Source organism: Malania oleifera, chromosome 9 (assembly GCF_029873635.1).
Source record: "Malania oleifera isolate guangnan ecotype guangnan chromosome 9, ASM2987363v1, whole genome shotgun sequence".
Classification (NCBI taxonomy): domain Eukaryota; kingdom Viridiplantae; phylum Streptophyta; class Magnoliopsida; order Santalales; family Ximeniaceae; genus Malania; species Malania oleifera.
This window is the reverse complement of record NC_080425.1, coordinates 79,264,933-79,409,111: the sequence shown is the minus strand read 5'-3', so window position 1 is coordinate 79,409,111 and position 144,179 is coordinate 79,264,933. Positions and strand designations below refer to the sequence as shown.

The 144,179-nt window shown below is 34.5% G+C and overlaps 3 protein-coding genes and 1 long non-coding RNA gene across 6 annotated transcripts; 1 reads left to right on the top strand and 3 right to left on the bottom strand.

Moving 5' to 3' along the window:
- The first annotated feature begins 54,988 nt into the window (after positions 1 to 54,988).
- On the top strand, positions 54,989 to 60,262 carry LOC131164748 (uncharacterized). Its single transcript, XR_009139334.1, has 3 exons — positions 54,989 to 55,247; positions 56,904 to 57,048; positions 60,029 to 60,262. It is a non-coding gene; the product is annotated as an uncharacterized LOC131164748 (long non-coding RNA).
- A 3,263-nt stretch (positions 60,263 to 63,525) lies between these two features.
- Positions 63,526 to 71,614, bottom strand: LOC131163772 (NADP-dependent malic enzyme). Of its 2 annotated transcripts, XM_058120512.1 has the most exons (20): positions 71,138 to 71,614; positions 70,687 to 70,967; positions 69,396 to 69,516; positions 69,208 to 69,282; positions 68,587 to 68,738; positions 68,376 to 68,481; positions 68,099 to 68,164; positions 67,124 to 67,219; positions 66,913 to 66,984; positions 66,687 to 66,770; positions 66,498 to 66,596; positions 66,326 to 66,373; positions 66,149 to 66,202; positions 65,948 to 66,046; positions 65,738 to 65,827; positions 65,564 to 65,641; positions 65,352 to 65,426; positions 65,167 to 65,257; positions 64,085 to 64,213; positions 63,526 to 64,000 (listed from the first exon to the last, which is right to left on the bottom strand). In XM_058120512.1, the coding sequence occupies exons 1-20, from the start codon at positions 71,165 to 71,167 to the stop codon at positions 63,912 to 63,914; spliced, it is 1,935 nt and encodes a 644-aa protein (XP_057976495.1). In that variant the 5' UTR covers positions 71,168 to 71,614; the 3' UTR covers positions 63,526 to 63,911. The 2 variants fall into 2 exon arrangements, with proteins under 2 accessions (XP_057976495.1, XP_057976494.1); XM_058120511.1 differs by having other exon boundaries at positions 63,526 to 64,213.
- Positions 71,615 to 104,651: 33,037 nt separating this feature from the next.
- On the bottom strand, positions 104,652 to 111,027 carry LOC131164132 (ABC transporter G family member 42-like). Of its 2 annotated transcripts, none has more exons than XM_058121112.1 (19): positions 110,859 to 111,027; positions 110,695 to 110,771; positions 110,501 to 110,554; positions 110,292 to 110,382; positions 109,848 to 110,149; positions 109,096 to 109,691; positions 108,783 to 108,943; positions 108,405 to 108,514; positions 108,061 to 108,214; positions 107,800 to 107,937; positions 107,543 to 107,697; positions 107,054 to 107,389; positions 106,628 to 106,918; positions 106,458 to 106,541; positions 106,218 to 106,351; positions 105,894 to 106,121; positions 105,582 to 105,753; positions 105,233 to 105,487; positions 104,652 to 105,141 (listed from the first exon to the last, which is right to left on the bottom strand). In XM_058121112.1, the coding sequence occupies exons 1-19, from the start codon at positions 111,025 to 111,027 to the stop codon at positions 104,869 to 104,871; spliced, it is 3,780 nt and encodes a 1,259-aa protein (XP_057977095.1). In that variant the 3' UTR covers positions 104,652 to 104,868. The 2 variants fall into 2 exon arrangements, with proteins under 2 accessions (XP_057977095.1, XP_057977096.1); XM_058121113.1 differs by having other exon boundaries at positions 107,543 to 107,691; positions 110,859 to 111,018.
- A 136-nt stretch (positions 111,028 to 111,163) lies between these two features.
- Positions 111,164 to 114,691, bottom strand: LOC131163524 (ABC transporter G family member 42-like). Its single transcript, XM_058120119.1, has 3 exons — positions 114,429 to 114,691; positions 111,565 to 111,774; positions 111,164 to 111,383 (listed from the first exon to the last, which is right to left on the bottom strand). Exons 1-3 carry the CDS (start codon positions 114,689 to 114,691, stop codon positions 111,164 to 111,166), a joined length of 693 nt encoding a protein of 230 aa, XP_057976102.1.
- Positions 114,692 to 144,179: the final 29,488 nt, after the last annotated feature.

Genomic DNA, 144,179 nt, shown 5'->3' with positions numbered 1-144,179 from the left:
GCAGCTCCCGACGACGTCTCAGCTTTTCGCTTCACCTCGTCCGTCTCAGCTACCTCTCTCAGGCTCTTAGTCTCTCTTGGCTACCTCTCTCTTCCAGTGTCTCAGGCTTTCAGTCTCAGGCTCTGTCTCGGCTCCCTCTCATTCCGGCATTGTCTCGGCTCCCTCTCATTCCGGCATTGTCTCGGCTCTCTCTCTTTCTGGCATCTCCCTACTACAACTCTTGGCACTCTGCTCCGACACTCTCTTGTCGTCTCCTGGGCAACTTCTCATATGTGGCAACTTCCATATACCAGAGGCTTTGTTTCCTATCCTTTTATGTCTAAGCGTATTTATTTTGTTCCTTGAAAATTTTTTGAAGATTTCACATATGCGAATTGTTTAATTCAATTTTGATTGGTGATGATTTGTTTCATTTTCGATGGAGAAATGCTTGCAAGTTTGTGGCTAGTTCGATGAATTAAGTTCTAAATTTGTCGCACTTTGGGTGATTATTTGATGATTTTGTGGAATTGAGCAGTGCATCATATTATGGGAAATTTAGTGAACTATCTGTCGTTGTGGAAGCATATGGTTCTTCAATGGTTGAACATAATGACATAGATTCTTCAACCTCTTCTCAGATTGCTATGCCTACTCTCACCAACGAACAATACTGTAACGACCTGCTCCTTTTTCACATATTTTTTTTTTTATATATATAAATAAATTATCATCACATCATACATTCCAACTTAGCAGGTCACAATCCACCTGAACCCGTGGGCACCAGGGATATAACAAAACATACAGCAGAAGCCTACGCAGCAGAAAGTATAAAATTATATACATCTCATCATAATGTGCATAACACATACCAGAGTCACTACAATTACTATCTCACAGTATATACATCTCAAAAATGAAATCTAGGGACAATCCCCACAAAACCTAACTGTCCCTACCAAAAACTTACCCTTCCAAAGAGGGCAAACAACTGATCTAGATCAACGGGGCTTTTCCCGCTCTCCTATTAGGGGCTCCTGAAAAATGTATAAGATTTAGGGGTGAGACACCTCTCAGTAAGGGAAATAAACTAATACCAGTGTGTGGCAACATGAGTATTCTGTGTTCTACATATACCATACATAACATATTCAATACTGTTTATCAAATCTGGGAAAACATATGCATATCAAAACATGACAGAACATACTGCATTTTCATAAACATTTCTCATCTCACATCATAATAATAATAACATAAAAACAATCCTCGTAGGTTAGCTGGCTATTGTCATGTATTACCCCCACATGACTGGGTTGTGTGGCCCGAAGGCGGGACCTGACAATGGTTGGCCGACCACTGCCAAGTCAAACAGTAGTCTGTAGGTCCGATGGGTCTACCCAGACTGGTCCGTACACCAGGGGCGATAACAGCACACTTCTTGAAAACAACCACATCGACCATACAATCTCACACCACTCCGCACAGTGGCGTTAACACAGATATCATGATCACGAGGACCATGGACACATAGCAACGGTACCGTGCAAGTGCTAGCCTAGACCAAGCCAACCAGGTTCTGATATCATATACATATACTAAAACCATGATACATAAATATCTCATATCATTTATTTTCACATCAATCATATCATTTCACATATATACGTGTATCATAAAAATCATCGGCCCGTACGCCGGTATTACACATTTTAACATAGCACGGCCCGTACGCTGGCAAATCACATAGCACAGCCCGTATGCTGGCAAATCACATAGCACAGCCCGTACGCTGATAAATCACATAGCACGGCCCGTACACTGGCAAATCACATAGCACGGCCCGTACGCCGGCAAATCTCATCCACATAGCACGGCCCATACGCCGGCAAATCACATATACATATAAAAATATCTTGGCCCGTACGCCGGTTTTCCATCATAGAAATCCATATCGTCCCCATTCCAAAAAAAAACAGTATTTCACAACATTTTTATACTCATGCCACACTAAACAAATTTTCTACGTATTCAACATATCATCATTTAAACAGTATTTTTCAAATATAAATCATATATATAAATATATTTATTTTTCCTAAAACCAAATGCTATATATATATACATACATTTTTTCAAAACAAAACTAGCTTAGTTTATCCCCTTACCTGATTCCTGAAAAGCCCCTAAGAAAATCTTCCCCGTACCCACAAGGTTCTCAACTCAATACCCTGAAAATGAAAACTCGTAGAATTAAAGTTTAGTATTTTCGTACGTACAACATTTTCTATAACTACCACTAAGTCAAATTCGACTTAAAAAGTCTTACCTCAACTTAGGGATGATTCCCAACGTTCCCAATCAATACCCTGGAACTGAAAATTTCCAGTATTAAAGTTCAGTATTTTTACGCGTATATCATTTTCTTCAACTGTCAAAAATCCAAATATTGAATATAAAACCTTACCTTGGATTTGGGATGAAATCCAACTTCGTTTTCCTGACGATTCGTTCCGGTAGACTTGTAGAGAACTTCGCTAGGAGCGTCGTGGTGGTTTCGGTTTGTCGATCCGGCGTAAAACTAGCCCAGAATCGAAGAGAGAGAGAGTCGAAGGAGAGAGGGAGAAGAGAGAGAGAGAGAGAATGAACTCAAAGCTTCTTAAAGAAGCTTGTGTTATTTTATATATATATATATATATATATATATATATATATAATAGTAAACATTTATTAAAGTGTAGCTTCTTGAAGAAGCTTTTATACTTTATATATATATATATACACACACACACACACACACACACACACACACACACACATATATATATATACATGCTTTAATATTTATATATATATATATATATATTTGTTCCTTATCATACTATTCATTTTACTTGTTAATTTAATTAATTAATTTTATTTTATTATTTTATTATTATTATATATATATTTTTTTTTCCCGGTTATTACATTACCATCAACTCTTGGATCTTTTATCGCCCTTGAACACCAACACTGTCAATTTTGCTGGTAACCTCGCTCTTGTCATTCTGCTTCGTTTTCTAATACTGAATGGATTGTTGATTCAGGTGCCTCCGATCACATGACTTCCAATTTATCTTCTCTTGATAATATTCAGCTTCTCAACCAATCATGCCCCATTAAATTTCCAAATTGTGACATCGTTTCTGTAACTCATACTAGCACTATGTGGTTTTCTCCAACTTTCTCTCTTTCTGATGTTCTTTATGTGCTTTCATTTAAATTTAATTTATTATCCATCAACAAACTTACCAAGGATCTCTATTGTGTTGCTATATTCTTTCCCACCTTTTGTGTCTTTCAAAACCTATCAACGAGGAAGCTAATTGAAACATGTGAAGTACGAGATGGGCTTTACCATTTTAAACCTCCCTCCGCCTCAGTTTTCCACTCTCGACGTGTTTCTGACACTACTCTTTGGTATCAACGTCTTGGTCACCCTTCCATTTCATGTATTCCGAAAACCTTAAATATTTCTTCTTCTCATTTACCTTGTGATGTTTGTACTAGAACAAAGCTCACTTGTTTACCTTTTTCCTTGACTACACATAAGAGCACATTTTGTTTTAATCGGATTTATTGTGATATATGGGGTGGTTATCCTACAGCTTCACTCTTTAGTGCACATTATTTTTTAACAATCGTGGATGACTACTCACGTGCTACATGGGTTTATCTTATGTGCATGAAATCTGATACTTTCACTTTCCTAAAAAATTTTTGCATCGTGGTCAAAAATCATTTCAATTGCACTGTTAAGCATGTACGCACTGATAATGGTCGTGAATTTCTATCCACCCCACTTCAAACTTTTTTTCATGATCAAGGCATTTTTCACAAGTGCACATGTGTGGATACACCTTATCAAAATGGTGTTGCCGAGCGTAAACATCGCCATCTTCTTAATGTGGCTTGGTGTTTACGTTTTCAAGCCAATCTTCCCATCTCCTTTTGGGGCGAATGCATTCTAACAACCACCTATTTAATTAATCGCTCTCCTTCACCCAGCCTCAATCATAAGTCTCCTTATGAACTTCTTTTTCAGAAACCACCAATGTATACACACTTGCGAGTGTTTGGGTGCTTGTGCTATGCCCAAACTACTCACCAACATTGCAATAAATTCTCTCCTCGTGCTCTTCAATGTGTTTTCTTAGGCTATCTTGCTCATCATAAGGCTTATCGTGTATACGATCTTGAAAACAAAAAAATTCTCATCTCCAGTGATGTCACTTTTCAAGAACATATCTTTCCCTATCATCTCATACCTCCACCTCCAACATCTTCTCCCATCCTTCCCCTTCCTATTCCTGATATACAACCTTCCTACACACCTACCCCTAGCCCCTTACCTCTCTCTCCTTCTCCCTTGGTATCCTCCCCGACACCCTCACCCTCGCCCCCTCCACCCACATTCTCACGACCCAAACGAGCTATCACACATCCCTCTTACTTGGCTGATTATATCTGCCCTACTTTACCAAAGTCCTCCACAACTTCACAAGTTTCAAGATGTTCCTCAGGTATGGTTCATTGTCTCTCCTCTTTTTTTATCTTATCATCGTTTCTCTAATCCCTATTTGGCTTTTCTTTCTGTCATGTCCCAACATCCCGAACCCACCTCATATTCTCAGGTTATGCTGCACCCACATTAGTGTGATGCCATGGCTTCTGAAATCCAAGGCTTAGAAACCAATAATACATGGGTTCTTCAACACCTTCCACCTAGAAAAAAACCAATTGGCTGTAAATGGGTGTTCAAAACAAAACTTTGGGCTGATGGATCCATAGAGCGACACAAAGCTCGCTTGGTGGCCAAGGGCTATACTCAGGTAGAAGGTTTGGATTATCATGACACTTTTGCTCCTGTTGCTAAACTCGTTACTATTAGGTATGTTCTTGCAGTGGCTGCCACTTGGAATTGGCATCTCTTTCAATTGGACGTCAACAACGCTTTTCTCCATGGTGACCTCGATGAGGAGGTCTATATGCTCCCTCCACCGGGTTATTGCAAACAGGGGGAGACTCATGTTTGTCGTCTTCAGAAATCCCTTTATGGTCTTAAGCAAGCCTCTCACAATTGGTTCTCTAAATTATCTTCGGTTATACTTGCTGCAGGTTTCACCCAATCTCAGGCCGACCATTCTCTTTTCACCCGCTCTCAGGGTCAGTCTTTTACTCTCATTCTTGTTTATGTTGATGACATTCTCATGACAGGTAATGATCTCTCTAATATTAGCACTTTCAAAGTCATGCTTGCTCAAAAATTCAAACTAAAGGATCTTGGAAAATTGAAATATTTCCTTGGCCTCGAAGTTGCTTGCTCTCCCACTGGCATATTTCTTAATTAATGCAAATATGCTCTTGACATCCTCACTGATAGCGGTCATCTTAGTGCTCGTCCTGCCCACTTTCCCATGGAACAAAATCTCAAGCTCAATAATACCTAATGGTACTCTTCTCTTCCGATCCAAGCTCATTTCGGCGACTCATTGGACGTTTACTCTATCTCAGCATCACTCGTCCCAACATTGTGTTTCCAGTCAACATTCTCAGTCAATTTATGCACCAACCTAGACGGCCACATTATGATGTTGTTGTACGTGTTCTTCGATACATTAAGACTTCTCCAGGACAGGGCTTATTTTTTCCTACTCCCAACACTCTTCATGTCTCAACCTATTCTGATTCGAATTGGGCTAGTTGTCCCCTCACTCACCACTCCACCACTGGTTTTTTCATTCCGTTGGGCACTAGTCTGATTTTATGGCGCACTAAGAAACAAACTACCGTGTCTCGCTCCTCTGCTGAAGCTAAGTACCGTGCACTTGCTTCCACTACATGTGAAATTACATGGCTCAAAACTCTTTTAAATGATCTTGGAGGACCGCATTCCTAGCCTATGCTCTTATATTGTGACAACCAAGTGGCTCTTCACATTGTCCAGAATCTAGTTTTCCATGAATGTACAAAACATATAGAAATCGATTGTCACATTGTTCGTGAGAAGTTACGGGCTGGCCTTTTTTTTACTAAGTATATTCCTACCCACCATCAGCTTGCCGACATCTTCACCAAAGCTTTGGGTCATGAACACTTCCAAGATTTATCACACAAGTTGGGCATTACGGATCTCCATGCTCCAACTTGAGGGGAAGCATTAGCGAAATATACCTTTTCCATATAACAAAATATACAGTTTCCATTTTTCAAATATCTCATGTATATATATATACCCTTGTATCCCTTGTAATAGGTAATGCATCAATAAAGATTCATTCCATCCTCCAAATTTTAACAGAGAGAATTATTAAAACTTTAAGTAAAGAAATTTGAAACTATAGAAATTCAGCAGTCTAGTTTTTTAAAAACTAGATGTTGCGAATCATCTTTTTACATCCATTTTGGTTGTAAAACATGTCCTTATGTAGGCAAAGATTATATTGGCATCTCAAAGATCAATTCCATAATGAACCATTATGCGAGCATATCAAAAGTTATAACATATCCTCAAGATAGTCATCCACATGTATAATATACACGTTTTACAACACTTCCCCGTGGATGACTATACACAATGAATATGTCTCGTTAAATCCTTCACTAAAGAAAACTCTATGGGAAAAAACCTTAACGAAGGAAAAAAAAAAAGTACCGTATTCATACTTACTTTCAAAAATACAATCAATTAAGAAATGTCCTTAAATTGTCACATTCTAATGTTATATACATGTTTTTTGGAAATTGAAGTTGACAATGTTTTTGTGAATAGATCTACTGAGTTGTCACTTGAACGAATTTTGCAAATGTCAACATCTCCTTTCTCCAGAAGTTCATGAGTGTAAAAGAACTTTGATAAAATATGTTTTGTTCAATCATCTTTTATGTACCCACCTTTGATTTGTACAATACATTATGCATTGTCCTCATATAATATTGTTGGCTTGTCATTCTCCAGTGATAATCCACTTGTCCATTTAATTTGTTGGATTATAGTTCTTAACCATACACATTCACGACTTGCTTCGTGAACTGTCAATATTTCTGAATGGTTTGAAAAGGTAGTAGTGATCGTTTGCTTTATAGATCGCCATGAGATAGCAGTATCACCACATGTAAAAATATAGCCAATTTGTAATCGAACTTTATGAGGATCAGAATGATATCCAGCTTCAGCATAACCTTTCAACACAGACTTTACTCCCTTTGGGTAAAACAAACTCATATCAGATGTGCCGCGAAGATAACAAAGAATATGTTTTACTCCATTCCAATGTCTCTGAGTTGGTGTAGAACTAAACCTTGCTAGAAAATTTACCGCAAAAGCTATATCTGGTCTAGTGTAGTGTCATTTGCAAGATACAAGAGTGCTCCAATTGCACTAAGATAGGATACTTCAGGATCAAGGATTTCTTCATCATCTTCTTGAGGACGAAAAAAATCCTTTTTCACATCAAGTGAACGAACAACCATCGGAAAACTTAATGGATAAGATTTATCCATATAAAATTGTTTCAAGATTTTTTCTACATAAGTTGATTGATGAATAAGAATTACGCTTGTTCAATGTTCAACTTGAAAACCAAGAAAAAATTTTGTCTTCCCAAGATCCTTCATTTCAAATTCTTTCATTAAGTAGTCAGCAGTCGTTGAGATCTCTTCTGGAGTTCCTACTATGTTTATGTCATCAACATAAATTGCGATTATAGCAAATCCAGAATTTATCTTCTTAATAAGAACACAATGACAGATAAGATTATTTTCATATTCAATTTTCAAAAAATATTCACTTAAATGATTGTACCACATTTGTCCAGATTGCTTCAGCTCATATAAGGATCTTTGTAATTTAACAGAATACATTTGTCGTTGTTTTGGATTATATGCTTCAGGCATTCTAAATCCTTCATGAATTTTCATATATATATATATATATCCAATGAGTCATACAAGTAAGTTGTTACTACGTCCATGAGGCGAATGTTAAGTCCTTCAAAAATCATTAAACTAATCAAAAATTTGAAAATAACCACATTCATAACAGGGGAATAGGTCTCATTATAATCTATATCAGGCCTTTGTGAGAAACCTTGTTCTACAAGACGTGTCTTGTATCTCACAATTTCATTCATTTCATTTCTTTTAAGTACAAAAACCCATTTATACCCAACAAGTTTGACATTCTTAAGTGTTTGGACTACTGGTCCAAATACCTTACGTTTGGCTAATGAGTTTAGCTCAGCCTGTATTGCTTCTTTCTATTTTGGCCAATCATTTCGATATTGACATTGATCTATAGTTTGAAGTTTAGGCTCATTATCATTAATAATTTCTGAAGAAATCACATATGCAAACATATTGTCAACGATAACTTCATTTTTTCTCCGCATATTTTTAAATTTTTATGAGATCTCATAATTTTTCGATACCGGAAACACTTCTGGTGTTGCTTCTATAGAAATATAGGATTGTTGATCTATATTTCTTTTAACCTCTTTATGAGTGTTAATGACCTCTTTTGGAGTGTCACTTTTATTCTTTTTCTTTCGAGGAATAGTATCCTTTGCACCAATTGGTCTACCACGCTTCTTGCGCATTTTAGATTCATTAGATCTTATTCCCATTGGGTGTTCTTCATGAACAATCAATCTATCGGGAATATTTGCGATCAGAACATGTGATTGAGTGACCCTTTTGGTACCTATAAAAACATCTGGCAATTGATTTGCAGCATTCTACAAATGAATTATTCTTTGAAGTTCAAGTTCACATTGATTTGTGCGTGTATCAAGATTAGACAAAGTTGGTGTGTTCCAACAAATTTCTTGTGTTTTTAATCCTTTACATTTTCCTTCTCCTAATGACGGGAAAACTGATTCATCAAATTGACAATCTAGAAATCTTACTCTAGAAAGATCACCTATTAGTGGTTCAAGATATCTAATGATAGAAGAAGAATCAAAACCAACATAAATACCAAGCCGACGTTGTGGTTCCATCTTACTTTATTGCACAAGTGCAATAGGAACACATACTACACAACCAAAAATTCTAAGATGAGATATATTAGGTTGGTGGTTAAACACAAGCTGAGAACGTGAAAACTTGTGATATACAATTAGTCTAATTTTAATGAAAAGCATGCACTATAGCATGACCCCAAGTAAATGCAGAAAGCTTTAATCACATAAGCATAGATCTAGCAATAAATTCTAAACGCTTAATGAAGCATTCCGCTAAATCATTTTGTGTATGAACATGTGTAATAGAATGTTCAACACTTATTCCTATTGACATGCAATAGTCATAAAATGCTTTTGAAGAAAATTCATCTGCATTATCTAAACAGATAGTCTGAATGGAATGATCAGAAAAACTTGATCTTAACTTTATTATTTGGGCAAGAAATTTAGCAAAAGCAACATTACGAGTTGAAAGTAGACAAACATGTGACCATCAAGTGAAGCATCAATTAAAATAATGAAATATCCAAATAGTCCACAAGATGGATGGATTGGCCCACAATTATCTCGTTGTGTTCTTTGCAGAAAAGATGGAGACTCTAAAGGTAATTTAGATGGAGAAGGTTTAACAAGTAGTTTTCTTTGAGCACAAGAAATACAAAAATAATTACCAAGTAAAAGAACTTTCTTATCCTTTAAGGATGTCCATGCATATTTTTAACGATTCGTTGCATCATAGTTGAAGCAGGATGGCCAAGACGATCATACCAAAGTATAAAACTTCTAGGCTCGGAGCACTTTGGGTGCATAAATTTTGATTTAACCATCCTTATTTTTGTGAAATATAAGCCAAATGAAAATTTTGAAAATTTTTCCAATATGATATTTTGGTTTGAAACTGTAAATGTAATTAAAAGATATTTCATATCTCCTTCATTTTTTGTTTCAACATGATATTCATTGCAACATATATCTTTAAAACTTAGTAGATTTCTTCAGGATCTACTAGAATACAACGCATCATCAATATACAATTTTGTCTTATTTGAAAACATAATATGAACTCTTCTAGAACCATCTATTACATTTGTAGAGTCAGATATTGTATTAACATTAATTTCAGCTAATGTTAATTGCAAGAAATATTTTTTAACATGAAGAGTTGTGTGAGTCGCGCCACTATCCACCAAACACATGTCATCCTCCATTTTATTAAGTTTATTTTGTATGATCTAGTAAATAAAAAATAAAATTTAAGAATTAAGAAAGATAACAAAATATTACCAAGCATATTATATGTAAAATTTTTAAAAATTACATAAATTAACTTTTTAAAATAACATAAACATAAAGATAATTTAATAGTAGACATTTTCATGCTCCAATCAAATGATCAATTTTGCCACTAGGATCCTAAAAAAAAAAAAAATTCAGAAACATCCAAAGGAAACTCATACTTAGTATCAATGGGTTCAGACAAATTCACGTCAGCATTTTTTCCTTTTCCTTTTAATGATGCATTACAAAGATCAACTAGGTGTTTAGGAGTGCGACATATTCGAGACCAATGAACTTTTTTTCCACACCTATAGCAAATGTTGTCACTATTTTGCACTTTGTTACTTTGTTCAGAACTTTCTTTATTCTTTGCCCATTTCCTTTGAATATTTTCAGCACCTTATCTTTCAAACTTTGAAGGATGATCATCACAGGTCCAACAATTTTTTCTACCACGACCCCTTTTACCACAATGACCTTGAGAAAAAGTCACATTCATTTCAGGGAATGGTGTTGAGCTAGTTGGACGAGATTGATGATTTTTCAATAAAAGCTCATTATTTTGTTCAGCCACTAGTAAACAAGAAATTAGCTCAAAATATTTTATAAATCTACACTCTCGATATTGCTGCTGTAGGAGCACATTTGAGGCATGAAAAGTCAAATATGTTTTTTTCTAACATATCATCATCAATAATTTTTTCTCCACATAACTTTAATTGAGAGTTAATTTTAAACAACACTGAATTATATTCACTTACAGTTTTAAAATCTTACAATTGCAAGTGTATCCAATCATATCGAACTTTTGGAAGAATTACCATTTTTTGGTGTTCATATCTCTTTTTCAAGTTGTTCCAAAGGACTAATGGGTCCTTAATAGTATGGTACTCAATTTTCAATTCTTCACATAAATGGTGTCGAAGGAAAATCATTGCCTTTACGTGATCCTGCAGGGATGCTTAATTTCCTTCTTCAATTGTAATATCAAGATTCATAACATTAAGGTGAATCTCAACATCAAGTACACATGGTAGATAATTTCTTCCAAAAATATCAAGAGCAGCGAATTCAAATTTTGTGAGGTTTGACATCATAAAGTCATTTTGAAAAATAAATAAAAATTCAAAATTAGGTAAATATTAAAATGAAAATGTTATTCTCACATATATGTCAACATAAAAACATTTAAGGATACGTAATCAAGATAAGAGATATAGTTAACACATAAATATAGTTTGACAAAAAAAAAAAACTAAAGTTATATAGATAACAAATGCTAAAAAAAAAAAAGTTTCTTACCTTAGAATAATACCAATAAAACTTAAAAGATTCTGTCATATCATTAGAGATTTGATCGTGCTGATAACGTATTGTAAATGAAATAAAGAGAGAATCATAGAAAAATTAAATTAAAGAAATTTGGAACTATAGAAATTCAGCAGTCTAGTTTTTCAGGAACTAGATGTTGCTAATCATATTTTTATATCCATTTTGGTTGTAAAACATGTCCTTATATGGACAAAGAATATATTGGCATCTCAAAGGTCAATTCCATAATGAACCATTATGTGGGCATATCAAAAGCTATAACTTATTCTCAAGATAGTCATCCACATGTATAATATACACGTTTTACAACATATGAGAGTTAGTTCGGGTTAAATAAGATTTGATTATACAGTATTTTTTATTAAAATAAATATTTTACTTGCGCCCGATAAAAAAAAAAATATTATTCAATTGAAATGTTCAAACTATTGCTGTTATTTTTAATAATTATTATAAATATTTTATTTTTATATTATAAAAAATTAAAGCTATGCCCGATAATTTTTCTTGAAAAATGTTTGAGTGTGTAAAAAAAATACAAAAAATTATAGTTAAAAAGTTATTTTTGCCTTATCAAAGTAGAAATTCTTGATTTTTTAAAAAAAGGTTTAGGGTTTAAAGGTAATTTAACTTTTTTCCAAACTAAATGGCTTTCAATTCATTATTTACTTTTAAAAAGTTTGATTTGCCTAAGTATGAAAAGCTCGCTTTCACTTAAACCATTCACATTATGTATGATTTAGTAATTTGAGTTGCTATTATTTGACTTATTAAACTTTAATATATTTTTAAGAATGTAACTTTCCATATTATGTTCACATTTAATTCACCATAAAAATATCGCATATGAGATGTCATGAAATTCAATTTTAACTTTCACGAAATTTGTGAATAAGATACCTTTTTAATTATTTTTATTCTTATATACTCATAAAGTTAGTAGTTAGGCCAAAAGTCTCAAAATAATTTGCCTATACGACAAATTCACTGCATATATAATACAATATCGTATTGTGCAAATTATTGACCATCTTACATTAAAAATTAAACGATAATGTATTAATTAAACATTCATTCTAATGTTAGGATTCATATGGGCTACTAATTGAAGAAGGCATCTAAAAGCTTTAATGGGAAAGCAAACTTGTCTTATATGCACTTTTTTCAAAAGCAACTTTTACCATAGTATAGGAAGAAAAGGTATACTTAAATGTCATCTTTTTTAAGCAGGCTATCACCGGCCACTAGATTTGTTTGATCTTATTTTTTATTGTTCATTCTAAAAATAAGATTTCAAATAATAATAAAAAGTGCACAAAACTTCTACATATGCGGAGTTGAGAAAAGGACAGCACGCAAAAATATAACAAGTACTTTTTTCAAAACCAAGCTTACCTAAGTATGGGAAATGTACGTGGATGTGAATTTTTGTTTTTTAGTAAGTTAGCATAGACACGTTAGGTCCCTATACTTATTTTATGCCATTTTTTCTTGCATATATATATACTTTTTTATTTGTTAATTGTGAAAACAAGATTTCAAATAATAGGGGATAAAATAATAGCAAAATAACAAACGTATTGACCTTGAATATTTAATAAAAAAGTTGTAAACTAATAGGTGAAATCTTTGAAATGAATAAATTATGTGTTTTTTTTTAATTACGCACTGGGTTTCCACGTGTCTATTTTATGATCCACGTGACTAATCTCGTGCCCCTTGAAGCCGACCCCACAACTCCAAAGGGAGGTAAATTTTAGGAATTCAGGGGCGGAAATGAACCCGGGAGGGGTTGAACACCTGACCTCATGAGAAGCATTCCCGTAGCCCACACTACCACCTGAACCACACCCTGAGGGTAATAAATTATGTGTTTATGGGTATGTGTATGCGTTGGAGTGTCCTTTTTTGAAATATAAATAACACATTGGTCATTATGTAATAACTGAAAAATTAGGCACACTGGTTTTTAATTATTTAACTTTAAAATCTTAAATAAAAATAATAAAATTAACATTTAAAAAGCTTTAAAAACTATCACATGGTTTTAACCTTTATGTGATTGTGGTTTGATTTAGAAGTACGGAATGACGTAATAACAAGCAACATCTAGGAGGGGAATACTTTATAATATCCTTCTCAATATATCAATGGATTCACGATAACCTCTTCATAGAATATGGTGGGATGGTTGCCTTAATTGGTCGAAGATTTTCGATACAACTTGTTAGCCTATTCGAACATGGAAAGATAAAGGTAGTTTTGAAGGGAAACAATTACCAAAACTCTCTTCTCATTCTATTTAGTAAAGAACATATATAAGCTTATTTCAAGGCTTGAAATATTAACAAAAGTGATTGTTTAGAGAACGAGAATTTTATATATATTATCAAGGGCACCATCTAATGGTGGGGTGGATCAGTATGATACGATAAAGCTATCAAGGTGTGTATTGGCACGACCAGGCATGAAGAGACATTAATGTGATCAATTTTGTAGATGAGAAAAGAGTATTAGTAGTAAATCTAGAAATATGCAATTCACTCATAGCATAAATTTGGGCATTGTTGAACCTAGTTATTCAAAAATTGTTCTATATAGTAGTAAACAAACACATTGAAGACCCTATTCATTCACCGGTCTCGCCTCTAAAATAGGTTAAAGATCTTTTGAAAATGTAGTAATATGTTAAATTTCAAAATTCCTACAGGATAGACGATAGATTGACGATTTCACGTCGAATCTTAACATGAGGTTGGGTATGACTAAAATGATCACTTTTGAGTCCCCATTAAATGGACCTCTTGAGATTTTAGTTGATAACATTAACGAAGTGTCTTTTCCCTTTACTACCCAAAAAAAAAAAAGTGCTATGCTTAAATCTTACCTTTTATTTTTTGGGTAAACCTAAGCTCCATAGAAACAATCACAACACACAACACATTAGTATACAAATTAAGTTTGACATCTTCTTTTTTATTACTATTAATTGGAAAGCAAATTATCATATCATCACATAAGGAAGCTCATTAAAAGGTCTTGATTTGGTCTTTTCTAAGTAGGCAATTTCAACACTAAAAGACAAATGACACAATGAAAACAGATGAGCTTTGTGCTCGCGCAATAAAAGCAGCGATTATCCTTTTGCAGAATGCCCAACGAATGGGCTTGTTTTGCAAGTCATACAGTCACATAGTTTACGTACGCTACGTGAAACTTGCATGCATTTTTTTTTTTTTTCAAATTGCAAGATTGTGTTTCTTCTAAGAATATATTTTCGTGAGAAAAATGATAATTTAAATAGTAAGTCATTTATTTTCTGAATATAACAGTTTATTAATCTTTGAAATTTTATGTTTAAAAAGAATATGCTAGTGAGATTTCAAAATTTCTCATGGATTTCTCTTCATACGTAATAATTATGGCACTGGTATATCTCTTAAGGATCGCCTTTTTTCCAAATATCGAGGAGAGGCTCTTGTTTCTTTCCCAAATAGTTCTGACGCACCTGTAGAATTTTTCAAACTTATCTTGAGTTTTCCTCCTTGTTGTGAATTGTACGATAATTATGATGAATAGTACGAACAACAAAGAGATAGAAAAAGTAACAAAAACGCATAAATTTAATGTGGTTCGGTAGTATGCCTACATCCACAGGAGTGAGCGGAGGTTGAATTTCATTATATAGAAAGTAGGGTTACATCATATGCATTTATACTAACTCGAACCGTACAAAAATATTAGTAAAATTTTTCAAAAATCCCTGTACCAATTTGTAGTTGCCCCCGCACCCCCAACCCATTAATCATCCCAACCAATAAAATAATAAACTATAAGCCTAAAAAGGCCGATGCCGGAAGTGGAGTCAACTTCACTTCTGCCCATCAACCTACTTAATTTCTTTGTACACGTGTTCCACTCAATATAAGTCACATACTACAATACTCCTATATATAGGATGTCCCACATGTATGAATTGATATAATTGATGTCTCGATTAATGTTCAAGTGAAATTCATGTCTAATTGAAAGTAAACTATAAACATAAAAGACCCATAATTTTAGGTAAATAATAAATAAAATAAGAAAATTAATTGTAGTGATACGTGAGGAAGTGTTTAGTAGCGTTACATTTGAATGCATGTGTACATATTTCAATTATTTGCTTGGAGAAATATAGAAACATCTATGATTTGATATCCATATATTTCTTTGCCAAGAAAATTTCTAGGATATTGGTGGATTAGCTTACCTAGAATGATTGGTATGTTACTTTTCATTTGGTTTTGGCTCTCTGCCCTCCATTTAATTAAAAAATGGGAATAAAATGAATTAAAATTAAATTGCAATCAAATTATACAGTGACTGATGAGTTAGGAAAAATTTATTCATGTAAAATCTTGTGTAATTTCATTTAACATGAAGTATGCTAGAGATAAGACATTTTCTGGTGTTGAAATTAGAGAATGATCAATTCATTCTTTTCTATTTCATATCATGGATATTTTTAAAAAATTATATTAATATTTGTCTTATAATTACAATACATTTATTAAATGTATATACGACACAATAATCAAAGTCATGCATATTTTAAATCATTTATGATAGATGTTACATTTATTAAATGTATATACGACACAATAATCAAAATCATGCATATTTTAAATCATTTATGATAGATGTGTAGTCTTGTAAGATACACAAAAACAAGAAAATTACATTAAACAAATTCATGTGTATCTAATTCATCAAAGTGTCATTAGAGATAATGTATCACATAAAAAAAATGAGGAGAGGAGAGAAGGTTAAGTAGTTTCCACGCATTGGAGACTAGATCAAACAAGAGAAGAAAAGAAAACAGATGTGTTTCTGGCAAGTTAGTATTGTTGGATCAAAATTTAACTATGGGCTTATGTGTGAAATAATTATGTGTTGTGGACTGTCTAATAAGAATAGGCCCTATTTAAAAGTGATCGATTATTTTGGATAATAATGGGCTTTAATGTATCTAATAGATTGTAGACCTTTAATGTGTAGTTACTTTAGTGGTAATTTTCGTTTATTATGATGGGCGAAAACAGAAATATACATATATGGCCAACAGTTATATAAATAGTGGTTATAGTCCCCAGATCACACGAATGGTTCCAAAATTTCTCTTTTGTCACCCCATCGCCAGAGAGAATACAGAGAACACCAAAGGAATTCTCTAGACATTACATGTTGAACTAGAAGGTCATCCGCACGACTCCACACATCTTGGAATGCTATGAATTCAGATACGCTTCTGCATTTAGTTTAATATTCTTGATGATTTGACATGGCTGATTTTGGCTTGATGATGGTTTTCATCAATAAAAAGGAAATATTTTTTAGATCTAACAAGTGGTATCAGAGCGGCTTCATATTGAATCATTGGGAAATAGTTTCTCAAGTTTGGTTTGATTTGAATCAAATTAAAAGGGTGTTCTTGTTTGGGCCTTCGTTATTTTCATGTTGATAGAGTTATTTTTTTTAACAAATATATATAGTCCTTCAGTTCAATTAAGAAATTGTCTGATCTTGTTTGCCCACGTTCTGGAATATGGATCCAGTTCGAACAAATGTTCTTGTTTCACTACAAAAAATGAGGTTATTAGTGAAACATCAAAATCATCACTATTAATCAAAAAACCGTCACTAATAGTATTAGTGACGGTTTTATAAGTATTGTCGCGACGTCCCAGACCCGGCCAGAGAGCCACTCTAGCAAAAATGGGTGCGGCTGCAAATTGGGAAAAATGGATGTGTGATTTTGAAAAAATATTTTCGTGGAAAAACAATGTGTGATGGAGTCACCACTAACCTTTAGAAGTGCTGTTAGAACACTTAATTGCTACCCCGTTATGGGTAGAATCGGCCTGCATCACCAGAGTCTGGCTCAGGAGTACGGTTACACTAGGGGAAGGTATTAGCACCCCCTATGCGCCCGTTCTTACGAACGGTACTAGATTAATAAAAAAGTATCCCCAAAATAAATCTAATAAGCCTATCAAAATTACTCCCTTTCAAAAATCAAAAGAATGAAAATATTATATAGGTATTCCCTCATAACCAGGGCAGTCCAATACTCCGAAGAGTCCATGCCCTTTGTTGGAATCATTAGGAAGGAAAATCAAGAAAATAAGGTACAAAATATGCTCCCAGAGGTTTTGAAATTTGTAGATTTTTTTAAGTAGGAAAATACTATTCCGAGAGGTTTTTGGAATTTGTTCGGGATGGAAATGATTTTCTAGACCTAAAAATATTTTTGTGATTTTTCTAAGTGTGAAAACATTTTTTGTGATTTTTTGTGGTTTTTTCCCGAACTTCAAAATAGCTCAAAATAAAAACCATGGAAATCAAAGTATGAAAATATTTTTGGGATTTTTAGAGAATTTTGTGATTTTTTGTGAATTTTTGAGATTTCTAAATAATAATATACAAGTGGAATGAAGAAAACCGACGCGAACCGGTTCTGGGAATGATGAACCGGTCAAATGTTGACTAGTCCGAGAGAAAACCAGTTTAAGGTATTGGTCAAGACCAATGAGTCCACACGCGTTACCTTATGCGTGGGCTGTGTGTGTTCAGGTGTATGTTAGAGTGCATGAATGATGCATGATGCATGTGTGAATACAAATGCATGACCATGTGTATGCATGGATGGGAACGTGCATGAATGTGCATGCATGCATGAATGAGCATGAGTATGAAATGTGTGTGCGTGTCGGGATGTGCACATGTATGAACGTGGGGTATATGAATGCATGTGTGCATGTGCACATGCGAAATTGCCTGCCTGTATATGCATGTGCATGTGAATGTTCATAAATGTGTATGTGTGAAGTCGCACGCATGTATACGCATATATGTGGACGTGGGTGCATGTGTACGTGAGAGTGTGTAGAGGTGCGTGTATATACGTATGAGTGTGAGTGTGTGATTTTGCATGAACGATTGTGGGCATGCATGAATGCTAGTGTACGTGTGTGAGGGTGTATAAGAGAATGCATGGTATAAGTGTTTAGAATCACTTTTCCTAGAATTCAAAAGTGTTTATGGATCTTTCTCATTTTTCTAGATTTTTATGAATTTTCCCAAACTTTTATGGATTTTATTGTATTTATTTGGAATTTGTTATGAATTTATTGGAGTCAAACCGGTTACATACTAGTTAATGGATCCACCGGTTCAGGGACACGAACCAACCATCTCTGGGTTAACCCGGTTTAAGGTCTGGGTCAAGACCGTAACACGTGGCAGTTCGTGATTGGTTGGTGCGGTGAGGCAGTCCAGGGTTAGTACCACGTGTCGAGTGATGAGGGGTGCTTGGGCGCGGATGAGAGCTGAGCCATATGGCTTCATCCTGGCCATCCGCGGAGGGGAGGCAATAGCCGATTGAGGCATTAAGTGTGATAGGATGGCCTCGCCATGCGTCGACACCACGCTGGAGCGGACAGATGCTCGGGTCATCAAGCATTAATGGCAAGGAAGTGAAAACTACCACGTGTGGACACGCGGCGGTGCCATGCGCAGGTGCTCCTAAAGGGTTCTCATGCTGCTCAATTGTGATCATTGATGCCGGAGACTTCGGATGGCTCAGATGAGGGCAAACGAATGTGTAGGCAAGGGGAAGTCGGCTGCATTCAATGCACCTGGCCCAATCGATCTGGACCTTAGGCGTGTCATGGATCCAACGGCTCCGAATTGGCGCATGAATATTGAGTGCTTCCGCTTCAAGGGGGCAATGGTTGTGGGCATCAAATGCCATAGGATGGATTCGCCATGTTTTGAGACCCGAAGGGGTGTTTCAGAGGGTCTTTGGCGGGATATGATCCTGGTCGTCCCTTGGAGTGTGGATTTAACAGCTGATACGGAGGGACTGTTGGGCATTAATGGGGAAGGACGCAGGGGCGATCCTCGTCGTTGACACGCAGAGAGATCGGATGGCTAGGGCGAAGATGAGGACATTTGGTGCTGACAACGCTAACGCAGAGTGATCGAAGTCGTTTACTGGAGCGATCATCTAACGGTGGAAGCAGATGGCACCCCTCAGCATTAATTGCTCGGGGTACAAAACGAGCACGTGTCGCCAAACCACTGGAAAAGGGAGGCGAGCATTTTAAGGGGAACAGGGTAACACTTTGTGTCACGACTCGCTCATTTTTCACGTATAATTTTTTTTTTCAATATATCAATAACAAAAATTCCACATCCAACTCAGCAAGTCACCATTCACCTGGACCCATGGGTACCAGGGATAAAACACAACATACAGCAGAAGCCTACGCAGCAGAAAATATATAATCATATTCATTTCATCATAACATACATCACAATGTACCAGAGTTACTAGTGTCACTGTACTCCAATATATACATCTCAAAAATGAAATCTAGGGACCATTCCCACAAAACCATACTATCCCTACCAAAACTTACCCTTCCAAAGAGGGCAAACAATTGATCTAGTTCATCGGAGCCTTTCCCGCTCTCCTATCAAGGGCTCCTAGAAAATGTATGAATTTTAGGAGTGAAACACCTCTCAGTAAGGGAAATAAACTAATACTAGTGTGTGGCAACATGAGTAATCCGTGTTCTACATATATCATACATACCATATCCAATACTGTTTAACAAATCTGGGAAAACATACGTATATCAAAATCATGGCAGAACATACTGCATTTCATAACATAACTCATCTCATATCATAATAATAACATAAAAACATCCTAGTAGGTTAGCTGGCTGTTGTCATGTATTACCCCCACATGACTGGGTTGTGTGGCCCTAAGGCGGGACCTGACAATGGTTGGCCGACCACTGTCAAGTCGATGGTCTAGTCTGTAGGTCCGATGGGTCTACCCAGACTAGTCCGTACACCAAGGGCGATAACAGCACACTCCTCAAACATAACCACATCGACCATCCAATCTCACACCACTCCGTATAGCGGCATTAACACAGATATCATGATCACGAGGACCATGGACACATAGCAACAGTACCGTGCAAGTGCTAGCCTAAACCAAACCAACCAGGTTCTGATAACATATACATATACTGAAACCGTGATACATAAATATCTCATTTCATTTATTTTCACATCAATCGTATCATTTCACATATATTCATGTATCATAAAATCATCGGCCCGTACGCCGGCAAATCACATAGCACAGCCCTTACGCTGGCAACCACATAATCACATAGCCTGGCTCGTACGCCAGCTACCCATAGCACAGCCCATACGCTGGCAAATCATATCACATAGCCTGGCCCGTACGCCAGCTACACATAGCACAGCCCATACGCTGGCAAATCACATCACATAGCCTGGCCCGTACGCCAGCTACACATAGCACAGCCCATACGTTGGCAAATCACATCACATAGCTTGGCCCGTATGCCAGCTACACATAAAAAAAAAATCTCAGCCAGTACGCCGGTTTTCATCATAAAAATTCGTACCATCCATATTCCCAGAAAATAGTATATCACAACATTTTTACTCATGCCACACCACAAATTTTCCACATATTCAATATACGTTCATTTTCACAGTATTTTGCAAATATAAAACATATATATAAACATTTACATTTTCTGTAAATCAAATGCTAGGTATATATATATATATAAGCATTTTCTCAAAAACAGAACTAGCTTAGTTATCCCCTTACCTGATTCCTGAAAAGCCCCTAATAAAATTGCCCCGCACCCGCAGGGTTCCTAACTCAACACCCTGAAAATGAAAATTTCCAAAATTAAAGTTCAGTATTTTCATGCGCACAACATTTCTTCTAACTAGCGTAAAACCAAATATGGCTTAAAAAGTCTTACCTCAACTTTGGGATGATTTCCAACTAGCTTTCTCCAATGATCGCTCCAGCAGATTTGGAGAGAACTCCGCTAGGAGCGTCGTGGTGACTTCAGATTGTCGATCTGACTACTGGGGGGGCCGGAAACGTAGAGAGAAGGGAGAGAGAACCATAGAGAGAGAGAGGTTTTGTCAAAAATGATATTTTTCCTTGGATTTTTCCCCCTTATAAAACAGGATTTCGTCGACGAGCCCGACCTTCGTCGACGAGCCCGACCTTCGTCGACGAGTCCTTCAAAAATTTCGTCGATAAGGCCCTGTGTTCGTCGACGAAATTTAGGCTGGCTCTAAACCTCTCTCAGTATTTTCTCTTTGACGAAGCCCTGTGTTCATCGACGAATTCTCTTAAGCCTTCGTCAACGAATACAGGGGATTCGTCGACGAAGCCTTAAAACTCCCTCTTTTTGTTTTTCTCTTTCGAAATGCAATGTCGTCAACGAAGTCTACGGCTTCCTTCTGTTTTCGGCTTCCATTTCCTTTTCCTTATTATTTAAATTTCCTTTTAAATTCGGGTCGTTACACTTTGTGAGTCCTGCGTGGGGAAATCGTTGTCGCACATGCGCTGCTAGGTCTCTTCAATAGGTCCGGGGAGCAGACACATGAAGCCAACGTCTGCTAGAGTTCAATCCCAGCCGTCGATGGTATACAAAGATCCGAAGGTGAAGAGGGGGCCACGTAATTTCATTTGATCGACGATCAAGGTGGCGTCACGTGTCTGAATCGGACAGTGTTAAGGTATGTCAAATTTAAAGTGAAAATTTTCAGTTTCGCCATTTTCGCTCCTCCCGCTCTCGCACACCCTCTTCTCTCCTCTCTCTGCTTCTCTCTTCTCTGTTCTCACTTCTCTTTCTTCTCTTAGTTTCTCTCATTCTACTTCTCTATTTTTTTTTCAAGTGGCTCGAAAGAGAAACGAGGGTGTTGGATGTTGCCTCCGAAAATCCCTACTCTGTCGGGATATGAAGAGTCCGAGCTCAAGTTTGATGGTTCGCCCTTTCGAGGATGTTTAGCTCGGACAATCAGTAAAAACATGATAAGTATTTTCTTCCCCTCTTTTATTTTTCTTGATTGGTTAGTGAGATTCAGTCCCACTTGATACTGATGTTGTTGGTCGTTGGCTCTGATCTTAGTGTCTAAGAATGGGTCCGCTCATGTTAGGGTTTCACATGGGTTAGTGAGGTTGAAGACAAGTTGACTCATCTTTGACCCAGTGAGTGAGAGTCAGGGTGACTCACGCGAGTCAACTCAATGAGTGTTTATGTGTTAATTCGGATAAACTCGAATGAGTTTCAATAGACCAACCCGAGCGAGACTCACACGCGTCTGGATCACGTGTGGGTCTTTGGACTTGTGAGAATGGGCTTGGGTTAATCCTTTAAAAAAAAAAAAAATGGACCTTGGGACAAAATTTTAACATGGGCTTGAGTTAACAACTGGACCGGCCCAAGATTTGGTTTTTAAAACAAGGTTGACTTTTCAAAATGGGCTTTGGGGATAAAATTTTAAATGGGCTCGAGTTAACAACTGGACCAGCCCGAGATTTGGTTTTTAAAACAAGGTTGACTTTTCAAAACGGGCCTTAGGGGTAAAATTTTAAATGGGCTTCGAGTGAATTTCCAAAAACCTGGCCCGAGGCAAAATTTTAAAGCGGGTCCAAATTAACTTTCAAATGGGCCTTGTTCACCACTAGGCTGGATCAAAACAGACGAGCCTGGTTAAGTTAGAAATAAACTGACCTAGTTAGGTTTCAAAGTTTGAAGATGGGCTTGCTTTTAAAACAAAGAAAAATTGGTGGGTTACGAAGGAGTACTTCGAACCCAAACCCAAGTTCGGGTCGAGGTTAAGACTCGAGTCCTAATGGGAAGTTAAAACCTGGGTTTGGGCTTGGATCACAGCCTCGGGTTCAGGTTTAGCCATCTGGTTCAGGGACCCTGTCTTAGGGTCCGAGGAATCCGAACCCGGGTTCAACACCTAGGGTCTGATTATTACTGAGCCGAGGTTCGGGTTCACATAAGGACCATGGAACGAGAGAGCACACACGCACCTACACCTACCCCCACAATTACTGCAAAAATTGGAAATAACCCGAGTGAGGGTTTCGAATTGTGTCTGTTTGTCTTTCCTCCTCCTTCTTTTGATGTCCGGTTGTGCTTGCTCTGAGGTCTATTTTGATTCTCAGGATCTGGTTTTCAGGTTCTCTGTTTTCTATAATTCGATGCCTCTACAACCACGTCTCTAAACCTTAGTGATTTGGAGCTTTCTCTCTACTTTCTGCACTATATAGTGTGGAGTTTCTTTCTACCCTCCATTATAGCAAGACCTCTCTATGCTTCTTTCTCTCTTAATTCTGGCAGAGTGTTTCTATGCTCTTCTTTTTCTCTCAAAACCGGCATAACCTTCCCCCTTCTAATTTTACTCTCAATTTTGGCAGGGTATTTCTATGCTCTCTCCCCCTGCCTTCTACAGTGCCAGGAACCTCCCTATTTATAGGGAAGTGGGCGTGATCTTCTTGGCACCAAAATCCTCAGTGTGGCCTTTTCCCAACAGAATTCCCCACCAATAAATTGTCAGGGAATAATCATATTCTCTCCACGTTATTTTATTTTTCATTTTCTTTTATTTTTGGATTTCAGTTGCTAACTAACTGTGTTGATTCTCCCTTTTGTGCGCAGGTGAAAGTGGAAAGTCCAGGTGGCAGCTGGGGAATGGAGGGCAAGGCATTTTTATTTTTGTATTTTCATTCATTTTTTGTAATTTTATGTATCCCTGAGTTGTTCTTCCCGCAACTATTTTTTGTAACCCCCTTTATTTTGTACTTTTCCCTTTTCCATATGTAACTTTCCATTGTTTATTGTTTGCCTGTATATGTACCTCAACGAGGGCACCTGCCCATCCTAATACATGATTTCACATGCAAATTTTGATTTTGACCCGATATTGTTGATCATTGGACTTTTAAAAGACTCTGGTTATTAAAGCATGATCTTAAAACAAATCTCTGGTTTTAAAATCAAATGACCCACCCCATTAAAAATCTAACTAAAAAAAAAGTTAGGAAGAGTCAATTTCACAAATTGAGCATTTAAAGTTTGACCTTCAATAAAACAAATTTTGAAATTTAACTCGAGGTTTAAATTAAAAGGACTCTAGATGAAACTTTAGACGAAATTAAAAGAATGAAAATTTCCAATGACACCAAGACTTGGTTTTAATTACTTTTCAAAAGGTGGGGTTCCTAACTACGGAGATTAATTAAAAAAGTTTATGAAAAATCCTCTTTAAAATCATAGTAGAAAGGATGTAAAAGACCTTTAACTTTGAAAATTACTTAAAGCTTGAAACCAATCGGGACTCTAATTTGACTTAAAATCAGCTTTATTACACTAGGTCTTTTCAGGAAGGTTTGGTAAAAATTAAGGTGTCTACAAGTATTAGTGACGGTTTTAAAATAGTCGTCATAACTGCCATTACTAATACTTATTAGTGACAGATTACTACAAGCGTCACTAATAATGGAGTAGTAGTGACGGATTATCACCGTCACTAAAGCACTAATACCATTTAAATCTAATAGTGACGAATTTGGAAACTGTTACTAAAAGTTGAGTATTAGTGAATGTTTCAAAACCATCACTAATAGTGGAGTATTAGTGACGAATATAAAACTTTTACTAATACTTGGGCTTTAGTAGAGTAATAATGAAGGTTTTAAAACTGTCATTAATAGTAGAGTAGTAGTGACGAATTTAAAATTTTCACTAGTACTTTGGTTTTAGTGATGGTTTTGAAATTCGTCATTATTAGTCTACTATTAATTTTTTTTAAATAATTAATTCTCGTAAAAATCTGTAATTATATTTTCCTATATATAACATTAAACCCAAATTATTAAAAAATTCATATATCATTCAAATTAATAAATAATTCAAATTCATATTCAAATACATTATACAAATTTAAATTCAAATACAGAAATTTCATCTATTTGGATAAAAAAAATACAAAAAAAAAAAAAAAAACTCAGAAGTTGCATCTAATTGTAGCATGACGTTGTGTTGATGTTGTGACAGCTGCAAACCCTACAAATTAAGAATTATAAAAAACATTAGTATTTGGTTTTTGAACATATATGTATACGTACTACAAGTATCAATGATTTGATAGCAAAATAATCGGACATTCGAACATAATTAAAAAAAAATAATGCAATTTAAAATAGCTAAGAGTTTCATATAATAAGTATTAAATAATGTAATGGGTTCATGCATCCCACAAACAATCTATATAAGAATATAGTTCTATGAAGAAATAGAATGCGATGTTCATAGTTTAGATTGCTTCCTTAAGACTCAAAAACAACTATAATAATCAAATAACGCAAATAAGCCATGCAGGTGGCGTAAAAAAACTAAAGAAAAGAAGAGAAAATAACCCATGTAAGTATCTAAAGTAATTCTATATTTGTTGAATAACAACAACTTTTTCTTGGTACACTTTATTATGCCTTAGAATATAACCATCCTTTTTCTGCAAGCTATAATATCCGTATATAGTGGCTATTACAATACCACCTTATTCCATTATGCAAATGAAACATAACTTAAGTTCATCTACAATTTGGTGCTTATAGCTAAAAAAAGACAACATAATGTGATCAAAAAAATTCATGGGACACAGGACAACACTCTAATTATATAGTTTCAAATTGAAAGAGTTAACCAAAAAATGAAACAATCAAGAAAACTTACAAAAGCTTTAAATGAAGAGCAATGAGCGGCCATCTCATACATATAGCAGCCTGGAAAATAAGAAACAAATTAAATCGAAGACTCAGATACTTATAACTATCATAGATACGCCATAGAAAACATATACCACGTGACCAAATATCATATTTGAAGCCATATGGAATATCTGCAAGCAGTTCTGGACACAAGTTTGACTAGCATACATGCAATATAATAAGCTTTTAAGCATCAATTCATTAGAGATGAAGTTCAAAAATAAAATAATAAAACAATATGTTAGAATAAGAGGTATACAACAAGTATTTCATTTCAAGCATGCAACATTCTATAAAGCATTTTCTCTCATCCTTTGAAAAACATTTTTAGAAAAATCATTTCTGATTTCATTTTTTAGAAAGGTTTAACAAAATTTTGGCAGCATGCCGACTGTAATTTGAACAATTTCCCAAAAAAATTTGACCTGAAAAGGAGTTTTTATATATATAAAAGGGCATGCGAGAATCCTAAATTCACTTCCAACATGCAATACACAAATTTGCATTAGCCATGCAGATGGCATTTATACTACCAGTACTATCAACTCAATCTAATATATTCATAAGATATTCAATGAACACGCAACAGTTGTGACTAGCATACAACATAATAAGCTCTTAAGCATCAGTTCATTAGAGATAAAGTTCAAAAATAAAACAATAAAAACAATATGTTAGAATAAGAGGTATATAGCAAGTATTTCATTTCAAACATACAACATTCTATAAAGGATTTTCACTCATCCTTTCAAAAAAAAATTAGTAAAATCATTTCTAATTTCTTTTTTGAGAAAGGTTTAACAAAATTTCGACAGCATGCCGACTGTAATTTGAACAATTTTCCAAAAAAATTTGACCTGAAAAGAAGTTTATATATATATATAGAAGGGTATGCGAGAATCCTAAATTCACTACCAACATGCAATACATAAATTTGCATCAGCCATGCAAATGACATTTATACTACCAGTCAACTCAATCTAGTATATTCACAAGATATTCAATGAACACGCAATAGTTGTGACTAACATACAATATAATAAACTCTTAAACATCAATTCATTAGAGATGAAGTTCAAAAATAAAACAATAAAAAAATACGTTAGAATAAGAGATATATAGCAAGTATTTCATTTCAAGCATGCAACAATCTATAAAGGATTTTCACTCATCCTTTCAAAAACATTTTTAGTAAAATCATTTCTGATTTCATTTTTAAGAAAGGTTTAACAAAATTTTGGCAGCATGCCGACTGTAATTTGAACAATTTCCCAAAAAAAAATTGACCTGAATAGGAGTTTATATATATATATATATAGAAGGGCATGCAAGAATCCTAAATTCACTACCAGCATGCAATACAAAAATCTGCATCAATCGTGTAGATGGGATTTATACTACCAGTACTATCAACTCAATCTAGTATATTCATAAGATATTCAATGAACACGCAATAGTTGTGACTAGCATGCAATATAATAAGCTCTTAAGCATCAATTCATTAGAGACGAAGTTCAAAAATAAAACAATAAAACATTATGTTAGAATAAGAGGTATATAGCAAGTAATTCATTTCAAGCATGTAACATTCTATAAGAATTTTCACTCATCCTTTCAAAAACATTTTTAATAAAATCATTTCTGATTTCATTTTTTAGAAAGGTTTAGCAAAATTTCGGCAGCATGCCGACTGTAATTTGAACACTTTCCCAAAAAAATTTGACCTGAAAAGGAGTTTATATATATAGAAGGGCATGCGAGAATCCCATATTCACTACCAATATGCAATACACAAATCTACATTAGTCATGCAGATGACATTTATACTACTAGTACTATCAACTCAATCCAGTATATTCACAAGATATTCAATGAATACACAATAGTTGTGACTAGCATGCAATATAATAAAGACCTCATATATAGCTAGTGGAACCAAATTCATAATGATGGGAGATTCAAACCTTAAACTAGCGTGCCATGATTTTTATTTTGTTTTGTTTAAGTGAACTCGATCTTCGATAAAATCTCAATCTCAAAAATAAAAAGGCTTAAATTTATATATTACAACAGTCAACAAAGATCCCAACACTGATTCCTTATTGTTCTTCATATGAAAATTCCATATAAAGATTTGTGGTTTTCGCTCAATTGACAAACAATACATATTATGATTAGAATTAACTAGATAAGAAATCCTTCTAAAGAACAAGGCAATTGTTGCAATGAGGATGAGGGGCAAACATTACAAAGGTTCTGGAAATAGTGAAGAAAAAATCTAAATAAATAAATAGTCATATGCAACCTAATACGTAACCAAAAAGAACTTAGTCCTCGTTTCAGAGCACTTAAAAAAAAGCGTTTATAACACTTATCACTTAAAATAAGCACTTTTGTAATGGCAATTTTGAGCTTCATCTTTCCGTCATAGGTTCATACTTTCCAAGACCCACATAAATGCTAATTAAACCAAGTAATATTAAATTCAGAATACATAATGTACTGATTTCATATTATTACTACGAAACCCCATATGGCAAATATGTTGCAGAATCAAACTACCTTTTACATACCTTGTAATGAGAGGAGGAGCCACCTACATCATCTAAACAAGATTGTTGCATCATTTGTTCAAGTTGTGCTTGCCTGTTCATAAGGAACTCTACCTTGGCTTCAAAGCTGGATACCTTCTCCTTTAGCTGCTAGTTCTCCAAGCCATAGTTGGACATCATCTCTTTTAGCTACTAGTTCTCCATGCCATAGTTGGACATTGTATCTTTCAATTACTGGTTCTCCATTTCCATCTTCTGCATCCGGTGAACCATCTGATCCACTCGAGACTCGGCGGCTCAACACGCTCGTTCAAACTCAGCATGAAACGCTGCACTCGTAGAAGATGATGTTGTTGGGGCGATGTATCCACTCCCAAGACCTTTCACCCAGCCCTCCGCTCATTCTCCAAGCACCTGAGTGGAAATCTCGTAATCCATCAATGGCTGACTCCCCTATGGAATGGGTGCATCCCTCAGCTCGAGCATCTTTGCCTATTTTCATTCATGAAAATGATAAAAATGAAGAAATAAGAATACAACTTCGACGTTTTGAATAAAATAATGAACTAAATAATATATTTGACTTAGATGTTGCCCCTGCACACCCTGGCACCACTCCCCTGATCGCCTTTGGTGTGTTCTCTGATAAAGATCGGCAATTGGCTCCTTTGCACCAGTCTCGGGATCACATTACATTATCATATAAAACATCATTAATATTAATTCGGCAGTGTAAACATAAATAACACTTGTCAGGTAATGGTCAGATAGTTTTATAGCAATTACCATTCAATGATAGATGAATAACCTCGACCCACGGCAATGCGTCATAGGGAGTTTGCTACGGTTCTTAGCATTATTTTCACATATACTCTACAAAAAAAATGTAATGACTTTTTTTAGCCACATCAATATACAATAAGTAGTTATTATAATACAAACACATCACCTAATAGTGTGGGTCGTGGAAATGGCAACACACCACCTCTCAATCCTCTTGGGTTACCTTATCGTATGGGTGTGCTTCTGCCTGATCACCCATCACCCTAAAATGTTTGCGCATTTTGGCTCGATAAGTCTTAAATTTGTTGTAGAGTTGCACATTAATTGCCATTTTTACATGGTCGGCATAGAGAATGTCCATATCGAACTCCTCCTGCGTATGAAATACAGTTAGAATGTTAGACAATTATTTGGCTAGTTTATTAAAAGTAAAAAAAAAGTTTGGAATTACGTACTTACCAATATGCACCTGTACAGCACCATGCACTAAGCCTTTGTCACCTGCTGCCAGCTGAATGCAGTGATTGGAGCATATTGTCAGCATATAATGCCGAGCTCCCGAGTCCAAGCTTTGCACCAAATGCCGCCACGCGAGGTCGTGAAGCTTGGAGGAATGTCGATCCATATCCGCTCCCTAGTCCTGTGTAGATGCTTATGTAGCTTGGTGTTCTTTGCTACACCATGGCTTGACCTCGTCATCTGTGTTGTAGAGGTCGATGCTGAAGGAAGAGTTAAAAAATAATATTTTATTCATACACATGAACGACCATCAATAGTTTTATTCTAAATCAATTACTCATAACCTTACCAACATTGATCATTATGGTGTGCAACTAACCCTGGGTTTGATCCCCAGCTGATGGATCCATGTCTGGTCGGGGTCCCAAGGGCTGAGATGGTAATGGTGCCGCACGAGGACCAACGTCCTCCACCGGTCTCGAGGATGTCAGATCATGCACTGGTGACGATGTAGTCGAAATACTAGACTGAAGTCGGCCTCGACATCCTCTTAGCGCCATGTCTGCAAAAATTACACAAGTAAATATAAGAAGATTGGATATTATATGGATCCATAATAAATATATTTTCAGTAGAATACACATGTCAAATACATGGTGACAACATAACATGTAACGACCTGCTTATCCTATCATATACGAAAGCATAATTAGTAAAATAGTCAACCCAAACTCATGGGTAATGGGGACACCTGTCAAACATAGCGGAACCTAGGCAGCAGCAAATGTAAATTACAATCTCATAACCACAAGGTACATAATACCAGAGTAAACTATAATCCAAAACACTCTATTTATGTAAAATCTCCCAAAAATACAAAAATAGATACAAATCTAGGAACCCATAACGTAAATCTCTTGTTCCTAGATCAAAACTTACCCTCCTAGCAGGGTAGTAACATACTATCTCAACGGCGGCCTCGATCTGCCTGTCTTTCTGGATTTCCTGAAAATTATTTAAGTTCGGGGGTGAGACACTTCTCAGTAATGAAAAATAAACTAAATACAGTTGTGTGGCAACATGAATATTTAGTGTTGTAGTAAATATACAGTACATTTCATAATCTGGAAAAACATTCATCATAACATACTGAATAATCGAATACTTTCATAATTTCTAATAATTCATACTGATCATAAAATGTCTGATATAACTAATAATACTAAAATTTACCCAGGATGTATAGCTAGCTGATGTCATGTATTACCCCCCATGACGGGTTGTGCAGCCCGAAGGCGGGACCCGATAATGGCTTGTCGCCCACTGCCGAGTCAAAAATGCATGTAAGTATGATGGGCCCGCCATACCCTAGTCCGGACTGCTAGGTGGATGTCTACAACTCTACAATGAAAGCCGCATCGACTATCCATCTCCCACCCCCTCTACTTGTAGGGGCGGTTAGTACAAGTCTAAACATAATATTTGATTTGTATAGCTACAGTACCATGCTCTTGTAACTGAACTAAACTAACATACAGGCTCTGATAACATATAATACATGATTATATACTTGTCTACTATAAAAAGATTGATAGCATTTTCTATAATAACAAATATACATACATATATATACGACCTTGCGCCAATTTCTTTCATATCTGCGACCTTGCGCCGAACATCTCATAAATAAAGTGTTGCGCTGAAATCATACATATATCACGACCTTGCTCCGGCTATCAATCACAGCCTTGCGCCGAATATTTCATACATATCATTTTGAATAAATAATTCATTTATCATATATTTCAAAAACCATAATTTACTACATTATTTCATAGTCTCTAAAAACATGTTTTATTCGTAAAATTGTCATAACAAAACACTTTTTATGTAAAATAATATTCATGCCACACGATGCTGAATAAACCATACATTTCATTCTAAAATCATATTTTCTGGCGTTTCATACTAATATGTATATACATTTCAACATAATAGCAGTATTTTCCCAAATATGCATGTTTACCAATCTTCTCATATATATTACACATGCTTCCTGAAAATAAATTTTCTGATAAATAATAATATAATTTACATAGAAAATAACTGTTTTAGTTTATTCCCTTACCTGAAGAAATCCCCTAAAATACCCTCGTCCTGCACCCGCAGGGTTCCCCATTCAACACCCTGAAAACGACAACTCTCAGAACTAAACTTCAATATTTTTCCGTGAATAACATTTCCTATAACTATGAGAAGACCAAATTTTGTCTAAAAAGCATTACCTTAACCCATGGATGAATTCCAACTCTGCCCCACCAATGATCCGCTCTGGCAGACTTGGAGAGAACTTCCCCATGAGCATCGTGGTGGCCTCAGATTGTCGATCCAGTGATAAACAAGGCCAGAATCGAAGAGAGAAGAGAGAGAAACCATAGAGGAGAGAGAGAGAGAGAGAGAGAGAGAGAGAGACTTTTTTGCTGATTTTCTACATAAAAATCTAAGTTTTAGGCTATTTATACTATGGGCTTCGTTGATGAGCCACATCACCTCGTCGACGAGGCCAAGCAGGAGGTTCGTCGACAAATGTCTTCTCTTCGTCGACGAAATTCAGAACTTGGAAAAACAGTCTCTCAATATCTTCTCGTCGACGAAACGCACCCTCGTCGACGAGCCCAAAGTGCCACGTCGTCGACGAAGTCTACTGCGCCCTCTTTTACTATTCCCATTTTCCCCTTTCTCCATTATTTAAATATCATTATTCTTCGGGTCATTACATAACATGCGTACCTAAGCCTACATGTCCTCAATATCAGTATCATCATCACTCTCTAGAGTGTTTTCCTCTTCGCTATAGTACTCGACCACAGTTTCATTTTCCTCATCAGTTTCATCATTGTCGATGAAGTCAACGTGTATAGATTGTTCAATTCTAATGTCAGTTGTCCCTATGTGATATGCCGTAGCACCAACCCTATTCAATGGTATAGCATCGGCTCCTTCTTTGGTAACATTAAAAGCAGATTGTGTTGTTGCACTAACAGATGGCTGATCTTCTTGGTAAGCCTCATCGCTGACACTTTTCTCCCCATATGCAACTTCTTTAATATCATACGAACTTCGAGGAGTTTTTGGGACACATGCCATTCACCCTTCAATTTTGTGTCCTTAAGGTATAACACTTGTTCTGCCTACGTTGCTAGCACAAAAGGGGTCATTTTGATACCATGTTTTTCAAAAATTGATACTAGTAAAGTAGGCATTCGTGTTTATCCCACTCTTTTTATTGCTAATGTCCCACCATGTACACTTGAACATGTGGAAAAGTCTGTTAGCTTCATACTGAAGCTCTATAATGTCATCCAAGGCACCAAAGTAGTCAATTTATTCATCTCCTTCTGTGCCTAACACCGCAACCCCACAATTTTGGGTTCTTTTATGCAGTTCAAGGGATTTCGTATGAAATTGTAAGCCATTGACAATACAACCGTTGTGGTGGTTCACTCGTTGATTGGGGTCACATTCCAATGCGTACTAATCTTTACTCACCGTTGGTTCTTTATTATAATACGTGACTTACATCTATTAATTAGAAATAAGTTTAGATGAGTAAACCATTAGTATTGAAAATATACATTGCTTACAAATCACATAAAATTTGTTACTTACATGGCTCCCAAACCAATTGACAAATTCCTTCTTTTGTCTTTCATCAACATTCCTTTCATTTTGGGCCAGAAGTTCAGTTTTATGTTCGCTGTATGCAATAATATTACATGTTAATGCCAACTAAGTATATATATATATGCATATGTAAATAGAATGCAAAGTAAGGAGTTTGAAACCACGTACTCGATATATGGAACTATAAATACCATGTTTACTACTCTATAAATACCCATTACAGAAGGACGTGACAGTCATGACTTTTCATTTCTACAATCTTCCCTTCCTTCGTACTTATGCATCAAGTTATGTTTGCTGCATATCCATTAGGGAACTTCATTGTTTTCAACCATTCAATGAAATTATTCTTGTTATCCTTCGAAAATGTGTAACAAACTGATGGCATGAGAAGTTTGCCCCCATCACGAATCAGATGCAACTCAGGCCGTATTCCCATATCCCGACGAGCATTTGTAGTATCCTTTGTCTTCCCATTTATTTCCAACAATGTACAAATGACATTCTCACAAATGTTCTTTTTGATGTGCATGACATCTAAGTTGTGGAGTAGTGGAAGATCTTTCCAGTATGGCAACTCGAAGAAGATGCTTCTCTTTGTCCAATTCAACTCCCACTCAATACGTTTTCTTTTTCTACTTGTTGGTGGTTTCTCAAATTTCATATCTCCGATCAACCTGAGCTGGTTTAATATCTTTTTCCCACTTAGTCACTTCGGCTACAACTTTTGTTCAAGTTTTCCATTAAAACTTTTGATGTCATGTGTAACGACCCGAAGAATTATGATATTTGAATAATAAAGAGGGAGGGAAATGGAAACAGTAATAAAAGGAGGCAGCCGACTTCATCGACGAACGCTTCTTTTGATGTAATAACCCAAGAAATTTTCTCATGGCCTCATTGACAAACACAGGGGATTCGTCAACGAGGGTATAAGAGGGTTTCGTCGACGAGGGCATGTTTCGCCGATGAGAAGATACTGGGAGAATGTTTTGGGCGATTCTTAATTTCATTGACGAAGGGGAGAGTTGGTCGATGAATTGCCTATTAGAATCATCGACGAGATGACGTGGCTCGTCGACAAAGGCCGCAGTATAAATAGTGTAAACCTTGGATTTTTACGCAGGACTTTCAATAGAAACTCTCTCTCTCTTCTCTCTCTACGGTCTCTCCTTCATCTCTCTTCGATTTCGGCCCTTTCAATCACCGAATCTATGATCTAAGGCCACCACGACGCTCCTAGCAAGTTCTCTCCAAGTTTATCAGGTCGGATTGTCGGTGGGATTGAGTTGAATTTCTTCCCAAGTTCAGGGTAAGGTCTTTTATTCGAAATTAGGCTTTCCAACAGTTGTAGGAAATGAAGTAGACAGAGAAATAATGATGTTTTGTTATGGTGAATGTTATTTTCAGGGAGTTGAGTGGGAAACCCTGTGGGTGTAGGACAGATATTCAGTAGGGGCATTCCAATAGTCAGGTAAGAGAAACATGCTATGTTAGGATACTTCATTATGATTTCAGTACAAAATATAGGTTGTTATCAAATTATTATTCAGATTATATATATACGATTTTCAGAGCCTAATTATAACAATATTTATTAGTGTGGCTTGAGTTGACTAGAGTACAGCACCGTATTTATACAAACTATAAATACCATGTTTACAGTTTATGAACAAAAATGTCATGATATTTACATGCTTATAGAATAAAGGACTTTCAACATACAGTATACTAAAAAAAAATGTATTTCCAGTAATTTTAGAATAATTAGTTATTTAGTACTATAACGCCCTTATATTCAGTTACACAGATAACAGTTCAGTTTTACAGAAATCAGATTTTCAATCAATTAATTTAGAATTTCAGATAAATGCTATAGGGGTTATGGTTATTTTAGAAATCATGGTAAAACCATTATTTTAAAGATATCAACTACCTATATATTATCAGACCCTGATAGATCAAATTCAGCAGAGTACGGTACCGTAGCTATATTCAGTTCAGAGTGCGACCACTTTACTCAGATAGTAAATGGTATGAGGTTGATCGTGCCTACGTTGGGACAGGCTCTCCATTAGATATGGATTGAGGAGGCCCATCAGACTGTCGGAGTTTAGTTGACTTACCCTGATAGGCTAACCAGGATAGGTCCCGCCTTCGGGCCGCACAACCCTGTCATGAGGGGTTAAATCATGACATACAGCCATCCAAGAAAATTTTCTCAAATATTACGAGTATTTGTAGATTTCCAAAAAGAGTAGTACTATTATGATAAGTAAATTTATATAGTTTTAATGTATGTTATTTATACCAGCATTTACAATTTCAGATATCCATGATATAATTTTTAAATCATATTATTTATATAGAAATATAACTCAATAGCCACACACTAGTAATAGCATGTTTCGTCTTACTGAGCATCATCTCACCCTAGTGTTGAATTATTTTTCAGGTGAACCAGCTGGGAGAGCGGATCAGGCTCGTAGGTAATGGGTTGTTAGTCTGCCTTGTTAAGGGTGAGTAGTATTTTGGATAGTATTTTTGTATGCCCTGACTTCAGTAGGGAGTAGTTTGAGGAGAACTATGATATATGTATAATTTATGGGATATTTAGGAGCTCTGGTATTGTAATTTATGTGGTTATTTTTATGTATGTGGTTTTCTGCTGTTTAGGTTAATGTTTGATATTAAAATGGGGGAAAAGATTTTATTTCTATTAGTAGGTAGAGTCCTCCAAGGATATCCAGATCATAGAAAACGACGATGACACATAAATCATAACTTGGATCCATGCTTCAAGGATAAGGACCCAACATCCTTATTATAGACTGGCATGCTAAGTAACCTTTTGTGCTCCAACCTAACAGGTTGTCGTAAGCGGGGAAATCATTAATTGTCCACAACACTACAGCATGCATCCGAAATGTTGTCCCGGTTTCCACATGGAATGTCTCCACTCTTTTTTCCCATAAATCTTTTAACTCGTCAATTAATGGACGCATGTAAACATCAATATCATTATCAGGTGCCCTAGGCCCGGGAATAAGTAGAGACATATAAATGAAGGGTTTTTTCATACATCACCAAGGTGGCATATTGTGTAACATCATCATAACTGGTCATATGCTATATGGGTTGTTCATGTTACTGAAAGGATTGAATCCATCTGAAGCAAGGTCAAGTCTGATGTTGCGAGGATCACTAGCAAACCACGAATGCATTTTATCAAAATTGGCCCAAGCTTCGGAGTCCGCTGGATGGGTAAGGGTGTTTCGATCATGAAGACGTTTTTCTTGATATCATCTCATATCTACAGCAGTCTTTTTGCACATATATAATTGTTGCAATCGCGGTATTAATGGACAATATCGTAAAACTTTTTGGGGGATCTATTTACCCTTCTTCTGATTAGTTTTATACCTCAGTTCACCACTTGCTAGGCACTCATTCTCATTTTCATGTTCACCATAAAAGAGTGCACATTCATACCTACACGCATGTATTGGAGTATAACCGACCCAATTCACGCATGTATGTCTTCGCCTCATAAAAGGACTTCAAAAGTGTTTCACCATCATGCAGTGCCGCCTTAATGAGGCCTAAATGCATGTTGAATGCGCTCTGAGATAGCCCATCCATTGTCCTTCCATGAAGCAACTTTATTAGGAACTCTAATTTTGAGAACTTTGTACAGTTTGGATATAGGGGCACCTATGCATCCCTCACGAGATTAACAAATGGTTTACCGAGTTGATTTAACGTACGAGGATCGCAAGGTATGGTATTTTCTGAAGTAGATCCATCACCAGTACGCGCCACACCAACATCGCTCGTGTCCATTGTAATCCCCCTTTGCAAGTCACCTAACATTTCGATTAATCCTTCCGAACGTGTATCACCACCTATTATATTTGTCCCCTCATCTTCATCGTCATCATCATCACTCTGAACTAGGTAATCTTCACCATGGAACACCCATGTTGTTTACCTTTTCTCCATTCCAAAATCTAATAAATTTGAATGGACCAGAACAATGTGTTTGAATGTTATGTTTTGACATTTCTTGCAAGGACACCTTATTCTACTGGCTTTGTCAGCACGAGGATGTGCGAACTCTATGAAATCATGTACCCATTTCATGTATTCTGGCAAAAAACTACCCCGAACGTTCATCCAACTCTTTTCCATGTTCACTAATTACCCTATAACATGTTCAAGTAAATAGTGTTGATTACATTCTCATAATGTTTATAATGCATGCATCGTGATCCTAAAATCAACAACCTTCCGTATAAAGGGTACAGATCCTATCCCATTCAAGAATGTTGCATTTACGTTGCAATCAATCGCTCAAATTCCTTCTTCATAGTCATTAAAAATTTTGGCACCATCTTCGCATGGCTCTCCAAGTACACGAGATGGGGAAAGTGAAAATGTTACTAGTTTTCCATCACTAACATATTGTCACGACACCCCACTATGCACTTAGAGAACACAAGTAAAAACGCACACGAAATATATGATGACAATGAACAAAGGGTGAACGATGACAACAATGTAAATAGAACTTCCTAAACTGTCCATATTGGACAATTCAAGAATGATTGAAATACAAACATCACTAATCGCAAATGAAACAAATTCTTGACTTTAGGAGTCTGATCCCGTTGTAATTATGAAAAAACTAATGTTTCTCACATGTGCATTGATCTTCTTTAATAGGTTCATTCTTAGCATGCACTGATGGTAGGAACTCAAGGAGATCATACGAACTGCAAAGATCATGCTTCACACATATGGCATCTGAAGAAGAGAAAGAATGAAGACCAATTTGATGTTGTATTTGCATTCATTTTTTACTTGGTCTGTAATATAATATGTTCTATAATAACTGCATCACATGCATGATAGGATTATATGCTCAAGACCATTGAATGAGCTTAGGGATCACCCTCGGTTGACCGACACCGAATTTTTGGGACTAAGTCAAAACGACCTTAGTTTGACCTTAGGTTCCTACACCTAGTGCACAAGACCCCACTATAATTCATATGTCATCATGGTTAAAATTAAAATCAAGTAATGGACCATAGGTAAAAATCATAAGGACTTCGGGCGACCGAACCTGGCAAGTCAAATTGCCTCGGTCGACCGAACTGCTGCCTGATCAAAAAGTTGACCTAGATTCGGGCAACCGAACTCAAATGACTTGAGCGTCCACGGTAGACCGAACTTGTACTCTATGCTTTTCCATCGTCCTCGAGCACCTGAACTTATAGTTCATTTTGTCCTCGGAAGATCGAACTTGGTAGTTCGGTAGACTAAACTTTGGTTCAGGCGACCGCCTTAGAAAAAATGGAAAATCACCTTGGTTAGCAAACCGAACCCCCATTCAGGCACCCGAACTTCAAATTCACCTTTTTCTGGTGTGTCTGTTCGGATGACTGAACCAAGAGACAGGCGCCCGAAACTCTCGGGTTGTTTTATTTTTTGCCTTAGTTAAATAACGTAAATCAGGGTTAATTTTCTTAATCAGTTTTAAAACAAATTTAATAATTACCCCCATGTCTCCAACGGTCAAAATTAAGTCATTCTCTATATATAGGGGCTCATTTGCATGGATTAGTGTTGATTAGCAATATCAATTAGCCAAAAATCTTCTGTATTTTCAAGATCATATTTTTCATACTACTAAGCCCATACACTCTTTGCTTCTTATTCCTTTGAGAAATCCAACTTTCTAAGAGTGTTATTGAGTGATTGTTGTTGCTAAAACTTTCCTTGTTTTGGATTAATTGTTTATTTTATTGAGAGTTCTTAGTTAGGATTTTCCCCCGATTTAACCAATAAATCTTTGGTTAGGAAAAATCTTAAGAGTTAAGTGGGTCTTTGCATTATCATTGCAAGACTCATTAAGGCTAATATTTTTGGTATGCAAAATTATTTTTTCACAAGCTTATATTTTTCAAATATCTCTTGAGCTATCATTTTGTGAAAAATCTTGTTTGAGATATTTTGAATATACTTGTTGAAATACTTTGACACTTGTGTTGATTGATTTGCTTTGATTATTTGTTTCAAAGTTTGCTTGGGAATACACTCTAGATCTTGACTGCATATTAATATTAGATTGAGTGTTTGACACACATTATTAAGCACCGAGCATATTTATTATCATCTGTGCTTGCATTATTATCTGTACTATATTGTGGTACATATCTGCTTGTTGAGAAGATTATTTCCATGTATGCAAAAAACTACATTTGCTGTATTCCAGTCGTGGGCCTGAAAAGGGAGACTAGTCTTGTTGAATAGTCCAAGATTGGCTTAGACCCGATTAGGAAATCTAGGTGCACTATTTTGGTAAGGTGTGGTTATAAGTTGAGGTCAGCCCCGTTAAGTGACCTTGTTGTAAATGGTGCCGCTCCACCCGTGAAGTGAGCTTATAGTGGAATCCTTATGCTGGTGAGCCAAGGCAAGGACGTAGGCAGTATTGGCCGAACCCCGATAACATATCTGGTGTTGATTTTATGTTTCGCAATTTACTTTTTGCACCTGTATGATTATTTTTATCATTTAAGTATTTGATTGTGTTTGTGAATACATAGAAAGACCCTAGATTTGTGAAATACTGCCTACTGGATTAGTTAAGCCTAAGAGGAATTTTTTTAAATCTCCAATTCACCCCCCTCTTGGGATTGCACCAAAGTCAACAAGTGGTATCAGAGCCCTGTTACTTAAACTTAACAGTTAGTTAGTAAAAAGATCATGATGGCTCATGTTGGTGCATCCCCTTCATATGAGGGAAGGTTAGTTACGAACCCTCCAGTATTTTGTGGTGAAAATTTCGTTGTATGGAAATTTAGGATGACCGTATTTGTTAAAGCTTTAAATTGGAGATTCTGTAAAGTTATTGATCATGGAGATAGTATACCAGTAAAAGTCATTGGTTGTATTGATGTTCCTAAGTCTAAATTTGAGCTGAATGATTATGATAGGAACTTAGTGCAGATAAATTTTGATGTCATGAACACCTTGCTGCATGCTTTAGATTCTAACATTTTCTGTGAGGTTATGGCATGTAATAGTGCTAAGGAGCTATGGGAGGAACTTGAAAAGAGATATGGAGCAACTACACAAGAAAAGGCGATCACTCCTTATGACTCAAGCCCTACGGATCTTGCTCCTTGTGACTTAAGCCCTACGAATCTTGAAGGAGAAAAATGATGCTTTATAACTTTAACTGACGATGAGGTAAATTTGTTACCTTCTGTTTTATTAGATAATCATGGTAATGATTCATGTGATAATTCTAATGATGCATCTGATATTGAATCATATGATAGTTCTGTTAGTGAAAGCATGTCTACTTATGAAGAATTGCAAATTGAATATGTTAGAATTCATAAGTCACTTGTTAAAGTTAACAAAAGATATACTGCATTGAAAAACAAGTATGAGACATCTTTGAAAGAATGTGAGTCAAAAGTTCTTGTTGAAAGGGAAAATGATTTGAAAATCAAACAATTAGTAAATAAGAATGAAAAGTTGGAAAAAGAATTGAATGTAGTAAGATCTCAAATTTCAAGTGATAATAAAAAGAATCTTCTCATTTCATAAAAGCAAACACAATGTCCAATGAATTCATAAAATTACAAGGTGTTTACAAAGACTTGAAAGATTCAAAAACTCAAGGCCTAGAAAGAAAAATTGAGGACCAAGCTAAAATCAGTCATACATTCACTAGGGGCAAAGAAAACTTGGACAAGCTTCTAGGCTCACAAAAGATGACCTTAGACAAAGAAGGAATAGGTTATAATGGGATTGAAAATAAAAAAAGAAAGAACTTATACATGGGATACTTTGTAAGAGCATCAAAACACTATGCTAGTACCTCCTCCAGTCTGTATACTCACACCACCTGCATCTTGTGTAAAAAGAAGGGGTACATAAAATTTGATTGCCCGTTTACAAGGAAATGTGTAAAATGCAAACAGGTATGGAGATTCAAAGAACCACCTAGTACCAACCCATCAAAACTCAAAGATAGAAAAATGGTATGGGTTGTAAAGAAATGAAACTCATCAGAACTTAAGGAGGAACGAATTCCAATTGGAATTACATAAATGCTCCCCTTAGGTTTTAGGCGTTGGGGGAGTGATGTCTATTGGCCTACGAAGTGGTCTGCTCCTAAAATGTCAAATCTTTGCATATTCATTCCACCTTTGGTATACTAAGATCATTTGAGAATCAAGTGTAACGACCCGCTATTTAACTGGGGGTTTTTTTTTAATACTATGACATTTAACATGCTTTGATACCATACTGGATTAAACCCAATCATCAATCTAACTAGCAAGAAGCAGAAATCAAATAAACATATCCATATATAATTATATACAATACAATACCAAATGCTAACATGTTTCCCAAAATATACACATATCACTATTCCCCCAATATCCTCAAACGATGAGGAGTATACAAAAATATTCCCAAAATATACTCACTCTCTCTCTGACAGGGCAATATTGAAGCCCCTCTATCTGCGAGCCTGGTCTGCTCGCCTACCTGGATCACCTAAAAAATGATTCAACACTAGGATGAGCCAACGCTCAGTAAGACGAAATATGTTATTACTAGTGTGTGGCAATTGAGCTACAATACTGAGAAAATCTATTACAATATAGTTATGTATCACTGAATCTGTAAAGCACGATACTAGAAATATAGTCTTCATCTTTTACTTGTTGCTTAACATTTTCGTACTTTAGGTTTCTATTCAAAATACTACTAATATATGTATATATTTTCTGTTTCTGTAAAGCTGTATAAATATAATAATAACTGTAAATTTCCCTGTGGATAACTGTGTGTCATGATTTAACCCCTCATGACAGGGTTGTGCCGCCCATAGGCGGGATTTACCCTGGTTAACCAAGAAAAAATTACTATACTTCATAGTTTGACCAGCCCTCCTCAACCCATATCTGAAGAGGAGTCTGTCCACTCGTGGACTCTATGCGATCGACCTTTATACCACATATTATCTGAATAGGTGGTTGCACTCTATAAACTGTATGTAGCTACGGTACCATGCTCTGTAACTACATGGTCCAACAGGGTCTAATACTATATAATACACCTCTATATACAACTATATGTATTACCATGATTCTGTAATAACTGTATAAACCATAACGCTATGGAAAACTGTATCTCTATATCAACTGTATTTCTGTAATTAACTATAAATCTGTAGGTCATGGTGCTATAAAACTATATAATCATGGTATTTCTGTAATTGCTGAAAAATACATTCACTATTTGTATATTCTGTAAAACACATCTCTGAAAAATACTATAAAGCATGTTTCTATACTATGTACATATTCTCAAGCCACACAATAATTCTAAAACATATTAATCATATTTGATAAACTGTATAAATCTCTGTTGTAAAACAATACTCTGGTGAACATTTATAATTTTATACTGAAAACATTCTCAGATAACCTAGCATAGCATATTCCCCTTACCTATTTCCTGCTAAAAATCCCCTACTATAATGGGTCCAACACCTGCAGGGTCCTCCACTCAACACCCTGAAAACCATAAATCTCAAAAAAAAAAACATCAATATTTCTTGGCCTACATCATTTCCTACAACGTCAGGAAGCCAAAAACTAAATAAAAGACCTTACCCTAGATTTCGAATGAATTCCAACTTCGTTTCACCAACAATCCGCTCCGGCAGACTTACAGAGAACTTTGCCAGGAGTGTCGTGGTGGCTTCGGATCGTCGATCCGGCGATTGGCGGGGTTGAAATCGAAGAGAGAAGGGAGAGAGTCCGTAGGAGAGAGAGAGAGAGAGAGAGAGGAGAGGGAGAAAGAAGCCTGAAAATGTGATAAAAATCCGATTTTTCACTACTTATAGGGCCAGATTCGTCGACGAGACACGTCACCTCATTGACAAGTCCTTCAGTAAATTCGTCGACAAAACCTACCTTCGTCGATGAAATTCAGAGTAACCCAAATCTATCTCTCGGTATTTTCTCGTCGACGAAACGAGGCCTCGTCGACAAGATCCTAAAGACATTTGTCGACGAATCCCTGTATTTGTTGACGAATCCTGGAAATTCTTGAAATTATATTCTCCAAAATGCAATGTCATCGACGAACGCTCTACTGCCTCCTTCTGTTACTGATTCCATTTCTCTCTCTCTCTTCATTATTTAAATACCATTATTTTTCGGGTCTTTACATTCTCCTCCCCTTATAAAATTTCGTCCTCAGAATTTACTATCTGTATATCTCTTTCTATTCACTCTATTATCCAGTAAAGAAAAAGGGTCTACTTATTTTATTACCAGCCCTCACTTATGGCGAAGGAATATCGCGGTTACATGGGTAGTTCTGGGAGATTACAGCCACAAAAGAAAATTTCCCCCAAAACCAAAATACTACATATCCTATACACTACATTACAATTACACTGGACTCAACAAAATAAAATTACCATTACTTTAATTATACATCATTGCTATGACCCACTAAACAGGTGGGGATATTTCTGTCTAATCTCACTTTCAAGCTCCCACGAAGCTTCTTCTATAGCGTGATTTCTCCACAAGACTTTTACCAACTGTATCTTTTTATTGCGCAATTCCTGATCTTTTCTGTCTAAGATCTGAATTGGAGCTTCCTCATATTCTAGATCACCCCTGAGTTCCAAGTTTGCATAGCTGATGATATGGGAAAGATCAGGGATGTATTTCCTTAACATAGAAACATGAAACACGTCATGAATCTTGGATAGAGATGGTGGTAAAGCTAGCTGATAGGCTGCTGACCCAATCTTCTCAAGTATCTCAAATGGGCCAATGAATCTAGGGCTCAACTTACCCTTCAATGGTGCAATTTTCAAAAATACATGATCACCCACTTCAAATTTCAGTTCCCAGCGGCAAGTATCTGCGTAGCTTTTCTGCCGACTCTGCACTGCACTGATCCTATCTTGAATAAGTCAAACTTTATCATACGCCTGTTGTACTATTTCTGGCCCCACAACTCGACTCACACCTAGCTCACTCCAGTATAAAGGGGAACGACATTTCCTACCATAAAGTGCCTCATAAGGAGCCATACCTATGCTTGCCTGATAGCTATTGTTGTAAGCAAATTCCACCAATGGCATATACTAAGTCCAACTACCCCCAAAATCCAAAACACACGCCCGCAACATATCCTCGAGTACCTGAATGGTCCTCTCTATCTGACCGTCAGTCTGAGGGTGGAAAGCAGTGATGAATGCTAACTGAGTCCCCAATGCCTCCTGCAGACTCTTCCAAAATCGTGAAGTAAAACGTGGATCACGGTCTGAAACTATGGATACCGGTACTCCATGGGTCGAACAATCTCCTGTATATATATCTCTGCTAACTGATTCATAGGGTAGCTGATCTTAATGGGCAGAAAGTGCGCTGTCTTCGTCAGCCTATCAATAATTACTTAGATGACATTCTAACCATGCGGAGCCGGTGGTAGCCCAGTAACAAAATCCATGGATACGTGGTCCCACTTCCACTCGGGAATGAAAAGTGGCTGCAACTGACTAGCCGACCTCTAGTGCTCAGCTTTAACCTGCTGGCACGTCAAATACTGCCGCACAAATTCTGTTATCTCTCTCTTCATGCCACTCCACTAGAAATATTCTCGTAGATCCCTATACATTTTTGTACTGCCAGGATGAACAGTGTATAGAGATCTGTGTGCCTCCTCTAAAATCGTCCTCTTGATGCTGTCATCTGCAGGCACACACAATCTGGTACGAAATCTTAGAGCCCCAGCGTCAGAAATACTGAATTCCTCTCCCTGACCATCCTGTATCTTGGCAAGCACTTCCACTAACTCTGGATCATCTCTCTGAGCAGTTTTAATCCTTTCATATAATGTGGGTTAAACAATCAAACTGGCAATAAGTGTCTGGGAATCATCTTCCACTAATTCCACACCAAGTCTCTCTAAGTCCATCAAAATCGGATGCTGAACTACCCCTTTCTAGCTGTGCTGTGTCTCCTAATTTACAGCTCAGTGCATCGGCTACCACATTTGCTTTACCTAGGTGGTAACTGATGGTACAGTCGTAATCCTTAATGAGTTCCAACCACCTCCTCTGCTGCATATTCAACTCTTTCTATGTAAAGAAGTACTTTAGGCTCTTATGATTAGGAAATATCTCACACCTCTCACCGTATAAATAATGTCTCCAGATCTTCAGTGCATGTACAACAGCAACCAATTCCAGATTATGAGTAGGGTAATTCTTTTCATATTCTTTCAACTACCTGTACGCATATGCTATCACCCTACCATGTTGTATCAGCACACAACAAAACCCTTTCAAAGATGCGTCACTGTAAATAACATAACCATCGCCTCTCGATGGAATCATCAGAACTGGTGCAGTGACGAGTCGCTGCTTTAATTCTTGGAAGTTCTGCTCACATTCTTCATCCTAAACAAATCTGGCATTTTTCCTAGTCAATCGCGTGAGAGGTCTTGACAAAGTTGAAAATCCCTTAACGAAATGGCGGTAATAACCTGCCTGAGAGAGAGAGAGAGAGAGAGAGAGAGAGAGAGAGAGAGAGAGAGAGGGAATGGCTACATGAAAATTTCGTTGAAATCCCGAGGTTGGTGTATTTATAAAATGCGGATTCGTCGACGAGTCCATGAAGGAAGTTCGTCGACAAAATTCAGGCTCCGCTAAACCCCTCTCGGTAAGTTCTTGTCAACGAGACACGAGTCCACGTCGACGAGACGCTACTGAGTCCCTTTAGAAAAATCTTTTTCTCTCATTTCTTTTGTTTACTTAATTTCTACAATTCTTCGGGTCTCAACATTACTAATATTGTAGAATAAATTTATTTTATTTATTTTAAATAAAAGAAGTATTAGTGACGGTTCCCAAATTTGTCACTAATAAAGGGCTAATAGTGACAAATCTACAAATTCGTCACTAATATTGTGAAATAATTTTTTTTATTTTGTTTAAATAAAAGAAGTATTAATGACGGTTCCTAAATCTGTAACTAATAAAGGGCTAATAGTGACGAATTTGAAGATTCATCACTAATGTTGTGAAATAATTTATTTTATTCTTTTTAAATAAAAGAAATATTAGTGACAGTTTCCAAATCCGTCACTAATAAGGGGTTAATAGTGACGAATCTACAAATTCATCACTAATATTATGAAATAAGTTTTTTTTATTTTTTTTTTCAATGAAAGAAGTATTAGTGACGGTTCCCAAAACTATCACTAATACAGGGCTAAGAGTGACGAATTTGAAAATTTGTCACTGATATTGTGAAATAAATTTTTTATTTATTTTGTTTAAATAAAGAAGTATTAGTGACGGTTCTCAAATCCGTCACTAATAAGAGGCTAATAGAGACAAATTTAAAGATTCGTCACTAATTTTGTGAAATAATTTTTTTTTATTTTTTTTCAATAATAGTAATGACGGTTATTTAATAGTCATTAATAATAGTCTTTTAGTGACGGATTTAATTTGTCACTAATATTGCAGAAATCATAGCTAATATTTTTTCAGAATAATTTTTATGCGAAAAATGTTTTCTCGCGATTTTTTTTAGTTTTTAGTGACGAAACTATTAGTGACGGTTTCAAATTCTTCAATAATAGTGTCGTATTAGTGACGGTTGCTAAAATCGTCACTAATACCCACTTTTAGTGACGAAATTGAATTCTTCACTAATAATTTCGTCACTAAAAACTAGTTTTTTGTAACGTTTGGCCTCTGTTATCTTTATGTTGATAGAGTTATTTAAAAAAAAAAATAGCCCATCAGTTCAATTAAGAAATTGCCAGATCTTGTTTACCCACGTTCTGGAAAATATTTTCTACTGTGGTTTAAATTTTAAATTTAAATTTAATTATTTTATTTTGAGATAAAGATTTGGTTTGAATTTTTTTTTTTTTTGTCTTTTAGTAAATTCGAACCAAATTAAAATTATGGCCCAACAGTTTTTTTTTAAAGTATAAAAATAACTAAATTGCGGTTTAAATTTAAATTTAGTTATTTTACTTTGAGATAAAGATTTGGTTTGAATTTTTATTTTATCTTTTAGTAAATTCGAACAAATTAAAATTGGGTTTGAGCCCAATTTTTAAGGGAGGATGGTCAAAGATGGTCCATAAGGTTTTAAAGTGAGGCGTCATGGGTGGAATTAGGGTCTAAGTTGGGCAAACCCAACTTGATCAACCCGACCCAACCAAATCGGACCGGTCAACCCAACTGGTTGACTAAGTTGACCAATTTGACCATATTTGATCAATTTTGACCAGTGTTGATCGTTTTTCACCAAATTTGAAAATTTTTTACAAGATTTGACCAGTTTTTTTTAAAGGAATAAAGTTATAAAATAAATTCAAATATGGGTATTTTTTAAGGACATAAATATATGTTTTGAAACAAAGTTGAGTAAAAAAGCAAGTCGCCAAAGTGACCACTCTTGTGACAATCAATTTTGTTTTAAAATAAAAACGGCTTGTGTGCATGAAACGTATGTAAAATTGATCGGCCCAAAAGAAGATAAATTTTTTGATAAAAAATTGCACGCGCACTTGTGGTAATAAATGCATAATAATTTTTTGGTCCATTTAACATGTGAATAATAATTCAACCCAAAAGAAGATTTATTATTCAACCTATTCTTTTTATCAGCATTTGATTACTACACTAAGATATCACTTACAAGTTAATATATTTGTCCAAAGATAAAATATTAATAGAGTACAGAATATCGTGAGATGGGAATTACCTGTTTTTTGAATTTAATTTTGGTTCAGGATTTATGTGAGCTTGCTTTAATTTTTATGGTTGTTTGTTATTCTATGTTCGACTATGACCCCACTAATATCACATCCAACATCAATTTTATTCCTATGCTAAATGGCTCGAACTTTAAGTCATGGAAGGAGAACCTTTTAATTGTTCTTAGAGTCATGGACCTCGACCTTGCGTTAAGGGTTGATTCTCCCTCACCTATTACGAACAAAATTACCTCTGATAAGAAAAGGGACTTTGAAAGGTGGGAAAAATCAAATTGCATGTGTATGATGATCATGAAGAGAGTCATTCCATAAGCATTTATGGGCACTATGTCTGATAAAATAACTACAGCTAAGGATTTCCTTGCCGACATTGAAAAGAGATTTGTCAAGAATGAAAAGTCTGAAATTAGTACACACTTGACAAGCATAATTTCAATGAGGTATAAAGGTAAGGATAATATTAGGGAGTACATTCTAGAACTATCTCATCTTACTTCTAAGTTGAAAGCACTTAAGCTTGAACTCTCTGAGGACTTGTTAGTGCATTTGGTATTATTATTCCTTCCAACACAGTTTAACCAGTTTAAGGTGAGCTATAACTGTCAGAAAGAGACTTGGTCTCTGAATAAGCTCATCTCACACTATGCATAGGAAGAGGAAAGACTTAAGAAAAATAAAGCAGAGAGTGCTCACCTAGCCTCTACCTTCAAAAAAAAAAAGGAAAGAAGAGGAAGAAGGATAAAACTGCTACAAATACAGCACCTCAAAAGAAACAACAAAAGAAGTCAACCGAACAAGAAGGTACAGGTTGTTTCTTCTATGGAGCTCCAACTATCACGCCTGACGTGTTAAGAAAGGTATGCTTCTTAATTTGGTTTGTTCTAAGGTTAATTTAATTTCAGTACCTGAACACACTTGGTGGATAGATTCCGATGCATATATATATATATATAATTCACTCATCCTTTCTCATTTTTTAATAGGTGATATACTTAGAAGTAAAATTTCTCAAAAAATGTGAACTTTAAGCGGACTATAGTGTATTTATTACTTGGGTGAGAAAAAAAAAAGTGAGGTAAAAAAGTATAGTAGTAAACATTTTTTTTTATTACATAGGAACTCTAACCACCAACAAGCCCTTCGGACCCCCTGGTGCGGCACCAAACTTACGAATCAGCGTCCTCCCCCTAGGTCTCGCTAATAAGGTAAAGTCCAGAATGCGAACACGACTTTCATGCATCAGTTGGACGTTTGGCCAACCCGACTCCCGGGACACATCTCTATTACCATCCACGGTTCTCGCTAACTCATAGAAAACTCTCACTAGTCACGGTCCCCGCTGGCTCACAAGGTGAACTTTCACCATTCACGGTCCCCACTGACTTATATAGTAAATTCTCACCATCCACAGGTACTACTGATTCTATGAGTGTATCTATCTGGAATTGAACTTCTGATGTTTCATTTTACATACTGATGTCTTTTCATGTGGGGGTTAGTAGTAAACATTTTGACCATTCTAATAATTGTAGTAAATTTGTTGCGTCTAACAAAAATATTGGTTACCGATAATAATAATAATAATAATAATAATAATAATAATAATAATAATAATAATAGGGTAAAGGGTGGTTGAAATGATTTAGGACTCCCCACCCTCACGGCGTTGAAATGGATGTGCTTGACAAGTTATTAAGAAATTAAACGGGTGCCGCGTGGAATGGCATTGGTGGTCAACTTCACTTTATATATGTATATATATATATAAGGGTAAGACCTAATGACAAAGGATCACATGACACTTGCACGGGTTGCAATATATATATATTAATTAATTAAATTTGGGGATCTTGGCTTATATGCTGTTTGTCTGCTTGCACGTACCAAGTCCCTTTCCCATTCAAACGTAGATCACACATGTTGTGCTTAATGCTCTTAATAACTTCTGGGATGAATCGATATTTTGTTCTAATCATGCATTCTCTTCCCGTAATCTAATTCTATTTTTTTTTTTTTTTATTTTGATGATCTAAAACTCTAATTTAGGCTAATCCTTCAAGAACTTATCTAAAGCGGCACTAAATTAAAGAATAAAAATATTATCGTCCGTCCATTGACATATTCCTAATAATTTATCATATAAATCATAAGTGAAAAATCGAACCTAACACACCTAACACTTTAGGATCACTAAAATCTAATTTTGAGATCCTACATTTATAGGCAAGATAATATTAAAAAGTAAAGATATTTTTTATCCCTCTCTTTAATTTTTTCTTTAATTTCTAAGCACATTATGTTGTAGCTTTACAATCTTGATTTATAATAATAATAATAATAATAATAATTGTTGGTTTTTGTTTGTGTCACATGGATGGAAAGGTTGTTTGAAGTTTTTTATTTGTCTCACATCAGTACGAAATGCTTTTTGAACTTGAGGCACTCGAAGACGTAAGTAATTTTGTACCAAATTTTGTTAAATTCTTGTGTTGTTCTTTATTACTGTCTTTTATTATTAGTTTCTACATTACTTTAATTTTTATATATTCAATAGCATTAATTGTAATATTGGTGTTTGACACAAGTGAGGTATCCGACACAACAATAATAATATCTGTGGTTTATTTAAGAGTCTTGAGTTTCGGTTTATTTTAGATTAAAATTTATGCTAAATTAATCATTTAATTTCTTAAAGTTAAGAACAATCAAGAAGCACTAACAAAATTATTGACCCGGCTATAGATTCCATCCTAAAACATACAAACTATATAATTACATGATCATTCAAACTTGAAATGACAATCATTGATAAATGCAATCATTTTTTTGTGATAATCAAGGGTAAATACAATAATATTATTTTATGTCCTGTTCTGAATGTTCAAGCTAGGGAGATTAACTATTATAATCATGGAATTATTTTCTATACAAAAATCACTAGTGAGCAAATCCCCATCATATGGTTCTCAAATGTTGGGGATGTTGAGTTTGACTTTGACCCACATCGGAAACGCTCACAGCCGTTGGATCCTCTGACGGCATTAATGCATGGGTTGACCCATATATACAACGCATGTGGTGCGGGTGGGAAAGCGAAAATCATCCCTAGACAAATACTGAAATGACTTCTTTTCTTTGGGCAACCTTATCTTGAGACAGGTAGGAAAAAATGGTGGACACGTGGGGGATCCAGATAGGACCTACCTATTAGAGATTCTACGTGGCAGCACATTATTGACAAATATTTTTGAAAAAAAAAATAGGGAAAAAGGGTTTTAGAGCAATTGGTAAAACATGTGGTCGTATTCCAATTTTAACTTTTGGGTTCACACTCATGCACACATCACTGACCCTTGGAATTCATCATAATTAAATTCCTGCCACATTGTTTCAACTTTCAAGTTTCTTTATTATGTAAAAGCCAAGCTAGATTTGAGAATAAAATTTTATTTTATTGTATATAAAAATCTTAGTAGCTTCCTTAATTAATTGAATTAATCGAGTAAATTTGATCGGTTTGTTTTGGTTAAAAATTTATTTGATTCGGTTCGATTTTCATTTTCGTTGAATCTCGATTTTTGGTTTTCGGTTTGATTTTTAGGTTCAGATGATTTGGTTAACCGAATTAATCGAATAGTATAAGTTAACAATAAATAATTGTATATATTATATATTAAAATATTTTATATATTATATATATATACTAAAATTTTATATATTAAAAATTTATATTTTATATATATTAAAGCATTAAATCGGTTAACTAATTTATCCGAAATTTACTTCGGTCAGTTTTGAGTTCGGTTAAATATGAAATTTCGGTTAGTTCGGTTAATGAGATGTTTTAACCAAAATTTTCTGGTTAATTCGATTAATTAACCGAATTAACCAAATCGACCGAATGCTCACCCCCCTATAATATAGTTTAAATTTTGGGAATTAAGAGAATAGTTATTCATTATATATTTATGATTATTTTATTCAACATGTAATAAGAAAGGAATATGCATCCTATGATGAAATTTAGGAACAGTTATTATGTTCATTCATTTTATAGTAACAACATAATTTCTTATATAATAAATTGTAACTAGCCTATTAAAACTTATTTTCTGGAAATAAGCATTTTGTAAATCAAATGTAACCTTAAAGTTTTCATTACATTCATTTCTTTTTCTTTTTCTTTTTTTTATTACATAAGAACTCCAGCCACCAACGACCCCTTCAGACTTCCTAATACGGCATCAAACCTACGGATCAGCGTCCTCCACCGTCAGGTCTAGCTAATCAGGGTAAAGTTTAGATACAGACACGATTTCTGTACATCAGTTGAACATTCGGTACATTCATTTCTTATCTCATTGCATTTTGTAATCTAAATATGTCGTAGAAAGTTTGTATCAATAATTTGAAATGTGTAATAGTGATGCACATTTACCGCGCTAGTTAAAGTTTATCATAAATAGCGTGTGTAATGTTCTTCAAATAAGATTAGAGTTAGAATCTATTTAGAATAAATAAAATCAAATTTCGAACAATAATATGGAAAATTTAAGAAAATATATTTTAAAAATTCAAATTAGCGTACATGTAGGGCTGTTTTGCATTTAGGATTGTGTTTGATAAAGGAAAGTGAAGAAAAATAAAAAAGAGATTCATTTTCTATTATATATTTTCTCTCTATAACAAATTAATTATATTAATAAAAGTTTATTTTAGTATAACTAAAAATTAAGAGAAATCAATTGTCAATGATATGTAAAATTAAATTTTTGTTCGTTGATTTAATATAATTTTTTATTTCATTTTTTACTTTTCTTGATAACTAAAAAGATGTATTCCTTCTTATTTTTCTTTTCCTTATTTTTTTTTTCAAGTTTCAACACAAGATCGCTAGGGCTTGTTTGGAACTTGAAAACATGAGGGGGAAAAAAGAAAATATAAAGGAATATACTTTTTTTTTTCTCTTTAGTTATTGAGGGAAGTAAGAAGGAAAAGAAAATATATAGAAAAATAATAAATAAAATTTTGATTATACACATAATTTTTCTTAATTTTAGTCATATCAGAACAAATTTTTATTTCTAATATTTTTTGACGCTGAGAGAAAATATAATGAAAAATATATTTCCTTCTTCTTCTTCTTTTCTTTCCTTTCATTTCTTCAAGCAAAATCTTCAATTCAAAGGAGGAGTTAAGAAAAATTTAAATGCAAAAATGGATTTAGAGTCAGCCTTTACATTGAATGAGATATGGAAAAGATCAATTTCAAAAAAATTAAAATCATTGTGAAAAGGAAAGAAAGCTAGAAGATTTTGATAAAGATGATGCCTATTTTAATGGGCACTTTTTTGGTAGGTAAACAAGCTAAGGTATATCCTAGAGAACATAAATTAGCAATATACAACTCTTGCTCCACCTTTTTCAATATTTATGATTGAATATAAGAATAGTTTATATTGCAGACGCCTTAAAGACCTTCAAAGGGAGGGGTGAATTTTCAAACTATCTCAATCGAGTGGTAAACTAGAAATCAAATGAGAGGGTGATACATATGGATGAGAAATGGATCAATATATAATCTAATAGAGTCGATACTAACTTACCCTCATTTTAGGTGATGTTAGAATACTTCTATCAGTTCATCGGTCTTTAAGCTATACTTAGGTTGAAATAAAACAGTAGTCAATGACCTATATTACCAAAAATGATTCATATTATCAGACAAGATTCATGAGGGCAGTTATACATAAAGAAGGTATTAAAACTCTTTTACACTCGTACGGATAAGAAATGGATCAATACATAATTCAATGGAATTGCTACTAACCTACTCTTATTCTAAATGATATTAGAACACCTATTTAATATTTTATCAATTCATTTGGTCTTAAGTTACATTTAGGTCGAAGGAAACCAATAGTCAAAAATTTATATTACCAAATAGGATTCAAGAGTACGTACATTTATACAAAAAGAGGTACTAGTGTCCATTTACACCTGTTTATTGACCGTACTTGATTAGCTTAAATTTTCCTTTAAATTTTACCAATCATGCCTCAAGTTCTCCCCATGTTTATTCAATTCATTTTATTATCCAAACAAGGAGAGCAATCAAAGCACATGCTCAACCCCAAATATTTGCTAGCCAACCTTGCACTTGGCACTGCTCTATTTTCTAGCCAACCTTCACCTAAATCGTGGCACCCTTCTATTTGTTAGCCAACCTTCACCCAAATCGTGACACGTGGCCGTTAGCCAGCCGTTTAAAAGAAACACAGATCTAGGGATTGAGCTTTTGCTACGTGTCACCTTAGATGAGCAACACATGACACTTACGTTCCATGTTGCTGTTTATTCTTCTATTTTTTATTATTTTGAAAAGTAACCTGATTTTCATTTCTTCATTTTCATCTCTCTCTCCTTCCCCTCCTCTGCTACCTTGCTAGAAGGCCCAACAGAGAACCCTAGAGTTCTCTGTGCTCCACAACTCCCAGTTGTGGCCACTGGCCACTGCCACCTTCTCTAGCTAGCCAATGCACAGCCAGGTCACTCTCTGTCGCAAGAGCCTCTCTCATCATATCTCAACTCCCAGCAAGGATCACCTCGCCTACTCTCACTCAGGTAATGGTCTCTTTTCATTCTTCTTATCTTTTTTCCCAAATCCCGAGACCCTTTTTTCCCTTATCTTACCAAACCCCGTGTTTCCCAAATCTCGTTTATTTTTCTTTTCTTTTCTTCCCTTTCAAGCTAAAGATTGGAAGTTTTGAGTGTGGGTTTGTTCTAATCGTGGTCTAGGTTGGGGTTTGGCCAGGTTCAAATATGGGTCATTGGGTTGACACAAATAGGAAGAGGCTACAATTCTCGAGTTGACCCAAATAGGGATCGGGGCCAGGTGGTCGGTTGACGCGATTAAAAACTGGGTCGAGGCCTTGAGTTGACCCCATTCAGAAACTGGATTTGGGTCTCGAGTTGACCAGATTCAGAATTGAATCCGAGTCTCAGGTTGACCCGATTTAGGGAAATGGGAGTGAACTTCGGTTTCGGCTATATACTGAACTGATATCACTTCTCAAGTGGGTTTGAATTCAGATGACCCTGAAAACAGAAATGAACCTCTCAATCTATTCATGTAAAATTGACAATCACATTCAATTGCACGGTCAAATTCAAGACTCTAAAATCTACAAATCCCTACGTCTACGCCTCACTCTTAAACAATCATGTTCAGTATTGCTTGTTCACACAGCCTTGAAGCCACTCACAGCTACCATCAAACATTTTGAGCTTTAATCGATTTCAAGCAATCATGTTCAGTATCATTCATTCATACAACCCTGAAGCCAATCAATCCTTAGTTCTCAAATTTAGCAATTCATATCACAGCTACCATCAAACATTTTCGGCCGCAGTCAATTTCATGCAATCATCTTCACAATCATTCATTCACACAACCTTGAAACCACTCACCCTTAGGTCCAAACCAATTCATACATAGCTACCATCAAACCAATCATACTTGTAATTATGAAATCAAACATAACATGTTCAAAATTACTATACTCAACATGCCCACAATCTAGCATCATTCGATCATATGCTTGACTGCCTAGTACTGTCATGACTCAAAATGTATTCAAAGTCCTACAACACACATCTGTGCCATCAGTCATAATTTCAACCACTCTGCATGTTGTAATATTTGTTAGTGTAATAAAATAATATTATTATTTTATCTTGAAAAAGAAGATGTATCTTGGATTGGGTTATGGTCATTCATTCATGTATTTCACAAATGCATAAGATTAATTATATGAAAATACATTGAATCTAGGTATGTATCTATTTAATATATACACATCTTATTTATTAAGTACAAGGAGAATGAAGGGTCATTTTGTACCTATAAATAGATCATTGGAGGCATTAGCACAACATATCAATCTCTTATATTCATTCTCATCATATCATTCTTCTTTTGAGTTTATAGAGTTTGACAAGTAAAAAAAGATGTTTTTTTGTGAAACTTTGAATTCCTCCGTTTGTGCGGAATTGGAGAGTCATACGGTTTAAATCGGGCTAATGCATTTGGAGGGAGACAAGTTTTGAGGAGTGTTGCACCGGTTCGTGGGTTAAGCCAAAAATTGCAAAGCGCTTGAATATCCTTAAAGAGAGCGAGATATATGTGTCTCAACCTATTTGTGAATCGTGGTTTTATTTTTATTTTATTTGTATCTAAGTTTTATCATTTTATATTATTAATTTTCTAACAATTTTAAGGAGATTCAAACTATGGAGCCTACAGTTGAGAAGCCTTTTCAGTTTAAAGGAGTTCCAAGAGATGAAAATAATAAGTATGATACGGAGGAGGCAAGATGCAATTCTATACGAAAACGGTAATATCAATAATGGTAATATCACAAAGGTAAATTTAATTGCTTTCGAACATTATACTTTGCCCAAATGTCTTTTTCCTAAAAACCCTCAATTAAAGTCTAAGAGGAGAAATATGAAAAATAACAATAGACCTCACAAAATGAATAGGGGAAACCCTAATCTAAAGAATTTAAACCAATGACCCTCTTATAAGCAAAACAACAATGTTTGTTATATTTGTGACAAAAGTGGGTATATTGCTCGAATTTGTAAATTTCGAAAACGTGAGTTTTTTCCTCAATCTAATATAATTGATGAACCATTTGTGGCAATGCTTACTAATATAAATATGGCCTACAATATTGAGGGGTGGTGGGCACACTCAGGTGCTAATAAACATGTACATGATAAATTTTGGTTTAAGGTGTATACTCTTTTTAAGGAACCCAAAACTATTATACTTGGTGATTCACATAACACTCAAGTACTTGGAAGTGGTGAGGTTGAATTAAAGTTTACTTCTGGAAGAGTATTAGTATTAAAGATGTATATACTTTACTCCTTCCATGAGAAAGAATTTGGTGTCAGGTTTTCTCCTTAACAAGCCTGAGTTTAAACAAATAATAGAATTTGACGTATATGTAATTACTAAGAATGGGATATTTGTGGGCAAAGGTTATGCTTGTGATGGGATGTTTAAATTCAACGTTGAAAATAACAATATAACATCTTCAAGTTCTATTTATATGCTCTCTTTGTAAATTTTTGGCATGCTCATTTATGTCATATTAATAGTAGATATTTAGGAATCATGAGTGGTTTGGGATTAATTACAAATGTTGATAAGGATTTTGACAAATGTGAATCATGTAGTAAAACTAAAGTAATAAGAGGGCTTCATAAAAGCATTGAAAGAATATCGAAAATTTTGACTTAATTTACACAGATTTGTGTGAATTTGAAGGAATTTTAACTCGTGGAGGAAATATATATTTTATCACTTTTATTAACGATTTTTCAAAGTTTACGCGTGCGTATTTGTTGAAAAAAATAAAAGTGATGCTTTTGTAAAATTTTTGAAAATTTGGTAGAAAAATTAAGAGAAGTAGAAGTGATAGAGGTCGTGAGTATGGATCTTTTGAATTTAACTCATTTGTAGAATCCTTGGGAATTATCTGAAGTTACTTCACTTTATTCACCTAAATCAAATGGCATAGCTAGGAGGAAGAATAAAACTTAGGTTTGACTAATGTCATGCAAATAGAATCAAGTTGTACCTCCTAATCTTTGGGGAGAAATAGTTTTAACTGCTTGTCATGTATTGAATAAAGTGCCACACAAAAAGACCAAAGTTACTTCATTTGAACTTTGGAAAGGGCATAAGCTAATGTAGGACAGGAAAGGGTAGCTTAGTCCTACGATTCAACCCTCACAAGCACATACACTCAGTACACTTTAAATTAAGAATTTAATTATCCAAACATAAAAATATCATAAATCATGTTATAGCTCACATGTTGTTGAATTTCTAAACGATGTATGATGCTATCCAGAAAATAAGTCTCATGAATCGAGCTAAATGCGGAATGATGCTATTTCAATATTTCAAGAATAAAAGTTCTATGATTAGTACAACAATATTCCTAGAATTGATTTAAAGCTAACAAGTATCAATATTGCAATCTATGGATTCAAAGGGCTTATCAAATATGGAATTTTATATTTTCAGCCAAGGCTTACAATATAAAATAAGGGTTCAAATAAGTGTTGAGATTACCAAGAGAATTGTTTGAATGACTTGACGTTGTTCAACACAAGTCTTAGATCATGCCAGAAAATTCCTTGAAACAAGTTTTGAAACACCGAGACGAATGTAGCAATGTAATGGAGGGGAAGTGGCTGTGTGGGGGTGGGGGGGGTATTTTGGTGTGGCCGTGTGAATGTGTTGGAGGATAGTTAGAACTCGTCTGAGGTACTTCATGCACACTTTAAAATATAGATATGTATACAGAAAATGAAATGATGGATTGGTGGCCTTGGGGTATAACTTGGTGATGATCGTGTGGGTGATGGAGGGAAGTCGTGAAGGTGGGATAAGGATGGAATCGCTGGATAGAATAGTGGTCTCTCACTACCTGATCTCTTAGGAGAACGACATAGTCTCTCACTATACAATCACAAGGATTGGACAAAACTTAACAAGTTTTAACAAAGGAATTTCCTTTCAATATTTCAATATTCAAACTTAACTTTTGTTCTTACAAAGAAAATAATATATATATATATATATATATAGCTAGCATAAGGGGACAAAGCATTAATAAGCTTAGCTAGCATGGGGGGACAAATACATTAAATAACTAACAATTCCTATACAAGAATAGGAGACACAAATAATAAATGCATCAACGTACTAGACACATTAATTACTCTTACAAGTTACTAATAAAAAAAGTACTCCAACTTTCTAAACACAATAAATACTAAGCACAACTTGGTAACACGCACAACTTACTAAGACATGCACATGCAAACAAGCAAGTTGTCTTGCATGGTTATACATTAAATACAAAGCAAAAGTCAAAGGGAGGCCTAATTTCGTGTGGAGCCCACATGCGTCTTGAACTCGAACTTGCTTCAGCATCTTTTCTTGAGTCTTTCTCATACTGGAAAGTCTTTAAAACAAGTTTTCAAATAATCCATTCAAAATCTACAAACAATTATGAATTGATGTAGCCATTGGGAGGTTGTCCATGTGCCATCATGTTGGCAAAGGAAATGTGAACATCGGGAGGCCGTCCACGTGTCACAACATTTGAAAATGACATAGGTAGGGCATGCTAATCCCCATCATAACCCTATTTTATATTATTTTGGTGTTTGGGGTTGTTTAGCCTTTGTAAGGCTTATAGACCCTAAAAGACCTAAATTACGTGCTAGAGCTTCTACTTGTGTTTTTCTTGGATATTCTGTTCATAGTACATCCTATAGATTTTTAGACATTGAGAATAATGTTATCTTTGAATCAGGGGATGCAATCTTTCATGAAGAGAAGAGATTGGTGTTCAACCTCAAATTTTATCCAATCGATATATGGCTCGGGAGATGGGAGTTGCGTAGTTGTCCAATGTTGTATCTATTTAGGCGTGAACTTGCTTTTGTGAAGAGTACATTATGTGCAAGTGATACAAAATCAATTCATTTTGCTCAGTGTTTTGTTACATTAATATTATATTTGAACACGTATGTTCTTTACTGCTCAAGCTATTGTTTTTAGCCTCTTGTGCTCTTCCAAAGAAGTTAGAAGGCGAATGTTGCTTGGTAATGGAACATTCTCGTTTGAAAATTCATGCAAAGTAGATACAATACTGTGAGATCATATTTGAGTAGTGACATCATTAATGTGAATTATATAAAATCTTCTAAAAATCTTGCGGATCTATTAACTAAGACCTTAGCAAGAGAAAGGGTCTAGAATACATCGAGGGGGATAGGATTAAAGCCCGTAAAATTATAAACCACGCATAAGGATACCCAACCCAAGGATTAGAGATCTTGTAATTGGGTTCAATGGGAAGAATGAATCATATGGTGGTCGTAAGAAATGCACTATTATTTTAAAACTTATCCTTATGGTGTAAGTGCATTTATCCTATAAAAGGAGGAGGTTGAGTTTTTTAAAACTCTTAATGATAATATGTATCTCTTATGAGTGAGGTGTCAGAGTTACAAGAGCACCCTTGACAAATTTCACCTATGTGAGCATGGGAGTGGGGCCGCTCTTCATGAGAATTGGGTTTATTCTCAAATATGCTCATGAAACTGGGATTAGCATAAGGTCGAAATGTGTTGGCTATTAAAGCTCATGTCAACACCTGAATGATTATGTGTGAGCAATAATACTTTATTTTCCTTAAGGAGTCATAGTTCAAGTCTAAGACCATTACTGACTCTAGAGTAAAGATTATTGTTCGCTAAGTGAAGGTTCAAAGCAAAGCACACCTTCATTATACATAAGTATTCATCTTTGATTGTTAAACTCTCTATATGCATGGTACATACATAATATTAAAATAAGGGGAGAATTGTTAGTGTATTTTAATAATATATTGTTTGTGTATTAAAATAATATTATTATTTTATCTTGGAAAAGAAGATGTACCTTAGATTGGGTTATGATCATTCATTCATGTATTTCATAAATGTAGAAGATTAATTATATGAATATACCTTGAATCTAGGTGTGTATTTATTTAATATATGTACATCTTATTTATTAAGTACAAGGAGAATGAAGGGTCATTTTGTGCCTATAAGTAGATCCTTGAGGCATTAGCACAACATATCAATATTTTATCTTCATTCTCATCATGTCATCTTTCTTTTGAGTCTAGAGAGTTTGACAAATAAAGAAAAGTGTTTTTTTGTGGAGTTTTGGACTCCTCCGTTTGTGCGGAATTGGAAAGAGTCATACGATTCAAATTGAGTTGTTGTACCTTGAGAGAGACAGGTCTTGAGGAGTGCTGCTGCACCGGTTCGTGGACGAAGCCAAAAAATCGCAGAGGGCTTGAATATCCTTAAAGAGAGCGAGATATCTGTGTCTCAGTCTATTTGTGAATCGTGGTTTTATTTTTATTTTATTTGTATCTATGTTTTATTATTTTATATTATTAGTTTTCTAACAATATTCATTTCACTCCATTACTCACCGTATGCTCGGAAAGATAAAAAGAAGAGGAGAACATTTACCTGCGCTTCCACTCCTCCTCCTCTATTCCCTTTGCCAACCGAGCGCGAGTAGCTCCTTCTCCTAATATGAATTCTTATCTTCTCCATTTCACACGAACGCAACATTCTCCTTCTCTTTCAATCACTCTACTCTCTCCCTCTCTGCCCTCATTGCTTGAATGATCCTTAGCGCTTAAAAAAATGGCCTCCTCCATAATGCTCAAAAATGGCTTCCTCACTTTCTAATCTCAACTCTCTTCTTGTGCGCCAATGTAAAATCATTACATTCTGCTAGACTGTTAAGAGATAACCTCCTAACGTCCATTCATCTTCTTTTCTAATCTCTTTAAAAAAAATGAGATGCTCTAGTTGTCCTTGGCAGTTCAAAGGGAATATGGGAGTGCTCGAGTTTGTTAGAAGGGGAGGGGGGGGGGGGGGGGGTGTCACAATTTTGACTTGGAGTGAGATTTAGAGTTGAGTTGGGCTAGGCTAGGGCAAGTTTGTTGGATGGGGTTGGGATGAATTGGGCCAGGGATGGGGACCAAATGGGCCTAGGATTGTGAGGTAAGCCCAACACAAGGTTTGAAGCTTGGAGCTTGTGGGCTTTAACTTAGGAAAAATAAGTTTGTTCGGCCTCTACCTAAGCTGGTGCCCACAGTAGTTTTGGGCTTAAAATGACTTGGTTGTGTTCATTTTTGTGTGCAGGTGAAGGTGACCTTTAATGGCTTGCTTAGGGTTGAAGATGGTGGTTGAAGGAACCTCTTATTTTTTTTTTTTAGTGTTTTTGGTGTACGCAACTAAATTTTGTAATAAAATATGGATGAATGTATGTGTACTTTGTTTTCAGCAAAATGGGGGGGGGGGGGGGGGGGTGAGTAAGTTAGGAACATTAGAGAGCACTAACTGGTGTGACAATTTTTCTATTAGTACTTTGGTTAAAATATGTGGGAAAAAAAATATTCAAGAGCTAAGAATTTGCCGATTGAATTCAACTAAGAAATATTAGTTTAGGGGGAAAACTCGTGGTTAGGATTATTGAATAAAATTAGGAAATAAGATGTTCAATAAATGCACCTTATGAAGGAAACAAAATAAACCAATTCAAGTTAAAGAAATTAAGAAAACAAGGAAGCATAAACCATTTTATTTCTATAAAGAAATTTGCAAGAAAGAATAATTTTGTCTAAAATACTAATATTACTTGCAATCACATGCATGTTCCGAACCCAATATTAGGAATTTCTCTACAAATTTATACAACAATGTGACATTTAAATTAGTTTTGAGGGAAAAATAAAGGTACTTCTAATTCTACCAACGGTTTTGCAATATGTAGACAACCAAAGAGCATTCCTACAGGAAGACAAAAAAATTTGTGGTAAAATATTAATGAATATTTTTTAATATATATATATATATATATATATAATTAATTACAAATGCACCCCCACAGTTTAAGCTTCAGGGAAAAAATACCAGACTTTATATTTATACTTCTTCGAAATGAGTTTAATCCTCTTTTTTGACTGGAAGAAAAAGCATTTTACAAACAATTTCAGATTTTTAATATCCAACATTTTTCTTTTTTTCTTTTTTTTTTTAACCTTTCAAAGGAACTTGATATTTTAAAAAGTTTTAACGCCAAGAAAATTACCCCATTTTTCAAAAAATTATTTCACAATTATCCACACAAAAATTACATTCTTTATTAAAAAGATTATTTAATTATTTTTTGAATATTTTCAAACACACTTAAAATGAGCTTCAACTCTTTTTGGCAAGAAAAATGGAATAATACTAGCAATAATTTCGGTATAACTCTTTTATTTCAACTAACATCAGCTACTTTTAAGTTCCTCTTTTAGAAATAGTGGGCCAAACAAAGCCTTAGTCGACCTTCGTCTCTGACTTGAATGTATACAAGTTGATCACATGATTCAACATATGGTAATAATTTAGAGTCTTTCTGATACTCAAGAACATTCTCAAGGCTAAAATCTCCACTAGGTCAGCTACCATCACCCACCATGCTTCTTCGCCATATTATATATAACTTACAGTAAGAAGAAAACGGAAATAGGGCAAAACAGATGGAAGGGTGGACAAAATGAAATGGAAGAAGAATGAAAGAAATGTAAAATGACTAGTATTATCAAAACAAGCAAAACTATGAACTCTATTTGATCACCGGAAGCAACGATACATGGGGCTGTACATGCAGCTCTCGGCATACTCCACCAGATTCTCCGGTTGAGGGAGACGAGTAGCCAAACCTAAAAGGGAGTTGCAAATGAATAACACTTTCAGAACATTCACAAGCAAATCCTGCAATAAGAACGTGCGGTAAAAGAAGTTACCAAGTTCGTAAACTTTAGCAGCAACACTGGCAGCAATGTGAGCTGAAATCTTTCTAATGTTAGTGAATGGTGGGTATATGAGCCCCTTGTCAAAGTTCTCCTGAGTCACCTGTTTGGCCAAAGTTTCCGCTGCTCCAAAGAAATAATAGCAAAAATGCTGAGGGTTATCATAGGAAGCAAAAATACAAAACCCTATTGAATTTGCACTCTTTCTATTTATTTTTATTTTTACTATTTTGGGGAGAGGAGTAGGGGTTCACACAAAAGCAGGGAACAGAGTAGTCAAAAAGCATTTTTAGAAAGCCTAGAGGGTGCCCGGTGGGTGTGACAGGTACGGGAACTCTTGTTCAAAGGGATCAACCGCGAGTCATGGTAATCCATGCATCAAATTAGGAATGAGGCTTCAACCAGTCTATTGTGTCAAACTACAACAACAATGCTCAGTTCCATCAATTCCATCTATCACTGACATGTAAATGATGTTTTGGTATTTTTTGGCATGGCACCATCTTGGTCCACTGACGTGAGGGAAGTGGAGGGATGCTATAAACTCTTTCAGTAATTGGTCCCTTCTAGACTTCTAGTCTCCACCAGCGGATCTTGTTTCCAATTTGGATTATTAGTTTTGACTAATAAACTACAGCGACCTTAAATAATTATGCTGCAGAATTTGGTCATAATGACTCTTAGGATGTAAGTAGGATACAGAGATTGTAATAATGATTTTTTCAAAGCTGAAACAATGAACCAGTGGAGTTTTGTCAAGAAAGGATAAGCGTTGTATAGAATTCCTTGGCTGCTAAGGGATCTCTGCCTCTGGTCATTTAGCAAATCGTTCTTTTTCCCTAATAAAAAAAAAATTATCAAGAAATACTACATAAAAACAGAGATTATCAGGAAACAATGCAGTGGGCTCCAGCAATAGAAAAGAATATGTGGTTAAGAAAATAAACCACAACTGTTGCAGGAGGAGAAACCATGACAACTTGCAGGACTCATGGACATATTTCGGGACCTGTCACTAAAGCAAGTTATGGTAAATCCTACTTTTTACCCTTTTTTTATTTTGGGAGAAAACTTACAGGCAGCCAGAAGCATGTCATCATGAACACGGATTGCGCCAGAGATTATCAAGCCCAGACCAAATCCAGGGAAAATGTATGCATTATTGGCCTGAATGAAGAAATAAAAGCAAGCAGCTCAGACTTCAATATATCATACTTCCGTGCTAATGACATGCTTTAAAATGAAGTGAAGAGTAAATAACCTGTCCAGGCACAAAAACCTGCCCCTCATATTCAACAGGGTCAAATGGGCTACCACTCGCAAAAATGGCACGACCCTGCAAGAAACAGAGAAGGAATGAAATTTGTAAGGGGGAAAAAGTCAGAATTGATCTATATTCACTAGTAAATTATCATCCAAAAGATATCAGCCTCGTGTTGGAAATGTTACAAAAAATCTGAATGTTTATTTTACCCCACTCCACGTATAAGCTTGTTCAGCAGTACACTCTGATTGTGAAGTTGGGTTGGAAAGAGCGAGAATAATGGGTCTCTGCATGTCAATCACGTACAAAAATGTTAACAACTTCAGATTGGGAATACATTTTTAACATTGCCTTCAGTGAAAGAGGATGGACAAATGCAATACCTCATTGAGGGAAGCCATAGCCTCAACCACTTCTTTAGTAAATGTTCTACCTACTCCAGATGATCCAATCAAAACCGTTGGCTTTATTGCCTGACAAAACAACTCATAGGTGTGAATAGACCAAGAACCATAGACTTATGGCATGCGTGTGGGTGCAAGTGTGGGTGCGTGCGCGCGCGAGAGAGAGAGAGAGAGAGAGAGATTTCACACATTAACAGCATCTAAGAGATCCTTGACAGGTTCATGTTCATGAGCCCAGGGCTTCTTGAAATGTTGAAGCGAGTCCATGCGGGAGCTAACAATTAGTCCCTACAAAAGAATTTGTTAAGCATGTCAAGATAGATTCAAGAAAAATTAAGATATGATGCAAAGAGCACAAGACTCCATTTTGTAAGTTGCTTGATCCGACACCTTTGAATCCACAAGCCAAATCTTTTTGCGAGTCTCTTCTAACGGAGCATTAGTCTACAAAAGGAATTAGAAGTGCGAGCATCACCATGATGTTGTATTTAATCTATAGCTAGTGATTGCTTCAAAGAAACTAGTCATATATGCAAAAAAACCAAATGTTGGTCACGAAGTTTTAACCTGTTTTGACATCTCAAGAGCTATGAGTTCTGCTATTCCAGTGCCAGCCTGCAACAACCAAGTGACAAAGGATAAACTCAATAATGAACTGAAAATACACTAATACGCAAGAGAGTTAGCAGGGGACGTAGGTAGAAAACCAACATACTAGACAAGCCCAACAGGGGCTCACCTCACCAGCACCAAGGAATAAAAATCTGTGCTCATCTAATGTTCCCCCAACTAATTTGAGTGCTGCAACAATTCCAGCGAGGACCACCGATGCAGTGCCCTATAGCAAAGCAAAGCAAAGCAGCCAAAATTTAGTATCATTATTCCTCGTTACGAAATAATCCACATATTATAGTCCTATAATAGTTACCTGGATATCATCATTGAAAACAAGATGGGTTGTACCATACTTTGCAAGCAACTCAAAAGCATTATGGTTGGCAAAGTCTTCAAACTGCATGATGCAGAGTAAAAAGAATTAAACAGTATAAGAAATAAAGAAACTCATTTTAGACTTTTTGAGCAGATAAAACCAGCAACTCAGGATAAGGTAACACGAAATTATGCAAACTCACAACCTTTGACTGTTAACTAACCTGAATGAGTACTTTCTCCCCATAGTTCTGCTTTACTGCAGCCATGAATTCATGAAGAAGATCCGCATATTCCTAAAATAGGACAGATCAATCATGATTCACTTTTTCAGAAACACGTATACATCATATAAATCACAATTGAATGCATAATTACAACTAGGCAAACTCCTGCCAGCACAGGGTGGGAGAGGATTGGGCAAAAGATTTAAACCTGTCCAGTTGCTCTCCTTTGCCTAAGCCCAATGTAAAATTCATCTTTCAACAGCTTCTCATTGTTTGTCCCCACATCAATGGTTATGGGCAGGCACTAAAATTTACCAAGAAAATATCAAAAAATAAAAATAAAAATTTACTTCATGTAACAGGAAAGACAATGCAATCATGAATGAATTCAGTCTGGCAGTCTTGCAGGGTTCACATCGTCAAATTCTTCAATTAATTTCAACCAATATGTCAAAAGGCTCAGTTAAGGTTAGCCCTCAAGATAAGGCATGCCCCTTGAGTCACAGTAAAATACCAAATGAAATATATATATATATATATATATATGTATATATATAAATTTGAGAGTTGCATCTTAGACCATGAAAATAATTTGAACACTATATTGTTATAATCATCTCTTATCATGATTTACTTCATGAACTCAAGTCAGTTTTCTTTGACTGGCCAACAAGTGGTTTACAAATTATATTTGATTTTTAAATTTTACTTTTAATTTTCTTTTCTTTTCTTTTCTTTGTTTTAAAAAATGTAAATAATTTATCTACATATTTTTATTGAAAAAACAAAATTTCTAAAATGCTTATACTCGCCTCATAACTCGTAAGGTTAAAAGTTAAAACACCTTTCCTTACGCTTCACCTTTCAAAACATTAATTTCAACTGAAAATAATCACCTACTAAGTTGAACAAATGAATCACCAAAATACCCTTCACGCTATCCACAAAAATGGTCACAGGACCCTGTTAACTGTAGTGGTGAGCTATGATTAAAAACTAACCACAGAAATTTTTGCAGGAAGAGTAAATGAAAAGGTGTAGGTACAAATATGTGCAACCTAGGTTATGGGATGGGGAAAAGTTAACAGGTTTTGCCAGTAAATCCATCATACTCAAATATTTAAATGCAAACATGACCTTACCAATGAAAAGAAAATGTTGTACGGGTTATTCAAAAACTTACTGCTGATGGACGAACGCCCCCAAGCGCAGTATATAATGAAAGTTTCCCAACAGGTATTCCCATCCCCTGAGAACATTTCATTCAAAGTCAGTCATTCATAAAGCCCAAAACAAATCTCTCTCTCTCTCTCTCTCTCTCTCTCACACACACACACACACTCAGATGCATAAGTAAAAGAATAGTACTTCTGTCCAATTACAAACATCAAATCAGATATATCATTTATTTAATATGTCCACAAGAATTAAGCGACTGCAATCCCAATAGAGTTAGTTACCTGGCAGCCAAGATCCCCAAGCCCCAAAATCCGTTCACCGTCAGTCACAACAATAACTTGAATACTCTTTTCAGGCCAGTTTTTTAGCACCTCAAGAATCTTCCCTCTGCAAAAGATACATATCAGTTATCATTATGAATGCCACAGGGGTGTAATATTAGATGCTCAAGTATCACTCATGCAGGAACAACACATATTGCAATTGACATACTTCTCTTTCAGACTAATAAAAAGACCCTGAGGTCTCCTCAAGATGCTGCCGTATTTCTGGCAAGCCTCACCAACAGTTGGAGTGTAGACAACTGGAAGCAGCTCTTCAACATTATCAATGAGAAGCTTGTAAAACAGCCTTTCATTTCTCTCCTGTATTCAGGACAGAAACAAGATCGAAGAGTATTAGGTCTTCCCTAAGTGGCCCAACTCCATGCTTAGTAACAAGTTTATAAAGAAAAATAATTGCAGTTACTGTCCCATGAATTTAGCCAAAACATACATATTTAGGGAAGCTAATAACAGCAACCAGAGCAGCAGAAATTCATGTGTGCATGAGTGCGTGTGTCCACTAAAAGCACAATCAACAGAATATTATATGAGTTAAACATGATACATAAGAAACACAAACCACATTGAAATTATTAAATTGTCATTTTCGAATAGTTCAGATGAGGTGAAAATTACTTGCAACATTTGCAATACTCTCAATTTACTATGTTATACACAATCAAATCAGTTGACATGCATAAGCATAAGTTAGTTATTTTATTTATCCTACATATGTAGTCCTTCGGAATGCCACATTTTTCTTAGAGATTCCAAAACTGTGTGTGATTACCTGAAGATCCATCATGGCCATGTACCTCTGCAGTGGAACTTGATATTGACGAAGATTGTTCATCAACTTCTTCACCTGGCATGCAGAAAAGACAATGGTTGGCCAAGTTTCACCTAATTCTGGTAGGTAGAAAAGAAATATGGTAAAAAGAAATATCTATAATGTTGGAGATTGAAAATTTGGAAAACCTGAAGGTCTTGAGTGACAACTGTGGGAGGGAGAAGACCGCGCAAGTAGTGTGCATCTCTCTCCTTCTCAGAAAAAGCAAGTCCTTTGTTAAAGTGTGGATCCCGTAGCAGTGAATACCCACTGCAACAAACCAAAATATGAAAGGGTTTTCAAGAATGAGAAGATGCCAAAACAACAAATTTTGGCCATAGCCCTCAAGAAATTATGGTATCCTAACGTATTTCATGAGGTGGATCATCATTTCCAGCTAAAATGACGCCACACCCATCGCAAGCAGCCAACAAAATGGATAAATATACTGTCATAAAAACACCTATAGACTGAAGATTCTAAAGCACTTATGGATAGGATTTGCCTACTAAAATTAAATTAAAAAATTTCAGCTTTTACCAGAAAATTATAAAGGAAAACAAGACAATCATAGCAGATAACAAGATCAAGGAAGTAAATTGCGAATTTCAAAATATCCATGCTACCATGTAGGGTTTTCGCGATAAATTAATAATTTTTCAAAGAAAGTGTAAGCCATCGCAATAAAAATATATACGCCAAAAACTGGAATAAAGAATAAAAAATCTTACTGAGGAACATTGTTTTCTTTGGACAATGAAGGATTTCTTTTCTCAACACTAAAGTATATTTATATAATGAAGAAGAAGCCAACAACAGAATTAACCGAACACAGAATGATCGGCAGAAACAACAGGTAAACTATTAAATTAAATTTAGAAAAGAAAAAACTATACTCTTTCTAAGATCTACTCGCTCAATAGAAAGATCAACTCACAATCAAGTGTGAAATATAAAAATACATAAATAAATTCAAGAACTGATTAGGAAATTTCACTGAATCAAACTACAAAAGAACAGGAGCCACTGAGGTATTCAACGAATATCGTCTATTTTTTTTCTTTAAAAAAGAAGAAATTAGCAAGGAGAAAAAAGAAATTCCATTTGAGTATCTGAAAATTCTATGGATTTACAAGAAATGAACTGCGAAATCTATTGGTTAAAAACAATCAATAGAGAACAAGAAGCCAAACAGAGTTTCATTTTCAAAATATATAAAAACCGAATCCCTACTTAGTAGCAAAAAAACAAACTCCATGACCGAAAATAACATCACAGGAAGCCAAAAATAGGATAGACTTTTAGAAGCAAAGCCAAAGGGAGGGGGGGGAACAATTAAAATCAGAGAAAGAGAAGTCAACCAAAGCATCGAGATCATCGAAACCCAGAAAGAAAAAACCAAGAAAATGCATCTAGACTGCCATCAACCATGGATTATACCTAGCTACAGATACAGTCCAAGGCGTAACCAGCTGATCCTCGGTGGCAGTATCCTCGCCGTATACGTCCTCAACCCCTCCGCCGACGGTGGACTTGGGGTCCATATCCAGAACCGAAGTCCCATCTTCTCGCATATCCTTCAATGTGCTCTCCATCAAGACGGCGGCGTTTCTATCCCCGGGTCGGCCGTTCGAGGCAAAAGCAGCTACCACCACTGGAGCTGAGGATGGTCTTCTCTGCGAATACGAGAGGCCTCTGGACACCCCACACAAGGAGTTGTTCTGCACAACAAAACCAGAAACAGGAGAGAGTGTAGGAATTACTTAAGAAAAAAGAAAAACAGCTCAGACCCACAAAAATGTGAAGCCGATTTCGATTGGTTTCGAAGGGAAATTGTGAACTGGGTGCGGTTGAAACTCAGATTGGGGAAATGGGCCTGGTTTATAATTACCAGAAAACTGCTTCCGCTCAACGAGATCATGGCGACAGGTTTGTAGGAAGAGAGCGTCTTCCGGTTTTCTCCCAGCCGAGGCCGGTTTGCTCTTCGAGAGAGAAAGGAGAGGGAAGAAGAGAGAGTCTTCAGGGCAGCCCTCCTTAAATGTCTCCCCCCTCCCTCTCTCTCTCTCTCTCTCTCTCTCTCTCTCTCTCCTACTACTGTGTCCTACCTGACTTTGAGGCTGCTTTTCATCACAGAATTCGGAAACAGCTGAGAGAGAGCAGAGAGAGCAAAAGCTGATGTCCGTCTCTCGCTCTCTCAAGAAATGGAATGTGCAACCCTCTTTCGTTTCTTTTTATGTTTTCCCAATTCTCTCCTCCTACTGTCGCTAGAACTACGGAGCCCATGAATGAAATTATGGAAGAGCCCTTAAATTGTAGGGACATGGTGGGGAGGACGATGGGGTTAGGACGGGTGAGCCGACGGCGTGGGGCAGCATCTTGATTTGGGGTTGTGGTTTTGCATTTGCATTTGCATTTTGGGTTCCAACAGGGCACGGGGTACTGATGCCGACAAGGATGTGTCAGGGTCCAAGTGGTGTCTCTCTACAAAATGAACACGTTGGCCCATGAGTTTTACAACTTAGAACTTGAAACCTAGAACGTTGCTGTGGGCTTCATATGGTAAAGAATAAATTATTGGGGATTTTAGATTATTAGTGACTCTCATTTTAGGTTTGTAAAGATTTTAAATCTAGATTTTAGGTTTGGAATCAATTCGAAAAATTAACTATGAATTCAATTTTAAATACTTAACACTTTATAAGGTTATAATTCACTAATAAAATATGTGTCACATATTATGAAAAATTTATCTTTAATAAAAAGAATTAATTTTAAATGAAATATAAAAAAATATCACAACATATAAAAGTTATTCCTTACTCTAATTGAATTAAATATTCTTTTTATTTACTTCTTGAAAAAAAAATGATATTAATAATTGTTCCCTTTGTTTTCTACTTTTTTTTTTTTTTCAAGCTATTGGTGTTTTGAAAAGGAAAATTAATTTATTAGTGACCACTGAATTATTGTGTATTCAATGGTTAGTTTTTGGGTAAATCCAAACTCGCTTAGAGGTTGGTGGTCCCACCATAGGGTCCATCATTTCTCCATTGGGAGAAAAAATTGAGCCAAGGGCGTGCACTTTTTCTTTTTTTAAACAAGTACCAACAAATTACTTAATCTTTTTTTCTTTAAAAAAAATGTAACATAATATATTTCATGAATTTTTTTTTTTTCAATGAAAAACTCAAATTTATTGATAGTCGTCACTTGTGGTGAAGGAAAACCGTAATTACAAATAAGTTACAAGAAATTTACAAATAAATTAGGAAAATCATCTCAAACAATAAAATCAAAACAAACCTAACAAAACACGACCCAAAATTCAACTAAGATAAACTAAACAATACCACATGAATAAAAAAAAAAATACAAACAAAAACAAAATACCTGCAAACTAACGATAATTACCTGCAAAACAAAAACTTGAGGAAAACATAGGAGAACCAAAAGATGTCAATTAAAAACAAAAGTTTGGAATATTCATCTTATTAATACGAATTAGACCTCACATTTTACTCGACAACACATCACTTACAAAATATCTCCTCGTGTTGCCTCCCTCGCCTTGACGAGTCAAGTAATACGCCACCTGATTACTTTTTCTAAATTGGTGCTTTATAGAGAATTGAAGGTCTTGTAGCTCCTTCTCTAATAATTCCCAAAAGTTCCATAAGTAAGTATTAGAAAGAGCAAATTTCATATGTGATCTATCTCACCACCAATTCTGAGTTAGGATTGAATGAGCTTTCTTGAAAGGGATCAGCCCATTTTTAGGGCAATAAAATTAATTGGCAATTTGGAATTCAAAAAATATTTAAAAAAATAAAAAAAAATTACATTTTTATGTTTAGTTATGGGAAAAGGTAATAAATAATAAAAAAACTAAATTAATGACTAAAATATTTTAATTTTATATATTATTAGCATTTAATATTATAAATTTTTTATTATATCATGATACTTTTAATATATTATAATATTTGATACAGAGAAAAATATAATATAAAATAATTTTTTTTCTTTTAGAACTCAAGAAATATTAGGGATAGAAAAGGAAAATATCAAAGAATCGTCATTTTTATGTTTGGTTATCAAGGAAAATGAGAAAGAAAATAAAAAATATACCAAATTTATAAATAAAATTTTGATTTTATACATTATTGATATTTAGTTTTTTCTAATTTTTAGTCATATTAAAATAAATTTTTATTTTTGATAATATGTAATAAAGAAGAAAACTATAAAAAATAAATAAATTTTCTCTTTATTTTTATTTCCATTCTATTTCCTTATAAAATCCTTGATCCAAACATACTTTTATTATAATAGAATTATTTTATTCAAATAACAAAAGACTTAAATAGGATAAGGGATTTTTCTCATTTACATAAGTTAAAAGAGTTTGCCAAATCAAATAGCAACCCATTATTAATTATAAGAGAAAGAGTCAATGGCCGCAAACCCTTCCCCTACACTACTGTATCTAATGAGGAAATTAGCTTAAATAGTTTATCTCTGAGCCCAATTAATTGGAGATCCCCTTCCATTAATATATGTATATTGTTTTACTTAACTGTTATTAATTAGCCAAACGAATCTCTTATCTATAGTTATGTGTCAAAATTAGAATGATTTGATATCATTACATTTTTTAATTAATGTGGTGATTCGAAACCGTTCAAAAATATCTTCAAAATCATAAATAGTTTGAATGAGAAAGAAGTCCAACCATAATGATTTTAGAATATCATTTTTTTTTAAATATATATATATATATTAAAATATCAATAAAATTAAAATTATGTGAACTAACGAAATTTATTTTTAAAAATTCTAAATTAAATTGAATATCAAATAATTCGGATTGTTAAAGATTAAATGGTCACAATGGTAAATAATCATCACATTATGTATTGGAACATTATGCCTCAACCAGATTACGTCTTTTTGGGCATTAGTAGAATTTTACCTAAAACACTATATGAAACACAAGAAGAAGTTTCTACGCTCATCTTTATATTATTGTAGGTTTTCGTCTAGTCACAAGTAAAAGAAAAGACTAATCGATTCATTGCATATTTACTCAAAATTGTGTATTATGTACCATAAATGTATAGCATAATCCTTAAACAATCTAATGTCTAACCTTAAAGGGACTATATGCAGTGAATTGCAAATCTCAATATCTGACCAATTAATAATTTTTACTAACATCTAGTAGCTAAAAAATTTAAGTCTTTTATTAGTGATTTTAATGGTTAACATGAAACTTTTATGTTATGAGTTTATAAAGACATGAAAAGGAATATAAAATGAAAAATGGTTTATCTCCTAATATATTAGAGATTCTAATGGTTAAAATATGTAACGTTTGTGTTAAGGGTCTTGATTTGAATCTATAAAGGTATGAGAAGGAGTATAGAATGAAAAATGATATACTTCTTATTTTATTGTCAAGTGAGTCTCTCAAGTGAGTCTCAAGCCAAATAAACAAACAGGTAAGACTAAACTTTTAAAGAATCTTAGAACTAGTTTAGTTGTGAGGAATAACCTTTTAATTTTTTAAAAAAGCTTTGTTGTGAAAAGTAAGGGTGGCATCTCCCAACAATGCGCAGCGGAATGAACATTGTATAAAAAATCACACATACATACTTGCAACAAACAAAATGGTAATAAACAGAAAACATTCCGCAACCATAGTAAGATGAAGAGAATAAAGATAAGTGCAATGACACCAGGAATTACGTGGTTCGGAAAATCTTACATCCACGGGAGCAATCGGCAAAAAATTCACTATGAAAATCAAAGTTTCACAATACAATGATCTTCTCTCCTTCTCTCATCCTCTCTTATTCTCTTATATGTTGAAATATACCCAAAATGACATATATAACAACCCCTCGGAGGTTTCCCTTCGAATACCCAACCACTCCAACGTTCAAATTCAAAATTTAAATTCCTTCTCGTAGTTTAGCGAACACATCCATATGTTTTTTCCTTTATTTATAAACTCCCGAAGTATAAGAGTCACACCATAAACAACAATCTCCCCCTTGGCTATTATACCCCCCTTAGGAGAACTCGAAAAACATATATCTCTTCTAGCACTTGGAGACATACACCAAGTCCAAGTAGCGCCGCTTGAACTTGCCAATGGTAGCTTCAGCTTCTACCATCAAGCCCGATACAGTTGTAGATACAATACCCGAAGACTTTACCGTAGGCTTCCAATAAGATCATCCTATAACAGTAAACACAAAATTTGTTGCAAGCTTTATATTACCAAAGCCCCCTGTTGAGTTTGCAGGTGTGGAGTCGCCGACAGCTACACCAGCCCAACCGTCACCTTTGACATTGAAGAACGGAGGCCACCAACCTCTACAGATTTTGTTGAAATCTGCAGCCACCTTCTTTGATTTTAATCCCCCCTTTCTGTATATATATATGTGTACGTGAGAGGTGTGGTAGAGAGAGAGTGTATGAAGCTAAGTGTGGGTTGTAGTAAGTTGTGTGTGTGCAGCAGTGAGTTGTGAGAGGTGTAAGTGTTGTGCAGAGTGTTGTGTCGTGAGTATAGAGAGGTTGTACGCAGAGAGTTGCAGTGAGACAGAGAAAGAGACAGAGAGAGTTGAGCAATGTGGCTCCTCTTGTATTTTTTTCTCCCAGTATAGTGCAGTGGTGTGTGCTCCCGTGGACATAGTTCAGATTCGACCGAACCATGTAAATTTGGTGTTCTAGTGTGGATGTGCTCTTTATTTTTCTCCGTGTATGATTATTGCTCCAGGTTTTTATCCCCAACACCCCCTGCATAGTATTCAACAAAACTAACAACTGATGATCCACTCTGTTGCCCACTGAAACACTTCATTGTACAATCATGGAGTACCTTTGACATATCCTAGACATCACAGCCCGTCCTTGGGTACCGAGCGGTAGACATTCCATATAGATTCTCCACATAACTCCCCTGAGATAGCAAACAAAAGTCTCCCTATAGTTTCGTTCATAAAGTCACCCTGAGATAACACCAATCTCCCTGTAGCTCTATCCACAAAGTCACCTTGAGATAACACCAATCTCCCTATAGCCCTGTCTATAAAACCACCCTGAGATAACACCAACCTCCCTACACTTTTGTTCAAGCGAATCAGCAAACCAAGATCCATCTTGGTCGTACACAACACATTCATGTCAAAACCTTCCAACAGAGTATCCAACTAATTAGCCTCAGTCAAAGTCTTTCTAGCCAATAACATGTCATTCACTCACAATAGATACATCACTCAACGACATCCTATCATCCTCTTCCATACTGGAAGTCTCACCAAAACACACACCTGGGTAGTGGTCTAATGGTACACATGAGCCCACTATGATCCTGTTGGTCTCCCAAGCTGAAAACTCCCTACAATATGAACAATGTTATCTCTGCCCTGAGTGTGTTGCTCCATCTGCATCACAAACCGTGATATTGTTAACCCGAGATAGAACTCCCTGCATTTCTACCCTGAGTTCCTAACTCCACTTGAATAACATGATTGTTGCTACTGCAGTTTCCTGACATTTGTTTCTCTTCCTTTACCTGAGTACGCTGCCCGTTGACTTTATCACCAAAATTCATGTCCTCGATCACTCCTTTATTTGTTATAGGATCACCTAGCTTGCACTCATCTTTCTTATAACCCAGAAAGATGTACTGTCCAGACAAAACACCAATCCTAGATCCTCCATCACTAGAATAGTGCACCAGTGGACATCCACTCTCAACCGAGTAATCTACCGCAAAACTTGTGTTGGCCTTACAAGGCTTAAAATCTTGTTTTGATGATAACTAATTATAGAAACTTAACATATTTGGTTAAGTGATGATATTTCAAGACTCAAGTATGTAAATACAAGATCAAATGCACACGAAGATTATTAAAAGCTCATACTCCAAAGAAAGAAGATCTCATAAAGCTTATACTATTAAAGCATGGATTCAAATATGATTTGATGAAGCTTAAATTGAATTGAATTTGGAAGTCAAGATAGGCTCAAGAGATGGAAAAGCATGAAAACTTAAGTGCTTAGAATGTCAAAGTCTTAAAAAGTCTTTATATAAGTACTTCAAGCGATTTCAATATGGATTCATGAAACTCTTAGGTTAATTACTTGGACCTAAATGCCTTTTAAAATACTTGAAAAGTATTTTTATAAGGTCAAAAGTTTTTTCAAAATGGTTAAAATTATTTTTGGAATAAAAAACACCAAAATAGGATTTTCCAAATTTTGTTATTTTTTCTATATCAGCATTGATGTGTATTTTTATCTATAAAAAACTCCTTATCTTAAAAAGTGTTCAACATGAAAGTAGTGAGATTTTCTCTTAGATTTCTGTTGATACTAATAAATTCTAATTTAGAGTTGTATTAAAAAAGTTATGACCAAAATACTAAAGGGTGGTCGAAGCTGTCAAGCAGCTGACCTTATATGTTCAGGCGACTGAACAGCAGACAGAACTACTTCAGGCGAGTGACCTTGTGATTCCAGGCGCCTAACCCTATACTGACTTCAAAAATTCACTGAAATTTAAAGTCCAGGCTACTGACCCCTTGAGTTCAAGCGTCTAACCCTTCGAAATTCAAATTTTAACAGCTAATAAAAATTTTCAAAAGTGATTTCTTGGGCTCCAAACTTTGAGAAAACTTGGGGAATACTCCAAGCAACTTGGACAACACGAAAAATACTCTTTAAACTCTATAAATACATGATTAAACCTAAGGATCAAATACACCAACAACCTACAAGCATCAAATCAATCAAATTCTTTCTACTGTTCAAAGCTACCTTGTCTATACTCTTGTTGAATTACTTGCTGTGATTTTGCTGAGAAAAGTTCACGAGTCTTTACATTTTTACTGAGTTATTCAGCCTAAGAAAGAACCCCGGTGATATATATATACTTAATCTTTGCCTTTCTATATTGTGATTTTGATTGAAGTATATAGATTTCAATTGTACTAATCTACTCTTTTGAGAGTGTCATTGTACACCAAATTGTTTCTTGTTTCTCTTGTAGTTTTTGACGATTCAAGGTTGGTTGAGTCGTTGTACCGAGTGTGGGGTATCGTTTGGAGAGGGGGTTCCACCCTAAAAGAGGGATTGTAACGGTTTGTTCCGCCCGTAAAGGAACACTATAGCGGAATCCTTAGACGATCTTGCCTAAGGTGAGGACGTAGGCTGGGTATAAGCCGAACCTTATGAAAAACTCAGTCTCACTCTCTTTCCCTAAACTCTCTTTAATTTTCTCTACATATATAACTGCGTGGTTATTAATTTCAAATCTATAAATTGTGTATATTGGATATTAAATAAACCAAAAATTAATTTGACTTTGGGATTGCAGAAACCAAATGGAGGTATGTTGGTTGATCAATACTTTTTACGGAAACCATAAGGGAGTACGTTGATTAAATAACACCGAAGACTCATTAATTGAAAGTTTATTTAAAATATGAGTTTTTGAAGTGCGTTGGAATTTTCAATTGTGCTTCATTAAAATAGGGCTTTTATCAAACTCTACTTTGAGTTACTCAATCACTGAATCTTTGAAGCTTTGCTGAATTCATTCTTTAGTGTGAATCTTGTTTTGGTTATCTTGTTGAGAGGATTGAATTATTCAAAAGTTGAAAGCATTACATTGTGAATCATTGATTTATGTTGATTGAATCAATTTGTTGGTTGGGTGTTAATTGACATTACTGCAAGATCAAGTTGATTTACTTACTCTTAAAGTTTTGAAAGTGAATATTGATTTCTAACTGATATTGTAATAAAAATCATCCTTGTTTGAGTACTAAACTTACAATAAGTTTTGAATTTATAAAAGGAGTTAAAAGAAACTTTTAAAACCCAATTCACCCCCCTTCTTGGGACTACACCTTACTTTTCAACTTGCCCATCACTCACCTACAACTTTCCTATCTAGCGATACCTTTGGCGATCGATTACACAAGAAATGTGTCATACTCACTGACTTCACCAAGAAGTACCCTGCAAGCCCTGCATATAACCTACCCTGCTGACAAAACTTCTTGAACAAAACCAATGTACTTAGCCCCAATGTTTGACTTGTGAATCTCTTTCTCGATCTAGTTCTCTACCTCAGCCACTGCATGAAGTACACCAAGACCCTTCGTGATAATCCCATGAAAAACATATGTCTATCCCTTGATGCTATCATCATTAGTTCCCAATCATCTGAATACATGTAGTCACCCATGTGCTCTAATCGCATACGCCACAAGAAACCTGACTCAGACTCAACAATTGTAACTCCACCAACAACTGTAACATCTCGTAGTGCAAAGATGTTTTCCCACTACTTTATCTTCTTTCATCATTATCATTACCACACATTTTCATTTCTTTGCATTCAGACTTGTAACGATATCCATTACGGTCTAAAATTTCCAATGAAAATACCATTCTTCCTTAAACTCGATTCATGCTTTACATCACATATGACTTTTACAACACCATCATACATTTTGATTTTGACATTTCAAATAACAAATATTTTTCCATGAAATATCATTTTCCATCAAAATACAACCAGTATAAATTGACCTGTCGGTGTCAAACCATTTTCTAGGATAAAAGCATCCGGTGACTAAGATTCAAGAATTACTCATGAGGCACTCTGAACCTGGTGAAGCACGTAGCATATCTCCAACATTACATTCTAAGTTTTTCTCCACTACACTTGCAGATTTTGACGAACCCTTAGACATATATTGGCATTCCCGTTTTTACCAAACTAATGCTGGAGAATTCTCATCCATGACGTGATACAACACGTCCTTAACCAAATAAATACAAATGATTGCTCCCAATTCATTCTAAGTCATTGTATCCATGCTATCCGATTTAAATTTTGTGTAAACCCTTTACCATGCCTTGTTACAACACGAGATCTTTAAATTTGGAGGTCATACAACACGCTCTGATACTAATTGTTGTGAAAAATAAGGGCGGCCTCTCCCAACAATGCACAGAGGAATGAACATTGTATAAAGAATCACACATACATACTTACAACAAACAAAATGGTGATAAACTAAAAACATTCCACAACCATAGCAAGATAAAGAGAATAAAGATAAGTGTAACGACACTAAAAATTATGTGGTTTGGCAAAGCTTACATCCATGAGAGCAATCGGTAAGACATTCACTATGAAAATCAAAGTCTCACAACACAATGATCTTCTCTCCTTCTCTCACCCTCTCTTATTCTCTTATATGTTGAAATATGCCTAGAATGACATCTATAACAATCCCTAGGAGGTTTCCCTCCGAATACCCAACCACTCCAAGGTTCAAATTCAAAATTTAAATTTTTTCTTGCAGCCCAGCGACCACTCGTTGACAAGAACAGGGCACTTGTCGACGAGCCAGAGAAGGCCACTCGTCGATGATTCTGTCAACTCGCCAGCGAGTCTTTAAACTCTGAGATTTTCTAACTCTCGGTATGCACTTGTCGACGAGTCTTTGCTGCTGCCCTGCACCAAGACTACATCCATGTCACGACCTGCTCATTTTTCCACATATTATTATTATTATTATTATTATTTTTTATATAATAAAATCATCATAAAATCAATACTACATATCCCACAATCCAGGTCAGCAGGTCATCATCCACCTGGACCCGTGGGTACTAGAGATATAACAGAACATACAGTAGAAGCCTACACAGCAGAAAGTATAAAATCATATACATCTCGTCATAATGTACAATACATCATACCAAAGTACTACAAACACTATCTCTCAGTATGTATACATCCCAAAAATAAATCTAGGGACAATTCCCATAAAAATCTTGACTGTCCCTACCAAAAACTTACCCTTCCAAAGAGGGCAAACAGTGCTCTAGATCAGCGGGGCTTTTCCCGCTCTCCTTTCAGGGGCTCCTGAAAATGTATAAGATTTAGGGGTGAGATACCTCTCAGTAAGGGAAATAAACTAATATTAGTGTGTGGCAACATGAATATTTCGTGTTCTACATATATCGTACATAACATATTCAGTCTTATTTATCAAATCTAGGAAAACATAACTATATCAAAACATGACAGAACATACTGCATTCTCATAAACATTTCTCATCTCATATCATAATAATAATAACATAAAACAATCCTGGTAGGTTAGCTGGATGTTGTCATGTATTACCCTCACATGACTGAGTTGTGTGGCCCGAAGGTGAGACCTGACAATGGGTGGCCAACCACTGCTAAGTTAATAGTCTAGTCTGTAGGTCCGATGGGTTTACCAGACTGGTCCGTACACCCAGGGCGATAGCAGCACACTTCTTGAAAATAACCACATCGACCATCCAATCTCACACCACTCCATACAGCGGCGTTAACACAGATATCATGATCACGAGGACCATGGACACATAGCAACGGTATCGTGCAAGTGTTAGCCTAAACCAAGCCAATCAGGTTCTGATATCATATACATATACTGAAACCGTGATACGTAAATATCTCATATCATTTAATTTTACATCAATCATATCATTTCACATATATACATGTATCATGAAAATCATCGGCCCGTATACCAGTATTACACATTTTATCATAGCTTGGCCCGTACGCCAGCTACACATAGCACAGCCCGTACGCTGGCAAACAGTAATCACATAGCACGGCCCATACGCCGGCAAATCACATCTCATAGCGCGGCTCGTACACCGGCAATCACAGTCACATAGCACGGCCCGTATGCCGACAAATCACATAAAAATCTCGGCCCGTACGCCGGTTTTCCTTCATAAAAATCCATATCATCTACATTCCCAAAAAAATAGTATTTCACAACATTTTTACTCATGCCACACAATAGATTTTCCACATATTCAATATACAATCATTTTTACAGTATTTTGCAAATATAAAACACACACACACACACACACACACACACACACACACACACACACATATATATATATATATATATAAACATATACATTTTCCATAAATCAAATGATAACTATATGTATATCAGCATTTTCCAAAACAGTACTAGTTTAATTTATCCCCTTACCTTATTCCTAGAAAGCCCTTAATAAAACTGTCCCGCACCCGCAGGGTTCCTAACTCAACACCTTGAAAATGAAAAATCCCAAAATTAAAGTTCAGTATTTCGAAGCATACAATATTTTCCTCAACTGCCAAAAACCTAAATATTGAGTAGAAAGTTTTTACCTAAAAGCATGCAAGTTTAACACTTGAGGGGTTCCCTAACCAATACTCTGAAACTGAAAACCCCTAATATTAAATTTCAGTATTTTCATGCGCACAACATTTCTTCTAACTAGCACAAGACCAAATATGGCTTAAAAAGCATTACCTCAACTCTAGGATGATTTCCAATTAACTTTCTCCCACGATCCGCTCCAGTAGATTTGGAGAGAACTTCGCCAGGAGCGTCGTGGTGGCTTTGGATTGTCGATCCGACGTATATCTAGCCCACAAATGATGAGAGAGAGAGAGAGAGAGAGAGAGAGAGAGCCGAAGGGGAGAGAGAGAAGAGAGTGATGGCTTTTTTCATAAGATAAAATTTCGGATTTTCTTATATATATAAAATAGAGGATTTCGTCGACAAGCCCGTTTTTCGTCGACGAGTCCTTCACAAATTTCGTCGACGAAACCCTGTATTCGTCGACGAAATTCAGGTTGCCTCAGAACCCCTTTCGGTATTTTCTCATCAACGAAGCCCTGTGTTCGTTGACGAAATCTTTAAAGCCTTCGTCGACGAATCCCCTTCATCGACGGCTTCCTTCTGTTTCCGGTTTCCATATCCCTTTTCTTTTATTATTTAACTACCATTTTATTCGGGTCGTTACAATCCATATGTTTTTCCCTTTGTTTATAAACTCCCGAAGTATAAGAGCCACACCATAAACAACAAGCTTACAAAAATGTCAACCAATTTTTCAATTTTACAACATTTGTATAGTAAAAATAAAAAATAGTAGTAAAGTTTTGATAATATTTGCTCGTGAAAATATTTTTATTTTTTATTTATAATTTTTAAATAAGTATAAAATACTATATTATTTTCTAATTTCTAAATTTAATAAGAATGCTAGAAATTATATTTTTTTTTTTATTTTTTTTTTATTTTTTTTTATTTTTGATTTCTTACCTTACATTTGGGAACATGAAATTTGAATTTTGGATTTCAATTTTGGTGGACTTAGACAAAATATAATATAAAATTGTATTGAATTTCCTCTAAATTCGAACCCTAAAATCCATGCTCCTAAACACTATCTTAATATACTTTTAAAAAAATTGAAAAAACAAGTTATCTTTTTTTTTTTATTTAATTATTTTGAAATTATGAATTAAAAAATAAAAACTATTTTGTACAACTAACAAGCCCTTTATTTTCTTTTTCTTTTTTTAATAGAATCTTGAAAATTAAAAAAATAACTAAAATATTGTAGTTCTTTGAAAAGCAAAAAAAAAATGAAAAATAGAAATTATATTGTTTCATTTATGATGTTTAATTTTTTTTTTTCTTGTTATATTAGAAGCTTCTATATAGATTGGAATATTGGGCTATTAAAAGTCAAAATATTCAAAAAGCAAAATTTACAAAGATAAGAGTATTAAAATAAATGGATGATATTAAACGTTAAAAGATAAATTAAGGAATAAACATATTGATGGTAAGTTAGGCATAACTCCTTAAAAGATAAAATAAGAGATGATGATTTAAGTGGTTTGGGTACTTGCAATATAGGCTAAGGAGTGTGTCAAAGAGGAGGAGTGAGTTTGTTATTGCAAGACAGTAAAGATAGAGAAATGATTAGATAGATCAAGTCTACCACATCATTCATAGATTAATGTATTAAAGTAGCGACAACTCATACACTAAGCCAAATAAGTAAATAACTTTTTTTTTTCAAAATAAACTAAAAAATTCATTAGTTTTCATCATTTTATTGAGTTAGGTTATGGATAATGTGGTAAACCTAGTCTATCTAATAATTTTTCAAATGATATGGGTAAATATAAAATGAATTGTATTGAGATAGTATGGATTTGATAGACCTGAATTTGCTAGAGTAAATTGCTCATGAATGTATAAATTGGAAGAAAAAGATCCATATAACCAAGAACCTATGATTTGATTTGTCGTTATTGTCATTGTTGTTATATTAAAATCTTACTCAAACTATATATTATACAAAAAGAGATAACATATCTTCCATTTCCACCCTCCCAAGATTCGAATTGGATTCCTAGCTCCTACATGAAATTTTAAGCTCTCAAAGTTTAACCACTAAATATCTCCTTGGAATCTTATGAAATTTTTTTGTCGATACCAACTATCTCAAAGATTCAAAGTATACCTTAATTATGTACCACTTTCTTAGGTAAAAAAATCTGTGTACAAATCAATTGACAAAATTAGGTTTTCAAAAAGTAGATATGGTGACAAAGTCGACGACACTTTTTGTCCTAATTTAGTTGGTTGCTGGTGTTGATTTTTTTTTTTTTTTTAGGGTTTTTCTATACTCTCCCTTTTGTTTTATCTTGTAACCACGGTATTCCTCCTCCAAAAGTGAGGGTATATTAATAAATAAATGGAGGTGTCGCCCCCTTTTAGAAAAAAAAAATGAGACTTTCAGTATAGTACGAAAAAAAATCCCCTAAGAAGCATAATGAGTGCATGATAAATGAATGAATAAATAATTGTCGATCCAAATTAATTTTCAGTATAGTTTTGAATTCTATATGCATTAAAATGCATTACATTTTTTAAATCTATGTTCATGTTGACTAATATAAACCCAATTGATTTTTAAATAAACTTTTAAAGCATAAGGATTAAAATGTTCCCAGGTCCTTTTGTCCCTGCCTGCTAATTTAATTGGGCATCCAGTAATTACCATTTATATATATATAGTTGAATCAATTTGTTGCCCGAAGACACAACTCATCAAGTAAATAAATTCCAATGGACACAAAAGGAAGAAAAATAAAAGAGCAGAAGTAACATTTTTAATCTTTATAATAGTCTTGTTAATCAAACTATTTAAACCCTTTTTACTTCTAAAGACTACCTCATTCTTGAGTTTCCATACAAAATATACAGTGATTGTTCGTATTGTGTTAACCTTTTGTCTCACATCACCACGCATCCCTTCAATCTAATTTAGAACATCCTTCCAAATATGGCTCCTGGTATTCGAGGTGAAGCCCTCCAAAGAATTTTCCAAAATAGTCCTCCTGACTAAACATTGGGAGAATATATGATCTCTAGTCTCCACGTGGTTCTTACATAGAACATTATTTACTTTAGTTTTGTTGCCCCAAGAAAGGATTTTGTCCTTGGTTGAAAGCCTATTCAAAGCTGCCAACTAGCAGATAAAAGAATGACTTAGTTAAGTTTGCTTAAATCAGACTACTTTCCTCCAGCTCACTATCAGCTCCCTTTGTTTTATGGCTTCCCAAGTTGATTTGAAACTGAACTCATCATTCAAAACCTCTTCCCATATTAGTTTATCCGGAGTACAAACTGAGAAGGTAAAAGCTTACATTCTGAACCAAGTCTGCGCAGCAGCCCCGAATCTCCTTAGCCAATTCCATGAGGACCCAGAGATAAAGTGTTATAGGGTGCGTAGTGTATCTTTGGATCCCCAGGTTATACAGCAAATGGCAATCATAGTGATCAATTAAAGGGCTGCAAGGGTCAAGACAAAAATGAGTGTTGACCTTATAGGTCACGCCCGGTTTTGATAATGACAAATACTCATGTATTTAATGAATATCTAATTCATGTGCAGGTCTATATTAGCAGATATATTGATGGCACATGAAAGCTTAAAGCTTGAAGACCAATTCATGTCTTTCAGTTGTAATATATATATTCAGTAGGGAAATTGGTCTGTAATAGTAATTAGGATATTTGGTTTGTAATAAGCACACACAACACTTGCATAGTTTATTATGTAAGCTTAAACTAAATACGAACTAAAAGTGACCGTAGAAAGACCTTAGGGTTTCCACACTTTTTCGGTGTCTTTATTTTGGACAAAAATGACCTTAGGATACTCACCTTTGCACTTTCATGTATTAGGCACTTGAATAGGGTGAATGTGTATTGAAACGGGCCCGAAATGCACACTTTGTGCATTTTCGATCGACCAGCCAAGACAGTTCATTTTGTCCTGATTGACCGAAACAGGCCTGGGTCAAGAGTTGACTAAGGCCTTGGTCGAACGAACCAAGTAATTCAAAAGGCCCCAGTTGACCGAAACTCCCTGGGTCAACAAATTGACCATTTGGTCGACCGAACCTCGGTAAAATGGAAAATCACCCACTTTCAGTCAACCGACCACTCAGTTCAAAAATGTCTTAGTCGACCGAACCATATGAGATCTAGTTGATCGAAACTTTTCTGGTCAACCAGACCTCTCAGGTTGCACCTCATTTTTTACCACAATTAATATTTTTAAACAGGGTTAAAATGTTTAAAATGTCATTAAACTTTTCTAACAATTCCTAATAGGTCCCCAACGGTCAAAAATCATGGGATGTCTATATATACCCCTTCATTTGGGTAAATTAGTAAGTTGATTAGCAAAAACAAAAATCCAAATTTCTCTCTCAAGCAAAATATTTCCTACTGCTCATACTATTTCCAAATCAACTCAAACTTACTTTCTTCACCTCAGTATCATTTTTAAGTGCATTGAGTATTATTGGTTAGAGGTTTGCTCTCTCATTTCGTGAGTGTTTGAATCGATTTTTTCACGAGAGCATAATGTAAGTATTCTTAGGAGGCTTTTCTGATAAACCTATTCTAAGAAGACTTGTGTTGAACTTCCGAGTGTTGCATTCTCATTGTAATATCTTAGGAAGTTTGTATTTGTTTTTGGCTTACAAAAATATTTTCAAACTTACTCAAATATCATGTGGTATTCATATTGACATTTTTGTGGAAAGATATTTGTGTTTGATATACTAATCTTTGTGGCAATATTTATTCAAGTTTATATCACTTGCTAAATACAAAGATTGCTTAGCTTTTGCAAACCAAGTATATACACTAGTTAAAGTGATTGACACATTCTACTATTTGAAATACTTGAAACTTGCATGATATCTTTGTTTGAGCATCTTGATTGAGAATATATTGAAATACAAAGATTACTTGTTGACACTCTCATGTACGCATTACACTGATAGAAAATACCTTTTAGAGTTAAACTATTTAGACCACACTGAGCTTATATTTTAAATCATTGGTGGTGTATGTGATTGAGCGCATTTGGGTACAAATATGCTTTACGTGAAAACACTTTTTATTGTACCATTTGATTGTAATTTGAGTGATTCCAGACGTGGTCTGAGGGGGCGGTAATCCAGCCCGATAAGGATTGTTGTGAAGGTTGAGGTCAGCCATGTGCTAATTGACCTGGTTTGTATAGTTGTCGCTCCGCCCATTTAAGTGAGCAAGTTATTATGATAATCCTTGTGCTGGTTAGCTAAGGCGGGGACGTAGGCAGTTGGTCGAACCTCGATAACATGTCTGTGTGTCACCCTCTCTTTACGGCTTTCTGGTGCTTGTATGATTAATTAAACTGCTTTATTTAATTTCTGATATATTTATATTACTTGCACTAGATTGACCATAGGATTATGAACATACTGCTGTTAGGAGGAATACCTAGGGGTTAAATTTTAAAAATACCAATTCACCCCCCCTCTTGGGATCACGGTAAAGCTAACAATGAGAGAGAGGGGGTTCAAAGAGAGAGAAAGGGAACAGTGAGAGCATAGAGAAAAGAGATCTATGAGGGAGAGTGGGAAGGAGAGAGAAAGAAAGTTTGGAAAGAGAGGGAGGAGAGAGTAGATTGAAGAGATAGAAGAAGGGGAGACAGGGAGAAAGAAAGGAAGATAGAAAAAAGAAAGGAAGAGAGAAAAGAACGAAAGAGTGAGGAAAGAGAGAGGACAGGACAAAGAATAGAGAGAAAGAGAGAGAGTTCGAAAAAAAATTAAAAATTAAAAATAATAATTAGTGGGACACGTGTCACCATATAGACAGTGACATGTGGCACCCCAGGATTGCTCGTTTAGAGAGGGACGTGGCATGATCCTTGGCTTCCAATGTATGTTTTCTCTAGACAATTGGATCGTTGTGATATCAACGATCTGTGTCAAAAGCTTTGGGTCTTTTGTGTCCTACCATGTGGCGGGTGATGTCACACTAACATCATCCTGCTATAGTATATTCAAAAAATATACATATAATAAATAAAAATATTAGTTTTACGTGTTGCCGCACTAGCTAACACGTGATGACCCTTCCCTAATCGGTTCAAACCCAACTTGACTTGACCCGTTCACCCGATTCAAACCAATTGAATTGCTCCGAGTCGTCCCGAACTGCCAGTTCTTTTTTCAAATAAAAATTATTTTTAATTTTAAAAAATGGGAAAAATAGTAAAAATAAAATTTAAAAAGTCAAATAAATATATATTTTTTAAAAAAATTAAATAAAAATTATTTGAATTATTTTGACTAAGATAACAAAAAAATGGAAAAATAAAAATACAAAAAATAAATAAAATGGAGAAAAAAATCTTTAAAGATCCGAGTGAATTGCAAAACAATGTTGGAAAATTTTTCAGAAAATTCTTTAAAAGTTTTGAAAAAATACTTGAGAATGTTTTAAAGACTCTTTTTGCTCAAATTTGATGAATTTGTTTGATTATTATCTGTATATATTCTATCTTTGAGTGTGTGCATCTCAATAATGAAACAAAGGTTAAAAGAGATATTTCATACCTCACTTATACTAGTTTTGAGGGGATTTATCTAATAAGATCCCCCCATTTGGAAGTCTTATTAGACATTCCTAAAACACACTTTATTTCACATTTATTTTTGAAATTTCAATATTTATTTGCTTTTTAAGGAGTTAATTGAAGACCACTAGACTTAGTTTAGGAATAATTCATGATTGATTAGGTACTGTTCATAAAACGGTTGTGTAGCAGGTGCTAACACATTTCCCTCGCATAATTAAACTCTTGATCCTAATTGCATGTGGCGCCCCGATTTTCATACCATTTTTTTTCATCTCCAATAAATAATAAATATTAATCAAACATTTGTCGTGTCAAAAACTCTGATACCATTTTAACATAACCCGACCCGAAATGGGTACTGGGTAAACAGTCTATTTCATACAAATAAACCTAACAGCGGAAGTCAATATTTACAAACCATCCAGAATACAAACCATTCATCCATATATATCCCAAAAATCCATAATGCATCCTAGGGGATTACACAAACATATCCCCAACACAAAACACTTACCCTGTTTATCAGGGTATCAACTCCCCTTTATCTCGGAGCTCTATCTACTGGTCTGTCACAATTTCCTAAAATGTTTAGATATTTGGATGAAACACCTCTTAATAAGACGGAATATATTATTCATAGTGTGTGGCAGTATGAGTTTAGTTATATCATAATATACTCATTTAAGTGATTACATCATCTAAGAAAATATATCGATATGTACTCATAATCATATAGATATAAAATATAATTTCATAAGCGATGATACCATTTCTTATACTTACAAACATATAACCAATATTTATCAACGAAAGTTCTCGAGGATAGGAGAGATTACACGTCCATACATGTAGCACCCCTTTCCTTTGATATCGTTCGTAACTTTGCCCGATTAATTCGGGTGCAGTTACAACTGATACTTATCAGGGCATTCATCTTACTCAGTAAGCCCTTTGGAGGAGAGTTTTACTTCGCCCTAATTATTTATGCAATTAAACTCACACTCTTTCATTTCTCATTTTCATTTCATAAACTAGCTCATAAGTGTCCACCAGTAACAAATACACATTCTATCTGTAACTCATGACTACCCTAAGGATATTCATATCTTCATACTTCCCCCCATGACCGGGTTGTGTGGCCCGAAAGTTGGACTTAACCGCGATTAGCCTACCCAGTTAGATCAAAACAATGAAACTGTCTGTCTGTAGTATGATTGGCCTGCCCACTCCTGGTCCGAACATTAGGTAGCAAAACTACCCTTCTCACTGGCTCAATCGACTGCCACGCCACACTTTCCATGAGACCGTGTGGTTGCACTAACACCTCGCTAGCAACAGTATCGTACTTTCTATCCAACTCTAGTTCGTCAGGGTTCTTATTTCCACATTTCAGTATTCGCATTTCAGTATTCACATTTCAGTATGTTGGTTCATTTCATCTCATAATAGTATATATCTCATTTCACGTATTTCAACATATTTCAATAAAGCATATCGATATTTCTTATTTCCTCGTTTATCATAGAAAAATATTTCTATATATATATATATATATATATATATATATATCATATTGCATCATTTTCCAGTAAAATACACATTGGTATATCACAATTCATCGTTCTAAATAAAATAATTTTGTATTCCACTTTTTAGCATTTTTCATATTTCAAATCTCATATTATCACAATTCAGTATATAAAACATAACTGGTTTCCATAATTTTTATTTATGCATAAAACATTTCAATATATATATATGCCAGTATAAATCACATAACCCAATTTCAACACATTTCCAGTATAAATCATATGCCACACAATTTTATTTGATATTCGTATCATAATAATTTCAAGCAAAGTATCATATTCTCATTTTCACGTATTTATTCAACCAGTAATTTCTAAAAATAATTGTTATAATTTATTTCCCTTACCTGCTTACTGAGAGGCCTGCTAAAATCTCTAAATCCACGCCCACAGCGTTTGGAACTCAAAACCCTAAAATCACAATTTCTCCAATTCAATTAACTCAACTCGGAATTACAATTATTTTAACATTTCCTAAGCCCCCACTCCCAATACTAATTAAACTTTTAAAAATAATTAATGGATATAATTCAACTATCCCTATCCTAACCTTGAAGTGGTGCCTCGGAAATTCAAATTTAAAATCTACTCCAATTAAAATGATAAGGATCGGAGTCAGGACTCTGTGGTGGTGTCCGATCGTCGATTTGGTTAAAGATTTGAGAAAAAATTGAGGAGAGAGTGAGAGTTTACTTTACCCCATGAGTAGTACCTATGACGCTCCTACGATAAATCCACTCCGGTTAAAATGTTGGTGACGGAAAATGAAACCCAGGGATATTTTTCGTTCTCCGATTGGCCAAGAATCGAAGAAAGAATTGAAGAGAGAGAAAGAGTGAGGTGTGAGGAGAGAGGAAGAGTTGGCGTGAGAGAGGGAGAGAGACATGCAACACAGCCTTGGCAATTGCAAATGGAATTCCTAATTTCAAATTGCAAATGGAATTCCTAATTTCAATTCTAATCTAAGCTTCTTCTGTAAGCTAAATGTTTATTTCCCATATATATACACACATTATATCATAACATTAAGCCATATTATATTAATATCATATATAAATATATTTATTTATTTATTCCAATAAGTTTTTTTTATTATCAATAATACACTATTCATTTTATTTGTTTAATTAATTAATAAATAATTATTTTTTTTATTTTTTACATTTCCATGCATTTTTTTTTTGAGGTCGTTACACCAACTTTGGTAAATTCAGACCGAGAATACTAGTTACTTAACCTAGAATTAGTCTAAAGATCAGTCAACAAGTAGTAATTAGATGAATTAAGTGCAATTAGAAAATAACAGGTTAGTGACGAGTCCATTGAACCTTTAATATTATTATTGCTCGCCATTTCAGACTTTTCTTTGGGACGTTGCGACAATTAACTTTTCTTGTATTAATAATAATGTAATATATAGATTGATTGTAATTATTTATTTTTGGTGGACTAATTAAATTAGATAATAAAATATGCTACCACTTTAAATTATATGATATGAGAATTTAATTAGGGAGAACATTTACTTTCTAGAAATGAAAGGATTCTCATTAAATATAAACATTTTACTTTCATCTCTCCCAATAGTAAATTTCATGATAATTTTACTTTTTGGATCATATTGCTCTCACTATTTTGGTTTTACGATAACAATGCCACTCTAATATAATATAATCACACTTTATTATTATATTTAAAATAATTAATTATTTAATAAAACAAAATTATAAAATGTAAATTAGCATAAATATTAATTATTTTTTAATTATAAAAATATATATAAAATGTTAATTAACTATATAAATTGTCTTGCAAATGTCTATTAAAATTTTAAATATTTATATTAATTAACATCTTAATTAAAATTTGTAATTTGTTAAATAAAAGTAACATTATTCTAGTCCTCTAAAAATTTAATATAATAGTTAATATTTAGACACTACATTACTCTCAATTATTTCAATTAATCAATCATTAAGTGTCAAATGTTTTGAATTTAATTATTGAAAATTTAATTAGATAGGTATTTTTAGTTGGTATTAGGGTTAAAAAATATAATTGTTGTTCATAAATTAATTATATAAGTTTTAAGAGCATAATGGTTATCTTCTTAAGATACCGATAACAATTTCCATATTGAAACAAACATTGATATGGGAACCTTGTGTGCACTCCTGAGAATCTTAAAACACGAACCAAACAAAAATACTTCTATGAGGTTGACATTTTACTCGTAGGAATGAGATTCTCAATAATGTCATTGTATAAGAACATTTTTGAGGTGGCGAACCAAAACAACCTCTTAAATTATTAAAGGCTTTTTAAGATGGTAAAAATAATTTTAATTTTCATTCTAAAAAAAATCAGTTTATTTTTTAGCTTTACAACATTCGTTTGGAAATATAAAGACAATGACTCTATGTTTGGTGGGGGTCTTGAATTTGAAGTTGTATTAAATTTGGATAATATGTTATATAAAAGTGTATTGAAATTTGTCCAAATCCACCTAAATCCAAATTTAAGGCGCGAAATTAATGTTCCCAAATGCAATGTGAAAAATTTTGATAGTATTCACTTGTGAAAATTATTTTTTATTTTAAAATTTTCAAAAGATTATAAAATGCTAAATTATTTTCCTAATTTTTATATTTGTGTAGGAAACATGGAAAATATTTTTTTTCTTATTTTCTAGATTTCTAACTTCTCATATGGTTCTTGAAAAATTAAAAAATAAGGTGTCATTTTTTGTTATTATGTACAAATCTAGAATGGAAAATAAAAATAGTCTTTTTCAACTAAACAAACTATTTATTTTCTACTTTTTTCATTTGAGTCTTGAAAATTTTAAAAATAAGTGACTTTTTTCAATTCTTTAGAAAGTTAAAAATAGAAAGTGAAAGCTTTTTATTATGCAGACTATAGCTTATACTATTAATTATAATTATTTTGATTTAGAAAAATAGAATGATTTTTTTTTGTTAAAATTTTTTTTGGCTAGTTGTCTATTATAATTTTAGGCTATTTTCTAAGACTTGACAAGCCCTTAATTTTCGAACAAGTATTTTTTTTTTTTTTTTGAATTTTAGGGTTGGTTGACTGTGTATAATTATTCATTTTTCCTTTATAATTTTTATTTTTAGAAATTTCAAAAAAAATGTCATATTTTTAAAATCTTCAATATTTATATAAAAAAAATATTAAAAATTGTTTTTCATTTTTTAAACAAATATTTTAAAAATTCAAAAAAAAAATTATTTGTCATGCCTTTATAAGATCTGGAACCTGATTCCAATGACTTGGTTCCTACGTGCGTGCATGATATACTATAGTATTATTCTAACAATTAATTGTGTTATGCGAAAGGCTTGCCACCTTTTCTCTCTTCTTTAATAATGATGTCACGTACTGCCACCTGGCCACCACCGGCCAGCTGTCTCGACAGCAAACCAAAGCAAAGAGACTAACACGTGCCCACGTGGAAGTGGGGTGCATGGGTTAATACGGTGACGGTGCAAGGTTAATTTGGTAAAATAGATGGCATTAATTGGTTTCGTGCCCAGCGTGGCTGGCGTGCACAATGTCATTTCCATGGGCGAGGACAACCCACGTTTCCTAATTCCTACCTAATTTATTTTCATGCTTTTTTAAAATAAAATAAAATTAAAAATTAAAATATGGTACGATCCGAATCATCGATGGTGATCCATGGACCCATCTGGATAAAGTAAGGGGTTCTGATTTTTTTTTTAATAAAAATTAAAGAAAATAATTTTTTAGAGAAATATTGTTTATTTAAAAATTAAAATATGATCATAAAATGTAAAGTGTGTATATATATATATATATATATATATATATATCTGCATATTAGTGAAAAATGATTTTATTTTTTAATTCTCAAGTAATTGCAAAAAAATGTCCATTGCTTATTGCTTTTAAATTTGTATACAAACTTGAAAGTATTTATTATTTTATAAATTTTATAAAAAAAAAATTTAAAAGAAGGTGACATTTTTGTAATTATTTAAAGATATAAAAATAAAAAATAAAATTACTTGCTACCATAAATTGGTCGTTCTTTGGGTTAATATTAAAAAAATAAAAAAAATGGGGTTTATATTTATGTAAAAATCAAAAATAAATAATAAAAATTATTTTTATAAAATAATACATAGGTCCAGCTTAATTAATATGGCTTGGTTGATTGTTTTGGTGGTTTAATTAAAAAATAATAAAAGAAGGGGTGGGCTTACTTAAGCATGTCACGTTGCTTAAGCATATGCAATTCAAGAAGGTAGCCGCAATTTTTGTAGATGAAGTAATGTGGACAATGTGAAAACCCACTTGCTTAATTTACTTGTGTTTCATTAATTTGGGCATTTTAGATGGGTAGGTTGGACTTCTACTCAATTTGTTAGGCCATTTGGATTACATTTTCATGTTTTTTCTTCGCCTTTGGTATTGGACTTCGACAACCTAAACCTTTTTCATATTTTTTTCATCATTTTTGCTTAACACAAAAGTTTTAAGATTTAATTTTTATGATTAGGGAATATTTAAAGGTTCAGTTAGTTGCATTTTTTTTTTTCTTTTTAAATTTTTAAATTTTTAATTAATTATAAAAATTTTGAATTAAAAAAGAAGAAAAATTATTTTTATTGTATTTCTTTCTATTTGTCGCAATGTTCTGGAGAAGGATCCGAAATGACGAGAAATAATAATATTTGAGATTCAATGGAGTTGCCACTAACATGTTATTTACCTAAACGCGGTTAGTTCATATAATTACTATTTATTGATTGATCTCTAGACTAATTTTAGGGCCAATAAATCAATAGTCTCGATCTACATTTATCAGGATTGAGATCAAGAGTTTAGTTATGCGAGAGGAAGGTACTAACAGTCTAGCACCCCCTAGACGCCTGTTTCACGAATGATACTGAATTAATTATGAATTATCCATAAATTGAATCTAATGGTTTTTAATTAATTCTTTAAAAAAATAAATAAATATTAAAAATTTGAAATAAAATGTAAAATAAGGTGCAATTTAAGAATGACTAATAAGACCTCCAAAGGAGAGGATCTTATTAGATATACCTTCCTCACAACTAATATAAGTGACGTCTGAAATACCTCTTTACTCTTTGTTTAATCATTGAGACGCACATATACCAAAACAGAATATATATAGATAGATAGATAATAATCAAACAAATAAATCAAAATTTGAGTAAAAATAGTCTTTAAAACATTCTCAGGTTTTCCAAAAATTTTAAGTTTTTTTTTTTGAAAATTTTTCAAATTTTCTACAATTTTTTGGGATTTTTAAAGACTTTTTTTTCATTTTATTTAGTTTTTATATTTTTATTTTTTCCACTTTTTTGTTATCTGAGTAAAAAAAAAAACTCAAATAATTTTTATTTATATTTTATGATGTTTTAATATTTTTTCTTGATTTTTCTATTTTTCTTTTTACTATTTTCCCAAATTTTGAAAAATAAAAAAAATTAATATTTAAGATTAAAAACAAACCGACGATTCGAGATGGGTCAAACTAGTTAAATCGATCTAAATAGGGTCAACGTGTTAACTTTAGTTGACCCGAGTGAAGCTAGTTTGACCTAGTTGAAGAAAAACTATGACATGTCAGCTAGAGAAAGCGACACATGACACTGATATTTTTTATTTTTATTTATTTATTATTTGAATTGGTATATTCCTAAGAGTGGGGGTTAATTGAAAATTTAAAATTTATCTCCTAGGTTAAACTATCCAACAACAATATATACACGACCTAGGGTCTATCTATGCAATTTCAAATGCGCAGATAAATATAATGTGTGAAAATTAAATCATACGCAGCATTCACAAATAGTTGAGAATAACATACATGTGTAGTAAATATAAAGTGCTGAAATGTAAAGTGCACATGATAGTTATCGGAGTTAAGCTAATACTGTCTACATCCCCGCCTTGACTCACAAGCATAAGGATTCCACTAAATGCCTACTTTATGGGTGGAGTGGCATCGAATACAATACCTTACCAAGATGGTGCACCTAACTTTCCTAACCGGGTCAAAGCTAATCCGTAACTTTTCACAGGACAAGTCTCTCTCTTCAGGCCCACGCTTGAAATACAACCAAATCACAATACAAGATATGTACAAAATATATGTTTCTCAACTAAGCAGATTTGTACCAGTATAATCAACGCACACCAATAATGTAAGAACTATAATCTCAATGGTGTATCTGTGCAATCAACACTCAAAGTCATGACTATCTTAATTTAAGCACAAGAGTGTATCAACAAACTAATTTTTGAAACTATGTATAGATAAAAATCTCAATCACAATTTAGGATTTCAAAGATTTGTACCAAGAGTAATTGGAATATTTCAAAAATATTTTCTCAATATCAAAGTACAAAGAGATATTCAAATATGAATTTGTAAAAAGATTTTTGCACACACAAAAATACAAGTTCAATGAGCCTTGCAACAATAATGTAAAACTCACTTAACTATAAGATTTTTCCCACCCACAAATTTATTAAATAAAATAGGGAGAAAATCTTTGCTTAACTCTAAATATAAAAACCAATCAACAAATGCAATGAGAGTTTCTAACAATAACCATAAGTCAAGAGGAGATTAGAGCCCAACATTAATGAGGGCAATTACCGTCCAAGTTAATTGCTTGGCTAGAGTAATTGACGCTAGCCCTATAATGGCCGGAGTGATCCATGCTAGCGCTATAACGGTTGGAGTGATTCATACCAGACACCATAATGACAAATCTCTTAAGAGTCAAATCTTGTTAATATAAAAGGGGATACTGCGAAGAGATTAAGGTATCTCATTCTAAATTACTTTACTGTTGCTTACAACCTCTCAGGCCAATCCCTTACTTAGACATCAGAGAAATCCCTCGGAGTACACCCTGGGTCCTCCAAGCCACTCGTATTTCATCTTTTTTCAGATGATCGAGATCGAAAAGTTCATTGAAGATCATTTGACATTTTTATTCTACAACTCATTTGACATTTTTATTCCACAACATATATGTTATTTCCTTTTTGCTTTCCTCCATAATTATGGAGGGGCTTTTTGGGAGTGAGGAGAGCATTTTTGTTTACAAATAGTGGATATTTTGGAGAGGACAAGTGTAACGATCTCAAAATTCTTATTAATTTATATATATATATACAATAAACATTCCTACGTAGCGGAAATACAAATCATAAAACCATTTATACATGAACTGTACAATATCAGATTCCAGAATATACAGACCATACAAAATGCCCCTCCAGTATCATCTACTCAAAAAGATATACAATTCTAACAAAAACTCACCCTATAACCAGGTTGATCTAAGCTACACTCTACTCACGAGCCTGATCTGTTTGCCTCACTGGCTCACCTAAAAAATGTTAGAGTAATGGGGTGAGTCGACGCTCAATAAGTGGAAATATGCTATCACTAGTGTGTGGCAACTAAGTTAAGGATACTTTTAAAAATGATAACTGAACTGCAATGAAATAAATCATCTGTAAAACATATTTTTTTTTCACAATTTAAAACATATTGTATCGTCTGTTTTTCTACTTTTCATACTGATAATATCATACTATACTGTAAAACTGTAAACATATATATATATATATATATATATATAAAACTGTGCTTTTATTCCTGGGACTCTGTACGTCATGATTTGACCCCTCATGACAGGGTTGTGCGGTTCGTAGGCAGGACTCTATCTGGTCGGCCCTCCAGATAAGTCATCATACTCAACACTACCTCAGTCCGGCCAAACTGCATCCTCTCCTAAGCTTGGGACTGGCTACTACCTAGTCAAATCAGCCCCCTCAACCCAGTATACTGGGGAGCTGCATACTCTCTGAGCACGGCTAACGGTACCTACATACTATCTGAGATATGTGGTTGCACTCTATCTGTATCTAACAACGGTATCATGCTCTGTAATCTGTATTTGTTTGTGTATCTTTCCTCAGGGATCTGATACTATATACATACATACATATATACTCTTTTACTATTTTCATCATGATTTCGAAATTACCGTAACTCTATCATTCTATATTGTAAATACTGTATTTGTAGCATTTTGATGCTACCTCTGTATATATATCTGTGTATTCTGTATATATACTCTGTTTGTGTGTTCTGTATGTTATGGTAATAGGAAAACATGGCATGCTATAACACTGTATATATATACTGTTCTGTATAAAGCTGTAATATAAAATATGATCTGAGTATCTGTATACATGTATATGGATATATGTATATATCTGTCTTATGAAACCATCCATATAAAATCTGTATATGCATGTACATTTCTTAGTGAATATGAATCTATGTCTGTATAATCTCATATGTTGGAAAACTATATCAAATGTATATTCTATCTATATCTTTGTATTTAGTATAGTATGATGTTTCATAACACTGTATAAATTCATTCTTCACATGAAAGTCTACTTAGGCCACACAAACATTTATGCTCATTTTCTATAAAAACTATATAATAAACCGATATAAAAATATGCTTATAAAATCTCTATTAACTCTATTAAAACTTCTAACATAGCATATTTCCCTTACCTCAACTTTGAAAAGCCTCTATAAAAATCTGACTCTATACCCGCAGGATTCCTAATCCAACATCCTGAAAACGTAATGTTGTAGAACAAAACATCAGTATTTTCTAGTCTACATCATTTCTTATAACTGCTAGAAAGTTAAAAACTTAATAAAAGACCTTACCCTAAATTTGGGATGAAATTCAACTTCGTTTTCTCGACGATCCGCTCCGGCAAACTTGTAGAGAATTCTACCAGGCGCGTCATGGTAGCTTTGGATTGTCGATCTGGCAACTGGTGGGGCCGAAAATGAAGAGAGAAGGGAGAGAGAGTCGTAGGAGAGAGAGAGGTTTCTTAAAAATGAATTAATTCCCGGATTTTCATATATATATAACAGGGGATTTCGTCGATGAATCCTTCACAAATTTTGTCGACGAGACCCTGTATTCGTCGACGAAATTCAGGCTACCTCAGAACCCCTCTCGGTATTTTCTTGTCGACGAAGCCCTGTGTTCGTCAATGAAATTCTGAAGACCTTCGTCGACGAGATCCTGTGTTCGTAGACGAAGTTTGGCAAATTTTTGAAATTATGATTATTTAATATTATCTCCAAAATGTAATGTCCGCGTTCGTCGACGAAATCTACGGCCTCCTTCTGTTTCTGTATCTATTTTCTCTTCCTCTTATTATTAAAATGTTATTATTATTCGGGTCACTACAACAAGTGATTAGAATTGATGAAAGTAATATGATTGCAAAAAGTATTCTTAAATCTCAAGAGAGAGGACTTGATTGTTCAACTATTTAACCCCTTGTTTGGTTTATGGAATGAAATTGAAATAGGAAAGGAATCGAGAGGAATGGAATAAAGGTAAGAGTGGAATTACTTCTGAATGCAATTACTGTATTTGATTAGTAACATGAAATGATTATAGGAATTATATTTTAATTTCTTTCTCACATTTAATATTCTTCAATAGCTTCTATAATGGAATGAAAAATAAGTCATTTTCATATTAAAAATTTCTAATACATAATTATTTAATTTTGTGTTATTACTTTTATTTTATAAAAATAATTTTTATTAGTTTTAATATTATTTAATATTATTTATTATTCTAATTATTATCCTTAAAATAATAATAATTTCTTCTTTTTATTATTATTTTATAGTAATAATTATTATTGTCATTGTAGTCATTATTTATTATTATTTTTTAATAATTATTGTCCTTACAATAGTAATAATTATTATTTTTGCACTTTTTATTGTTTCCCTTGTTGTTATTTCTATTTTATAGTAATAATATTTTAATTGGTTTATTATTATTATTATTATTATTATTATTATTATTATTATTGTAATTATTAGTAATTGTTATTATTTTTATAATAATGTTAATAACAATAAGTATTATTATTGTTGTTGTTGTTGTATTTGATTGATTATTATTATTTTATTATTTTATAATAGTAATTATTATTAGTATAATTATTAATTTATTTTTCATTAATATATTTATTATTTTATAATAATAATTATAAAATAATAAATATCATTAAAATGATAATTGTTTTCCCCCCTTTTTTATTATTCTTGTTGTTATTATTTTAAAATAATAAACATTATTCTTATCATACTTATTATTCGTTGTTATTATTTTTTATTTAGTTTTTAATAATTATTATCCTTAAAATAATAATTATTATTTTGGCCTATTTTATTATTTATAATGTTCATGTTGTATTTTATTGTAATAGATATTATTATTAGTTGTTATTATTGTTATTTTAATTATTATTAGTTGTTATTGTTTTTGTAATAATAAAAATAACAATTAATATTATTATTTATTGTTTTTTATCTTTGACTATTATTTTTATTTCCATAATAGTGATTATTATTAGTTTAATTATTATTGTTTATTGTTGCTATTACTATTTTTTATTTGAAATAATTATTATCCAAAATAATAATAATAATTTTTTCCTTTATTATTATTATTATTATTATTATTATTATTTTTCTTGTTGCTATTATTATTTTTATTGTAGTTATTATTAGTTATTTTTTTTTATTTATTATTTTTATAATAATTATTATCCTTAAAAGAATATTAATTATTTTGGTCTTTTTTATTATTAATATTGTTCTTGTTGTTATTATTATTTTATGGTAATAAATATTATTTATTGTTATTACAATCATCATTAGTTGTTATTATTTTTATTATAATAGTAATAATAATCAGTATTCTCAACATTTATTGTTGTTTTTTGAATTTTTTTATTATAAAATGAGTTTGATTCCCTGGAATGTAGATTGATTTTAACCTATCTGGTTTGAAATCGTGATTGCCTTGTGTGTAGAAATCGTATTCCAGCCATAATATGATTCCATTCTTAATTCTGTAGTACCGAACTAGGAATGCGATTCCATTCCTGATATTTGACTCCATTTGAGGCCTCATTATGCAAATCAAATGGGGATAAGTGTCCTAAAAGATTTCCTTCGAAAAATAATTGGAGGTATTTATAGAGAAGGGACAAAATATTGAAAGGTGTTACTTTCAATTAAGGGTGTAATCAGTTTATTACTATTTGATTATGGGTAAAATCAAAAGTTGAATTGAACCTTGTGGTTTTTAGTCTTCCCAAACCGAAATCGAAACTGAAATTGAACTAAATATATTATCCCCTAAAGAACCGAACATTCGGCAGTTGGGTTACAGTTTTTCAGTTTTTAACCAATTTTCTAAATATTCAACAACTTCTTTTCACAAGGGTTGTTCAAAATCTATTGGGCATTTTGATTTCTAAATATTAAATGGACCAATCATGTATTAACGTACTAATTAAGTAATTACACTAATTTATATATAAAATTTAAATTTAAATCGATTTTTTGATTCGGTTATATTTTGGAAACCGAAATTGAAAATTTATATTTTCTAAGATCAAAACTGAAATAAAATACTGAAAAGTCAAATAGCTTTTGATTTCAGTTTGGTTTCGGTCTGATTTTCGGTTTTTTGTGTAATTTTAATTTAACTAATACACATAACAGTGATCCATTCAACTATCTATATGCAGTTATGCGCACAGGTTTTTTTTTTTGTTAATTATATTTTGTTTGGCCATCTCGGAGTCGGGACAAATTTGAGCATGAAATAATGAAAGGGTAGTTTGGACATTTGAGGTGAAGAGAAAAGTACCCTACAAGGCTACAATCCACGTCTGCGGTGGTTTGGTCATTGAATCATTTAATGCTGAAAGATGGCGGAAGCGAAGCCGCGTCGGCTCACCTACAAAGAACCATCCTGATGGCTTGCCCACGTGCCTGTACGGCCGAGTGCTGCCCACACGCTTTGCTTCCACCACGTGGGCCCCAAAACTCTCTCTCTCTCTCTCTCTCTCTCCTCTCTCTCTCTCTCTCTCTCTCTCTCTCTCACTCTCTCTCTCTCTCTCACACACACACACATACACACATACACACAGAAAAATATATGATTGCATCAAACCTATCCAAATCCAAAAGCCCAAATTCAAATTTTCCTTGAATTAAAAAGGTAACTCGTCATCAAATTGGCCAAACCAAATCTATTGATAGGAAACTGCCGAGGCATCGTTGTCAAAAATTTGTCAAAAAAAAAAAGGCAGAAGAAAGATATTATTTATATCGTGGTGATTGACTTGTGCTTACCTTATTTTTATCGATTTTTTTATTGAGTGAGAAATTATGTTAGTGTATATGTTCATTTTGAAGAATTTCATGATAATTCAGTGTGATACTTAATTTGAAAAAAGGTATTAAAAGGTATTTATAATTTGGATAAATGAATTCAAGTAAAAAAAATTATATGAAATTTATTAAATAAAAAAAATAATTTTTTAAATTATTGATCGAATTAAGGCATGCCATGTGAAAGGAGTTTATCAAAGTGTAGATCAGATGTGGAGAAATGTTCGATTCTGAGTTAGTTTTATTGCTGAGAGCATCAATTCTTTTCAAAAATTGAAGAAGTCAGACATTAAGATTCTGAATGAATTTCAAATTAAGTATCAAGGAGTTTGCGATAGGTTTGGAAAAATTATTTCATGGGTTAAACCTCCAGTAGAGTCCTAAAACTTAATTGTGATGGGAGTTGTAGGGGTAATCCGGATACTTCAGGAGGTGGAAGAATTATTCGGGATTGCCATGACATGGTAAAAGTAGTTTTTTCAAGTTATTTTGGCAATGGTACAAATAATAGTGCAGAATTAAAAGCAATCAGGGAAGGTTTTCATTTGTACAAACATTTGCATTATTTTAATGTGATTATTGAAAGTGACTCGCGAATTGTAATTGATTGGTTTCGGAAAGGTAGATGTACTTTGTGGTACCTTTGGGATTTTTGGGAAGAACTCGTGGTGGAGTTAGAAGGAGTGAACGTCATAGTGATGCATCAATATAGGGAAGACAACAGTGCGACTGATTTTCTTGTTAAAGAAGGAGAAATGAGAAACAATGTAATTTACGAAGAACAACAGCTTGTACCACGTTATCTGAAAGGTATTCTTCGGATGGATAGGTGAGGTCTCGTTTCAGTTCATCATTAGTTCATCTTTAGAGTTTCGGTTGGTGAATTTTGATTTGTTTTTGGTTGTCTTTATATTTTTATCTTCTTTATTAGTTATGTTTTGTTTTGTTGTCCTAATTTGGTTGGTTGCTGGTGTTGGATTTTGGGAGTGTTTTTCTGTACTCTCTCTTTTGTTTTATCTTATAATCACGGTATTCCTTTGCTAAGTGAGGGTATATTAATAAATAAATGAAGGTACCGCCCTCTTTTATTAAAAAAAAAAAAAAAAAAAAAGGGTTGGTAAGCCCAAAAAGGAGCAATATCTAGGTTTAATATATTTTATGGATCTGAGATATTAAAGGCCTTGTTGGCCGGTGGTCATTTTTATTTTTCGAGATAATTATAAAAACACTATTTTATTTTTTAGCTTTTCGAATTTGTAAAAAAGGGTTTAAAAAAATATTTTTATATTATTTTCAAGGGTTTTTGCATGTACCTTGAAAGACCAAAATCTACGGTAGCATTTTCATAATTATTTAAGAAAATTAAATAATTCTCTACAGCTACACATATCTTTGGGAAATCTGGTGTTCCAATAATGATACTAATTGGTACATCACTTGGAATGTTTACGATGGGAGTGTCCTTTTTTTTGATTAATTTAGCGAACAGTCAATTGGGCAATTGGGACTTACAGAAAAATAAAATAAAGGATTACTTGTATGAACAATTTGCAAGAGTTGTCTAATTCAACAAAGAGCAATCAATTCATAATATGTGCATATCATAATTTCATAACATGTCCATACGTTGTTCTTGAACAAAAATGAAAGTCTAATAATCAATATATTATTTCAATTTTTACATTCCATAATCAATAACTATTCATTTTGAACAAAGCTAAAAGAATGAATCTATCATTGCACAATCTGTAGATATCTAAAATTACAATTTTTTCCTCGCAGCTACCTCCGTTGGAAGTTTAATTTCATAATGCAGAATGCAAATATGAGGGCAAAGACCACAGTGAAGCCCACCAAAACTCCAGCAACAGGTCCCATGAAATTCAGGTTATACCCAAAATGGTTCTCCACATACCATTTGATGCTCGGATCAGGTTCAACCCCAGGTACTTTGATTGTGTCCTTTAGGTCACCATATTGTGAAACGATGAGTCCATAAACAGTCCATGCCAGTGGGCAAACCCAGTAATACCATGTCCACCACTTGGGAATTCTCTGAAATGTTTGAAGAGAAATTAAAACAATTTGGCAATTGTAATCACATTATGGATGCTGTATGATATGACATTAGTCGAAATGAACTCACTGGTTTGGGGATAAAGAAGCCGGAGAAGAGGGTGAAGAACGCATAGAAGGCTGATGCGAGGATAGAAGCCACTTCATGGCTTGGTGTGATCGAAACCATCATCATCCCATAGTATGTGAAGTAGAGAAAGGAGAAGAACAAGATGAAGAAGAACCAACAAAACTTTGCTAATGTCCATTGAAAGCTCAGCAATGCATACACCATTAGTGAATAGTACGCGGTTTGAATAAAGACATATGGTATTTCACAGATAACCTGCAAGGCAAGCACCCAATAAGTCCATTAGTGGAACTTCAATTTTCCATCTACATTTATTCAAGTTATGTAACCTTAACCCTATTTCCCCTACCTGTGCCATGGCATATGGAAATGCGGAGTACATCCCAGCAGCTCTTTCTCGATAGAATACTGTTCGTTCAATGGCTACAACAGGCTGCACAGTTGAACAATTGTTGATTCCAATAAACAACACAGAAACATACATTGCCCCAATGATCATTGTTAGGTCAGTTGCATTCTCCCTGGACCAATAACATTTGCATGGTTAATATAATGAAACTTGTATCAGCAAAGGAGTCACAACAAACCCCACCCCCCGGCGGCGGGGGCAAAAATAAAAAAAAGAGGAGAAATATTGGATTGGAGTAGGAATGGGACCGACCTTTTACTGCCAACCTGCCAAAATATAGTGCCAAGTATAAGAGCTGCAAATAAGGTGAAAGTGTACCGCACAAGGTTATAATTGGGACTTCTCCAGTAAGTCCACCATTGTTTCCAAAAGCAGGACTTGAATTGTCCCCAAGTCGACTGAGAGTACCGTGTAGGAAAGTAAAGTTCTTTTGCTCCTTGTGTTGGTGTACTCAACTCCTCTACCAAATCCTTGTTTCGCCTAAATCATGACCGTGCATGTTAGGCTTCTAAATAGTCATATATTTCACAACACCAGCCTAAAAACTTTTACTAGTGTGATATGTTTTACACTTACAGGTGCAAGGTGGATGATTTGTAATGTTCAGCAAAATCAATGGCAGTACGGACTTCTGCTGCTACTGAGCTAGCTTCTAGCATCCATGTAGCTGGATTGTATTTTTCTCTAATTCTTGGGACTCCAGGAATTGCCTGCAGTAATCAAGCAAATGTTTAGTAAGTCTACAACTTGTTCATTCATCTTCATTCACATGGTAATTAGGAAAAAAACATGTTTTGGGTTGGGGGAATACCATACCTCAAAGTATTCAATAATCTTGCGAGAATTTTGGCCCAATGGTCCTGAATAGATGACTTGTCCTCCCCTTTTCAACAGTAGCAACTGGCGGATACTCATGTCAGAGAGAGAGAGAGAGAGAGAGAGAGAGAGAGAGAGGAGAGAGAGAGAGGGAGAGAGGTAAATATTACCTCATCAAAGCTTTCAAAGATGTCAATACTAGGCTGGTGAATTGTGCAGACAACAGTTCTTCCAGTATCCACTGTGTTTCTCACGGTCCTCATGACAATGGCTGCTGCCCTTGCATCAAGACCCGATGTCGGTTCATCCATAAATATGATTGAAGGATTTGCAACAAGCTCCACTGCTATAGTCAATCTCTTCCTTTGTTCGGTTGACAAACCTGTAATCCCTGGGAGCCCAACTATTGCATTTTTGAGAACATTCAGCTCAATTAACTCCATGACTTCATCCACAAAAATCTGAAAATAGAAAATGCATATTAAACTTTTGGGCTCATATTCTTGCAACATAATCCTTCAACAATGAGTATGAGATCATGCCGCTCTTCTTTAAAAAAATGAAAAAAAAGGAGAGTGTGAGATCATGCTTCTAACCATCTTTTCTTTGTCGCTGACTTCTTTTGGGAGCCGCAGAAAAGCAGAATAAAGTAGTGATTCGTAAACTGTGACCTGGGGAGAGTGGATGTCATTCTGTTCACAATAACCAGAAATTCTTGCAAACGTTTCTTGTTTCTTTGGGAACCCACAGATTCTAATATCCCCTTCAATATAACCACCTGTTTTTCTTCCTGCTAGAACATCCATCAGTGTTGTCTTTCCTGCTCCACTAACTCCCATTAATGCAGTCAAGACCCCAGGCTTGAATGCCCCAGTCACTTCTCTTAGCAGCTGTAATCTATCTTCTCCCTCAGCTCCTTGTTTCTTCATTTCCTGTTAAATACTATAATGGTCAGTTAAGTAACTTAAGTTTGTTATAGTCTATGAAATATTTTAAAAGGGTGAACAAAAATAGAATTGTTAGGCCATAGTTTACAAACATGGAACTTGAAAATAAAAAAATTAGAGAAACAAAAATATTCCCACCAAGGGCATGTCCACATAGTAATTGATGTTGTTGAATGACATGGATAGAGGCATAAATGGAAGAATCATTCCTCTCTTCAGAGCAACCTCATTTGTTGAATCAGTGCTAGTCCTTTTTTCATTTGATTGCGCTCTCATTTTTTCCATTGCTACTCCTGAAAAGTTCACAATCCATGTCAAAAACTGACTGAAAAGTCTAAGTTTCTGCAATTTAAGCTCAATGAATTTGTCAGAGAGTACATTGCTGAACTTCTTACCTATATTGTTTCCATGAGTTGATGTCTGTCCCTCCAACCTTCTTGTTTCATGTTCTTGTTGTTTTTCCTTTACTTCTTGGTCGAATGCCGCATCATTTGCAGTTTCATCAGATATTATAGCTTGTGGCTTTCCAAGGTCTGTTGTAAAGAAAAAAAGGATTAAAAATGAGAAAATCAGGGGTCTTGACAAAAAAGTGTAATAAAGAAGACAATTTTAACTTTCAAATGTTGGTACATTGCACATGAAAGATCTATGCTTACGATTTAGGTACATGAGCGATAAGGTGAACAGGAGGTTGAAGAGGATAGTAAACCCGAAAAGGGCCATAACCCCAATCCAACACCAGCTGCTCCTGGGTGAGACATTGAAGCTCTCTAGTACTGCCACTCCCAATCGTGTCACATTGTCTGATGCCTACAATTAATTAATCTTTTTAATAATTTTCCACCTTTATTATCTGTCTGCGTGCGCGCGCGCGCACACACACACACACACACACACACACAAGTTGAGCTTAAATGTATCCCTTCTAATTCACTGTCTCCAGAGATTGTATGGAAAATAGTTGTCCCCTGAAAAGCTATAGGAGTGAAAAATATCATACCATTTTGTTCATCCATCTTAGAGAAAGCATCTCATTGACTGTCATAGCCTTGAAACCATATGCCAGAGGTGACACCCAGTTGCCCCATTTCCACCACGTAGGAAGCTCGCCTATTACATTAAAAAAAAAAAAGCAAATCTTGTTAAAGTCATTAAACTGCAAAAATAATTTTTCTTGTGATAATTGGAACAAAAAATGCCTATTTTGTTTGTAGATTGGCATCAGAGACTGACAAATATCACAATGGCCACAAAGATAGTCCAAATTGAAAATAAACATTTTGGTGCATTATATAAGTACAATTTATTTCATATTTTCTACTCAGTCTTAAGTTTCCAAAACAATAGTATGATCATAAAATTAATGAGAGTACCAAACCTTTTGGGATGATAAATCCTCCTAGAAGAAATAAAAGGAGCAAAGAAAGTGCTCCCCCAGTGTGAGCAACGATCATAGTCCTGCATACTCCTGCAATTAGCCTTAATATCCCGCAAGCCATTTGTTGGATTAAAAATATTAATAGCAGCTGCTTGAAAAACCTGTAAGATAGAGGGACAATATGTTGAACTAATTATCATTTTTCTTAGCTGGACCGATAACTCCAATAAGAAAAGTAGATTTCCCTCTGCCATGAAGCTCATTACTACTTCATATTATCTGTTATGTTTAATTTTTGGCATAATTAGGTTACCTGTTAGCTTCCGGTGCATATCCAATAGTGAAATACGAAATTATCATCCATACTATAGATTCTAAAAGAGATAAAGGTATCCTGAGCAGAACATTTGGGAGAGTGAAAACCCATGCTGGATAGAATAAAAGATCCCTTTGCTTGTAGAACACGGGAAGCCTTGTCATCGTCACTGACAACTCAGCGAATCCATTGAACATGTTGATGATTATAGAAAATATTATTGCACCAACATAGAGTAGCCCATCATCATAATTGATGTCAAGTGTTGTCCTCAAGAACATTGTAGATAAGACTAATGCAACAACTGTAATTTGAATGGTCTTGAAGACATAAACAAAAGCGATTCTCTTGATCATGATCCACTCTTTGTCAAAAGAGGCTTTCAAAAGCTCCATTTTTGGAACTGAGCTTTTTGTGAAGACAAGAGCTGATTCATGATTTTGGCTCTTGTCATATGGGACAGAGAGATCATCAGCAAGCTTCAATCCCACATGAAAATCCTTAAACCTGGTTGAAAATTCACCAACAGCTACATAATGGTATGCTTTGCCACTATCAGCCCAGTACTGCTCTTGATCTTTCTTTGATGTAACCTGCAACCATTGTGCAAATAAAACATGAATTTATGCTAAAGACCTATTTTGGGCCAATTCATAATGCACATTACCATATTTCATAGTGATGTCATGTTGGAAGGATTATATATATATATATTTACATATTTACCTGGCTTGGTTATTTAGTTTTACCTCTTGTAAGAAGTCAGCAGTGCCCTTTCTCTCAGGGCACTTGAACCCGCATCTCTCAAAGAAATCTAGTATGTGCTCCCGTGGCCCCTGGTACACAATCTGTCCTTCAGATAGGAGGACAACGTCATCAAAGAGATCAAATGTCTCAGGATCAGGCTGGAGTAGGGATACAAATATGGTAGCCTTAGTGAGATGAGCTATCTGCTGCAAGCACCTCACAATCTGAAAAGTTGTAGAGCTATCCAGACCCGTTGATATCTCATCCATGAATAAGGTCTTTGACGGTCCAACTATCATCTCCCCTGCAGCCATCATATCAATCCATATGTTACCCCAAAACTCTAATATTTCTATTTTCTAGGCCTCCAGGGTTACTGAATTGTCCTCTAAAATTTCTTACTAGTTACCATCAAGTGACAGAAAAATGTTAAAAGAGAACTAAACCTGTCGTTAATCGTTTTTTCTCACCACCAGAAATCCCTCGCATCATCTGGTCTCCAACGATTGTGTCCTCGCATTTATCAAGTCCCAATATCTGTTTCATCCATTATTTAAAAATATTAAGTGAAGGAACTGAATCGACTGATGATGAGAGCAATGTGACAAGTAAATGAATAATCATATTGGGTGGCTGTGAAAAATGTCCTACTTACTCTCAAAACATAATCAGTCATTAGACTATTCTCAGCTCCTTCCACTGCAGTTGCCTGGACAAAAGAAATGCCACAATTAAAACATATCAAACACAAGATGACGCCATAAAACAATTATGCTTGACACAGTTTCCCAGCTTGTGAAGTTCTCTTGACACTGTTTCTTAACTTGGGGAAGATTTCTTTGGTTTTACCTTCATGAAAAGGTCCACATCTGCATCTGGGACTATCCCAGCCTCCATCTCCCTCCTCACAAGCTCAGTTAATAGTGCTGAAACATTAACCAATTTGAATGTCAGAAGCAATATATGGAATGGGAATTCAAGAGAAGCAATTACAAGTTAAGTTATCAAATTACCAAATCTGGAGCCCACCCCTTGAAACCTTGCTGAGAAATCCAGAGTTTCCCTAACAGTTAACACTCCTGTATGAACATCATTCTGGCTTACGTATGCTGATGTCTTCCTTGGCACAAATTCACCAAGCTCATACCCATTGTAACTCACTTCTCCGCTCACCTGATGCATCCATATAATGTGTTGGGTCAAATGGAAGAATGAATTCTCCCTCTAGTGCCAAGGTCTGTTTATGTTTTGTTTCTGTTTTTGTTTTAATCAGCCAAAAGACGAGACAAAAAGTTCATGGCACCAGGGAAACACAAAATCACAATAGAATCAATAGAACAGAAAAACACCCAAAGATGCCCCATTGAAAAACACCAAACGAAACAAGAAGCACACCAGCGGATGGCTTCTCTCGTGGATTGAGTACTAGAAAATTACAGAGCCATGAACTGACCTTTAAACTTGGGTCCAACTTTCCAGCCAATGCTTGCAAAAGGGTTGTCTTCCCAGACGAGGGAGGACCCAGCAGAAGTGTCAACCTGTGACAAAATGGGGCAGGGCTTGATCACAATTTCATCATCTTTTTTTTTTACTTTCCTTACACTCATTCCAACAAATAGAGGGAAAAGAAAGAAACATGTCTTTCTCTCTAACCAAACACACTGTTCACATTGTTCTTGTGAAATTAATTTCAAACTAATGACCAAGTGGTTATTATACCTTGATGGTTTTATAATGCCGGATACATTGTTGAGAATGGTGAGCTTTGACCTCTTAGCAAATCTTAATCCGAGCAAGCCAAGAGCTGACTCTAATACATTGCGAGTGGTGTTTAGTAGTGTGGGAAGAGCTCGGCTACCCACAAAACAATTTGCTTCCACCGCTAGTTCCTCAAATCTTACTTCCACCGTGGGGAGTTGGACCCCAACCCTGCACTCAAATTAAATAATAATAATCATAATAATAAGAACAGAATACAGTAATGATATGGTATTAATGATATTATGCATTAACTTAGAGCATAAGGAGTAGTTCTTGAATTTGATTGTTGAATTGAGTCAATCCATGTGAGGGAACTAGCTCTTATTTTCATATACCTTTTCACATATTTCAAGTTTAAAATCGAAAACCTCAAAGACTAAAATTGTAAACATGAACTTGAAATGCAGTCTTAGACACCAATTTAACATTCTACTAATCAATTAAAAGTTAATACGTTGCAACTTAATATTTAAGACAACTTATTTTTAGTTAATTTGGAAAAGTAACATTTAGGGGTGACAAAATAGGTTCATGGATTGGGTTTGAACATATCACAAACGGCGAAGGTCGCTCATTTATTAAATAGGTTATAATTAAGTACCCATTTAAAAATATAATTTATTTATTTTAAATTTTTTCTCCAACATTTTACCAAATTTCACTTATTATTATTTTTAAATAACGCTCATTTAGTCATTTATTTTATTTATTAATATCTTAATAAAAAACTTAAAAATTTTAAAAACAATACATCTCTTAATTTTTATTTTTAAAAAAAATATGATTTAAAAATTTTAAAATAACGCCAATACAAATATAATCCATCACTTGTATTGTGTATCAGTTTTTACTCTTCAAAATTTCAACAAATTTAGTTATATAACTTACAACTGCAAAATATTATTTATCCAAAAGCCCAAAAGCAAAAAATAAAAATTATAATATAAATATATATAAATGTAAACGGATGCCCCGACAATACCTGACTTAAACTTATCTAACCTATTTATTAAATGAGTTAAGTTTGGATTGACCTATTTATAAACGCGTCACATCCTCTCAAACTCAAATTCGATCTAAATGGATGGATAACAGGTTACCGATTGAGTCTTGACCCATTTTGTCAACCCTAGTAATATTTAACTAAGAATATTGCCTTTACTAGTGAGTCACTTTTGTCAGGTCAGTTATTTTGTTGGATTTAGAATGAGCCAAATATAAACCGATTCCTACTTTTAAATATATTAATTAATTCAACTCAATCCAATATATTTTTAAAATTTTAATGTTAATTGAAATAAATAGAATTTTGATCTTACATATATGAGAGCTTAGCATTGTGAATATGAATAAAATATAATACAAAATTTTATTAATTTTATTTATATTTACAAAAATTTAAAATAAAGATTTCAGATTTTTGCTCTTATAGACAAAACTAGACATGTTAAATGGGAGGGTATGGTTAAGATGGGTAGGGTCATTTATAACCGGTTAACTCATTTATGACCCATTTATATAAATATTTGATCCATTTATATATGATATATACCCATTTAGATATGGATCGATTCATTTGCCCATTTAATTTTAAAGCACACAAAAATAATAGTTGAATACCGACTAAAATGTATAAACTATCTTCACACATTATCATTGTTACAATTTATTGCTATCTTTGAAGGTTATTCGATCTATTACTCAATTGAAAATATGTATGTCAATTACGTACATGCATGCATTATATTCATATTAATTGATTTGTATAACTAAATTGAATCAATTGAGTATGCTTATACTTACGTAATTACGTACATATTTGAATCGAACCAACCATGTATGTTTATGAATCAAACTAATTGTATGCATTTATAATTGCTCAAATTGCAAAATTATGTACATAGAATTTTTGAAACAACATTAATTACATAATTATGTAGTTTAATTTGAAATGATAAGTATAGTAAGCAATTAACATAATTACATATTGATAAAATTACAGACATATCTAAATTGAACCATGTACATGCAAGAATATTAATTGGTTTGGAAAATCAAAGTAAATCAAGTTACTTACATGTACATAATTGTATAATTACATACATTATAACTGAGTTGTTCATAATTATAAAATTATACATTTAAATTTTCTAATTATAATATTCATTACAAAATTATGTAATTTAATTACAAATAATAAGTATAAACAATATTATAATTATCTACCGATATAATTACGGACATGTATCTGAACCAATTATGCAACACATATTAATTAATTTAAAAATCAAGTCAAATTATATACTAGTTATATAAAAATTCAAATTGAACAATACATAATTACATTACATACATAGAAATTGGGCCCATTAACCCATTTTTAATTAATAAAAATTAAATTAAATGACCACTTAGTCTAAAACATATCTAAAGTAAAATATTTTATAAATTTTAAACAATTTTTTTAAAAATAATGATAATCACTAAAACAGTATACCCACAATATAATTATTCATTTATAATCTTCAAGGACTCATGTGGTACGAATCGATCGATTTAAAATCGACTTACTTTACTTCATCAACTCTCTTCACTCTTCATGTCACCCGCGCCTCGATAATACTTTATTTTGTTTTTTTAAATATATAATTAAACTTTAATTTTTAATAACTATTTTTTTTTTAATTTTTTGAAAATAATGTCAAACACAGCCTAAATTAAAAAACTGTTTAACACAGAAACAAATTGAAGATTAAAACTTACCAATCAAATCGCTTAGCAACAAAAAAGAAAAAGAAAAAGAAAAAGAAAAAGAAATATACCGATCAAAACGTGTCCTCAGCTTCTTCAAGAATGTTTCATTGCCTTCATGGGCAACCCCAAAGCAGCGATCGACGAACTGCGTCCGATCGTTCGCGTCAAGTTTCCGAACGTCAATCTTCGTAAGATTCCGATGATCATCTTCCACCGGTTCCATAGTACTAGTGCCCGTGGTTCTGACGTCTGCCATCTGTTCGACGTCGTCCTCCGCCCTCCGCGGCGGCGCTGCAATTTCGCTCGTATGAACACCACTGCTACTGATCATATGCGTATAAATAGCTAGCTTTGTGGAAGTAGCCGGGTAGGAGTAGAAGTCTATGAATGGAGAAGATTAAATTCGAAAAATAAATTTGAACTACTTGAATTTAAATTATAACACGCAACCCCAATGTTCTCTCCCGATCGAATTAGTCGCCGTTTTCGTAGTGACAAGCCCAACTTAAATCGCCACATGCAAAGCAAATGACGTCCATCTCTCAATTATATCATTCTTATTAGATAAAACGGTCCACAGTGCGTAAATTTAAGCCAAAATATAAAAATATGAAATCCGAATTATTATTATTATTATTATTAAGAGTCTGTTTGGACTTTGGAGCTTTGAAAATTTTTGAAAAAAGATAATAAAATATGAATGAATTCATTTTTAAAAAGAAAAATTTTTGGTTGAGGAAATTAAAAAAAATAAATGAGTAACATATTGAGTTTATGCATGATTAATATTTGACTTAAAAAATTTCTAATTATATTAGAACAAAAGTATTTTTAAGTGTCGCCACACACTCAAGGGTCAATCTTACAATCATGTAAACATAACCCATCCGTTTATTATTGGTTACCCGTTTAAAAAATAATTATATATTTTAAATTTTTTAAATTTATTTATTTTAAAAAGCATTCCTTATTTTATTTATTAAATCTTAAAAAATATTATAAAATGTAAAAAAAAAAAAATGCACATGGAGACGGACTGAGAGAGCCGAGACTCATTGGGGACTGTGGAGACATGGGCATGGGCTATTTGGTGTTTTTGGGGGATTTGATTGGGGTAAAATGCGCGCGCGCGCGCGCACACACACACACACACACACACACACACACACATATATATATATATATATATATATATATATTCATGGGAAATAAGATCTATTAGTCTATGCCTTTAGGATCGAATTCAACATTTGGCCTGTTCGTGGGCTTTTGCAGCTGATTGTTTCCAATTGTCTTTTTCAAGCTTAGAGCATGATTGGAGGCCCGAGAGAGGGCGATTGAGATTTGAGATCTGAGAGTGAGCCGAGCCGAGAGAGGGAGATTGAGGTCTGAGAGTGAGAGGGAGGGGGAGACTGAGCGTGAGATCGTGAGAGGGGCTGAGGGAGACGAGAGTGAGAGGGAGATGGACTGAGGCGATGGCATGCAGCGAGAGGATCTGCGGCGACGGAGTGGGCGTGTTGGTGCTGCGGTGCTGGGCTGTCGGAAGAGGAACTGAGGAAGATCGGATACGAAATCTTGGCCTGGGGTGCGGGCGGTGTGCAGTGTTGGGCAGAGCCGCAGATGGCGGTGGGTGACTGGTGTGGGTAAGAAATTTGGGTTCCTTGGGTTAAATGTGTATATAATAAACGTGTCACCCACTAGGTGACCCAACCCGAACCTCATTGATATATTTATAAAGGTACGGATTATAAGTTCAACTGTTTAAAAATGAGTTAATTTTTATAAACCTGAACCTATTTTAATGGGACAAGTCACGGGTGATGTGGATCCATTTTGGTAGGCCTATTTATAAATAAGTGACCCCATAACAATAAACTTATCTATTTTTTTGTATTAGGTTCTATATAGTTTCAATTATAAAGTTGAATAGTTAATTTATGAGTTTTCACAGAGTTTCAATTAATTAGTACAATAAAATTTTTTTTAAACAAATTTCTTTTGAAATTGAAGTCATGGGATGGTGATTTTTTTTATTTAAAGCATTCATCTATGATACGAGCAAAGAGAAATTTGAAAGCGAGGAATGCTTAATAGAGAAAGAGAGTAGTGCCTTTTGAGAAAGTTATAAAAATTGGAAAATGAAAAACACATACAAATTTGAGAAATTGAAGCACAATGTATTACACAAAGGAGAGCAAATTCATTAGTTAAAGAATTTCATTTTTCGTAAATAAGGGGAAAAATTCAAACCTAAAGAGCATTAGAATCAATTTCTCCATTGATCAATATAACAAGGGAAAGGCAATACAACAATTGATTAAAAAAGACATAGTTTGAGAGACATGCCCCCTTGTAGCGCAACAAGTTTGAAACCACTTTCAAATCATAGAAACTCACACTTAGGCTCTACTTGGAAACTTGAAAAATGTTGGGAAAAAAAAAAAAAAATACAAAGGAATCCACTTTTTTATGTTTGGTTACCAAGAAAAATAAGAAAAAATAAAAATAAAAAATATATCAAATTAATGAACAGAAGTATGATTTATGAATAATTTACATTTGATTTTTCTTAATTTTTAGCCGTTTTAAAACAAATTTTCATTTATTGTAGTATTTGATATAAAGGAAAATATAATGGAAAATGAATTTTTTTCTTATTTTTCTTTTCTTTTCTTTTCTTTTCATTTTTCCAATCAAAATCCTTAATTCAAATAAGCCCTTAAGATGAAATCCTTTTTCCTTGCTTCTCCTTCACACTAATTGTCATGAAAATACAAGAACATATCAACTCACTAAAATGAAAAAATAATAGTGCTAGCACCTAGCCACCTACACAACATATAAAAAACTCTCATAGACCCACGAGTATAGTAGGTCTGCAATAGCTAACAAACTACCACAAATCAATTGTAAGCAAAACACAACGACACAAAAGTAAGGAAACCCAACTTGTTTAATAGTTGTGTTGGCCACACGGTAGCGCTAGCTTGCGAGAAATCATGCAGGGATCTCTCCCTCCATGCGTCTGTATGTCTGTTTTTTAAATTACACTTATTAAAAATGAGTCCCTTTTTGATATTAGTAAATGTAGGAACAATTTATCACATGTACATCTAACATTTAAAATATAGGTACACTGACACACAAAAAGGGAGGTTCACTATATAATTTCCCTTAGCTTGCCTAGTCAATACTCATGTCGTCTGTAACAAAGCCACCTGGCCATACTCCCACATAATGCCCTAATTTGTTGCCACCACCTATTAAACACTTATACAACTGAATTGTTGAAAATGATTTTTGAATTGAACAAGAGTGGTTGATTGATCAAATAAGAGTTTACTCATTCATAATATATCCATAATGTTGCAACGTCCCAGAGAAGGGTCTGGAATGGTGAGGAATAAAATCATATTGAAATTCGATGGAGTCGTCACTAACCTATTATTTACCTTGGTGCGGTTAGTACACCGAATTACTGCTCATTTGATTGGTCTTTAGACTAATTCTAGGCCAAAGAATTAATAGTCTCGGTCTATTTTTACCAAAGTTGGGATCGGAAATTTAGTTGTGTAAGGGGAAGGTACAAGCACCCCCTACATGCCTGTTTGATGAACGCTACCTAATTAATTATGAATTATTCCCAAATTGAATTTAATAACCTTTAGTTAACTTCTTTTAAAAATTAATAACAAATAAATAAATAAAATATATGAACAAAATTAATAAGAGGTTAAAAACTTTAGTGCGAGTTAGAAATGTCTAATAAGACTTCCAAACGAGGGGAGATAAACCCCCTTAGAGCTAATATAGGTGAGGTCTAAAATACCTCATTATCCTTTTCTAAATTATAGGAGCGCACACACACAAAAACACATGAAAATCATCAAATTATAAGCAAAATAATCTTTAAAAACATCCCCAAATTTTTTGTAACTTTTTTCTAAAATTTTCTCAAATTTTAAAGATTTTTTTTTTCTCATTTTTGGCAATTTTTACTTCCATTTTCCTTAAAATTTGAGCCAAAATAACTCAAATATTTTTTCTGATTTTGAAATTTTTTTTTCTTATTTTTTTTCCAACTTTTATAATTTTTATATTATTTTTCTTCAATTAAATCATAAAAAATTTAAATGATAAAAAAGCGGCTCAAGAAAAATAGACTGGTTCACCCAATTTGAAGCGGGTCAATCGGTTCAAGAAGTAAGGCCCACGTGTCAATCCAGAGTGGTGACACGTTGCAATTTTATTTTATTTTATTTTCAATTTACTGTAGCAAGGTGACGTCACCCTGTGTCATGGTCCCACTATTTTCACACCCTAGTGAAGGGTTGTGCGGCACTAGTTAAAGCACTCTTGTTTAACTAGCCAACCTATCATTTACCAACATTAATCATCCACGAAACACTTTCATTAGCATTCAATCAAATGGTAGCGGAAATAGTAAGCATTTATGAAAGTTGTGGCAAATAAGCAGTAAACATTGAAGCAAACGTAATTCATTAGCAACACCTTCGTTGACATTGTGTACTTAGCGAGGGAGGCAAGTAGGCTAAGCACGTTGATAATAGCTAGTGAGTTTTACAATGACTGATGAACACTCACCTTTCCCTAAAGAGGTTTTTATGTAATTATCATCTTGACACTAAGAAACATCAAAGTGACCGAGGAGTCATATTGCCTTATTTGACATACAAAGACTCTACTAGAAGAAAATAACCCTACACTAGTATTTATGTAATGACCTGAAAAATAAGGATATTTAAATATTAAAGAGAGAGAGAAATGGAAACAGAAACGGAAGGAGGAAACAAGCTTCGTCAACGAACGTTTCGCGTTCGTCGATGACATTGCATTTTGGATGGAATAACCCGAAACTCTTACTCTAGGGCTCGTCGAAGAACACAGGGAATTCATCGACAAGCACATAAGGGACCTCGTTGATGAAGCCATGCCTCGTCGACGCGAAAATACCGAGAGAGGTTTTGGGGTAGTCTGAAATTCGTCGACGAGGGAGGAAGTTCGTCGATGAAATTCCTTAAAGACTCATCGATGAGATGACTTGTCTCATTGACAAACTCAGGGCTATAAATTTCCAAAACTCGGATTTTTGATGAGAATTGGAGTAAGAAACTTCTTTCTCTCTCTCTAAAAATGTCTTCCACCCTTTCTCTCTTCGATTTCGGGCCCGTTTTTCACTGGATCGACGATCTGAAGCCACCACGACGCTCCTAGCGAAATTTTCTGCAAGTCTGCTGGAGCTGATCGTTGGTGGAGTTGGTTTGGATTTCGTCCTAATCTCAGGGTAAGACATTTTATTCAGCATTTGCCTTTCCCTTAGTTATAAGAAATACAATACACGAAGAAATACTAATATTTTGCTCTAGGGGATTTGATTTTCAGGGTGTTGAGTGGAGAACTCTGCGGGTATAGGGCCATAATTTAGTAGGAACTTTTCAGAACTAAGGTAAGGGAAATATGCTATGTTAGGAATTGTTATAATGTTAACAGAGATTTTACACATATGTATATACCAGCCTATTACCTAATTTTACAGAATATGAGTTTTAAATGTTTGTGTGGCCTGAGTGGATATTTATGTGATGAAAAACTTATGTAGTTTTTACAGTGTATCATACTATACTGAATATACAAATATAGACAGTATATATAGTTTATATAGTTTTACTAGTATATGGGGTTACACAGAATATATAGATATAGTTATATATTCACAGAGATTATACAGAAAATATGCGTGCATATACAACTTTTATACGAATCGTTTCATTAAACAGATATATATATATATATATATATATATACATATACATGTATACAGTTTTATACAGAACAATATATATATATTACAGCTTTATACAGAACAGTATATATAGTGTTTATAATATGCCATGTTTCCTATTACCATAACATACAGAATATACAGACAGAGTATATAGATAGAGAATACAAACAGATATACAGAGATAGCATCAAGATGCTACAGATACAGTATACAGAGATTACAGTATTTACTGTAACGACTCGGATTTTAAATGAAATTTAAATGATAAAAGAAAAGGGAAATGAAACTTGGGAAAGAAGGGAAGCTGCCAAGCTTCATCGACGAACACAAGGTTTCGTCGACGAAGGCTTAAGAGAATTCGTTGACGAACATAGGGCTTCGTCGAGGAGAAAATACCGAGAGGGGTTTTGAGGCAGCTTGAATTTCGTCGATGAATACAGGGTCTTGTTGACGAAATTTGTGAAGGACTCGTCGACGAAGAATGGGCTCGTCGACGAAATCCCCTATTTTATATAACGAAAATCCAGATTTAAGCTTGTTTAAGAAGCTAACTCTTTTCTCTCTCTCTCCCATTCGGTTCTCTCTCATTCTTTCGTCGATATCGGGCCAGATCTTCGCCGGATTGACAATCCGAAGTCACCACGATGCTTCTAGCAGAGTTCTTTCCGAATCTGCTGGAGCGAATCATCGGCAAAAGCAAGGTGGAAACCATCCCAAATTAAGGGTAAGGCTTAATACTCAATTTTTGGATTTGTGATAGTTGAGAGAAGTGTTTTATGCGTTAAAATATTAAAGTTTAATACTGAGAGTTTTCGTTTCCAGAGGTGTTGATTGGAAACATTGGGAATCATTCCTAAGTTGAGGTGAGGCTTTTAAGCCGAATTTGACTTAATGATAGTTAAAATAAATGTTATATACGTTGAAATACTAAAGTTTAATTCTGTGAGTTTTCATTTTCAAGGTATTGAGTTAGGAACCCTATGGAGGCGGGGAAGACTTTCTTAGGGGCTATTCAGGAACCAGGTAAGAGGATAAACTAAGCTAGTTTCTGTTTTTGAGAAAATACTTATATATATATATATATATATTTATCATTTGATTTATGGAAAATGTATATATTTATATATATGTTTTATATTTGCAAAATACTGTGAAAATGATCGTATGTTGAATATGTGAAAAATTTGTGGTGTGGCATGAGTAAAAATGTTGTGAAATACTGTTTTCTAGGAATGTGGATGATACGAATTTTTATGATGGAAAACCGGCGTACGGGCCGTGCTATGTGATGTAATTTGCCGGTGTACGGGCCGTGCTATGAGATGTGATTTTTCGGCGTACGGGCCGTGTTATGTGATTATGGTTTGCCAGTGTACGGGTTGTGCTATGTGTAGCTGGCGTACGGGTCGAGCTATGATAAAATGTGTAATACCGGCGTATGGGCCGATGATTTTCATGATACATGTATATATGTGAAATGATATGATTGATGTGAAAATAAATGATATGAGATATTTTTGTATTACGATTTTAGTATACGTATATGATATCAGAACCTGGTTAGCTTGGTTTAGGTTAGCACTTGCACGGTACCGTTGCTATGTGTCCATGGTTTTCATGATCATGATATCTGTGTTAACGCCACTATACGGAGTGGTGTGAGATTGGATGGTCGATGTGGTTATTTTCAAGAAGTGTGTTGTTATCACCCCTGGTGTACGGACCAGTGTGGGTAGACCCATCGGACCTACAGACTAGACTATTGACTTGGCAGTGGTCGGCCAACCATTGTCGGGTCCCGCTTTCGGGCCACACAACCCAGTCATGTGGGGGTAATACATGACAACAGCCAGCTAACCTACTAGGGATGTTTTATGTTATTATTATGATATGAGATGAGATATGCTTATGAAATGTAGTATGTTCTGCCATGTTTGATGTACTTATGTTTTCCCAGATTTGATAAACAGTATTGAATATGTTATGTATGGTATATGTAGAACACGAATACTCATGTTGCCATACACTGGTATTAGTTTATTTCCCTTACTGAGAGGTGTCTCACCCCTAAATCTTATTAACTTTTCAGGAGCCCCGGATAGGAGAGTGGGAAAAGCCCCGCAGAATTAGTGTTGTTTATCTGCCCTCTGCGAAGGGTAAGTTTTTGGTAGGGATAGCTAGGTTTTGTGGGATTTATCCCTAGATTTCATTTTTGGGATGTATATATGGAAGTACAGTGATTGTAGTAACTCGGGTACATTGTAATGTATGATATGATGGTATGTAAATAGTTGTACATTTTCTGCTGCATAGGTTTCTGCTGTATGTTTTGATGTATCCCTGGTACCCACGGGTCCAGGTGGATTGTGACCTGCTGAGTTGGAATGTGAGATGTGTGTTATTGATTTTATGATGATATTATTAAAATAAAAATGTGTGGAAAATGAGTAGGTCGTGACATTTACAGTATAGAAAGATAGCGTTATGGTAATTTTGGAAACATGATGGAAACAGTAAAAGAGTATATATGTATATATATATAGTATCAGATCCCTAAGAAAAGATTAAAAACAGATATAGATAAAGAATACAAAGCATGGTACCATTGCTAGATACAGATAGAGTGCAACCATATATCTCAGATAGTGTGTGGGTACCGTCGACCATGCTCGAAGAGTTTGCAGCTCCCCAGTTCGCTAGGTGGAGGGGGCCGGTTTGATGAGGTAATAGCTAGTCCCGAGCCTAGGAATGGATGCAGTTTGGCCGGACTGAGGTGGCGTAGAGTATATTGACTTATCTGGAGGGCCGACCAGATGAAGTCCCGCCTACGGGCTGCACAACCTTGTCATGAGGGGTCAAATCATGACATAGAGAGTTCCAGGGATAAAGCAAAGTTATGTATATGTATATAGTTTTTACAGTATATGATGAGTATAATATGATATTAGTAGTATGAAGAGTAGAAAACACAGATGATACAGTTATATTTTAAATTGTGAAAATAAAGATATGCTTTACAGATTTACTATTGTATTACAGTTCAGTTTTTATTTAAACAGTATTCCTAACTTAGTTGCCACACACTAGTAATAGCATATTTTCACTTACTGAGCATCGACTCACCCTATGACTCTAACATTTTTTCAAGTGAGCCAGCTGGGCGAGCAGATCAGGCTCGTGGATAGAAAGTATTTTGATTACCCTGGTTATAGGGTGAGTTTTAGACAGAATTTTTTATTATTGGGGTAGATGATGCTGGAGGGATTTGTTTTGCATGACTATGGTCGATATATTGGATTCTGGTATTGTATAATATTTACATATAGATATGGTTATGTGATTTGTGATCCGCTGCTTAGGTATGGATATAGATATATAAATATAATATATATATATAGAGAGACAGAAGTTTTGAGGTTGTTACAATTTACATGATGAAAACCTATCCCAAGAACACAAGATAAGCAGTCACAGGCAAGCATAATGCCCTGAACAAGCTTAACTCGTGACATTCTCCCCCACTTATGCGGTCGACGTCCTCATAGACTTTGGCGGTAGGTACGCTTCAAGTTGGTCCATGAACGGTTGAATATCTTCAGCAAAAATCCAGCTGATTTCTTTGTCATCAAAGCATTTCCACTTCACTAGGAACTTTTGTCGCTTCTTCCTTGAGGATATGAACTTTCCATCTGCAAGGATTGCTTCAAATTTATGTCTGTCAGGTTGCACTGTCTTCAACTCTGCTTTGTTTGTCTAACTTCTGCTCAGGTCATTGGTGTTAGCATTGAATGGCTTAAGGCAGCTGACATGAAACTGCGGTCTTCTCCCCTGATCTGCCCACTTCTTCATCTACTTAGAAGCTTTCTCCAAATAGGTTCGAGCAAACTCTGCATTCTGTCTCTATTCTCTGGTGAAGATGCAAGCCTTGAGACTCTTTCGTCTATATGGCTCGCCCACTGTATGAGGTAATAGCAGCAGCTGGCTTGTAACAAGCTCAAAAGTGCTCTTGTTGGTTGTTGAACTCCTTTGGGCATTGCCACAGAATGGAGCCACATCAAGTAGTTGCACGCCATTCTTTTGGTTGTCATTGACAAAATGGCACAAGTACTCTTTCAGTAGCTCTCTGAATCTTTTCATCTATCCGTTTGTCTGTCGCTGATAACTCGAAGAGATGTCAAGATGTGACCTGAATATCCTGAAAAACTCTTTCAAGAAGTTGTCAATGAACATTAAATCTCGGTCACAAATAATAACTTGGGGAACACCCTAATTTTTCACAACAGTCACAAGGAACAATTGTGTTATCTCCTCTACCGAACAGTACTTTGGTGCAGCCCTAAAAGTATCATACTTCTTCCTCTCCCCCTTGTCTTGTTGGCAAGTGAGACAAGTTTTGGTATAATACCTCCCCAGTAGTTTTGTCATTGGAGTCATTATCTGCGAATACCCCTCAACGAACTTCCTGTAATATCTAGTAAGGCCAAGAAAGGAACGCAACTCCTTCACAGTCGTGGGGATCTTCTGTTCTTGAATCATCCTTACCTTCTCCATACCCTTCCGGATACGACCTTGTTCAACCATATGACCAAGGAATTTGTTGCTTCGCTGAGCGAAAAAGCACTTCACTTTCTTCACATCCAGACTATTTCCCCTCAGCCTATTGAACACCTTCCATAGATGCTCTTCATGTTTCCCCTGAAACAACACCGATGCTCCCAACAATGTTTTGGAAGGGCGAACACATCCCGCTTCCAATTCATCAAGCTGTTTTCCCAACTCTACTATCTTTGGAGGCGCAATCTGACATGGCCCTTTAGCAGGTGGTTTCACTCTTGATAACAACTCAATCTCATGCTCCACAGTCCGTTGTGAAGGCAAATTGTGAGGCAGCTTATTCGGTAACACCTCCTTATCCTCATCCAACACCTTTTGGATGGTCGTAGGCTCTAGCTCTTGGCCTACTTCTTTGTCTACTGTGGCTAGACGTGTTTGCTCACCCTGACCCAATCCTTCATTGAACTATATGGTTGAAAGGGACTTCCTGTCGTCTCCTTTCATCGCAACGACTTGCACCATGCATGAGTGATCTCTCATCTGACACAAGGAACCAGCCGAAGGCATCAGCATTGCCCTCGTCCCCTCTAGAAACTCCATTCCTAGAATGATTGGAAATTCATCAAATGACATCGCTGTGAAATTTGCATGACCTTCCCACTGTCCAAGCTTCACAGTCACTTGCTTGGCTACTCCCAGAGTAGGCTGGGCTACAGATTTAACTACTTTCATGCGTCTTGTATCCTTGTCTAAGGATAAGTTGAGTCTCCATGCTTCCAACTGCGAAACAAAATTATGAGTAGCCCCCGTATCCACCATAGCGTGGGTACTCTTCCCATTTATCCTCAAGTTTATAAACATTAACCCCTCAGTGTTTTTTCCTGCTTTTCTAATGCGCTCACCAGCCGCACTCAAACCATCCTCAGGGCATGATCCTCTTCCTCCTTGCTTTCCACCCCTTTTCCCGAAGTAGAAGCTTGGAAGGCATTGAGTAATCCCTTGTGTTGACACTCACTCACTCTGTGAGATCCACGACACCAGTAACATGAAATTTTACTCTTCCCTTTTCCATTGGGTGTGTTGAACCCTTGAGATGACGAAGCTTCCTTCGAGGTTGATGATTTAGAGTTGGCTCCCCCACTCTTGGGTTTGCCTTTCTTGAAAGACTTTCCACTAGTTCCCTCTTTGCTAAATCGTTTGGACGAAGCGGTATCATCACCAGCGTAGTCAGTCAAGCTTTTTGCAGCAGCTTGTGCAGTTGACAAGTCTTGAACTCTTTGCCTATGAAGTTTTTTTCTTGCACATGGTTTCATCCCCTCTAGAAAATAGAACAACTTGTCATTCTCCAACATATCCCGAATATCCAACATCAAAGCAGAAAATTATTTCACATATTCCCTAATCGACCCCGTATGCTTGAGATCTCTCAATTTTCTCCTTGCATTATACTCAACATTTTCAGGAAAAAATTGGGCCTTGAGCTCTCTCTTCAAGTCTGCCCAACTATCGATTACACAGCTTCCATTTTCAATCTCTTGGTGCTTGGTACGCCACCACAGTTTGGCAGCACCAACCAAGTACATGGTCGCAGTATCCACCTTTGCCTGTTCCGAGGCCATCCCCACAGTGCTAAAGTACTGCTCCACATCAAACAAGAAGTTCTCTAACTCCTTGGCATCTCGGGCACCCTCATACGTCCTGGGTTCTGGTACCTTGGTCTTGCTAACTCCCGGAGTGTTGGAGTTCCCTATAGCAAGAACCATCAGATTCACCTTTGCATCCAGATAAGCCATCCGCAACTGCAAAGTTTCAACTGTATGGAAAAAGTCCTCTAACATGTCGCCTATCAAACCTGCTTGATGTTATTGTGATCCCATCACTTCATCAACAAGTTCTCTCATCTCGGCCACCTCAGCGGCCATAGTGTTGGTTGTTGCCTCAACCTATGCTTCTAGCACGCTGATCCTCTCAGCATTGTTTGGTGCCATGGTCACTTACCAAAGCTTTCCAAATCCAACAACGAAGGAAATCGAATTCGCGTAGCAACTCAACCTTGGGCTTTGATACCAAGTGTCACGGTCCGACTATTTTCACACCCTAGTGAAGGGCTGTGTGGCGCTAGCTAAAGCACTCTTGTTTAACTAGCCAGTCTATCATTTACCAACATTCATCCACGAAACACTTTCATTAGCATTCAATCAAATGGCAGTAGAAATAGTAAGCATTTATGAAAGCTGTGACAAGCAAGCAGTAAACATTGAAGCAAGCGTAATTCATTAGCAACACCTTCGTTGACATTGTGTACATTAGCGAGGGAGGCAAGTAGGCTAAGCACGTTGAAAATAACTAGTGAGTTTTACAATGACTGATGAACACTCACCCTCCCCTAAAGAGATTTTTATGTAATTATCATCCTGACACTAGGAAACATCAAAGTGACCGAGGAGTCATACTGCCTTATTTGGCATACAAAGACTTTACTAGAAGAAAATAACCCTACACTAGTATTTACATGATGGAAACCCATCCCAAGAACACGAGATAAGCGGTCACAGGCAAGCATAATGCCCTGAACAAACTTAGCTCATGACACCCTGCCATGTGGCATCACGCAATTCATTAATTTTTATTTTATTTTATTTCATGACTTCACCCTACTACTACAAAAAATTAAGGTTATTAGTAACGATTTTAAACCGTCACTAATAATACCAAATTGCCACTAATAAGTATTAGTGATGGTTCGATTAGTATTAGTGACGATTTGAAATTAGTCGCTTGATCTGTAATTGTTGGCCTAACATGACTTACTAATCTTATTTTGATGATAACAAATACAAGGTAATTTAACATGTTTTGTTGAAAGTGATGATGCTTTAGGAATCGGGTGTTTAAGCTCAAAAAACATATTCTAAAGACACCTTGACGAAAGCTTAGAGAATTGATGGAAGCTTAGAGAATTGAAGCTCGAAAGCAAGATGGACTAAACAAATGACAAACATGAAGACTCCAAACTTAGAATAGAATTAAATCATTAGAGAGTCTCTATGTAAGTACTCGGTTCGGCGAGTAATAGAGGGAGGGAAAGAAGAGAAAGGGAGATGATCGGCCGAGGGTGGCTCGAGAAAATTAGGAATTTAATTAGAGAATCAGTGACGAATTTCAAACTGTCACTAAAACTCTTAAAACCATCACTAAAAGTCTATTTTTAGTGACAGTTTGACTATCAGTCACTAATAATGGAATATTAGTGATGGTTTAAGAATCGTCACTAATAGTCTGACATTTAAAATTGAAATTTAAAATATTGTACCAATTAGGGGTGAGCATAATTTGGGAAAACTGAATTCACCGAATTAAATGACCAATTCCTGTCATCAATTCGGTTTAGTCAATAAATAGGGACAGTTTGATTTGGTTACAATTTTACCAATTTTTGGTTCATTGGTTATTAGTTCGGTTAATATAAATTTTAATTCGGTTAACCGAATTAACTAATTTAATAATTAATTACAAATTGAGTTTATAAAATAAAGCTACTCTGAAGTGTTTTGATAACCACTTAGTGACTAATTTATATTTTACTAATTTTTTTTAATAAAATTAACATGCATGCATTAGCTGCTTAATTAAGAAAGACTATCAGTGAATGTCTTTCATCCTGGACAATATATATCAACAACAATTGCTATCTCTCCACAGCTATGACGATAGTCTCACACTGGCCCATCTGAATTGTAATCATCTTCATGAGCAGCCCACGCATGCATGCACCGACATGAATGTTGCGTATGCAAAATCTCATTCTGGCTTAATTGTGGCCGATGCATACCTCGAATTCATCCACTCAGAGTGCTATTGGTAATCCGTATATACACCTAGTTCACTATCAACGATAGCTCTTCTATTTTTTTGTCCACTATGCTAAGAACAATCCCAGTCAATGGCCAGACATAAAGATCTTTCCTTCAGATTTGAAAGAGGTTGCTTCTATTAGAAAAAGTGAGAGAAGACCTTTAGGACCTGATTCATTGAAGAAGCTAAAAATGAGTAATGCTTCCGTGAAGCCTTTGCACATTAACACTACAAAGTCTGTCTCAAGGAAACTACAAATTAAAATCTTCCGTAGATGATGAAAGTGGGACTTCATAATTGCAGGAAAAGCTATATAATATGATGTGTAAGGGGTCTTGGTCCCATTAAACCTTGGACATGTTCTTCTTGTTATATTTTATCTTCAACTCATCCAGATTCTCATTTGTGGTGTCAAGTTTTGCTTACTAGCTGGGCAATATTAGCAACTCTTTTTATCTGTCCATTGCTATGAAGATGGCCTCTTAGTTTACTAGCCCTGCTAAATTGTAATCATCTTCACGAGGAACCCACTCGTATGTGCATAGACATTTGAACAAAAGCGCGTTGTTTCTCTTTCGTGCATCCCACTCCTTTTACTGTACGTGATGAACAACTTCAAAAGATCTCTCAAATTAACTCTATTGCATTTAAGAAATCAATCCAATCATTATAGAACTTCACCACTCCTACCTTGGTATGTACATGATCATTCCAAAAGGTATGAACTTGAAAAGGTTTAAATTTAGAGAATGTTTTTAACCAATATTCACTATATATCAATGACTCCATTTTTTTTTGGTCCACTATGTTAAGAACAATACTAGTCCATGGCTAGACATGTAGATCTTTCCTTCTGATTTGAAAGAGGTTGCTTCAATTAGGAAAAGTGAGAGAAAACTTTCAAGACTTGATTCATTGAAGAATTTAAAAATGAGTAATGCTTCCGCGCGTGAAGCCTTTGCACATTAACACTACAAAGTCTGCCTCAAAGAAACTACAAATTAAAATCTTCCGCATATGATGAAAGTGGGACTTCCTAATTAGGGGAAAACTATATAATATGATGTGTAAGGGGTCTGGTCTCATTAAACCTAAGACATACTCTTCTCATTGTATTTTATTTTCAACTCATTTAGATTCTCATTTGTGGTGCCTGTGTAAGGGGTTTGGTCTCATTAAACCTAAGACATACTCTTCTCGTTGTATTTTATTTTCAACTCATTTAGATTCTCATTTGTGGTGCATCTTGGCCACTTAGGTGACCTAGAACACTAATGGGCCAGAGCAGGCATATATGTTTGTCTGACATGACAATCGAGGTGATTCCTTGGCCATCTCTGCCTAAGTGGGAAGGTCTAACTTTTATGTTTGGATTATCTATAAGCTAATTTACTTGTTTTTCTGGTCAACAAATGCATTAATATTAGTGGCGAGACTAATACAAGACTATTAGTGATGATTTAATAAATTCGTTGATAATAATATACTATTAGTGACGATTTTAACAAACCATCATTAATAACAGATTATTAGTGATGGTTCTTCTAAACCGTCACTAATCTTGTAAAAGAGATTGTTTTTATATTTTTTTAAATAAAAAACACCATTACTGACGGTTTAATAAATCTGTCGCTAATAAGTGACTATTAATATACTATTAGTGACGGTTTACCAAACCGTCACTAATATAGTTAAATAAATTTTTTTAATATTTTTTAAATAAAAAAATTTATTAGTGACGGTTTAACAATTTTGTCGCTGATAATGGATTATTAGTGACAATTTACACACATTGTGACTAATATAATACTATTACTGATGGTTAAATAACTGTCACTAATATGTCGTTTTAGTGACGCCTTCAATTCGTCACTAATACGCTAAGGAACGTCGCTAATATTTTTTTGAAATAGTTTCTGCGTGAAAAGTAGTTTCTTGTGATGATTTGAGGGGGAGAGTTGGTTTTTAGTGACGCTAGTATTAGTAATGGTTTTAGTTTCGTCACTTAAAGTGTATTATTAGTGATGACTTCGAAAACCGTCACTAATACTTGCACTATTAGTGGCGAATTTTAAAAACCTTTATTAATATGTCACTTTTAGTGACGAAATTGGAACCGTCACTAATATTTCGTCACTAAAAACCAGTTTTTTTATAGTGTAACAAGATTCCTTCCTTTGAAGGTCTTATTAGACATTCCTAAATTGCACCTTATTTCACATTTTCTTTTTAAATTTTAATATTTATTTATTTTTCAAGGAGTTAATTAAAGACCATTAGATTCAATTTAGGGATAATTCATAATTAATTAGGTACCATTTGTAGAATAGGTGTGTAGGGGGTGCTAGGACCTTCTCGTCGTATATATGTATTATGAATTTTAATACAGCAGCTCATCTCATCTCACGCGGCAGTTAGCAGTAATAGCAATTCGTAGTGGCAACAACTCTCAGTTGGCAGCAGCAACAACTTGCAATCATAATTTAATTCTTGTGTTATTGTTCAATTAATTGTTAATTTAGTTATTTAGTTGGTAGTTTAGTTAGTATTTTAGTTGGTAGTTTTTGTTGTTGTTATTTTTAGTTCTTGAGTTGGTAGTTCAGTTATTGAATTGTTGTATATATATATATATATACCTTGTTGTAGGCTACTTTTGATATAATAGAATTGAAACATTTTCATAAATATGATATGGTATTAGAGCAATTTTTGAAATATTTTCTCAATCTTCTCTAATGGCCAAAGCCCCAGCTTCCTCTTTTCTCTCCTCTTCTTCATCAACCATTGATGATTTTATCAATCCATACCATCTCAGTAATTGAAACAATCCTGGTGGTGTTCATGTTTCTCATGTCTTGACCGGAGATAATTATCATACACGGAGTCAATCAATGCTCACTTTGAATGTAAAGAATAAGGTAGCTTTCATTGATGGATCTCTCCCTCAACCACTAATTTCTGATTCTCTTCACTATCCATGGAGTCGCTATAATAGCATGGTTATGGCATGACTTCTCAATTCAATTTCAAAGGAAATTGCAGCCAGTGTCATCTATGTGATCACTGCACGTGCAATTTGGTTGGATCTTCATGATTATTTCTCTCGCAGCAGCGGTCCTCACATATTTCAACTCAAGAAAACTATCTCGGATTTATCTCAAGGTCAATTTTCCATTACTCAGTTGAAGGGCTATTGGGATGAACTTCAAAGCTATCATCCTTCTCCCCTCTGTTCTCTTGTTCCTGCCTGTTCTTGCAGTGCTATCATACTGGTTGTGGACTTTTAATACTATGATCATGTTTTGCAGTTTCTAATGGGCTTGAATGAATCCTATAATCACATACAGGGCCAGATTCTTTTACTTGATCCTCTTCCACCGATCAACAAAGTATTTTCTCTCTTGCTTCAAGAAGAGAGTCAACGACAGATTGCAGTTACATTTTCTCCTCTTTTTGACTCAGCTGCAATGATCAGTTCCTCTATTCCAGTATCTTCCATATGCAGTAACACAAAATCTTTCATCAAGAAAGATCGTTCTATTTGTTTGCATTGTGATATAACAGATCACACTATGGAAAAATGTTATCGGTTGCATGGTTTTCCTCCTAGATAAAAATCTACTAAATCTAAATATGCAGCACCAAGTTCAACTCACAATGTTTCTACTGAGCCTACTTTTGATTCCCCATCATTACCTTTTACTCAAAAGCAATGTCAATAATTTTTAGCTCTCATTTAGCCATCAGTTTCATTAGTTTCATCAGTTACTGGTACTTCTTTAACTCCAACTCACATGACATGTATTCTTTCATCCCAATCTTATGCTTGTGCTTCTCTCACGGTTAATTCTCCTTCCACTTCATGGATTATTGATACCGGGGCCACTGATCACATGGTTAACTCGGTTACTTTCTTTTCTTCAATTACATCCATTGTTTCAAGTTTTGTTATGCTTCCTAATGGTCTTCAAGCACCTGTTACTCATATTGGTAATCTTGTGCTATCTAATTCTTTAGTTTTAAAGAATGTTTTGTGTGTTCCTTCTTTTACATTATTTTTGCCAGTAAATTGGTTTTAGATCTTTCATGTTCCTTCATTTTTCTTTCTTCTTTTTGTTTTATACAGGACCTGCATTAATGGAGAACGATTGGCTTGGGGAAATTGCTTAATGACCTTTACCATTTGATACCACCCTCTATTTTAGCTCCAAAGTGCTTCACTGCTATAGATTCTTCTTCAGATATTTGGCACAAAAGGCTTGGTCATCCATCTGATTCCAAGTTATTGTTGCTTCATGAATTGCTTTCTTTCGAGTCTACTAATAATTCTCCTTGTACGGTTTGTTTTGACCTGATAGGTCACACCCAATTTTGATTATGACAAATACTATTGGTATTGATGGTTGTACTAAGACTTGCATGCAGGTTCACCTTGTGTGTGCTTTTGGACTAAAAGACATACCATTATGGCATACGGTGTTCGTGCCGAAGAATGAAGAAATATGTGTTGTATTTGTAATTATTATTTAGTTTCTTTATTTTGGGATGTAAATTTGATTGTGGACTGTGCACTCCTATGACTTGTAATAATTTGCATCATACATGGTAGGTAGGTATGCTCAAATCGACCATAGTTGGACTTTAGGTACCTACATTTAGTACACAAGTCCCCAACATCACTTATTATATCAGGGGAATCAATTCAGGCTAAAAAGGAACTTAATTGAAGACAATGAGAGGGCTCGAGCGACCGAACCTATGTAGTGTTAAACGACTTGGGCGACCGAACAAGTCAATATGTTGACTTGGTGATTCGGGCACCCGAACCACTTTTGAGCGTATCTCCCTCGGGCACCCGAACCTATGTCAGATTCCTTTTCAACAATCCAAGCGCCTGAACGATTATGTTCAAAATGGGCTCGGGCAACTGAATTGATTAGTTCGGTTAATCGAACTATGAGTCGGGCACCCGAACTAATAAAAAAATGCTACTGACTTTTTTTTTTGCCGATCGACTCACTCTTCGGGCACCCGAACCACTAAAAGTTGAATTTTTGACTGTGTCTATTCGGGCACCCGAACCTCAGGCCAGGCTCTCGAACCTCGCGGGTTAAAATATTTTTTACTGATTTTTAAATGGGGTAAATTAGGTTAATTTTCTTAATGACTTTTGAAACAATTTTAATTATACCCACTGTGTCCCCAATGGTAAAAAAAAAATCCTCCTTGCCTATAAATACCCATTCATTTGTTATAATTAGTAAGGACTAACACTTTGATTAAGGCAAAAATTCTCTCAATTTCCAAAACCCTAGTTTAGCCTATACTACTCCAAACCCATTCATTTGTTATAATTAGCCAGGATTAACACTTTGATTAAGGCAGAAATTCTCTCAATTTTCAAAACCCTAGTTTAGCCTATACTACTCCCAAAACACTCATACACTCCATATTTCTTGATCTTTCAAGTGTTGCGAGTATTTCTAACTCTAGTGTGCTTAATCTTACTAGCTACAACTCTCACTTGTGTTATTGTTTGATTGGTTTTATTTGAGAGTTTAGCATTAAAGTTCTTCCATCGATTTCATTTGATAAATCTTGTGTGGGAAGACTTTGAGGGTTGTGGTTCTTGCATTGTCATTGCAAGATACCTAAACCTACATTTTGGTGTGCAAAAATCCTTTTAAAAAAGCTAGTGTTTCAAACAACTCGACTGTACTTTGTATATTGAAATATCTTATTGAGTTTGCTTGATTCAACTTGCTTAGCATATTTGAAATCCTGATCTGATTTTGTGTTATTCACATATTGTGTTTCAAATCTTACTTGGATATACACTCTAGATCTGAACTAAAAATCTATACTTGATTGAGTGTTTAGCACACATTAGAGCACTGAGCATATTTACATATCATTCGTGTTTGCAATATTGATTGAGCTGTATTGGTGCACATATCTGCTTGTCTAGAAGCGAATTTCTACGTGCACATTTTATACACATTGGTTGTATTCTAGGCGGGGGTCTGAAGAGGGAGACTAGCCTTGTTGAATAGTCCCGGACTGACTTAGACCCGGTTAGGAAAGTTAGGTGCGCCATCTTGGTAAGGCGTGTTGGTTGAGGTCAGCCCCATGAATTGATGTGGTTGTAACCAGTGCCGCTCCACTCTTTAAGTGAGCTTTAGTGAATCCTTGTGCTGGTGTAGCCAAGGCGAGGACGAAGGCAATTTGGCCGAACCTCGTTAACATATCGCGTGTACTGTTTACCTTTCCACACTTTTCTATTACTGCACGTATATGTTTATTTATTGATCGCATAGACTGACCCTACGTTGTGCAATACTACTGTTAAACCAATTGACCTAGGAAGGAATTTTTAAATACCCAATTCACCCCCCTTTTGGGATTGCATCAAAACTAACAATTGGTAACAGAGCCTTATAACTTAGACTTAAACATTATTTAGTAAAAGATCATGATGGCTCGTGTTAGTGCATCCCCTTCATGCGTGGGAAGATAACTCACACACCCACCAGTATTCTGTGGTAATAACTATGTTGTATGGAAATTCAGAATGACTGGGTATGTGAAAGCCTTAAATTGGAAATTTTGGAAAGTCATTGATCAGGGTGATTGTGTGCCTATGAAATCTACTAGGTGTACTGATGTTCCTAAATCTGAGTGTGAACTGAATGATCATGATAGGAACTTAGTGCAGGTGAATTTTGATGCCATGAATACCTTACTGCATGCTTTAGATTCTAATATTTTGTATGAGGTTATGGTGTGTGGCAATGCAAAGGATATCTGGGATGAGCTTGAAAGGAAATACGGAGAATCCCAGGGGAATAAGACCACTACTCAGGAAGTGGTAAATAATAGGGCAATTGCATCAACAGATAGTGAGATATATGATTCTATCTCTGCCTCCGTTGACGATTCTTGTGTTGAATGCTGTGATGTATCGTATGCTAAATTATCTGTTGATAATACTGTTAGTGATGCATGCAATGATTCTGGTGAAAAATGCAGCAATATATTGTATGATGAATCATTTCGTATTCCTTGTGATAAAACTGCTAATAATGCATTCAATGATTCATATGATGTTTATTGTGAAAAATCTTGTGATGAATCATATGTTGAAGTTTATGATGAAAGCATGCTCTTGAACAAAGAACTAGAATGATTTGTATTTAAAATGCATAAACTTCTAGTTAGGATGTATAAGTAGAAAACAATCTTGAAAAATGAGAATAAAAAGATTGCAAAGCAATTAGATGAATTAAAAGATGATCATGCTATTCTAGAGAAGAACAAGATTGAGAAGATATTGAATATTAACTGCTTGGAAGAAAATGAAAAAAAAAAATCACAATAAACCCTTAGGAGCTAAAGGAAATAAATCTTTCAAAAATGGTTCATTTTTTAAATCCCACAATCACAAAAATGCCTTGTCGAGCAAAAATAAGATTTGTAAGCATAATCCTTCACGCATACCTAAAACTTACTTATCTTGTAAAATGATATGACATTCAGTTTAATTGTCTATCTAGAAGTGCCAGCAACTTGGAAAAAGAAATGATGTGGGTAATCATAAAGGAAAACCTTTCGAGACCAAAGGAAGGAAGAAGTCAAATTAAAATTACATAATTTTCAGATTCTTCCTTAGTGCATAGGATTAGCCATAGGCTTAGGAAGTGGTTCGGACTGAAAATGTAAAATCTTAGTATATGTCCACTATTTAAAATTTTACATACTAAGTATTTCGAGAAATCAAACCAATATGAACTTAATGCATACATTCATTAGTTGAAATATGAAATTATTGGTGGTTTGAATTAAAATCCACTTTCAAAATGGACAAAGCATTTTTGCTCGGTAAACAATTCAAAATGCTTAACTCATACTTAAATGTAAACATCTTAAGTTAAGCATACATTGTCCATTGCACTAGTTTGTGGTTTAGGGAATCCATCTCACACTATATATCATTTAATCCTAAACCCATCATTGAACTTAAAAGCCTAAATCATAATCAAGTCATCACTCTAGGACATATTAACTAGTATGAATACTTTTTGAACAATGTCCTACTTCTGAACACTCTCTTGAACTTAAATAAAATGTTTAATCTTTAAGAGTATTCATTCTTTACTTCTCTCACAAAGCTCTCAAACACTAAGTCAAACCCATTAGAGCTTTATATACTTAGAGATGAGTTCAATGACTAATAAAATTGCCTAGGTCTCAGTCTAGATGAATGTATAAAATTCAAGTAGACCTATGCTCATGCATTTAAAACTCAAAGCCATTAGAACTTGTACCTATCACATTTTGAAGATCATAAGAAATGAGGCAGTTATATACTTAGCACACAGAAAAGATATTCATTGTGACTTTTTGGTCTAATAAGCCTAACGCATTCACGCCAAGATTAAACCATTGAAAATCTTATAAACTCTTGGCTAAAAAACTTGAACTATAAGAAAAGGCATAAAATGATTAAGTGCATAACTCAGGGGGAGCATATTTCATTGATTGTTATATTAACTAAATGCTCTCATAATCATACTAAATGTTTGAATGCCTAAATGAATATCAACATTGCTTTGAACTCATTCTATCCTCTGTCCTTTACTGTGCATATTCTTTGATGGATAGATTATGTTTTATGAATTTTTTATACTACTAGAATGCATGCTTAGTATAGAATGCCTCCTATATGGAAGATGCAGTTGATGAGAATTGCATGCTGGTAGTGGATTATAGGTTCTCGTATGCTCAAATTGAATTATTTTGAATTGATTGCTTGAATCTATCAAGTTTTGGTGCATGGAAATTTAGGAAATGTCCGATTTACAGACGGCATGTTGCCGAAATTTTGACAGAAATTTTTCCAAACCAAAACCTTGTGTTAAAGATGATTATGATAATAAAAATGTTAAAATGTTTTTGAAAGGATGAATGAAAACTTAAATAGAAATATCACACTTTCATCCTTGCATAATCATCACATACTTGGAGGAGCTAAGCTCTATACCTATGGAAAGATCATAAAAGAACTCATTTGCATCACGCTTTGAATTTTAAATATTGAGGCTCTTCTAAGAATCTTGAACATCATATCTAGCTCTTAAAACTATATATTTAGATATGGATTGTTCTCAGTTATATGCTTTATTTCATGCCTTAATATATATTCTCTGATGCATTTTGAAGATTCTCAAGAGACTATACCAGTTGCCATGTTTGAAATAAATCAGTTAATATCCAGTGTAGTTATGTTAAAAGTTTTAAAATGATGACTTATACAACTAGGTATAATGAAATAACTCTTTATTTAGTATAAACAACTTATTGCATCTAAGCCATAGTTCAAATTGATAGGGGGAACTTCTAAAATTAAAATGCCTATCATATTATGCTCACAAACGTTTTAGCTTAGATATGGTGTTGAATCAAATGTTGCATGTGCTTGAACAAAATGATTATATTGAAAATGTTTAAGTTAAAATATGTTGTTTTGCCATTGTCAGCTGTGTAGCCGTATGATCCTTGTTTTGAATTGCATGATATCTTTTGGATCTTTATGGTTGGTTTTTCTGGTTATATTTTAGTATATGCTTCATTGTCAAACCAGAAAATTTTGGCTTGCTTGCATTAAATTAAAATCTCTTTTCAGCAAGCAACCCTCAGCACAATTTTGCAAACATCATAAGGGGGATATATATATTTATATATACATATATATATATATATATATATATATCTATTTACATATACTTCATGGCAAGAACTAATTTCAAAACTAATTTTTTTTCTCTCTTGCCTTATTAATATTATATACTATATGTTTTTAAATTGCATAATTGGTTAGGTAACTTCACATAAAAATACATGTGAACTAGTTAGACTATGTTTATGCTCAAACCTTCTTTTTGGTATTATAGGTCGCATGCCTTTAACTCAAATTTTCCACAGGTCTTATGATATGTTTCAATTGTAATGGTTTGTGTATGTTTATGGTCTAACCTTGTTTTCATGTCATTTAAATCATTTAAATGACCAGTTATTTAGTTTATGTGATCAAGTTGCTATACTTCATACTTTGTCATTCATTGTGTATTGTATGATTATATTATCTTTTTGGAAGCTAAAAGTCATAATTCTTGATCATACTGTACTGGTTGAGTTGATTGATGAATATGTGCTATATGCTATTGATTGAAACTCAACACAGGTCACTTAAGTACAAAGTTATGACTGGGAATGGTCTACATACTGCTGAAATTTTCAAAAATCCTTCCAATATTCCTTTTGTATCTAAATGACATCTTTTGCCTTTGCGCTATATTACTTAGCCCTTTTTGCCTTTTCCAAAAGGGGGAGAAGAGGTAATTGTGGGTAAAATAATGTTCATTCATGCTTAATTTATAATTACCCATTGCTTTAATTATCTTTATACATAAAGTTAGGGGGAGCCTTTCTTGGTTGTACCTACTTTTGTATAAAGTATTTGTCATCATAAAAAAGGGGGAGATCGTATTTGTAATTATTATTTAGTTTCTTCATTCTGGGATGTAAATTTGATTATGGACTGTGCACTCCTATGACTTGTAATAATTTACATCATGCATGGTAGGTAGGTATGCTCAAATCGACCATAGTTGGACTTTAGGTACCTACATTTAGTACACAAGTCCCCAACATCACTTATTATATCAGGGGAATCAATTCAGGCTAAAAAGGAACTTAATTGAAGACAATGAGAGGGTTCGGGTGACCGAACCTATGCCGTGTTAAATGTATCAGGTGACCAAACAAGTTAATATGTTGACTTGGTGATTCAAGCACCCGAACCACTTTTGAGCGTACCTCCCTCGAGCACCCGAACTTATGTTAGGTTCCTTTTCAACAACCTAGGCGCCCGAATGATTACGTTCAAAATGGACTCGAGCGACCGAATTGATTAGTTCGGTTAATCGAACTATGAGCCGGGCACCTGAACTAATGAACAAATGCTACTGACTTTTGTTCGGCCGACCGACAGACTCACTCTTCGGGCACCCAAACCACTAAAAGTTGAATTTTTGACTATGTCTATTCGAACACCCGAACCTCATATCGGGCACGCGAACCTCACGGGTTAAAATATTTTTTACTGATTTTTAAATAGGGTAAATTGGATTAATTTTCTTAATAACTTTTGAAACAATTTTAATTATACCCATTGTGTCCCCAACGATTAAAAAATCCTCACCTATAAATACCCATTCATTTGTTATAATTAGCAAGAATTAACACTCACTATAAAAAAACAGGTTTTTAGTGACGAAAGTATTAGTGATGGTTTTAAAACCGTCACTAATAGTGTTGTATTAGTCACGGTTCTTCAAAACTGTCATTAATACTTTCGTCACTAAAAACTGCGCGGTAAACAGTTTTCGTGCAATTTTTTTTGAAAAAATATTAACGATGTTTTTATGGTATTAGTGACGGATTAAATTCGTCATTAAAAGTTACTTATTAGTGACAATTAACCAACAGTCACTACTAATATTTATGAATATATAAAAAAATTTAGTTAAGGATATTAGGTTAGAATATTAGTGACGAATTTCAAAATTCGTCACTATTGGTCATTATTAGTGACGGATTTGACAACCGTCACTACTACTTCATTTTTTTAAAAAAAATAAAAAAAATTGAGTTCAGAGTATTAGTGACGAATTTGTAATTTCGTCAAATTCGTCACTAATAAGGGACCAATAGTGACAAATTTTTAAATTTGTCACTAATACTTCAATTTTTAAAAAAAAAATAAAAAAAATTTAAGTTCAGAATATTAGTGACAAATTTATAAATTCGTCACCATTGGTTCTTTATAAGTGACGAATTTCTAAACTCATTACTACAATGTCATTATTAGTGACGAATTGTGGACTATCACTATTGCTATGTCATTTAAAAAAAAATAGACGGAAAATAATAGTGACGATTTTGAAACCATCATTAATGCCCAAAATCTCTTATCCCTATCTGCGGGATATTTTCCCTCATATTCTCCTAACTCCTCCTCTTCCCCACGCGATCGTCTCTCCTAGTCTCCCGCTGCTCTCTCTCGGCCTAGTGTGCCCTGTTAGCCGGATGTTGCAGGCTTCGTCGGAGCCCTAGTGGACTGATGGCCTGGTACGCCCTCTCCTAGTTTCCCGCTGCGACCCCCGTCAAACCCGACGCTTTCCTAGTCTAGCTCTCGCTGTTCCCAGCTGACTGACGGCCTTAGCTTCTCGCCGAACTCCTTAGGTTTGTTCCCTTGTCTTTCTTCTTTGTTTATTTTTATTTTGGCTAGAACCTCATGTTAAATTTCTAGGGTTATTTCTTGTTTTTAAAATAGTCAATCCCTAACCATGTTTTTGGGAGCATGAAAATTTTTTAATTGGTTTGCTTAGATTTAGACAGAATTTAGTTTTTGTATGGAGTTATTTTAATCTATAGAAATCTAGATTTAAACTCAAAATTTTTGCTTTCAAAAATACATATTATCACTTTATTTTTTAATTTTTAATAGTAATACTTAGTCTTAATTATTTATATTTAAATAAGCTGCCCCTGCTTAATAATACATTATAATTTTTTTTGTTTATTAAGACTAAGTATTTACATTATATATGCATATATTATAATTATTTCGTTTAACATGTAATAAGAAAGTGATATATGCAATTATTAGATTATGTATTTTGATCACTTTTTTTTTTCATTTCTTTGCATGAATTTTAATTCCTGGCTTCAACAGTGTCCAACTCTTATTTTCAACAATGTTAAACTCATATACTATTCAAATTTAATATATACAATTTTATCTCATCGAAGCCCCCCTCCCACCACTAATAAATTTAATATAAGTCCCTAATATATTTACTTAAATGGTACATTCTAATTTACACATAAATAATGCACAATATGCTTGATATAAATCCATTCAAAGCAAAAGGATGCAAAGAACTATGTAATTTAAGAAATTAAATTAATAAATAAAATTATATTTGGTTGGTTTATTTTCTTATGCAAAATTTCATTATGCACAATATATTTCCTTGTGGCTTGTGTCTCTATTTAAAACTATTCTTGTCCTTGTGCATGAGTTGCATATTTATGAGCTCTTCCATAGCTCTTACAGTTTGGTGTTCGTTTATGGAGTTTGTTGTGGATTAACAACTCATTTGCCAAAATTAATTCATACAAATAATTTCATACTTTAGGATGTTTTAACTCGTGGTGATAAAGATACTTTTATTTTCCTTAATATAATGACGTATATTTAATGAAAAGCATTGACACTTGAAATTCTTAGGATATTTCTCGGAGAAATAGCAAATTAATTCAAGAAAATAAATATGCTAGAGGAGTGACAAAAGAAACAAAGAGGAATCGTTTGACTTTGCACTGTGTTTGTTAGGTAAGAGGAAGGAAAAAGGGAGAAAAAGTGAGTGGAAAATCCTGTTTTTCTTCATTTGGTGAATACAATAGCTTGAGTGTTTTTCGGTTAAAGGGTTGGGAGTTGGAACCTCCATGCTGGTCTTAGGTTTGAATTATTGAACGGGTGAGAATTTTTAACCTTGCTATAATGGTAGATTAGAAAGTCTTAGGGTTTGTTTAGTTGTGAGAGACAATTTTTATTTTCATTTTTAGTTTTTTTTTTCAAATAATTAAAAAAAAATCCAGATTATGAATTTTTATTTTCTAATATTTATATAAAAATTTTGAAAAACAATAAATTTTGGCACTATTCTCTCATGGAGAATACTTTTATTTTTTATTTTTAAAAATTTTAAATAATTACAAAAATACCATATTGTTTTTCAATTTTCTAAATTTGCGTATCAAAGTTGGAAAATATCTTTTTCTTATTTTCTTGATTTCTGATTTTTTATATATAATTTTTGGAAATTTTAATAAAATTATAATTTTTATATTCTAATTATTTGGAAACCTAGAAATAAAAGAGTTAGCATTTTTTTAATTCTTTTAAAAAACTAAAAATGAAAAATAAAAACTATTGAATGATTTTCTAGCATATTGAAGGCGATCTAATCTTTTAAAGGCCTAAACTGTGAATTCAAGTTAGAGGGTATGCATTAATAGGTTATGCCTCACATAGTAAAACAAATAGGCTCATAGACCTTAAAAACAACCTGGCGAGGTTTAAAAATTGCTTAAGAGGATATTCCTTGAATTTAGGTTCAATGCTCGCAATTGTACGATAAACTTTCAAATTTATGTATATTTTAAAGTATCAAACTCAATGCACATTATGAATAATTCTGATGAATTGTTGCCCAAAAAAGTGTAGCTTGCGAACAATCTTCAAATGGGGCACATCTAAGTGCACAAAGTTGAGCAAGACTGATAAGTGCTAATCCAAATGAGTAGCAATTTGAATAGTAGACCTAGTTTGGTTACATCAGCTGGTTGGGTCAGCTGGGGAGAGAAGAATTTTTGGATTTTGTAATTTTAAGATTTTTCAACATTGTGAATTGCATGCTGGTAGTGGAATTAGGTTCTCGCATGCTCAAACTCACTGGTATCTGCATGATGCGTATTATTGTGATTTGTTTGCTTGAATCTATCAAGTTTTAGTGTAGAAATTTTTTGGGAAATGTCCAATTTACAGACGGCATGCTGTCGAAATTTCGTTAAATGGAATATGAAGTAAAATGCCGAATTAATTACTGCCATTTCATGTATTTATTGAAGCTTAGACCCGTCCAAGAACGGTTACTATACATTCATTCCTAATTGTACATGTGAGACAAATCAATTGTTATATTTCAATTGATTATTAGTCATACTATGTTGACTCATAATCACTTGAACATGTTAATTATTTGTTTCACTTACGATTAGTAATGTTTGTATTTCAACAATTCTTGGATTGTCCAATGTGGACAGTTCAGGAAGTTGTATTTACATTATTGTCATCATTCACGCTTTGTCAATTGTCATTATATATTTTGAGCGCGTCTCTACTTGTGTTCTTTGGGTGCATAGTGGGGTGTCATGACAATTTGTTAGTGATGGAAAACTAACAAAATTTTCACTTCCCCCATCTCGTGTACTTGGAGAGCCATGTGGAGATGCTGCCGAAATTTATAACGACTACGACGAAGGAATTTGAGCGATTGATCGCAATGTAAATGCAACATTCCTGAATGGGATAGGATCCGTACCCTTTAGAGTATGATGGTTGATTATAGGATTCACGATGCATGCAAGATAAACATTATGAGAATATAATGAACACCATTTACTTGAACATATTATAGAATAATTAATGAACATGGATAAGAGTTGGATGAACCCTCGGGGTAGGTTTTTGCCAGAATACGTGAAAGGAGTACATGATTTCATAGAGTTCACGCATCCTCGTGCAGACAAAGCCAGTAGAATAAGGTGTCCTTGCAAGAAATGCCAAAACATAACATTCAAACACATTGATCTGGTACATTCACATTTGCGTTAAAATTTTCCAAAGTCCTAAACAAAAGATAGGCTTAGTTTAATGTTAAACTATTTTTGAAAGGATGAGTGAAACTTAAGAATC

What these genes read in the sequence shown, in the direction of transcription:
- LOC131163772 (XM_058120511.1), bottom strand. Translation starts at nt 71,167, where the DNA reads ATGATCTCGTTGAGCGGAAGCAGTTTTCTG. An exon ending in TTTTCAATGATGATATCCAG is followed by an intron (nt 66,597 to 66,686) that starts GTAACTATTATA and finishes GCTTTGCTATAG; the next exon opens with GGCACTGCATCGGTGGTCCT. An exon ending in TTTGGCTTGTGGATTCAAAG is followed by an intron (nt 66,047 to 66,148) that starts GTGTCGGATCAA and finishes ATTCTTTTGTAG; the next exon opens with GGACTAATTGTTAGCTCCCG.
- LOC131164132 (XM_058121112.1), bottom strand. Translation starts at nt 111,027, where the DNA reads ATGCATCAGGTGAGCGGAGAAGTGAGTTACAATGGGTATGAGCTTGGT. An exon ending in AGGATTTATCATCCCAAAAG is followed by an intron (nt 108,515 to 108,782) that starts GTTTGGTACTCT and finishes TTAATGTAATAG; the next exon opens with GCGAGCTTCCTACGTGGTGG. An exon ending in TCTTTGAAAGCTTTGATGAG is followed by an intron (nt 106,542 to 106,627) that starts GTAATATTTACC and finishes AGTATCCGCCAG; the next exon opens with TTGCTACTGTTGAAAAGGGG.
- LOC131163524 (XM_058120119.1), bottom strand. Translation starts at nt 114,691, where the DNA reads ATGATCAGTAGCAGTGGTGTTCATACGAGCGAAATTGCAGCGCCGCCG. An exon ending in CTGAGGACACGTTTTGATCG is followed by an intron (nt 111,775 to 114,428) that starts GTATATTTCTTT and finishes ATTTGAGTGCAG; the next exon opens with GGTTGGGGTCCAACTCCCCA. An exon ending in GGCATTATAAAACCATCAAG is followed by an intron (nt 111,384 to 111,564) that starts GTATAATAACCA and finishes ATTTTGTCACAG; the next exon opens with GTTGACACTTCTGCTGGGTC.